We start from the raw sequence: 143,044 nt of genomic DNA, 5'->3' as shown, positions 1-143,044 counted from the left end.
CACTATCTCTCTTTCTCTTATCTGCACACCAGAGTGTCAACATTGCTAGAAATGAAGAAATTAAGCTATGGAAATAGAGAGAGATATGTCGAAGATGTTTAGAGAGAGAAGGAGAATATTGCAATTGAATCTTTCTATTTCTGTTAAGTATAGTATTATAAGGCATTCTCACTATTTATACTCATACAACTCATAGCAACCTTGAGACAAACCTCAGCAACCACTAATAACAATAGAAGTGGCATCCTCTACATAACTCAAACGACACAATACACATATCCTTTATATTCTAACATTCCCCCTCAATCTTATGTTGGGAAACCCCATGCATAAGATTGGAACAATGATGGCTGAAAGAAGGAGAACATAAACCTTTGGTAAGGATATCTGCATACTGATCAGTAGAGGATACAAACTGAAGTGAAATAACACCTTGTTGAAAACGTTCTTTAACAAAGTGACAATCCACTTCAATATGCTTAGCTTTGGAGTGAAGAACTAGATTAGTTGCCAATGCCATAGCTGAGATATTGTCACAATGTAATAGAGGAGGAACAAAACTCGGAATAGGCAAGTCTTTAAGCAACCGTTGTATCCAAATAATCTCAACAGTAGTAGTGGCCATGGCTTCTACTTCAATTGAAGAATGACTAACTGTATGTTGCTTCTTAGAACTTCAAGAGATGGGATTGGAACCTAGAAACACCACAAAACTAGTTGTAGACCTTCTATCATTGGAATCACCAGCCCAATCCACATCTGTGTATGCCTTAAGATATAAACTTTTAGGCCTAAACAAACCTCTCAATCCATAGTTCCTCTGATATATCTCAAGATATGTTTGACAACAACAAAATGAGATTATAATGGAGGGTGCATGAATTGGCAAACCTGATTAACTGAGTATGCAATATTAGGTCTTGTGAATGTTAAGTATTGCAAAGCTCCAACAATACTCATGTAAGTAGTAGGATTAGAATTTAGAGGACTACCATGATTGAGTGTTTTTTTTATTAGGGTGACATGGAGTAATATAAGGCTTGCACTGAACCATATCTGTCTTCTGTAGCAAGTCTTGTACATACTTGGATTGATGAACAAATAACCACTGAGAGTGAATATTCAATTTGCAGGCCTAGGAAATAATGAAGAAGACCTAAATCTTTCATATCAAATTCCTTTGTCAATTGTTGGACCACAGGCTGTACACTAGCATCATAATCTCCAGTAAGGATGATATCATCCACATACAAAAGTAACACAACCAGATGAAGACCATCATGCTTGACAAAAAGAGAAGGATCTGCATAAGAAGCTGTAAAACCCAGTGAAAGCAGAAGAGAAGTAAACCTGTCATTCCACGCTCATAGAGCTTGTTTAAGACCATAGAGAGATCTGTGCAATTTGCAAATGTACTAGGGTGATGAACATCAACAAATCCCTAAGTTGAGACATGTATACTTCCTCCTTAAGAAATCCATGTAAAAAATGCATTTTTTTACATCTAGTTGCTTCAATTTCCAACCTTTAGTAGCTGCCAAAGATAACATGAGTCTCATTGTAGTTGGTTTCACCACAGGGCTAAAGGTTTCATAATAGTCTAGTCCTGCCTCCTAAGAAAATCCCTTGGCCACCAACCTCGTTTTATGCCTAGCAATGGAACCATCTGGATGCCTCTTGATCTTATAGATTCACTTGCAACCCATTAAGTTCTTATCTAGAGGTAGAGGAACCAAAAACCAAGTTTGTTGTTGAATAATGCATCTATTTCCTCTTGCATTGCTTGTTTCCACTCAACAGATTTGGAAACTGCAGTAATGGTTTTTTATTTCGTGCCAGTGGTAGACTGAACTGCAACATTGAAAACTTGTTTCTTTTTAGAAATACCAGACTTGGACATGGTCTGCATAGGGTGATAGTTCTAAGAAGAAATGGCCATATGTAGTAAATCTTGAATTTAAGATGTTGTGATATTTGGATTCAACTCTAATATATAAAAAGACTCAGAAGTTCCAGTGCCTGATGCAGTAGCAGCAGAGGAGACAAAATCATCATGTGGGAGAGAACTAGACTAAGTAACTTGGGGTGAGGAAACATATGATTGGAAAACATTTGGTAATGGTATAAGGATAATGGAGTACTGATGAAAAGAATTGGGATGAACAGTGTGTAGTGGTGAGATATAAGTTTGAGAGGAAGAAGACTGTTTGCTAGAAGGGTGAGACACTGTTGGATATTAAGTTTCATCTAATAAGACATGTCTAGAAACTATCAATTTGTGTTTTGAAACATCAAAGCAAATGTATCATTTGTACCGTGCATCATAGCCCAAAGAAATGCACTATGTTGTCTTAGGGTCAAGCTTATTAGTCCTATAAGGTTTGAAAGAAGGATAACAAGCACAACCAAAGACCCTTAAATGATCTAATCTAGGTGGAGAGTGAAATAAAACTTCAAATGGTGATTTCATTCCAAGAATAGGTGTAGGCATCCTATTGATTAAGTAAGTTGTAGTAGCACATGCATGACACCAAAAATGAGTGGATAAAGAAGCATGCTGAATAAGAGTAATAGTTGTTTCAACAACATGCCTATTCTTTCTTTCAGCCAAGCCATTTTGCTCAGACTTATGTGGGCATGAAATCCGGTGAATTATGCCTTTGGATCTAACATATTCTTCACCACCATCACTTTGTAGAATTTTAATAATCTTGGCAAAGGAATTGACAATATAAGCTTGAAATTGAACAAAGAGTCCAACCACAACAACTTTATTGATAATATGGAATATTCATGTATACCTAGTACATTCATCTACGAATGTCCAAAACAACAGATTTATTGGTAATATGGAATATCCATGTATACCTTGTACATTCATCTATGAATGACATATACTACTTGTAACCTTCTAAAGACATTTGAGGAGCAGGGCCCCATACATCTATATGTATCACCTTAAAAGGAATTGAAGACTTAGAGACATTTACATGAAATGGTAGTTTTGTGAATTTGCTTTTCAAGCAAGAAGTACATGTCTAAATGTTTGTGGTACTATGAAATGGAATGGAAGACTTACTAAAGGCTGTTTGTACAACAGAATTTGTAGGGTGTCCCGATCTATATTGTCATAGGGTAGAATTAACTTTTTGCCCAAGAAATGCTACTGAAGGACTTGTTGAAGGTTTGAACATAGGAATAGGGTAAACTTCATTGTTACTCAGTCCTTGGAACAATGTTCTCTAGATGACCTTGTCTTGTACACAACTAGAAAACTCATCAACAATGCATTTGCAACTGTTATCTTTACATAACTGATGCATAGACAACAAATGTTGAGATAATTATGGAACATGCAGCATATAATTCAATCTAAAATTGTGTGACTTAGTTGAGAGATTGGAATTGCCAAAATTAGCAATGTTTAAACCTTTACCATTTGCACCAGTGACAGTGTCATTAGTAGGATAAGGAGCTGCCATATGAACATTAAATAGGTCATTGGTTATATGATTGGTTACCCCATAATCAAGAAGCCAATACTCCTGTTGTGGTGCAGAGTGTAATGTATGATTCCGAGCATTCATAGCAACGGGAAAGTTATGCGATGAACCTTTAGTATGCTAAGATAACTGATGATACATTGTAGCAACAGAATTGTTTGGCATATTAGCCATTCCAGGATTTGTAACTTGAGGATGCACAGAAGGTTGATATTGTTGTGGATATGATTGAAAGAACTATGGTGAGTTAAAGGGTTGATTGGCAGCTTGATTCATATCAAAGCATGTAACTGCAGTATGTCCCACTCGATGACGAATTTGACAACCATTCTGGAAACAAGTAAGGGCATAATGGCCCTTTCTATCACATATGTGACACACCTGTTGAGGATTTTGAGAAAACTATGATCCTTAAGGTAGAAATGAGGAATGTGAGAATGAATTGGCACCATAAGAAGGTTATTGATTATATTGTGGCTGATTCCCAGAAAAGAACTTCTTGCCTTTGCCTTTGGATTTGAAATTGTTCCCTTTGAAATTATTGTAAGTGCCTAAGCCATATTAAGATACAAAAGCCTGAGGTATAGGAAATGGAAGTTGTGAAAACTGAGGCATGAATAACATAGGTGCAAAGTGTTATGGAAATGAAGTTGTAGGAACTGGCAACATGGTTCCAGATGAACTACCAAGATCAGGTCCTGAAGAATAAGAATTAGTACCCGAAGAACCACCAACATCAAATGTAGAACCAGTAGCTTGAGCATGCATGGCTGACATGAGAGGAATCTGTTTAGTAGTTTCATCTAATGTAGATTCTTCTGCCTTCAGTTATGATCTAAGTTCCTTGAGAGATACTAGATTCTCACGACCACGAATCACAACTTTAATGGTGTTATACTCAGGGGGTAAACCTCTCAATGCTACAATAACAATGTCCTCATCAAATATGAACACACCAACTGTAGCCAATTGATCCATAGAATCTTTTATTCTTTGCAAGTATGCATCAATATTCTCAAAGCCCTTCTTAATGTTTTGAAGATCAATTTCCATTTGCACAATGCTAGTTCTAGTCATATTGGCAAACCTTTCATGAAGACAAGTCCACACTTCTTTCGAGCTTTTACAACTAATCACACAAGACAGTGCGACAGTGGATAAAGTGGCAGTAATGAGTGTTATCAAAGCCTTATAATGAATCTTCCAAACTTTATATGCATTAGTTAAAGTGTGATCATTTTTCACTGTGTCATTGTCAGAGTCAGAATCATCAAAAAGTGCAGGGCAAGGAATTGATCCATCAAGGAAGCCTCGAATTCCATTGTCATCCAACAACAATTCCAATTAGAAATTCCAAGTAACATAGTTCGAGTAGTCAAGTTTTGCCATAACATAGTTCGAGTAACAGTGTTACTCACACTTGGAATTAAAGAGGAAATTGGGGATTGTGTTAGAGCTAATTGTGCAGTGGTAACTATGTTTGGATAATTAGAAATCACAAATCTTGAATCACAAGAAAAACTAACTGTAACAGCAATTTACACCACAAACAAACATAGTACACAAGAAGTGTAGCAATATCATAGCAGAAGGGTCACAAACAGAATCAAGAATCCACTACATTAATCCCAAAAAATTAGGGTTTCAGGAAAAATTGCAGAGATCTCAACAATTAACAATGATACTACTTGTAAGTAGGAAAAATATCACCTCTGTAACCGACGAAGACGAACAGCATCTCAAGAACATAGAAAATCCCCAAAATTCTAGGTTTTCACAGAGCACCGACTTTGAACAACGACAACTAAAATTAGAAACAACAACCAGAACTCTGACGAAGATCAAAGAAGAACAGTAACAATCAAAGAGAGCGGAATTAAGAAGAAATATCGTCAACCGATGGTGTTAATCGTACCAGCTCTGATACCATGTCAACATTGTTAAAGTGAAGAAATTAAGCTGACACGCCCGACCCTGATATTCCCCGAACACCAGGGTAGACATGTGCTGGCCGACACCCGAATGTGACAAAGCCATATTAGAATGCATGAGTAATAATAATATAAACAATACTTATAAAGTTAAATACAATGATTATGCAACTTAGGAACTTGTTTAGACCATACAATCTAACTAAAACACTAAAGGGAATAATACAAAATTGGATAAATAAGAGAGTAGGTCCTACACTGAGAGGACTCAAAGATGTCGATGCGGAAGTCACTACAAGAAAAGTAGTCATTATTGACGAAGATTTTCCGAGGGCCCAAAAAAACTGTTGTAAAAAGCACATTTTGCAACCATAAAAAATGGGTCGTCGGTAACATGGCATGAAACAAATTTTTATTACCAACGCACATAATGTCCTCGAAAAAAGTCTCAAGTTTTGTCCGAAATGCACTTTTGTTTGGCGAGAAGAATTGGTGCCAGTTGTATTAATGATGTGATATCCCGTCCCCAAAATTAGTATTTTATTTTATTCTTGACGTATTTCGAAGATTTAATTGAAACTAGTTCGTTAATTCTCCAAATTTGAGAAAAATGAAGTGAGGGGTACTTTAGTCATTTCCAATTTTCTCGACCTTTTCGATCTATTCTTGAGTTGGTTAGGTGGAGTTCAATTCCATGAGCGCGTAGGTGTAAACAGATCTTAATTCCAAGTCAGAACGAAGAAGTTAGAGTCGTTTGAAGTTGGTGGCATTTTGGTAATTTTACCAAAATGCTATAATTGAAGAGAAACCTCTAGAAAATGGGGGAGGTTTCTTAAAAAGAAAAAGGGAGGGGTCTGATTCTAACCCGTTTTGGGGGGGAGATTGGACTCGTTAATCCACCAACTTGACCGCTTGTATCTCCTCTGTTCGAGCTCCATTTTGGGTGATCTTGGTGTCCATGGAAAGCTCTTGATGAACCCTACATCTCTGTAGTGTTAGATTTCCCATTTTCTTTTCCATATTTGCAGTTCGAAGCCACAAAGCCCACAACTTTTCAGGCTGTTTTATCATTTTTCCGGTGATTCCGGCAACCATTTCCTTTGAGTGAGGTATGAAACTTCATCTACTCTTCATAATCTTCAAGTTGGTATGCTTATTTTGTGCTTTCGCATTCATTTTAGAGTTGGGTGTTTAGAACCCTAGAAATTTGGTATTCTCCGGTGAATTTGGATGGTTTCCGGTTAGAATTTATCGTCGGCTTAGTTGTGAAAAGTGTTTTCCTTGTTGAGCTCTAGCTACCATGTAAATTTGAGCTCATTTAGTTAATGTTGAAAATTCGGGATTTCTAAACCCTCCACCTTGGCTACCATTGCATGTGGCGGTGCGTGGGACTGTCCACGAGTGTTGTCTAAGTATCAAATACCTTCTAGTGACCCTGTGAACCTATGTCTAGCTCGGTTTCCTAAAATTCAATTGTTTAGTGTGGTGATCAAATTGGATTGCCACTTGTTTGTGTGATTGACGATAATCCGACTGTTGGATCGTCACCAAACCTCAATGTATTATAGAACATAATATTTAGTTAAAATTAGTATTAATGGAGGCTCTGTGAGGCTTTACGGCTTATCTCGGTGAGTGACTTTAAAATATGTGATATGGTGATTACCTGATTCTTTATATTAATATCCTTTGTGGATATGACTTGGTTTTATAAATGTGTTTTCTGTTAAACTGTGATTTTATAATTGGCCATCGATCTATTTTTATTAAATGTGATTTGATTCATGGATTGGAAATATTTGTGAAAAAGGTGATTTGAAGTGCATATTGAAATGTTTATGAATTGTGTTATAAATATACATTTGAAATGTTGAGAAATGCGAGGGCTAGTAGGGGACCGTTACCCTAGTGTCACGGGGTTAGATGACACCGAGTTTACACCATGTAGTAGTGGTACATGGATAGTCCTGCTTAGTTAATCCGCGATGAGGGACCATACTATTTATGGATCATGCTTGGTTAATCTACGATGGGCGATCCTTATGGCCATGTATACTTAGGAGTGATCATGCTTGGTTAATCCGCAATGGGTGATCACTGCCTAACAGTTCTATAGGTGTGACTCTGCTTGGTTAATCCCCGATGGAGGGTCACTACCTACTTGGTTATCTTGACCCTGCTTGGTTAATTTGCGATGGGGGGGTCACTAGTGGTCCTGCTTGGTTAATCCGCAATGGGGGACCATATTATTTATGGATCGTGCTTGGTTAATCTGCAATGGGCGATCCTTATGGCCATACATACTTAGGGGTGATCATGCTTGGTTAATCCGCGATGGGTGATCACTGCCTAACAAATTCGTGGGAGTGACTCTGCTTGGTTAATCCGCGATGGGGGGTCACTACCTACATGGTTACTAAGGGGTGGCTCTGCTTGGTTAATCCACTATGGGGGGCCACTTTCTGTTTGGTTACTTATGTAGGTTTCAACCGAACTGCATCCCTCTAGCCTTAGGTTTTAATGTACATATGAACGATGGTTTTTGAGAATCTTGTGGTTTGAATTAGAAAAGCCGTTGGATGTCTGGGTGACTCTTTCGGTGTTTTCAGCAACTTGATTATGATTTCATAAAGCATGATTCTATACTTGATGTTTATAGATTGTGATCGATGGTCTATTTTTATTGAATATCACATACTTGTATTATTGTCACTCACCCAACCCTCGCAGGTTATCTGAGTGCCTGATTTGCCCAGTGTACCATTCCCATAATGTAGGCATTGATTTTACATGTGACAGGTCTAGGTAGATTACGAGAAGCCGCTTAATATTTTGGTTCCGTTGAGTGGTCTGGAATCCGATGTTGTTGGATTATGTTGAGTGGTCCAGAATTCTTGCTCTTGCTCATTTCCATAAGTTTATCTTAGAATCTTAGATTCAAGTGAATGGGAATACAAATTAGAATTTCCATGTTATTATTCATGATTCAAGTAGGGAATTATATAAAAAGTTCCTTGGTTAAATTTGTAATATGATATGTTATCGCATTGTTTGATTAATGTAATTAAATGCTAAGATCGTGCATCTTTGATTCATGAATTGATTAATTGATGGGATTGTGGAATGACGCTGGATATGAGTGTTGTTATTATGATTATTTTAATTGATCAATGTTTCTAGAGAATAATATTGTGCATTGTTAATTCTTTAATATGTTACATGCTATGAATTGTGATTTTATGTGGGAAACATGATGATTTATGTGATGGATGAAGTGGAAATGTTAATCATCATGTGAGATTGTTATGTTGGATATCATTGTCATTGTTATGATTAAGCTTGTTGATAAATATGGCTAGAGAATATGATTGTGCTTCGTCATTTGTTCTTTGAAATATTGCATGATATGCACTGTGGTATATTGTTGGGACATAACGATTTATGTGATGAATGTTCGAGTGTAGTGAGGTAATGAACTACGAATGGCTTGATTCTTATTTAGTGTACGTAGTCAGTCTAACGAGGATGTTAGATGCAGCCATAAAGTCTACGAAGAATTATTGCGCAGTTGGATCTTAAGTTGTGTTTTGCCTTTCCTGGAGGTGGGGTATGTTAGAGATACGAGTATTTGGTGACGTCACGTGTCGATCATGGACGTATGTTGGGATCGGGGCGTGACAAACGACAAGTAAAGTTCTTATCGGAAATAGAATGGTTATTTTCGAAGGTTTACTCATGTTGATGAAATTGATTTAGTATTATTGAGAGAAAAAAAGTCCTCTCGGTAATGTTTTTATATTTTTCTGAGGAAAAAAAAGTCCTCTCGGTAATGCTTTTATATTTTTGAAGGTGATTAGTTGTGGTCGGAAGTAATCATATTTTTTCCGACAAAATTTTTTCTTTGTCAAAATAAATTTTAAGGCATATGGTTTTGTTGGAATCAATTATTTACCAATGGTCACTTGTGTTGTTGGATATTCTTGAAATAAGTTTGATGCTTAATTTAAATTCTACAATAAATAGATCATATAACTTAGAATACATATGGAAAAAAGTATTATCTATTAATGCAAATATTTTAAATTGAAGATTGAATTTGTTTGTCGTACTCTTATAGGGTTGAGGAGTGTAGTTGTAAAAAATCAGCAAAATTGGAGTTAAAATAATCGTTAAATCATGAGTTTTCGTTTATAACCATCGAAAGATTTCGTCCCATTACCTAATATCTGAATGTCAGTTTTTTACGATTTTTTACGTATGCGATCTTAGAGCATATACAAATAAGTTTGATCGTTTGATCGTTGAAACTAGTTTTGTAGAATGTGTATCCCTTCAAAACGATAGATTCAACAAACACTTGGAGTTTATTTTATACTTCCATTAAGTAGAACATAATAATTTGTGTTATCCACTAGTGCAAATATTTTAAATTGAAGATCGAATTCGTTCATCGTACTCTTATAGGGTTGAGGAGTATAATTGTAAAAAATCAGCAAAATTGAAGTTAAAATAAAGGAAAACTAATTAAAATGGCTTGAAAACTTTGAGTTTTAATAATAAGGACAAAATAAAGAGCAAAGTGAATAGTACTATTGACTTTTTAGTGTAAAAATATGGTTTTTCGCTAAAGTGAATAGTACTGTGGGCTTTTTGTTAAAACTCCCTTAAAATAACCGTTAAATTGTGAGTTTTTTGTTTATAACCGTTGAAAGGTTTCGTCCCATTACCTAATATTTGAATGTCAGTTTTTTGCCTTTTTTTTACGTATGCGATCTTGGAGCATATACAAACAAGTTTGATAATTGGATCGTTGAAACTAGTTTTGTAGAATGTGTATCCCTTCAAAACGATAGATTCAACAAACACTTGGAGTTTATTTTATACTTCCATTAAGTAAAACATAATAGTGGTATCCACTAGTGCAAATGACACGCCTCGATCCCGATGTCCGGGGGACAGTTGGATGGCCATGTGCTGGCCGACACCCGAGGGTGACGTAAGTCATTTTATGAATGCATATGCCAAGAACATGTGAAACATGCATATAAATTTTTGTGCTAACTACACAATGAAATTTTTATATCCAAATCTTACCCAAAATAATATAATAATAATCAGCTGTTAATAAAAATGATAGTGATAATGCATGACATGTTCAGAGCATACATTTAATTCAGAATACAAGCGGAAGGTGTAACAAAAAGTGCTAGTACAAGTAATGTCAAAAGCAGAGAGGATGACATGATATTACTGGTAGGGGAATTGTAGCAAAATAATAAAGGTAACTATTCATTTCTGCGTGAAGATAGTGATTGGTGATGCAATTTGCTGACCACCTGCACTACAACCTTCATCAATCTCTTACTAAAAGACGGTTCAAACCTCACACCCACATGGAAGTCTTCCTGGTAAGTCTAGTAAGCTTGTGAAAAGGTTATGCTCTTAATGTTCATGTCCAAATCGATATGAACTGGGCGCACACTTCAGCCGAGTCGATCCCTCGTGAATTCCTTACGAATTGAGTGATAAATCATGTCGAGAAGGCTAAAAGAACACTCAAGAATTTGAGGGTCAAAACAAGTCCAAAGATATTTCGTATTTCACAACTCTTTGTGACGATTTTCAATTTCCAACGGTCGCAACCCCTTTTGGAAATTGATGAGAATAACATCTGTTACCGAGGAGTCTCCCAAGAAAAGTATTTAATCTAAACAAAGTCAACGCTAAAGAATTTGGTGGTTAAGGAATTGACTTCGTTGTTGGAGCAAGTAAGAAGGTTATCGATAACACAATCGTCGAGAATTGTTCTAATGATCCACATGAATTCCTTAGCAAGAACGAGTTCGAGAATGTTGATTTGATCCCACCAAACTACCATTCAATAACTTCATAACAACTAGCGCTTACTCGCTTTCTGCAACACACACTTCGAATGTTTTGAGCAATTACCACAAAGATATGGCTCTGCCCACCATTCCTGGGGAATGCATGTCGCAGAATACAACATTGCTTCAGATCTCTAGTTGGTCTTAACCAACTCGTACCACTAAGATTTTTCCGTCTCCTAGCACTCCTATGTAAATCTGACTCTGCCCGTAATTCTTAGGGAATGCATGTTGCTGAGTATCAATCCGATGTTAAAAGTCATCCAACAAACTAATTCGTCATTGATGAGGCACAATCCCGACATGAATTTCTTCTTCTTCCATAAGATGTGACTATTCATGTAGAATGAGGGTTGCACAACCGTGCTGAAAGACAACAAATCCAGTAGTCATGACATCCAAATGATGTCATGACCGATACACTACTACAGTAATAGAAGATCCTAAGTATACTCTGAACAACCACACTCTGATACCAAATTAACATGCCCAACCATGATATTCCCCAAACACCAGGGTAGGCACATGTTGGCCGACACCCGAAGGTGATGAAGCCATATTAGAATGCATAAGTAATAATACTATAAAGAATAATTATAAATTTAAATACAATGATTATGCAACTTAGGAACATGTTCAGAGCATACAAACTAGAACACTAAAGGGAAGAATATAAGATTGAATGAATAAGAGAATGGATCTTACATTGAGAGGACTTGAAGATGCTGATGCGAAAGTGCCTTCACGCTGAGATTGTACGCCTCGATTCCAAATCCTGAGGGGCGCAAAAAAAACATGAGTGGACCAAGTTAATATATATATATATATATATATATATATATATAATATTGAAACAGTTATTCAACAATGTACTAACCCCCAAAGTTTATAAAAACTAATAACATAATATGTGATAGGTTTTCTGAAAACCCTAGCATGCCATAAAACATTTCATAAAACATATATCGTATAGTGTGCTAAATAGTGGTATCAAGATCGTTCGAAAGAACGAACCAAACGCCTGGCCTAAGCCATCTACCAACGCCCGACCGAAGCCAATAATAATATCTTCCGGCTATAGCCATCTACCAATGCCCGGTCGAAGCCAATATAATATCTCCCGACCGTAGCCATCTACCAATGCCCAGCCGAAGCCAATATAATATTTTCCGGCCGTAGCCATCTACCAATGCCTGGCCGAAACCAATATAAGTATCATCGCCCGTAGGCAAAACAGTGACCATTAGATAAGCACAAAAACATTGAATATAATCTTTCCAACATACATACATATATCTCAAAATATCTTCATAGTATATAGTCATCCATCATATATACTACAAAGAGTGTAAAAACATGTTCGTAAATAGTATATAGTCATCCATCATATATACTACCAAGAACATAGATACGATAAAGTATGGTATTCCAAAATATTCTAAGTTAAGCATGATAATCATAAAGTGTAAATCTAATTTACTCGTAAAACATTTCATAAAATGTAACCATTAAATCATGCTTTTCATGTATGCATTTCTACTATTAAAACATACATTTTAGAAGGGGTCCACTCACAGATACTTCGTCGTCGAAGAGTAATGCGAAATAAGAATGACGGAATCACCGCTAATAAGTGCACCTAAGCACATAAAGGGTCCAATTAATACAACTTTACTAAAACAATTGAATTTGGGAAAACAGACGTCAAAAACAGATTCAGGACGTCGAAATTAGCCTAGGAAGGGTCCCGAACAAAACCCGAAAAAGTAAACCCAAAAGTCAACGTTGACCGCTCAACGATCAAAGTCAACGGCCAATGTTGACCGAAAAAGTCAACGGTTAGATTGGGTCGGGTCACCGTGCTTGGGTCAACCAGGTTCAGGGCTTAGGGTTTGGACTTGGGTTAGGGTTAGGTTTAGGTGGGTTGGGCTGGAGGCCCGTGGGTTTTAGGTTGGGTTCAAATGACTTGGGCCTTGGGGGTTAATGGGCCTAAGGCCCGAGTTCTATACGGCCCAAGGCCTAACTCAAAAGATTTTTGGGTTAAAGGCTAATTGGGTTGGGCTTTTGTTTCAAAGAGCCGAAGACCTTAGTTTGCTCGACCCAAAAGACCTGGGTTCTGTGGGTTTAGGAGAGCTAGCCCGTTTCTCCACGAGGAAGAAGACCGAAGCCTCTTGAGCTCCGGTCGACGTTGAATCAACATTTCACCCTACGATCTATATATCAAAATGAAGGTAGAGGTAAGAGGGAGAGGTTTGTACCTTCGTGGTCCTTCACCATGGCCGAGAACCGGAAAGTGGGCTTGAAATCGTCGGGTTTTTATCAAAAAATTGGGAAGGGGGAAGAACATGCACAAACGAGTTAGATACCTTTGGTTTTCAACTCAAAAACACAACATCAAGTTAAGAATAACTCGAACAAACAGAATAGAGCAATAACCTCACTTGGGTTTGAGAAGTGGAAGCTTGAAGCTCTCGGCTTCAATGGTAGATCACTCAAATGGTGCTCTAACGATGCAAGCGAAGATGTAATCATGTTCCTTATGTCCCAAAGGTTCGAAATAAGGATTTATGGGACTGGCTTGGTCGGAATCGTGAGGAATGATGGTGGTTCATTCTCGGAAATAAAGGGAGATTAAGTATAGAGTTATGGAGAAAACCAGGAGAGGTGAGGGATAGAAAAAGTGATGTTGGGGAGGGAATAAGTAGAGTGCCACGTGGCAGGCAAGGAGAAGGGAGAGCCGAGGGACCAAAATCAAGGGTAAGCCCATTGGGCACACCATTTAACACCAGAAAGCAATATTTTAAAACAAATAAAACCCAACCAAAGTGAAAATACAAAAATACCCTTCTGTTCCATAAATTCCGGGATGGGTTGTTACATAAACTATGGAAATAGAGAGAGATATCTAAGAGGTTTAGAGAGAGAAAGAGAATTTTGCAACTGAATCCTTCTATTTCTGTTAAGTTAACTATTACAAGGCATTTTCACTATTTATACTTATACAACTTATAACAACCTTGAGACAAACCTCAACAGCCACTAATAACAATACAAGTGGCATCCTCTACATAACTCAAATGACACAATACAAATATCCTTTATATTTCAACACAGAACGATACTGGAATCGTGCATCTTTTGGTCGATGATAGATTCGCTACGCTCAAGCTTGTATAGGAAAACAAGGCTTACAAGACGGATGAATTTCACATAAAAAATTCAACCAACAATGCCTAGTTAACACTAGCTTATGCCTTTTGGAAAAGGATCATCTCCGAATCCTCATTGTGGGGATCCGAGGGATCCATCAATCACAATCGTTCATCGTACATCGTGCGATCAGAAATCATTTAAAATTTAAAATTTAAAATTGAATATAAATAGTATCTAATGAAAAATGACCGCACAATGTACGATGAATGACCGTGATTGATGGATCCCTCGGATTCCCACAAAACGGATCCGGAGATGATCATTTTCCATGCCCTTTAAACATAGATAACTTGCGTGCTAAGCTAAGAGCTGAATATTAGTGCCATTTTCTGATCATTTTTTGGTTAAACCTTTTCTTTTCCTTTTGATTTGGCTGGCACTATGAGCTTCATAAGATTATTAGAGAATTAGTACTTATTCATTAACGCTTTCAAACCTTCAAAAATTACATCTTGCTTTTGTAAATGGTTTCCCATGATCGACCACGACCTTTGGTACTAGTGTAGACATTGAAATTTCGGTGAAATAAATATTCACCAACACATTAAAGTTTCGACATGCTAGGGCATACGTGCCATGCGCCATGTGTCGCACAAATTGGACACATGGCATGCGACTCAACAAAATCGGACAAGTCATCAAGAATAACACATGTCAACACTTGGCGGAAATGAATTATTTGATTTTAATTTAATCAAAACAAATGTTAATTTATGGAGTCAAATCACGAACTGGCCCATAAATCAAGTCTTGGTTATTTCGTCAAATAATCAAGCCCACAATCAAGGCCAAATCCATCCATAGTTAAGGCCTGAAAAGTCTATAAATAGGAGACTCCAAGACAAAGAAAGGGGTCCAGAAATCATTTCACGCCCAGACGCTGAAGCTTTGCAATTCTGAAGCTCTCAAGCATTCAAACCCCCCCTTCCCCAAACACCCAAAACACTCAAGAAAACTTTGTCAAATCCCATGAAGAACCACTAAGCACCCCTAAACGTGCCTGTTCCTCCATTGCCAAAAGCCCAAACCTTGTGACATTCGTTCATCCAAGATCAAGTTATCGCGATCCTTGGATCAACAACACTTCACATCTACACATTTCGGAGATCGAATCAGATGATCAAGTTGTAAAGAGATTGTAACCCTACAAATTCATTAATACAAACAATTTATTTTGTACACGTGTTCTTGTCTCATTTGTCGCAGGGTTTTCATGTTTACAAATTTGGCACGCCCGGTGGGACAATCTCTACCTTTCATCGCTTTCTCCGTTCAAGAAATCCAAGCACACTTCTAAGTCAATGGCATCAAAGAAAGGATAAGCCTCTCTTGCATCTGAGGCAAGGAGCACCAGCACTTCTACTGCAAGTAGAGAATCCATTGGCAACATAACCTGGAGCAAAGGAAGGCGGTCGCTACTTTTCAACATGTAACTTCAAAGTTAGTGTTATTGAATGAGCAAAGGGAGCGTCAGAGGCGCGCACTCGCCATCAACCTAGCCTCACTGGGGGCACCAAAGCATGCTTCTGTGGCACATAAGATGACGTCCCAAAACGGCCAACGAGATTTTTTATCTTCGAAGAACCCAAGGGAGCACTCATTATTACTGGTTTCATATTCGAACTCAAATGTAGGATCCTATTGCAGATCACCAACCAGCAACCATCATATGAAGACTTTGCTAGCAACCTCGATGTCTATAAGAGATTCTTTGGTTGCGTAAGTCATGATCACCAGTGCCGCCTTCATTGAAGAGCAACTTGCATAGATGAACAAGGAAATCGCAAAGCTGACAAATATCGTCGAGGATAAAGATGCGTAGATCGCTACGCTCATGAGTAGGTTAGAATCACAGCATGATGGAGAAATTGACCCTGACCCAAAGAAGAATCAGCACGACGAGGAGTCTGGCGAGGAAGTAGCACATTATATCGACAAAGCTGGAGAGAAACAAAAGCCAGAGTCTGAAGCTACATCAATGGGCTCTCTTTCCATCCAACAACTTCAAGACATGATGACAAATACCATCAAGGAAAAATATGGATGCACTTTGAGGGATGTACTGATGTACTCGAAGCCATACACCAAGAGGATTGATAGCTTGCGGATGCCGACGGGGTACCAACCACCAAAGTTCATGCAGTTTGACGAAAAGGGAAACCCAAAGCAACACATCGTTCATTTTGTCGAAACTTGAAATAACGCTGGGACTGAGGGAGACTACCTCGTAAAGCAGTTTGTCCATTCTTTGAAAGGAAATGCATTTGATTGGTACACAAACCTAGAGCTTGAGTCCATAAACAATTGGAAGCATATAGAGCAAGAATTCTTGAATCACCTTTACAGCACCCATCGTATCGTCAGCATGATGAAGCTTACAAATACAAAGCAGTGGAAGGATGAGCCAGTCGTTGACTACATCAACTGATGGCGCACTCTAAGTTTCGACTGTAAAGACAAACTCTCAAAGATTTCCTTGATTGAGATGTGCATACAAGGCATGCATTGGGGATTACACTACATTTTTCAAGGCATCAAACCGCAGGAGGAGTTAACCACCCATGCCCACGACATTGAGTTGAGCATCGCCTACCATAGGAAGAAAGAATCGATCGCAGACTATAAGAAAGACAAATTCTTTGGGCATAAAATGGACAAATCTGTGAAGGAGCCTGCTAAGGAAGCAATGGTGGTTAACACGACTCCCGTCAAAATCTCTACAAGAGACAAAAAGAAGGAGGTGAAGTGGAACAAACCTTTTCATGATCAGGAGAGGTACAAGTGCACTTTGAATGAGCTTGAGGAGAAGACTTATCCATTCCTTGACATCGATATGGCTGCCATGTTGAAAGATTTGCTTGACAAGAAGGTGATCGAGTTGCCCGAGTGCAAGCGGCCGGAAGAAATAAATCGAGTAAACAACCCAAGATATTGCAAATATCACTGCATCATTAGTCATTCGGTTGAAAAAATGCTTTGTGCTAAAAGATCTCATCATGAAGCTGGCCTAAGAATGAGTCATTGACTTAGATCTTAATGATGTGGTGGAGTCAAACCATACCACCGACACTTTTGGCTATTTCGACTCAACATCTTCACCTCAATCGCTGGGGGCATGCTCTAAAACCATGCTAGTCAAGCCGAATGAAGTTGAAGGATGGACTCTGTCACTCCAAAAACACCGCGCAAAAAGCATATACCTTGTCCTCAAGTTAACAAATCATGGAGGAGGCAAAGAATCTCTCATCAACCTCCAAAGCAACATAAAAATGTTAAAGATGATGAAATTTCGACACAAAGATCATTCATCCCTATCACGATGCGCGATTTCTTCCCTGAACACTCATTCGATCACTCAATCAAGACTTCTTACTATGAAGATTGTGAGGAATGCCTCTCCAAGATCACTTGACAAAATCGACACCAAAATGTTCGTCGTCCGCACGAGCCTAAAAGGCGACATCGAATGCTATTTGCCTGCAGGAGCTGAAACTGCAACACAGCACCAAACATTCCTTGCCTGCACAAGTCAAAACTGCAAACAACACCAAAGCTCCTCGTCTGTATAAGCCTAAAAGGTGACAACAAATGCTCTTGGCCCATAAGAGCCTAAATTGCATATGACACTTAAAAAAAAAAAAAAGAAAAAAAAAAAAAAAAAGAAGCAAGGTGAAGCTTTGAACATCCAGAAATTCCTCAACCATAAACAAATCCAAATACTCAACATATATGCTTTTCATCAAGCTCGCGGAGAATCAACAAGCACAACAAATACAAGTGTCGATTCATCCCCAACAAATTCAAAAACCACGCACCACGTGAAACTCCTCGTGGTCCCATTTCATTCAAGACTAAGCCTCAATGGCCCTTGAAGAAATGACAAGTCTGATTCAAGATCAAGTGTTAACCACCATTGGATCAAATTCGACTCCAAATAAATGAAGCAAAGTTAAACCTTTGGAGGAAACTGGAAAGCTTTCTAGCCAAAGAAAACACTCATGTTCTTCACTAAGCTCATAGAGAATCAACAAGCACAACTACACATTCTGATTCAACCTCAATAAAGCCGAAGACTACTTGCCATGTGAAGCTCCTCGTGGTCCAATTTCATTCAAGATCAAGCCTTGACAGCCCTTGAAGAAACTTTCAACTCAATTCAAGATCAAGCATCGACGACCCTTGAAGAAAATTCCAGCCCAATTCAAGATCAAGCCTCGACTGCCCTTGAATTGACATCTACATTGAAGGACTTCAAAACACATATTCTACAAGTGACAAGCATATGTATATGATACGCCTTGAAGTAGGGGGCATTTGTAGACATCAAAATTTCGATGAAATAAATGTTTGCCAACGCATTAAAGTTTTGACAGGCTAAGGCACACGTGGTATGCGCCATGTGTCTCACAAATCGTACACATAGATGTGACTCATCAAAATCGGACGAGTCATCAAGAAAGACACATGTTAACATTTGGCAGAAATGAATTGTTTGATTTTAATTTAATTAAATCAGATATTAATTGATGGAGACAAATCATGAACCAGCCCACAAATCAAGTCCTGGTTCTTTCATCAATTAATCAAGCCCACGATCAAGGCTAAATCCATCCGTAGTCAAAGCTTGGAAAGTTTATAAATATTAGGCTCCAAGACAAAGAAAGGGGCTCAAAAATCATTTCACGCCCAGACGCTGAAGCTTTAAAACTTTGAAGCTCTCAAGCACCCAAACACTCAAACACTCAAGAAGATTCGAAAAACCCTTTCTGTTTTTCGTCAAATCCCGTGAAGAACCACTAAGCACCCCTACACGTGCCAGTTCCTCCATTGCCAAGAGCCGAAACCTTGCGGCATTTATTCATCCAAGATCAAGTCATCGCGACCCTTGGATCAACAACACTACACATCTACACATTTCAAAGATCGACTAAGAGGATCAAGTTGTAAAAAGATTGTAACCCTACAAATTCATTAATACAAACAATTTATTTTGTACACGTGTTCTTGTCTCATTTGTCGCAGGATTTTCGTGTTTACAACTAGATCTAGCAAGAATTTAATGTTGGAATGTAAGAAGTTAACAAAATGAAAACATGGGTCTAAGATCACAGTACAGTCTGCATCTGTATTGGAAGAAGACAACTTACCTGCATTTGAAGAAGACACGGATGCTAGGGTTTAGGAAGATAGTCTTCTACTCTCTCTAAGCTACGGACAGTTTTTTGCGTTGAATATAATGTACTTTGTGAAACCAGGGACAAACCTATATATAGTGAATAGGGTTTCTCCGAAACCACCTTTTGTAGTTAAAAGAGAGATACTTCATAACATTTTCTTCTTCCTCCATTTATTTTTAAAAGCATTACAAATTAACTCTAGAAACTAATTTATGCAGTATAGCTTGTAGAAAACCCTGATGATCCTTGTCTACCTCTTTGAGTGCGGGCTTCATTATATCCACAGGACATATATGCGGTTCCCCTTTGCTTATTAGAAGTAGTTGGGGAAATTTTCATCTTAAAGATACATATCATACGTACGTTGCATCAAATTATATTTTATCCTTCTCCTAGCTACTACACACTATATGTTCAACAATACATAGAGAACTTCTGACACATAAGTTATCAACGTTTGTGTAAAATGATATGAGCACCAAACTGTGGCTGAAGCGATAGATTTGAAGAAGGAGCATGAGCATAAGATGGAGAAAGCTCAAATGTAAAGTGTTGTAAAATCAACGATAAGGCCAATTTTGCTTCCACCATTGCAAAGTTTTGCCCGATACAATTCCGCGGACCTCCTCCAAAAGGGAAATACATGAATTTGTTCTTTGTTGCCTTCAAAACGCCTTCCGAAAACCTCTCCGGCTTGAACTCATGTGCATCATCACCCCACAGTTGTTTGTCATGGTGAACTAGGAGGGTGGGTAAGGCAACTTCAACTCCAGCTGGTACAGAATATTTTGAAAGTTGTGTTTCCTTGATTGTGGTTCGAGTCATCACAGTACCTGCTGGGTATAATCGAAGAACTTCATGCAGAATCATGGTCACCTGGGAAATCATGCATTAGATACCAACACACACACACACACACACAACCAAGATAAGTTTTATATTAACAACATAGGGGAAACAATAGAATGCACCAGTGTATGGGATGATCAGTGCATGGGACGATTTAGTTGGATTTGCATAGCTGGATTTTGAATCCAATTTTTCTCATTTAAGCACAGTGCATTCCAATTCCATACACTGCGTGTGCTATAGAAAAACCCAAACATTATAGATTGATATATACAAACTTGAACTTGTGTGTGACTATTTCCTGTCATATAACATTTTGAGTGGAAGACAATTCAGCTAAAAGTGGAGTCATCACCCATTTCATTTCTTTTAAAAGCATGTCATCTTTTAACTGAACTGTTCTTCACTCAAAACGAATCACATAGTCGAAGCAATCTCTCGAAAGTTTTTCTTGATGGAAAACACTTACAACTTTTAGATGAATTATCCCATCAAATTCTGGCTTGTTGCTTCCAAAAACCTGCAAAATCTCTTCTCTTGCACGATCTTGCCAGTTCTGATATTGACCTAGCAAAACCATTGTCCAAACTAGCAACACTGAGGTTGTCTCCTGCCCTGCAAAGTAAAACAGCTTGCACTCCTCGATCACATCATGCATACTCATTCCAACTTTTTTGTTGTTGCCATGTTCTTTGATTTCACTCAAGTTGGACTCCATAAGCACACCTAACAAGTCATCTTTTGTGGCTTCGCCAGCCCTAATCGCATCTTCTCTTTTGTTTATAGTACCCATGAGTAACGCTCTTATCTCTCTGTCAATTTCTTTCATCTTCATGTTTATCTTGGTCGGTAGGAACCTGCAAAAAAGCATTATTAATTCCAATGCTGATATCAAGAAAAAACAAAGGGTTCGACTATAATACTACGTCTCATTTGAATTCATAAGTTTTGAGATTGGGTGGGTTGGATTGATTATGTAACCTTTGGAGGTTGAAAGATGTGAAAACAGAAAATTTACCTCGCTCCTGGAATGTAGACACTTCGTATAACTTTTATTGCAAGTTGTGCTTGCTCTTTCAAAAGTTGAAATATTTTTCTTCCTTCTTTGTAGCTACTTCCAAATGCTGTTCGAGAAATCACATCGGCTGTCATATTTTGAAAGTAGGGCCACACATCCAACTCACAAGAACCCTCTTTCAACATCAAGCTCTCCCATTCCACAATCATCTCGCTGCAACTTTGGTAAAATTCAGGCAACATACGCTATAGAAAACAAGAGGAAAACATAAATTTTCAACAATAATTATATATGAAACATAATTAATACACATCTAATTTGCTCAATCAATATATTTTCCATATGTACATACTTAAAACATGCCTGGATATGGTTATTAACCTACTAAAATTTGTTCCATTCGCATTCAAACATCGTAAAGACAACTTATTTTAAGGTAATAGAAGAATTTCATTCATAAAAAACCAAACAGGTTACACAAACTAGGCATGAAACAAAGGATACGTGGCTCGGAAGAAAACCTATCCCTGGGTAAACCACATGGGAAAAACCCTGGAGGAGGAAAACGAATCACCCATGCCAACAAATTACTCACATAGAACATAATCATCGGAAGTATAAGACATAAGCCAAGAAGGACCAACATCCTCCCAAAAAGAAAGACCATGGACTCTAAGGCTGAGTCCATGAACATCCTAAACAAACACAACTAGGTATATGAAGAGAAGAGTGATGCAATCTAAACACATTTACTGACGACAATGTTGACCACTTCTCTATTACTAGGGAGTTGGGTTGATAAGATATTTACGTTCGCCTATATATAAAAACTATTCTAATTAAATCAATGGTAAAATCTCCAGAAGATTTGAATGAATATTGGCAAGATTGTATGCATAATACCTTTAGCTTCTCTAAATGGAATACTGGGTTGATAATTCTGCGGTGTTTTGCCCATTTCTCACCTTCATACAGTGCAATACCAGTTGCTAGTAACTTGATAAGTGGGTTTGCTTTCGGCTTCGGAAAATCATCCATTTTTGTAAGGAATGTTTTCAGATCTTCTGGATCAGTGATATTCACCCTTGGTGTTGGGCCCATCCAAACAAAAGAATTCTTACCTGCAGTTTTGTTTTTAGAGAACATAAACGTTCAATGTATCATACTACAACCAGAGTAGAGTTGACACATTTGTCCGAAATATACAAAAGATATTAAAGAAAAACAGAAGGAAAAGTCAAGAGCATGAATTGTGGAGATCTATCTAAGATATTTGAGTGCACAGCTAGTTTTAACACCTTAGACTTTTCCCATCGACTTCAATAAGTGAAGACTTATGTGTCACAAAATTTATCGGGTCATTGAAAATGTCTTATCACATTTAATTATGTTGTGCATGTAAATCTGAATTGCGAATCTAGATATATATCATTTATAATTTAGCATCATAGCTAATTATGTTATAGTTTGGTAAGTGAAAACTATCATAGAAAGGTGCAAATTACTGACATATTTACTTCAAATGAGAAAAAATCATAAATTTCAAGAAGAAGAAAAAAGAATAAAATTGAGATCAACTAGTATTGGAGTATAGATTTCAAAGTGATCCCACTTTTTCGATTCTATATGTGTTTTAACAACGGACAAAAGTGAACAGTCCAAACCTTTTCAATTCTTATTTCTTGAAAGTAAACATTATATATATGTAGATGTGAAAAGATACATGCTTGACATACCGCAATTTTTTACTAATTGGTAGTCGAAAGGGACAACTCGTGGGGCTATGTCATGGGAGAGGCTCACTGGTTTAGAATATGCTTGATTTATCATCGTGGAGATTTCTTTCATGTCTCCTGTGTAAAACCTGTACGAGTTTCCGGTAAGGCCTTGCTGCCTCAGATATCTTTCCAGTTTCTTTGGCCTCAGCCACAACCAGTTCAGCAACCTCCATGCCCCTGCAATTACTATTACTGTTATCCCCACCAAAACAGCACCAATAGTAGCCACTGATACTTCCATTAGTTTGTGTGTTTCAGACAGAGAAAGAACGGAGAGAGAGAGAGAGAGAGAGAGAGAGAGAGGGAAAATTAATGTATATATATTTCACTTTTATAATTTTGTTTGGCTTAATCTCTGACAAATCAAACCTGTTGCTTCCGTATGTTTACGTTTGTGGTCCAAGTGAGGACTCAAAGACATTACCACAATTCTAAATCAAATGAAACACGGAACTTACTTTGATCCACATATTACGACCATTCGAGGCAACGGATGTCGAAAGATTTTTTATTTTTTAATAAACTTCCCTCGCATCCAATGAATAATTATCACTTTATAAAATAGTGGCATGAAATTATGATACACCGACTTAGGTAGGGATGACAATTCTAATCGTTAAACTCGATAACCGTGCATAACCGTCCAAATGGATTGGATTAGGGTATGGAAATTCGGGTATATTTTGGGTATGGGAAAAAACCTTGAATATTATTCGGTTATGGTTTTGGATATGGTTATAGGGGTCCCCAATGTTGGAGAACAATTTAGAAACAATAAAATAACAGAAATACAGAACCGAAATACTTATACTTTATTATTCAAAAATACTTGTAATACAGAATGCAATTATGTTATAGTAACAAAAAATTAAAATGATACTAACTTGAATGAATTGAAGGTAGAGGCTAGCGCAAACGCTATGTCCTTCGAACAGTATTTCCGTCTCACTCGTGTGCTTGTGGTTCTACAACGTCTGCTCGACCAGGATACAACTACCTAATTCTACAACCCGCACTGGATTATAGAACTCTAGCGAATTGCTTTGTGTGTTGACTTTCTGGAAATTTTGTACGGAAGACAAGGGGGAAGAAAAAGATGATTTTTGATGGAACTGAGGACTCCAGTTATATAGGCTCTTTCATACATCTTCAAACACATTTTGGATGTATCTGAAGCTATACAACTCTTTCCAAAGAGTTGTTTCTATTAATCAAAACGTTTTTAATTAATTTCATTAAAAACTTAATTCGAAATTAAAACTAATTGATGAGATTACTTTTAATTCCTTGGCCCCAAGGCCCTTGTTTTGATTAATTAATATTAATTAATATTAATATTATAGTATAATCATCAAGCCTAATCCACACAACCATAAGACCCAAGCCTTCAATCCATTTCCAAATAGTCCAAGTTCTAATTACTAAGAAAAAGGAATAAGCCTATATAAAGGCTAGTGAAAAAATACTGTTGACCAATGTGGGACAAAAAGGTCTCAAACTCCTACAATACCCCACATTTGAGATGACTCTTTGGTCCTAGAAACACTAAGATATGAGAGTAAACAATAGATGTGACATACATCAGGAGAGGTGTCTTTTGAACTTGAACTTACCTTAGTATATACTTATCGGATTTACTAGATGACGCAGTGAATATAAAATCTTGAACTATTCATCTCCGTAGTAAACCAAGACAATAAGCAAAACATATGCCACATTTACACATCACAAATTCATACGTTTGTGTTCTTTTTGGTCCTGAACAAATCCTAGATTCATGAGAGCTTTAGAGAATGTAGCCATGTAATTCTCATAAATGCGACCCCACATTTACTCTCATATAGGTGATATTGATTAAGAATAGGCTGCTACTATTCCACTTGATTTATAAGTATCAATATCATTAAACTAATGTATCCTACATCATCTGCAGTCAACACACTTCTTCCATCATAGGAATGGGTATGTAAGTGTGTTTCTTCTTGAATCTAGCCAAACCAGTTTGCCTATTGAACCTAGACCATAGGATTTCCAATCAACTAGGTTAGGTTTCCATTTGACAGTTTCATTTTACTCTATTGGCTTTAAACTCATTCCCTTCGATGTATGCTTAACTTGCTTTCTAGACAAACCTTTAGTAAGCGGATCCGCAATATTATCTTTTGACTTAACATAGTCAATACAAATTACACCACTAGAGAGCCATTGATTTATTGTATTATGCCTTCGTCTAATTTGTCTAGACTTCCCATTGTATACACTATTTTTAGCTCGATATTGTGTAGCTAAACTATCACAGTGCATACATATTGCTGTTACAGGTTTAAGCCATATGGGAACATCCTCCAAAAATCTCTTAGCCACTCAGCTTCTCCTCCAGCCATATCAAGAGCTATAAATTCCGATTCCATAGTTGATCGGGCTATGCATGTTTGTTTAGAAGATTTCCAAGATATTGCTGCTCCTCCCAAAGTAAATACATATCCACTTGTGGATTTTGTATCATTACTATCCGATATCCAATTCGCATCAGTAAATCCTTCAAGCATAGGAGGATACCTTGTATAATGCAATCCATAATTCATTGTATGCTTTAAGTATCTCAATACTCGAATTAAAGCTTCCCAATGATCATGCCCAGGATTACATGTATATCTACTCAATCTACTCACTGAATATGCTATATCAGGCCTTGTACAGTTCATAATGTACATAAGACTTCCAATAACTTATGAGTATTCACGTTGAGATATAGCATCACCTCTATTTTTCTTAAGTTTGCTATTGGCATCAAAAGGAGTAATTGCATCTTTACTTTGCAAATGACCATATTTTCTAAGTGTAGCTTCTATATAATGGGACTGTGTAAGAATATATCCTTCTTGGTTTCTTTTTATTTTTACATCAAGAATCACATCAGCTAATCCAAGATCTTTCATATTGAAACTTGATTTCAATATCTTCTTGGTCCAATTTATTATCTCTTTGTTAGTTCCCATTATAAGCATATCATCTACATATAAACACAACATAACGCAAGCATTATTTTGAGTTTTTGTGTAGACACACTTATCACACTCGTTTATCTTAAAATCGTGTGTTATCATAACATGGTCAAATTTTTCATGTCATTGCTTTGGAGCTTGTTTAAGCCCATATAGTGATTTCACAAGTTTACAAACTTTGTGCTCTTGACCTTTAACCACAAACCCCTCGGGTTGTTCCATATATATTTCCTCATCTAAGTCTCCATTTAAGAATGCAGTCTTTATATCCATTTGATGTATTTCCATGTTATGGAGTGCAGCTATAGCAATCAACAGTCTTATTGACGTAATTCTCGTTACAGGCGAGTATGTATCAAAGAAATCCAAACCATGTTTTTGACGGTATCCTTTAGCTACCAAACGAGCCTTATATTTGTCAATCGTACCATCAGGTTTTAATTTCTTCTTAAAGATCCATTTGTACCCAATTGGCTTATTACCAGGGGGCAAATCGACTAATTCCCATGTATGATTTTGCATAATGGAATCTATCTCACTGTTAACTGTATCCTTCCAAAATGGAGTTTCAGGAGTGGACATGGCCTCCTTGAATGATTGAGGTTCTGTCTCGGTTAATAAGGTCACAAAATCAGGCCCAAAGTCCTTTCGAATTTTTGTCCTTTTACTCCTTCTAGGTTCAAGTTCTTCTTTTTCTTGAACTCTAGACGAGGATGAACCATCATCATGTTCTCTAGGTTCGTCATTAACCTCAGATACATCATCATGTAATCTCTTTTTCAATAAATTAGACTTGCCTATTTTGTATGGAAATATATCCTCAAAAAATATTGCATTTATAGATTCTATAATAGTATTGACATGTATATCACTGACTTCGGAATGAAAAACTAAGAATCTATAAGCTGAACTATTAGATGCAAAACCAATAAAAACACAATCTATAGTTTTAGGCCCTAATTTTGTTTTCTTTGGCAATGGGACTTGTACTTTTGCCAGGCAACCTCACACTTTAAGCAATTTAAACGTTGGGGTTCTTCCTTTCCATAATTCATATGGTGACTCCTTTCTCGTTTTAGGTGGAATTCGATTCAAAATTTTATTTGCAGTAAGTAAAGCTTCACCCCACAAATTGTGTGGAAGCCCAGAGCTATTCAACATAGAATTGATCATGTCTTTAAAAGTCCTATTTTTCCATTCGGCAACACCGTTTTGTTGTGGTGTGTAAGGGGCTGTTGTTTGATGAATTATGCCATGTGTGGCACAAAATTCAGCAAAGGCATGAGACTCATATTCTCTTTCGCTATCGGACCTTAAGACTTTAATCTTCTTGTTAAGTTGATTCTCAACTTCTGCCTTATATGTCTTAAACGTATCCAAGGTCTCATCTTTACTATGAAGTAAATAAACATAACAATACTTACTGAAATCATCTATAAATGTTACATAATAGTTCTTTCCACCAAGAGTTGGATATGATCTAAAATCACACAAGTCACTATGAATTAAATCTAATAAACCATTGGACTTTTCATGCACTGATTTAAAGCTTTGACTCGCAAATTTCGATTATGTACAAGTCTCACATTTAACATTATCTAGATAATTAATTTTGGGCAGCAAACCTAAATTATGCATTCTAAAAAGTGAACGAAAATTTACATGTCCTAACCTAGAGTGCCATAAATTAGACGAATCAACAATATAAGCAGAAGCATTATTTATTTCATTCATAACATTAGCAAGTACATTTAGTTTGAATAATCCATCAGCAAGGTAACCCTTCCCTACAAACATTCCCCCTTTAGTTAGTACAAACTTATTGGACTCAAAAACTAGTTTGAATCCTTTATTACTAATGAGAGGACCAGAAACAAGATTCTTCCTTATATCGGGGACATGTAGCACATCAAGGAGGGTTAATTCCTTTCCAGAAGTGAATTTCAGAACACATTTCCCTATTCCAGCCACAACAGATGCAGATGCATTTCCCATAAACAGCTGCTCGTTTCCCTCGATTTTCTGGTACGAAGAGAACATATTTCTGTCACCATACACATGGCGAGTTGCACCAGTATCTATCCACCAATCAGCGTGATCAGATACAAGGTTTATTTCAGAAATCATTGCAGCCAAAGCATCCACATTGTTTTCAATCAGGTTTGCGCGGTTGTTGTTGCCTTGATTTCCAGGACCTTGATCCCTTCGATAGCGACATTCTTGAGCCCTATGGCCTTACTTTCCACAAACCCAACAACTTCCCTTGATTTTCTTGAAGTCTTTGCCTTTCGCACCAGAGACAAAGTGTTTTTCCTTCTTCTTAGTTTTCTGGAACTTCGGCCTTTGCTTTGATGAACTTCCTTCAACAACATTCGCCTTGGCTTCCATACTCGAAACCAGGCCCTTCTCATTCTTTCTGTTATATTCCTCTATTCTCAACCTTACAATGAGATCCTCAAGGGTCATCTCTTTACGTTTGTGTTTGAGATAATTCTTGAACTCTTTCCAAGAAGGTGGCAGTTTTTCTATAAAGGACGCCACTTGGAAAGACTCATTGATCACCATCCCTTCAACATGAATGTCATGGATGATTTTCTGGAGATCTTTAATTTGAGAGACAACGGACTTGGAATCCACCATTTTGTAGTCCAAAAATTTGCCCACGACAAATTTCTTCGAACCAGCATCTTCAGTTTTATATTTTTTCTCAAGTGATTCCCAAAGTTCCTTGGCTGTTTTGCATACTACATAGACATCATACAATGAATCATCTAATGCATTGAGAATATAGTTTCTGCAGAGGAAATCATTATGATTCCAGGCATCTATAGCCGTTAAAGTTTCTGCAAAAAAAATATTTTCTCCATCTGCAGTAGGTACAGTCTCGCGCAGAACATTAGCCAAATTCAAAGTTGTCAAATAAAACAGCATCTTCTGCTGCCATCTTTTGAAGTCTCCACCCTTAAATTTCTCAGGCTTCTCAGAATGAGATTTAGTTCCCGATTGTTCCATATTGTTCGAAGATTGTTGGAGAACAATTTAGAAACAATAAAATAACAGAAATACAGAACCGAAATACTTATACTTTATTATTAAAAAATACTTGTAATACAGAATGCAATTATGTTATAGTAACAAAAAATTAAAATGATACTAACTTGAATGAATTGAAGGTAGAGGCTAGCGCAAACACTATGTCCTTCGAACAGTATTTCCGTCTCACTCGTGTGCTTGTGATTCTACAATGTCTGCTCGACCAGGATACAACTACCTAATTCTACAACCCACACTGGATTATAGAACTCTAGCGAATTGCTTTGTGTGTTTACTCTCTGGAAATTTTGTACGGAAGACAAAGGGGAAGAAAAAGATGATTTTTGATGGAACTGAGGACTCCAGTTATATAAGCTCTTTCATACCTCTTCAAACACCTTTTGGATGTATCTGAAGCTATACAACTCTTTCCAAAGAGTTATGTCTGTTAATCAAAACGTTTTTAATTAATTTAATTAAAAACTTAATTCGAAATTAAAACTAATTGATCAGATTAATTTTAATTCCTTGGCCCCAAGGCCCTTGTTTTGATTAATTAATATTAATTAATATTAATATTATAGTATAATCATCAAGCCTAATCCACACAACCATAAGGCCCAAGCCTTCAATCCATTTCCAAATGGTCCAAGTTCTAATTACTAAGAAAAATGAATAAGCCTATATAAAGGCTAGTGAAAAAAATACTGTTGACTAATGTGGGACAAGAGGGTCTCAAACTCCTACACCCAATCCATATCCGTACCCAAATTCGAACCGAATAATATATAATATTAAAGTATTATATAATGTGTGTGTGTGTGTATTCATAATTCACCGAATCCATTACCTTGATAATACAAAAATTGCATTGTGTGAGTTGCATTTTATGGCAAAGTTCAATAGTTTTGATATGAATCAAAATCTATGAGAATTTGATGGTATTTATGGACGATATCAAAGATCAACCAACATTATCAATGTTTAGCTTTGATTTTCATGCTAAATATTTAATAACGAAAGTAATATTTACTAAATTATCATGCATCAATTGGGTGAATATATTTTTTGTACTAACGAAGATGGATATAACCGTTAACCAATGGGGAATCCGTTATCCGGTGGGTATGGTTATGGATAATACCCGATGGTTAATTTGTGGTTATAGATATGGTTAATTTTCGTGGTTATGGGGATGGATGTAGCATTTCCGTCCCCAAACCGATCCATTGCCATCCCTAGACTTAGGCTAATAATTAATAATTCTAAAAGAAAAACGCGACATAAAAAGGTAATGTCTTTATTAAAGCATTAAGGGCAAAAGACTATTTACTACCTCATGTTTCGTGGTTTTCAACATTTAGTACATGAAGTTTTTTTTGTCCCCAGAGTCATACCTAAAGTGTAAATTTTGGGACAGTCTCATACATTCGTTAGTCAAACTATTAAGTCTCCCGTTAACTGTGACATGGTGCCCTTGTTGACAATGACTGGGTGCCACGTGTCATCCACGTGGAAATTAAAAATGAATTATTTTATAAAATAAAATAAAAAATTTATATTAAAAAATATATATACCTTCATCTTCCCCAAATCCCACCCTCCCATCACCCACCTCTTCGTGTTCCCCAAATCCTACCCTCATTCGCACTTAGCCAGCCTCAATCAAACCCCCCAAAATGTCCAATCTACAACTAAAGACTTCATGCACCCTCTCTGCCACCCTCCCTTCCCAACCCCCTCCCTCATTTTCCCTCCCTTATTCTCTTCCCTGCACCTACCTCCTTACCGAAGCCCCAACAAAGCAGCACCTCTAGGTCCCATTTCGCTCACTACTCCTGCCAGAAACCGACCTCGACCTATGACGCCGCCGCTTCTTCGCACTAGCTCCTTCACTGTGCTTTTGGAACTTCCACCGACCCATACTTCTCCACCTATCGCCAGAACCTAACCCCCCAACCCATCGTCATTTTTATCTTTCCCTATAGTGCTCTGCTTTGCTTTTTGGGTTTTGGATTTTCAAAACCATCAAACACCTAAAAAACGACCAAATTTTGAATCCAACACGCAAATTCAATCCCAGCTTATCCTCAAATCAAAACCCACCAAATTCTTCAAGTTTTCGACCAAACGGGTCGCACGCCCAACACAATGACGCTGCCACCTCTCCAAGTACCCCCACATCGTCGGAATCAGCCGTAGCCATTTGGTTTGGGGTTCAGCCGCGTCAGCGAGAAATCGAAGTCGAAGCCAAATGGGTTGAAAATATTTTGGGGATTAGGGTTTTTCATGCTAGGTTTGCTCAATTTTTCTGAAAATTAAAATTTTTTGGGGATTAGGGTTTTTGCAAAGGTCAGAATAGTGGGTAGAGAGAAGGGAAGGGAGGTAAAGAAGGTGGAGATGGAGTTGGTTGGGTACAAAGGGATCAGGGGAGGGAGATGTGTCGAGATAGTCGAAAATCAGTAATGAAGAGGAGCATCGGAGAAATCTTTTAGTCATGGGTTGTCGTTTTGGCTGTGGGTTATTGTTTCGGGAGTGAGCTTGGATCTGAGGGAAGAAGGAAAGGAGAGTGCGGGTTGGGGGAGACTGGTTTTGGTGGTGAAGAAAGGTTGAGGGAGAAGGTGCGAGTTGCAGAGGGAAGAAGGAAGGTTGGGGGAAACTGGTTTTGGTGGTTGGAGTGAGCTTGGGGGAGGTTTTGGGGAAGAAAGGGAAGAAGGAAGGGAGGGGGTTGGGGGAGGTAGAAGACGGGTGGGTGATGAGAGGGTGGACACAGGTGGGATTTAGGGAAGATGAAGGTTTTTTTTATTTTTTATTTATTTTTTAATTTTTTAATTATATTTTTTTTTTTTATAAAATAATTTTTTTTTTAATTTCCACGTGGATGACACGTGGCGCCCAGTCATTGTCCACATGGGTGCCATGTCACAATTAACGAGAGACTTAACAGTTTAACGAACGTATGAGATTGTCCCAAAATTTACACTTTAGGTATGACTCTGGAACGAAAAAAACTTGATGTACTAAATGTTGGAAACCACAAAACTTCAGGGTAGTAAACAGAGTTTAACTCAAGCATTAAATATTGGAGAAAATTAAGTTGACTTGAAGCAGTGCAGCTATGCAGGTTAGTAGATGCATCAATCAAGGAGGACGGTAAGCAACGCCTGAGCTAGCTGTTGGATGTATTTACATATAAAATATGAGTGATGATTCTTTGGCATCATTGACAAAAATAAACACTTCTTTGGCATCGCACATCATATGATGTGTAATCAAATTACTTATGTTATAATACGCACCATAATTATTGATGTATCATAAGCTTTATATGCATACTCAAGTTCTCATGTTATTATAAGAAAGACTTATTTACAAAATGCCCTCGAACACGTTTCTCAAGTTTAAGTATCACTTTACCTCTATTTGCGTAACCACATCACTTTTCTCCTTCGACTTATGTGTTTCACATTCGTCAAGTTCATCCATTGACTCGTAAACTTTCGATCATGCATGGAATACTCGATTAAGGGTTCTGCATCATCAATCATGCATGGAATACTCGATTAAGGGTTCTGCATCATCAGTTAGATAATTAGTTAAATGGTTGTACAAGTCAACAATGTAGTTAGCAAGTTTGTTAGTATTTGGTTAAAGTTGTTAGGATTTCTATTATAAAAACAGAGTATGTAATCATCATTCTTTTAAGTTAATATACATATCTCATTTCTCGGTGTAAACTCTCTCTCTAATTCTTCTCCCACATTTCTCTTTCTTTTTGTAAAACTTCATCTCCTGGTTTTGTGATTGTTCATCTCTGCTACTTCTTCAGTGTAGTTAACAATTTATATTACTGATATCATGTACTCTTCTCTAATTTAAGTTCATCCAGTCTTGTTTCTTTCAATCATTTTTTTTGGAGAAACTCAAATTATTCGGGTCAATTCCATCCACTTGGATCAATATTGTCCGCCCATCCTCCTCCTCGGTCCATTTGATTGCCTCCTTCTCCCAGTTGCTTCATAATCTGCGGAATTTTTTTTATAAAAACAGGTATAATTTAAGTTCTCGTAAAGCATATGGTGGTGTCATATATAATGCATGAAAAAAGGAAGCAAACATAAGTGTTAAGCAATCTGTTTTGTGGTGTGAACAGATATATACTTAAATTGTGCTTAGACCTAACACATTTCGATTAGTTGTATTTGTATGTAAACCTACTTCAAAAATACGATCATGGTTAGAAAATTGGCTTTTAATATCAATACTATGTATTTTTCTCTGAAAATAACTCTTTATTTGTGGCAGGACCAGACTAATTGTGAATTTGTAATTCACAAGTTGAAGCTCAAAGGAAAATTTGAAGACATTAGATATAAATCAAATGAAATGCTGAAGATTTTGTCGTCTCTGGGCTCCCCCTGTCGTATCTTCATCAATCGTTCCCACTATGACCCGAAGATACTAGAAAGATGAAAAGAAAAATGCAAATCGACGTCGTACGTCCCTGGTTCTTCTTAATAAATGGGAGATGATCCAAAGTCATTCCACCTTGTTTATTTCATATCAAGAGAAGAATGATGGAGGGACGTCGGGGATGCCAGAGAGATTAGGTTAACTGAGATCGTAGAAGATGTATAGCTTGCTTGGGCTCGTGGTTATGCAAGTCAAGAGACACATCGTCTTCTCTGCACTCAAACCATCACCTGTGAGGCAATCTTATGAGGTGGGGCACCAAAATTTTAGATTGAAACCTTGTTAATTTGATACTTTGATTGAAGGACAAAATATTAATTTCAGTATTAAATTTAATGTTGAAATTTGATACATATATATATATATATATATATATATATATTTGAAGAGAAACGATAGCTTTTATTGAATCAAAGGAATTTAATCAACAACCATGAGGGCCTCCACAATTGGATCTGGAGGCTTCTCAAACCAACAAAACTCAATAAGTAAAGAATTAGCCAACTTGGCCATACCATGTGCCGCAACATTAGTAGAGCGGCGCACAAAGCAAACTTGTGAATCCACACAGGCTCGCAAACTAATACGAATATCCTCCGCCAGAAGGTCCATAGGAGCAGACCCCTGGAAATTGTTACCAACAGCTTGAACCACCTGCAACGAGTCACATTCTACAATGATACGCTCCAGCTTCCTTTCCACAGCCCAGCGAATTCCCTCACGGACTGCCAGAAACTCAACCATAGTGGAGCACGATGCAGAGGTATTTGGCGAACAAAACCTCCAGCATAGCTACCAGCTTTGTCACGAAATACACCTCCAACACCGCCCACATTGACCCCAGAAAGGAAAGAACCATCAACATTTATTTTTATCCATCCAGCCGGAGGGGGACTCCAGCGTGACATTGCCTCCAGGGGACGGGAAACAGGACCAGGCCTAGCCTTAATAACCTCAGACATCTGCAAATTAGAAAGATGGGAGACTAAGGACGGGTTCATTACTTTATTCTCCCAAAGTAAGGCGTTTCTAGCACGCCAAATACGATGAATATGTTGAATAAGAAGAGTATCCAAGATAACTCTAATGATCCCAAGAAGAAGAAAATAGAGCACACACTTAAAGAAAGCTCACAAAACAAACTAATTAGCAAAGCTTTTCTTCTTTAGCTCTAGGCTTTGTTTTTCTTTGAATGATTTACAATGCTTGAGAACTTAGGTATTTATAGCAAACCAAATGATTAAACTAAGATTATTTATTACCACACAAAACACATTAATTGCACCTAATAATTTTTATTCAACCATACCTAACATTGACTAACTTTCCTTGCCTAACTTTGACATTGATTTTCAACACTCCCCCTCAATGTCAGCTCTCATTCTTTGCACTGTGCTGAGCAGACAGCGAAAATTTTCGAGCTTGCCTGTACTTAAACTTTTTGTGAACAAGTCCGCAACTTGATCATTCGTCTTGACTTGTCTCATCTCAATCTCTTCTTGTAGAACTTTTTCTCTGATAAAGTGGTAGTGCACTTCCACATGTTTAGTTCTTGCATGAAAGATTGGATTTTCCGCCAAGCGAATGGCCGATTGGTTATCACAGTACAATGGTACTGGATAATCTACTGGTTGATGTAGATCACTCATCAACTGTACCAGCCATACATTCTCTTGAGCTGCCATTGTTGCTGCTCTATACTCTGCTTCTGTGGTTGACAATGATACCGTCGGCTGTCTCTTGCTACACCAAGAGATGGTTCCAGAACCAAGCTTAAACACATACCCAGTTGTTGATCTCCTGGTGTCATGATCTCCTGCATAGTCAGCATCACAGTAACCAACTAACTTGCAGTCTTCACCTTTCTTGTACAAAAGACCATAGTCAATTGTACTCTTCACATATCTCAGTATTCGTCGAACTGCTTCCAAGTAAGGCTTCTTTGGATTTTACATGTACCGACTCATCACACCAACTGCATAAGAAATGTCAGGTCGAGTCAAGGTTAAGTAGATCAGACTACCTACCAATTGTCGATACATCGTCGCATCTTCCAAATCTTTTCCTTCATGTGCACTCATTTTGACATTTGGCTCCATCGGCGTAGAGATCAGCTTGCATTCGAGCATTCCGAACTTCTTTAATAAATCTTTGGAATACTTCTGTTGACAGAGAAATATTCCTTCTTGTGTGCGATCAACCTCTAGACCAAGGAAGTGCTTGAGTTGGCCAAGTTCCTTCATCTGGAAACGGACTGATAAATTCTCCTTCGTCCGAAGAATTTCTGCCTCATCATCACCGGTTATGATCAAGTCATCCACATACACTAGCACGATAGCTAGCTTTCCTTCATTGGCTTTGACAAACAAGCTAGAATCTGCAGGTGTTACTGAATAACCACTTTGTGTTAGAAACTCTGCAATCTTACCGTACCACGCTCTTGGTGCTTGTTTCAAACCGTAGAGTGCTTTCCTTAACTTGCACACGTACTCAGGATGAGCTTCGCTTTTAAAGCCCATTGGCTGCATCATGTAGATCTCCCGATCTAGCTCTCCATGAAGAAAAACATTCTTTACATCCATCTGCCACAGATTCCAGTCTTTGTTGGCTGCAAGTGCAAGTAAGACTCGTACTGTTGTAAGCTTCGCCACTGGACTAAACGTTTCATCATAGTCTAGTCCGTACTGTTGAGAGAAACCACGAGCTACCAATCGTGCCTTGTACCTCTCGATTGACCCATCTGGACGACGCTTTATCTTGTAAACCCACTTGCAGGATATGGGTTTCACATCTCTTGACTTTGGCACGAGATCCCAAGTCTGATTTTGCTGAAGTGCATCAAGCTCTTCTTTCATAGCTGTCATCCACTCAGAACTCTGCGATGCTTCTTCGAACGTCTCAGGTTCTGTTGCTTCTTCAATTATGGCTGCATTGGCGTATTTGGGATTTGGTCTCCGTGCTCTTGTTGACCTCCTTAGTTGTGATCGTGGAGTTGATACTTCCACTTCACTAGGTCTATCTTCTTCTGGTTGTTGATATATGTTAGCTTGGCAAGGGTTTTGGGGCACTGCTTGCTTAACATCATCACCATCAAGCAAATCTTCAGACTCATCAGGTCTCGACTGGATTCGAACAATTTGCTCCCCTATCTTTTGCTGCAACTTATCTTCTATCTCTCTTGAATCAGGCAACGCCTCCTTTTCTGAGCACCACCAAGAAGATGCTTCAGCATCCCATTCTTCATCCATAGCTAGATATGCTATGGCATTCCAATCATCTTCACTTTTCTTCTCTGAGTTGGCAACATTACTTTCTACTGGCTTTTTGAACCAACAATCATTCGCCATGTGGCCATTCTTTCGACAATTGTAACACTTGCCCTCAAATCTTTTATTATTCTGGGACTGACCACGGTTGCCGTGATACTTCGGAGCTCCCCCTGGCCGAGAACTCCCACCTCCTTGATGACCTTTTTCCTTGTCACCATTTCTTTTAGATCCACCACCAGCACGCTGCTTAAAGCTGCCCTTACTTGTGGTGTAGAGTGCTTCCTCCTCACCTTTTAACGAAACCCCTCCCATTTGCTTTGCCAAAGCTTCTTGATCGGCAAGCAAATTCTCGAACTCAACAAGTGATGGTTGGGTCGGCCATCCTTGTATAGCGGCAATGAACCCTCGATATTCGAGTCTCAAACCATGGATAATTATTCTCTTCATCCTGGTTTCCCCAATAGGAGCTGTTGGATCTAATTCTGAAATTTCGCGGCATATCGACTTCACCTTGTGAAAGTACTGGGCAATCGTCATGTCGCGTTGTACCATCGATAGCAGCTCATTCTCAAGAAGTTGCAATTTTGTATCGTTCCTCTTCGAAAAGAGTGTAACAAAAGTGTCCCATGCTTCCTTTGGCGTTTTGGCATCCCGAATGTGCTCCAACATTTCTTCTTCAATTGTGGTCTTTAAAGCAAACATCGTTTTGCCTGCTTTAATTTTCCACTTTCGCAAGACGCCGTTAGCATCTTCCGCTGCCGGTTGTGTAACTTCACTACCACCGACAACCTCCCACAAGTCTTGACCTTGAAGGTAAGACTCTATACACGTTGCCCACGTGTTATAGTTTTGGTTGTTGAGCTTCTTGATTCCTCCAACAACTTGAAGATCACCCATCGTATCGGCAAGACTTTGACTACACCGAACAAGCTTGAGTGACTACCGTGCAGAGTAATACACTACTCTCGACACAAAGAAGCTCCCTCTCAGGGTTTGTGATAACCCCAGCAATAATCTCAAGAAACCTTTTCTGATGTGGAAGATCAGTCAAAACTGCAACCACAGAGCATACTCGGAATTTCAAGAGACTTTACAACCAATGCTCTACCAAGAACGATCCCTGACCGACTTGGCTCTGATACCAATTGTTGAATAAGAAGAGTATCCAAGATAACTCTAATGATCCCAAGAAGAATAAAATAGAGCACACACTTAAAGAAAGCTCACAAAACAAACTAATTAGCAAAGCTTTTCTTCTTTAGCTCTAGGCTTTGTTTTTCTTTGAATGATTTACAATGCTTGAGAACTTAGGTATTTATAGCAAACCAAATGATTAAACTAAGATTATTTATTACCACACAAAACACATTAATTGCACCTAATAATTTTTATTCAACCATACCTAACATTGACTAACTTTCCTTGCCTAACTTTGACATTGATTTTCAACAGAATACACATAAGCAGCAAAGCAAACTGATTTGTAGAAACCTGATCCACACAAAGTGATAACCAGTCACAGAAAGAAGCAGACGGCGGAAGACTGAATCTGAAATTTAGATGAGAGGCATCATACACCGCACGAGCAAATAGACAAACAGTGAAAACGTCTAGCGCCGACTCCAAAGAGGAACTACAAAATAAACATAGATTATCCACCATAACTCCCTTGGTTACCAAATTAGCACGAGTGGGCAAAATGTCTCTGCACGCCCTCCAAACGCACAAAAGAATTTTGCCTAGGATATTAGCCTTCCACAAAGCTTTCCAAACTGAAGCGCCCCTCAAAGTTGAGTTTAAACATGTTTTATTTTTATTTTTAAATATGAGTACATTATAGATAAAACAGGTGAATAAATTTTACTTTAAAAAAAGAAGAACATTTTACATAAAAAAAAATTGGGAACATTTTTACATTAAAAATTGGGAAAGACAATCGAACTAGGATATGACACTTTATGCTTGATATGCTAGTTCGATTGTTCTTTCCCTCCTTCCTGGGTTAAAAGAAAAAAATGATTTATCATACCTGTTTAATTTGAAAATGTAATGTTGTTTACGAATCGCATGATTCACATCTATAGTTCTGTATTTAGTACCATCCTTCATTCCATTAGTGTGGAACTAATTCTCAACACATCTTCTCACAAGTAAAGAATTTCAAGTCTACGCATAGGCAACCCAAATTGGATGACATGGAGCATGTGTGGCCATTAGACTTCACACGTGAAATAACCTGCTTTGATACCATAAAAAAAGTTGGGGTTTCACCATAACCAATTGGCAATACAAAGAGTAGCCTAACTTCTTGTAAGTCCATGTAAGATCCCTCCTTCCATAAATGTGAAATTTATTCTCAACATGAACGGTTTTGGATTTGTCTATTTTTTTTTTTTTTTTTTAGCAATGATAATCTATGAAAGATGTACTAAATTTTGGACAATTTAGATCGTTGAAAAAAATTACTCAAGAATTTTTTAGGTTCAAATTAAAACACCCCTCTTTTTCTATACGTAAATAGCGGATGTGTTGCTTGAATTTCATCTCTCTAAAATCTTGTAACATAAATTTCCCACAAAAGAAAAGTTCATCTCAGACCCCAAATGGACAGCATCCCTAACAAAACCAGCATTTACCAATGCATGGCCTCTTCTTTAAGTTCCACTTCTGCTCTGCTCAAATTGAGCTCTTGTTTCTTTCACTCATTTTTTTTGAGAAGCTCAAGCTTTTCGGGTCAATTTCATCCACTCGGATCGATATTGTCCTCCCGTTCTCCTCCTCCGTCCATTTGATCGATTCCTTCTCCAGTTGCTTCACAATCTGCAAAACAAAATTTACAAAAGATATGTGAAATTTAAGTTTTCATAAAGCATATGGAGTCATAGTGCATGAAGAAAAAAGAAGCACAACGTGTTAAGCGATCTGTTTTATGATATATGTGCTCTTTTCCATACCAACTAAAGAAAAAACAGTTATATTATTGTGACCAATTTCAATCAATTGTATTTGTGTACAAGGATGAAATGGAAAACCTACTTGAAAATTACGATAGCGATTTCACCACGTGATAAGATTTTCTGATACTAACTTTCATTAACAGCAGAACCAGACTAAATTGTGCATTTGTAAGTTTGAAGTTGAAGCTCAAATGAAAATTTGAACACACTACGTATAAATCAAATGAAATGCTGAAAAATTTGCAACATGAGCTTGATGATAAAGTCATACCAGTCGTCTCCGGGCCCCTCCTGTTGTATCTTCATCATTCGATCCCACTATGACCCGAAGATACTTGAAAGCTGAAAAAAATGCAAATTCATGTTGTCCTTGATTCTTCTTAATAAATGGGAGATCCAAAGTCATTCCATACTGTTAATTTCATTTCAAGAAAAAATGATGGAGGGTCATGATGACCTACCTGGGATGCCAGAGAGATAGGTTAACTGAGATCTTAGAAGACGTATAGCTTCCTTGGGCTCGTGGTTATGCAAGTCAAGAGACACATCATCCTCACTGCATTCAAATGATCACCTGATAGGCCATCTTATGAGGCGGAACACACATAACTCATGGATCAAGAGTAGTGTACATTTCACACCTGATCTGAGCTTGAATAGTATCAATACTATGTATTTTTCTCTGAAAAAAGCTCTTTATTTGTAGCAGGACCAGACTAATTGTGAATTTGTAATTCACAAGTTGAAGCTCAAAGGAAAATTTGAAGACATTAGATATAAATCAAATGAAATGCTGAAGATTTTGTCGTCTCTGGGCTCCTCCTGTCGTATCTTCATCAATCGTTCCCACTATGACCCGAAGATACTAGAAAGATGAAAAGAAAAATGCAAATCCACGTCGTACGTCCTTGGTTCTTCTTAATAAATGGGAGATGATCCAAACTCATTCCACTTTGTTTATTTCATATCAAGAGAAGAATGATGGAGGGACGTCGAGGATGCCAGAGAGATAGGTTAAAAGATCAGTTCGACGCCGTTCTGCTGGCAATTGACAAAACAAGGGGCAGTATTGAAAAGATAAGGAGTCCTCTTTGCAAATGTTTTTCACCTTGCGAAAATATAAGTAACTTTTAAATCTAAACCGTTCAAAATAATCTAAAGGTTCTGAATGTGTCACGTATTTAATGGTCCAGTTTTCCTAATCCTTTTCCCCACTCCGTCTCCCTTCATTTTTCCTTTTGCAATCAACGAGTCATGTATTTCCACATTGGGCAATGCTAGGGAATATAAATTTATAGATAAAATTTGTATACTAAATTATCTGTTCACAATAGGAATGAACACATTTATCAACGCCTAAGTTATAATCTACTTATCAATTTCCATGTTATTTAGTTTATAAAATTTTATCTACTAATTTAGCGTCTCTAGCTTTACCCTTTCACACCACACTATCTCTCTTTCTCTTACCTGCACACCAGAGTGTCAACATTGCTAGAAATGAAGAAATTAAGCTATGGAAATAGAGAGAGAGATATATCGAAGAGGTTTAAAGAGAGAAAGAGAATATTGCAACTGAATCTTTCTATTTCTGTTAAGTTAACTATTATAAGGCATTCTCACAATTTCTACTCATACAGCTCATAACAACCTTGAGACAAACCTCAGCAGCCACTAATAACAATACAAGTGGCATCCTCTACATAACTCAAACAACACAATACAAATATCCTTTATATTCTAACATTCCCCCTTAATCTTATGTTGGGAAGCCCCATGCATAAGATTGGAACAATGATGGCTGAAAGAAGGAGAACATAAACCTTTGGTAAGGATATCTGCATACTGATCAGTAGAGGACACAAACTGAAGTGAAATAACACCTTGTTGGAAACGTTCTTTAACAAAGTGACAATCCACTTCAATATGCTTAGCTTTGGAGTGAAGAACTAGATTAGTTGCCAATGCCATAGCTGAGATATTGTCACAATGTAATATAGGAGGAACATAACTAGGAATATGCAAGTCTTTAAGCAACTGTTGTATCCAAATAATCTCAACAGTAGTACTGGCCATGGCTCTATATTCTACTTCAGTTGAAGAAAGACTAAATGTATGTTACTTCTTAGAACTTCAAGAGATGAGATTGGAACCAAGAAACACCACAAAACCAGTTGTAGACCTTCTATCATTGGGATCACCAGCCCAATCCACATATCTGTATGCCTTAAGATATAAACTTCCAGGCCTAAAACATTGTATACATGTAGATGTGAAACCCAGTGAAAACAAAAAAGAGGTAAACCTGTCATTCCAAGCTCATGGAGCTTGTTTAAGACCATAGAGAGATCTGTGTAATTTGCAAACGTACTAGGGTGATGAACATCAACAAATCCCTAAGGTTAAGACATGTATACTTCCTCCTTAAGAAATCCATGTAAAAAATGCATTTTTTACATCTAGTTGCTTCAATTTCCAACCTTTAGTAGCTGCCAAAGATAACATGAGTCTCACTGTAGTTGGTTTAACCAAAGGGCTAAAGGTTTCATAATAGTCTAGTCCTGCCTCCTAAGAAAATCCCTTGGCCACCAACCTTGCCTTGTGCCTAGCAATGGAACCATTTGGATGCCTCTTAATCTTATAGATCCACTTGCTACCCACTAAGTTCTTATCAGGAGGTAGAGGAACTAGAGACCAAGTTTGTTGTTGAAATAATGCATCTATTTCCTCTTGCATTGCTTGTTTGCACTCAACAAATTTGGAAACTACAGTAAAGGTGGTTTATTCTGTGCCAGTGGTAGACTGAACTGCAACACTGAAAACTTGTTTCTTCTTAGAAATACCAGACTTTGACCTGGTCTGCATAGGATGACAATTCTAAAAAGAAATGACCACAGGTTGTAAATCTTGAACCTAAGATGTTGTGATATCTGGATTCAACTCTAATATATGAAAAGACTCAGAAGTTCCAATGGCTAATGCAGTAGCAGTAGAGGAGACAAAATCACCATGTGGGAGAGAACTAGACTGAGTAACTTGGGGTGAGGAAGCAGCTGATTGAAAAATATTTTGTAATGGTATAAGGATATAATGGGGTACTGATGAAAAGAATTGGGATGAACAATGTGTGGTGGTGAGATATAAGTTTGAGAGGAAGAAGACTGTTTGCTAGAAAGGTGAGACACTGTTGGATATTGAGTTTCATCTAATAAAACATGTCTAGAAACTATCAATTCGTGTTTTGAAACATCAAAGCAATGTATCCTTTGTACTGTGCAGCATAACCCAAGAAGATGCACTATTTTGTCTTAGGGTCAAGCTCATTAGTCCTATAAGGTTTGAAAAAAGGATAACAAGCACAACCAAAGACCCTTAAATGATCTAATCTAGGTGGAGAGTGAAATAAAACTTCAAACGGTGATTTCATTCCAAGAATAGGTGTAGGCGTCCTATTGATTAGGTAAGTTGCAGTAGCACTAAGCACCCAAACACTCAAACACTCAAGAAGTCTCGGAAAACCCTTTGTGTTTTTCGTCAAATCCCGTGAAGAACCACTAAGCACCCCTACATGTGTCGGTTCCTCCATTGCCAAGAGCCAAAACCTTGCAACATTTGTTCATCAAACCTTGCAACATTTGTTCATCCAAGATCAAGTCATCGCGACCCTTGGATCAACAACACTATACATCTACACATTTTAGAGATCGAATCAGATGATCAAGTTGTAAAAATATTGTAACCCTACAAATTCATTAATACAAACAATTTATTTTGTACACGTGTTCTTGTCTCATTTGTCGCGGGATTTTCGTGTGTACAACTAGATCTAGCAAGAATTTAATGCTGGAATGTAAGAAGTTAACAAAATGAAAACATGGGTCTAAGATCACAGTACAGTTTGCATCTGCATTCGAAGAAGACAAGTTACTTGCATTTGAAGAAGACACGGATGCTAGGGTTTAAGAAGACAGTCTTCTACTCTCTCTAAGCTACGGACAGTTTTTTGCGTTGAATATAATGTACTTTGTGAGACCAGGGACAAACCTATATATAGTGAATAGGGTTTCTCCGAGACCACCTATTGTAGTTAAAAGAGAGATACTTCATAACATTTTCTTCTTCCTCCATTTATTTTTAAAAGCATTACAAATTAACTCCAGAAACTAATTTATGCAGTATAGCTTGTAGAAAACCCTGAGGATCCTTGTCTACCTCTTTGAGTGCGGGCTTCATTATATCCACAAGACATATATGCGGTTCCCCTTTGCTTATTAGAAGTAGTTGGGGAAATTTTCATCTTAAAGATACATATCATACGTACGTTGCATCAAATTATATTTCATCCTTCTCCTAGCTACCACACACTATATGTTCAACAATATAGAGAGAACTGCTGACACATAAGTTATCAACATTTGTGTAAAATGATATGAGCACCAAACTGTGGCTGAAGGGTTAGATTTAAAGAAGGAGCATGAGCATAGGATGGAGAAAGCTCAAATGTAAAGTGTTGTAAAATCAGCGATAAGGCCAATTTTACTTCCATCATTGCAAAGTTTTGCCCGATACAATTCCGCGGACCGCCTCCAAAAGGGAAGTACATGAATTGGTTCTTTGTTGCCTTCGAAACACCTTCTGAAAACCTCTCCGGCTTGAACTCATGTGCATCATCACCCCACAGTTGTTTGTCATGGTGAACTAGGAGGGTGGGTAAGGCAACTTCAACTCCAGCTGGTAAAGAATATTTTGAAAGTTGTGTTTCCTTGCTTGTGGTCCGAGTCATCAGAGTAACTGCTGGGTATAATCGAAGAACTTCATGCAGAATCATGGTCACCTGGGAAATCATGCATTAGATACACACACACACACAACCAATTTAAGATTTATATTAACAACATAGGGGAAACAATAGAATGCACCAGTGTATGGGATGATCAGTGCATTGGACGATTTAGTTGGATTTGCATAGCTGCATTTTCAATCCAATTTTTCTCATTTAACAGTGCATTCCAATTCCATACACGGCGTATGCTATAGAAAAACCCAAACATTATAGATTGATATATACAAACTTGAACTTGTGTGTGACTATTTCCTGTCATATAGCATTTTGAGTGGAAGACAATTCAGCTAAAAGTGGAGTGATCACCTATTCCAATTCTTTTAAAAGCATGTCATCTTTTAACTAAATTGTTCTTCACTCAAAACGAATCACGTAATAGAAGCAATCTCTCAAAAGTTTTTCTTGATGGAAAACACTTACAACTTTTAGATGAATTATCCCATCAAATTCTGGCTTGTTGCTTCCAAAGACCTGCAAAACCTCTTCTCTTGCACGATCTTGCCAGTTCTGATATTGACCTAGCAAAACCATTGTCCAAACTAGCAACACTGAGGTTGTCTCCTGCCCTGAAAAGTAAAACAGCTTGCACTCCTCGATCACATCATGCATACTCATTCCAACTTTTTTGTTGTTGCCATGTTCTTTGATTTCACTCAAGTTGGACTCCATAAGCACACCTAACAAGTCATCTTTTGTGGCTTCGCCAGCCCTAATCGCATCTTCTCTTTTGTTTATAATACCCATGAGTAACGCTCTTATCTCTCTGTCAATTTCTTTCATCTTCATGTTTATCTTGGTCGGTAGGAACCTGCAAAAAAGCATTATTAATTCCAATGCTGATATGAAGATTAAACAAAGGGTTCGACTATAATACTACGTCTCATTCGTGTTCATAAGTTTTGAGATTGGGTTGTGTTGGAGGTTGAAAGATGTGAAAACAGAAAATTTACCTCGCTCCTGGAATGTAGACACTTCGTATAACTTTTATTGTAAGTTGTACTTGCTCTTTAAAAAGTTGAAATATTTTTCTTCCTTCTTTGTAGCTACTTCCAAATGCTGTTCGAGAAATCACATCGGCTGTCATATTTTCAAAGTAGGGCCGGACATCCAACTCACATGAACCCTCTTTCAACATCAAGCTCTCCCATTCCACAATCATCTCGCTACAACTTTGGTAAAATTCAGGCAACATACGCTATAGAAAACAAGAGGAAAACATAAATTATCAACAATAATTATATATCAAACATAATTAATACACATCTAATTTGCTCAATCAATATATTTTCCATATGTACATACTTAAAACATGCATGGATATGGCTATTAACCTACTAAAATTTGTTCCATTCGCATTCAAACATCCTAAAGACAACTTATTTTAAGGTAATAGAAGAATTTCATTCATAAAAAACCAAACAGGTTACACAAACTAGGCATGAAACAAAGGATACGTGGCTCGGAAAAAAAACCTTTCCCTGGGTAAACCAGATGGGAAAAACCCTGGAGGAGGAAAACGAATCACCCATGCCAACAAATTACTCACATAGAACATAATCATCGGAATTATAAGACATAAGCCAAGAAGGACCAACATCCTTCCAAAAAGAAAGACCATGGACTCTAAGGCTGAGTCCATGAACATCCTAAACAAACACAACTAGGTATATGAAGAGAAGAGTGATGCAATCTAAACACATTTACTGACGACAATGTTGACCACTTCTCTGATACTAGAGAGTTGGGTTAATAAGATATTTACGTTCGCCTATATATAAAAACTATTCTAATTAAATCAATGGTAAAATCTCCAGAAGATTTGAATGAATATTGGCAAGATTGTATGCATAATACCTTTAGCTTCTCTAAATGGAATACTGGGTTGATAATTCTTCGGTGTTTTGCCCATTTCTCACCTTCATATAGTAGAATACCTGTTGCTAGTAACTTGATAAGTGGGTTTGCTTTCGGCTTCGGAAAATCATCCATTTTTGTAAGGATGGTTTTCAGATCTTCTGGATCAGCGATATTCACCCTTGGTGTTGGGCCCATCCAAACAAAAGAATTCTTACCTGCAGTTTTGTTTTTAAAGAACATAAAAGCTCAATGTGTCATACTATAACCAGAGTGGAGTTGACACATTTGTCCGAAATTTACAAAGATATTAAAGAAAAACAGAAGGAAAAGTCAAGAGCATGAATTGTGGAGATCTATCTAAAGATATTTGAGTGCACAGCTAGTTTTAACACCTTAGACTTTTCCCATCAACTTCAATAAGTGAAGACTTAAGTGCCACAAAATTTATCAGGTCAATGAAAATGTCTTATCACATTAATTACGTTGTGCATGTGAATCTGAATTGCAAATCTAGATATATATCATTTATAATTTAGCATCATAGCTAATTATGTTATAGTTTGGTAAGAGAAAACTCTCATAGAAAGGTACAAATTACTGACATATATATTTACTTCAAATGAGAAAAAATCATAAATTTCAGGAAGAAAAAAAGAATAAAATTGAGATCAACTAGTATTGGAGTATAGATTTCAAAGTGATCACACTTTTTCTCGATTCTATATGTGTTTTAACAACGCACAAAAGTGAAAAGTCCGAACCTTTTCAATTCTTATTTCTTGTAAGTAAACATTGTATACATGTAGATGTGAAAAGATATATGCTTAACATACCGCAAGTGTTTACTAATTGGCAGTCGAAAGGGATAACTCGTGGGGCTATATCATGGGAGAGGTTCACTGGTTTAGAATATGCTTGTTTTATCATCGTGGAGATTTCTTTCATGTCTCCTGTGTAAAACCTGTACGAGTTTCCGGTAAGGCCTTGCTGCCTCAGATATCTTTCCAGTTTCTTGGGCCTCAGCCACAACCAGTTCAGCAACCTCCATGCCCCTGCAATTACTATTACTGTTATCCCCACCAAAACAGCACCAATAGTAGCCACTGATATCTCCATTAGTTTGTGTGTTTCAGAATTCAGACGGAGAAAGAGAGAGAGAGAAGCTTCAACTGAAAGAAGGAAAATTAATGTGTATATATTTCACTTTGGCTCGTACATTTATGAGTAATTATGAGCTATGTGTTGGCAACAATTGAAGACCATTGACCATGTGAATGCGACAATGGCAGCAACCGTGACTTTGTTTTTGCTTGCATGCAATTGTGCATGTTTTCTCTTTTATGCATTAAATGGCAAATGGAGAAAAAGTTGTACTCTATAGGCTAGGTATAGACCTTGGTGCATGCTAGGTAGGCTAGGTGATGATTATGTCATGTGAACTTAAGACTTTTTGGTCTTGGTTGTTGGGATAGTTGCTACTGTATGCCTATAACTAGGTGCAGTATTTGCCCATTTAGTAAGCTTAGAAAGTGGGAAGATAAGCATCATAGAAGCATCCAAGCGGGAACATCCGGCTCTCTCACGGGAAAAGGTTGAACATGGGTTGAGAGAAAATCAAGAGAGCTAGAGTGAAAACTAATCTAGTGAAAGAACACGAATTATGTCGATTCATAGAGTTGATGTACAAGGGATTTGAGATTGAATTATGTCAATTTAACTCATGTGTAACTTGTACTGTTATACTCATAGTAAAGAGTAATATCTCTCTGGAGACGTAGGCAAGTTAATGTCAAACCTCGTAAATTTCTCAATGTCTTTATTTCTTGTATTTTATTCTATTCAACTATGGGTCTGTATCTTGGTAAGGTAATCTGAATCTTGTTTCCACACTAGCCGGGTTAAGGCACAACAGCACGTTATAAAATAGCGACATGAAATTATGATTCAGCGACTTAGGCTAATAATTAATAATTCTGAAAGAAGAACGTGAGATAAAATGGTAATGTTTTTATTAAAGCATTAAATATTGGAGAAAATTAAGTTCACGTCGTTGAAGCAGTGCAGGTTAGTAGATGCATCAGTCAAGGAGGACGGTAAGCAACGCTTGAGCTAGCTGTTGGATGTATTTACATAAAAAATATGACTCTGAATCTTTGGCATCGTTGACAAAAATAAACACTTCTTTGGCATTGCACATCATATGATGTGCAATCAAATTATATGTTATAATACGCACCATAATTATTGTTGTATCATAAGCTTTATATGCATACTCAAGTTCTCATGTTATTATAAGAAAGAATTATTTACAAAATGCCCTCAAACACGTTTCTCAAGTTTAAGTATCGCTTTACCTTTATTTGAGTAACCGCATCACTTTTCTGCTTCGACTTATGTGTCTCACATTCGTCAAGTCCATCCATTGACCCGTAAATTTTCGATCATGCATGGGATACTCAATCTATTTGTTGTTAATATGACATTTACATTAAGGGTTCCGCATCATTAGTTAGATAATTAGTTAAACGGTTGTACAAGTCAACAATACAGTTAGTAAGTTTGTTAGTATTTAGTTAGAGTTGTTAGGCTTTCTATTATAAAAACAGAGTGTGTAATCATCATTCTTTTTAAGTCAATATACAAATCCAATTTCTCCTTGTAAACTCTCTCTCTCTCTCTCTCTCTAATTCTTCTCCCACATTTCTCTTTCTTTCTGTAAAACTCCATCTCCTGGTTTTGTGATTGTTCATCTTTGCTACTTCTTCAGTGTAGTTAACAATTTATATTATTGATATCATGTCATGATCAATATCAATGAGTAAAAGTTAACAGTCAATGAATGTAGTTGAGGGACTATCAAAATGTCAGATGCGAAATGGAAGTCATATCTGATGCAAAATGAGAGCAACTCCAGCGTTGGAGCCCTCCCCCAAGCTATTCACTATTCAATTCACCTGATGAACAGTAACTGCCCTTAATGAACAGTAATCGCCTTTTGCATTTCCATCGTTACACTTCTATCATTATTCATAGTTTCTGCTTCTTTCTTCACAAAAATCTGTATCATTATTCATATTCTGCTTCTTTCTTACAATGTCTTCTTCTTCCTCAAGGATGATGTGGAAACTCGATCAGGAAGAGGAAGAATTGTTTAACCAATCAGAAGGAATGTTCAATCACCAGGTGGCAAAAAATGAGAGGGAAGAGGATGAGGAGCGTAGAATGAGAGATGACGAAGTAAGAATGGGCAGAGCCTCACATTCCCGTCGAGTCATCCAAGCTGTGGCTCAGATCTGCAGGCCCAGCCGTTCCGGAAACCTTGATAGAAGCAGGCAACGACGAGGTATCGAACTCTTGGATGATTATTTTGTCCCTAATAGTGCATTCCCTGATACGTACTTTAGACGTCGTTTTAGAATGGAACGACATTTGTTCAACAAAATCATGATTGCTGTTTGCAACCATGATTCTTACTTTGTGCAAAAGAATGATGCTTTTGGTGCTATGGGTCTCCTTCCTCAGCAAAAAATTATTGATGCCTTGCGGATGCTTGCATATGGAGCATTTGCAGACCAAGTGGATGAGATAACGAGGATCGGGAAATCAACCATTCTTGAGTCCCTGATGAGGTTTTGTGGAGCAATCAAATCTATCTACACCGCTGAGTACCTCCGCAAACCTACAAACATGGACTTGGAACGGCTTCTGAAGAAGGCCGAGATGCGTGGTTTTCCTGGGATGATTAGAAACATTGATTGTATGCACTGGATGTGGAAAAACTGTCCAAGTGTATGGCAAGGCGCTTATGGGGACAGAAAATGAGCAAAAAGTATCATTCTGGAGGCGGTGGCATCTTTTGATACATGGATTTGGCACGCCTTTTTCAGGGTTCCGGAAGCTCAAAATGACATCAACGTCCTTGTCCAATCCCTAGTGTTCAACGATGTCCTGCAAGGAAAGGCACCAAAAGTCATGTATGAGGTCAACAAACGTATGTATGACGGGCCATACTACCTAGCTGACGGCATTTACCCGTGATGGTCAACATTTGTCAAAACAGTGCCACGTCCGCGAAGTGCAAAGGAAAAACACTTTGCAAGCTGTCAAGAGGGGTGCAGGAAGGATGTGGAGCGTTGTAGGAAGGATGTGGAGCGTTGTTTCGGTATCCTCCAAGCTCGTTGGGCGATCGTCAGGGGTGCTGCCAGATTGTTTGATGTAGAGTCACTTCGATCCATCATGATGACGTGCATCATTCTTCACAACATGATTGTGGAAGATGAGTACGATTATGAAGCCATTGATGAATATGAGCCAGACACGATGAACAATTCAATAACACGTATATATTGTGCTCGTAACGCCACCAATGAGCCCGTGCAACATGAGCCATTACAAAGGGATGGACGTTACAATGAAAGGCTCATTCAACGATATACTGCATTTCAAATGTCAGACATGCACAATGCTCGGCAAATTGACTTGATAAAGCACCAGTGGGCATTGAAACAAGCTGAAGATAATTAAGTTCATTTAGTGTGTTTTTTTTAATTTGGTATGTTTATGTTATTTTATTTAATGTGTTTTATTATCTCTATTATTAGTTTGTGTGTTTCAGAATTCAGACGGAGAAAGAGAGAGAGAGAAGCTTCAACTGAAAGAAGGAAAATTAATGTATATATATTTCACTTTGGCTCGTACATTTATGAGTAATTATGAGCCATGTGTTGGCAACAATTGAAGACCATTGACCATGTGAATGCGACAATGGCAGCAACCGTGACTTTGTTTTTGCTTGCATGCAATTGTGCATGTTTTCTCTTTTATGCATTAAATGGCAAATGGAGAAAAAGTTGTGCTCTATAGGCTAGGTATAGACTTTGGTGCATGCTAGGTAGGCTAGGTGATGATTATGTCATGTGAACTTAAGACTTTTTGGTCTTGGTTGTTGGAATAGTTGCTACTGTATGCCTATAACTAGGTGCAGTATTTGCGCATTTAGTAAGCTTAGAAAGTGGGAAGATAAGCATCATAGAAGCATCCAAGCGGGAGCATCCGGCTCTCCCGTGGGAAAGGTTGAATATGGGTTGAGAGAAAATCAAGAGAGTTAGAGTGAAAAGTAATCTAGTGAAAGAACACGAATTATGTCGATTCTGTGAGTGGATGTCCAAGGGATTTGAGATTGAATTATGTCGACTTAACTCATGTGTAATTTGTACTGTTATACTCATAGTGAAGAGTAAAATCTCTCCGGAGACGTAGACAGGTTTTTACCGAACCTCGTAAATTTCTCAATGTCTTTATTTCTTGTATTTTATTTTATTCAACTATAGGTCTATATCTTGGTGAGGTAATCTGAATCTTGTTTCCACACTAGCCGGACCAAGGCACAACAGCACGTTATAAAATAGCGACATGAAATTATGATTCAGCGACTTAGTCTAATAATTAATAATTCTGAAAGAAGAACGTGACATAAAATGGTAATGTTTTTATTAAAGCATTAAATATTGGAGAAAATTAAGTTCACGTCGTTGAAGCAGTGCAGGTTAGTAGATACATCAGTCAAGGAGGACGGTAAGCAACGCTTGTGCTAGCTGTTGGATGTATTTACATATAAAATATGACTGATGAATCTTTGGCATCGTTGACAAAAATAAACACTTCTTTGGCATTGCACATCATATGATGTGTAATCAAATTATATGTTATAATACGCACCATAATTATTGTTGTATCATAAGCTTTATATGCATACTCAAGTTCTCATGTTATTATAAGAAAGACTTATTTACAAAATGCCCTCAAACACGTTTCTCAAGTTTAAATATCGCTTTACCTCTATTTGAGTAACCGCATCACTTTTCTGCTTCGACTTATGTGTCTCACATTCGTCAAGTCCATCCATTGACCCGTAAATTTTCGATCATGCATGGGATACTCAATCTATTTGTTGTCAATGTGACATTTACATTAAGGGTTCCGCATCATTAGCCCATGCATGCTGGAACCGGTCCACAGGGCCCCTTTTCTCTAGCCTGTCCCCCGAGCACCCAGCAACGTTGGAGTTGCTCTGAAAGTCTGATCAGATGCCAAATGAAAGTGCATTTCAATAATTACGCCTACAACAAGTTTCCTCTGGGCTCTTGGTAAACATATGTACAAATACAAAGCCCTGAAAACTTTGCAACAATATAAGAGGAAGGGCTATGAAATATATATAAGAAAAGTTCATCTCAAACCCCAAATGGACAACATTCCTAACAAAACCAGCATTTACGACCATGTCCTCTGAGATCGTGGAAGATGTATAGCTTGCTTGGGCTCGTGGTTACGCAAGTCAAGAGACACATCATCTTCCTATGAGGCAATCTTATGAGGTGGGGCACCAAAATTTTAGATTGAAACCTTGTTAATTTGATACTTCGATTGAAGGACAAAATATTAATTTCAGTATTAAATTTAATATAGAAATTTGATATATATATATATATATATATATATATTAAACAAAATGTTTTATTTTTATTTTTAAATATGAGTACATTATAGATAAAAACAGGTGAATAAATTTTACTTCAAAAAAAAAAAAGAACATTTTACATAAAAAAAAAAAAAACTTGGGAACATTTTTACATTAAAATTTGGGAAAGACAATCGAACTAGGATAGGACACTTTATGCTTCGTACACTAGTTGGATTGTCTTTCCCTCCTTCCTGGGTTAAAAGACAAAAACGATTTATTATACTTGTTTAATTTGAAAATGTAATGTTGTAGGTATCACATTTACGAATAGCATGATTCACATCTATAGTTATGTATTTAGTATCATCCTTCATTCCATCAGTGTGGAATTAATTCTCAACACATCCTCTTACAAGTGAAGAATTTCAAGTCTACGCATAGGCAACCCAAATGGCATGACGTGTGACCATTAGGCTTCACATGTGAGATAACTTGTTTTGATACCATAAAAAAAGTTGGGGTTTCACCATAACCAATTAGCAATACAAAGAGTAGCCTAACTTACTTGTAAGTCCATGTAAAATCTCTCCTCCCATAAATGTGAAATTTATTCTCAACATGTACAGTTTTGGATTTGTCTATTTTTTTTTTTTTTTTGGCAATGATAATCTATGACAGATGTACTAAATTTTAGACAGTTTAGATCGTTGAAAAAAATTACTCAAGAATTTTTTAGGTTCAAATTAAAACACCCTTCTTTTTCTATACGTAAATAGCGGATGTGTTGCTTGAATTTCATCTCTCTAAAATCTTGTAACATAAATTTCCCACAAAAGAAAAGTTCATCTCAAACCCCAAATGGACAGCATTTACCATGGCATGGCCTCTTCTTTAAGTTCCACTTCTGCTCTGCTCAAATTGAGCTCTTGTTTCTTTCACTCATTTTTTTGAGAAGCTCAAACTTTTCGGGTCAATTTCATCCACTTGGATCGATATTGTCCTCCCGTTCTCCTCCTCGGTCCATTTGATCGATTCCTTCTCCAGTTGCTTCACAATCTGCAAAACAAAATTTACAAAAGATATGTGAAATTTAAGTTTTCATAAAGCATATGGAGTCATAGTGCATGAAGACAAAAGAAGCACAACGTGTTAAGCGATCTGTTTTATGATATATGTGCTCTTTTCCATACCAACTAAAGAAAAAACAGTTATATTATTGTGACCAATTTCAATCAATGGCATTTGTGTATGTACAAGGATGAAATGGAAAACCTACTTGAAAATTACGATAGCGATTTCACCACGTGATAAGATTTTCTGATACTAACTTTCATTAACAGCAGAACCAGACTAAATTGTGCACTTGTAAGTTTGAAGTTGAAGCTCAAATGAAAATTTGAACACACTACGTATAAATCAAATGAAATGCTGAAAAATTTGCAACATGAGCTTGATGATAAAAGTCATACCAGTCGTCTCCGGGCCCCTCCTGTTGTATCTTCATCATTCGATCCCACTATGACCCGAAGATACTTGAAAGCTGAAAAAAATGCAAATTCATGTTGTCCTTGATTCTTCTTAATAAATGGGAGATCCAAAGTCATTCCATACTGTTAATTTCATTTCAAGAAAAAATGATGGAGGGTCATGATGACCTACCTGGGATGCCAGAGAGATAGGTTAACTGAGATCTTAGAAGACGTATAGCTTCCTTGGGCTCGTGGTTATGCAAGTCAAGAGACACATCATCCTCACTGCATTCAAATGATCACCTGTTAGGCCATCTTATGAGGCAGAACACACATAACTCATGGATCAAGAGTAGTGTACATTTCACACCTACTCTGAGCTTGAATAAGCATTTGAGCAGATTTTTCATCTGCTTCCCGTGCCTTTTTGTTAAAATAATGTCCCTAGAAATTCCAAAGAGCATAAAATATATCATTATAGCCTCTAGAATTAAGGGGAGAAGGGAAAAGCAAGTTTAGAAGGAAGGCAATTAATGATAATGTCTATTAGAACGCAGACAAGGAAGTGCACAGCCTCCATCTACGAAACGCATGTGCATCTGAAGATACACAACTGTGCCTAGACTGCCTTGTATTACTGTTACTTGTATTATGCAAGAAGGGCCAAAAGAACAATTTAAAAATCAGATTTCGGTTCACAAATGCTCGACATAAAACTTTACGTGAAGCAAACATATGTATCACCTAAATATTTCCTTGCATTCCCATATTGGAGAGAAGCCTACAGGGCTTAACACTGCAACATCCACTACATTGTTGACCCACAAGTACAAGAATGCTACGCAAAGGGTCAGACTCAAGTAAAGCCATATAACACGAAAAACTCAATATTTTGATCACTCTATTAAATAAACTGTTACAGTGCTTCTGAAGGAACAACGATCTGAAAACAGAGATTCTAACTCAAATCACTACAAGCCGGAACGTAGATTATAAGAACTTTGTTTATTTAAAGTTTGTGTATTTAAAATTAAAGCTTAATGAGAACAAGTAGCATAGTTAATTCCATCTTTAAGTATTAAATCACCAAATTAAAACAAAAAATCTATACCTTCTCTAGCAGTTTGTCTGAATGTGCACGATCACCCTCACAAAATGCATTAAAAGCCTGCAGAGCAAGTGGGGGGATTAATATTCACCTATGCTAAACGATAATAACAATGATTAATGCATTAGGAGTGTAAACCAACAAAGTTGAAGATGAAAATAAAATGTAGACAAGAAAATGCTCAGACTGATTGGGCAATCATATCTCCCTTTTGTCAAGAGTAACAGACATTGTGGTCTCCTTGAACATTCAATCAAATAACTTCTGTAAGTAAACTTCCAGAAAGTTAATAGAATAAGAATCTTACAGCTTTATAGTATTCCTTCATTGTGATCCAGTATTCTTTCGCAGATTTACGTAGGACCTCATAGCTATTATCATCATCTCCATCTAGAGAAGGTAAATGCATTACAAAACTTTATACGGAAGAAACAGAAAGATAAATAAAATCCTTAGTCAACCACCATGGAAAACTGAAATGAAGCCACAAACAAATGAATGGTTCCCTAAGTACGTATGATTACTAATCAATAGCTAAAGGTACCCCATAGGAAAGAATCAGATACTGGATTAGAGAATTAAGAAAAAATTTAGAAGAAAGAAAATCTTGGATGAGAAATTATTAGAGTAATGAAAAGAGTAAAGTTTGTACCTGCCCCGGAAACTCCTTGTGGTGCTAGTGCTACAGTAGCTTTACATTCTACAACCGTGTCTATAAATGGTTTAACCACGTATCCCTTAAGTCCCTTATATTTATATCTTTTCAATTCCCTCGATGGGAGACTTCTTTTAGGTGCTTCGTCAGTTCTTTCAGGAACATGAAACAACGCTTGTAAAACCTGTTGGCAAAGAAGCCCATCTCCTTCTCCTACCGGTGATTCAGATAAATCACTGCAAGAGTGGAAACAAAAACAACTTCAAACTTCTAGCTTGTGCAAAGGGAGAGAGATGAAAGAAATAAGTAGTTCATTCTAAGTTCAAGCAAAATGAGGCTCCTCTAAAGTCTAAAGTGAACTAGCAAAACTACCAATAACAACATACCTATGGGCAGAATGTTGATCCGGACGCTTCTCTGCAGACTGTTACAGGAAAAACTTCAAATGAATAAAAAGAACAAGAAAATGAAAAACTATTGCTGGCTACTTCATGTGTAAATTTGAGCTCATAGTGAAGCGCAGCAGACCGATCAAAAGCTATCCCATTAAGAATGAATTCTTTTCAATCATGGGCCACAGAAGTTGTTCCTACGTCTGACGGCCTCAGATCCTACTTTAGTTTGCCCTACCTATCCTACATATCAAGCCTGATTAAAGTAAACATGATGCCACTAAACATGGTGAAACTGTCTCAATTGTATTTTCAACATGCCAAGGGATTTTACCTTCATTTGATCAATTTCTATTCCTTGCTCAATTAACAATTTCTCAACTGCCTGAACTTTTGGTAATCATACTTCCGTGATTGGTTGGAGAATGCAGTAAAACTAAAGCTTACCTTCAAACCAGCTAAGCCGACAACATCATCGGACTTCTCCAACGTTGATGCTGATATGAAAAGAAGATTCTCCACGCTCTGCAGAATCAAAATATGAATTCTTCAAAATTGATGACAAAGATTAAAATTTTGGGTGGTAAAGAGAAGAAAACGATTCTTTCCAATCTTAATTTATACAGCAACAGAAAATATATGCAATTAGAATTGAAACATTCAGTTACAAAGAAACCAAGTCATCAAGGAAATAATTAATATTTGGAATAATTGACAGAAAAACTGTGGTAGTCTCTGAGATTTCGAGGGCCTTGTGCGAAATTTATAAAATGGCCCCTCCTTCAGATAGTATTAAAAAAAAAAAAAAAAAAAAACCCAATGTATTGATGTTATAAAACAATCACTTAAATCAAAATAAACTTTAGCACTCACTGATTGCAAGTTTACAAATGTCATTAATTATAAGTAAAAAAGCTACAAACATAACCTTCACTAGATAATCAAAAGCAGTTCAATCTATAGAAGCCGTAATGTAAGAAGCAACATAAGAATGTACATTATACCTTCTGCACATCATATCCACAAAGGCCTGCATTCAATAAAATTCACAAGTAAACGTTTTGTCAACCTCAAGAACATCATCAGGAAAGTATTTTTACAATACAAAGGCACAATTGACCTACTGTTTGTATTTAAAATTTAACCCTAATGACATCAAAGCACGAATAACTAAAGAACCTGAAAATGCCATTTTACTCAATGGTAAAGATACATCAGAATACATTCATATTGTCCGATTAGGCAATCAATTTTTCAGTTTCCTATAACCTAGGCAGGTCTCCACAACTAGCTTGAGAGGTAATGGCTAACCAGAACAACCAATAAACCTAGAACTGGAAGAGTGAAGAATATTGTGAAGATATTTAAATTTTCATCATCTAGAGCAATATTTGAAATTCAATGATATCATGACCATGTATTCATATTTTCAGACCATAGTGATCCAAATTGTATTTTTTTTGTTAGTGTTAAAGGCAATCAAGGGACTCAAGGAACCGTCAAGTTGTATTTCAATTTCAAGAGGTACATGCACTTGACATGTTATCCAAAATGAAAGCTTCCAATGTGATATCGACAATTATATTTTTCATTGTCTCCTGTTTAAGTAATATGATGAAAAATAAAATGAAAAGTGTGCCATATTCTATAATAGTATTCCAGAAATACTAAAGAATTCAGATTTCTAAGGGATAAGAAGATTTACCAAGAACTTCTCGGATCACGTTCATATCAAGTTTAAAGCCCTCTCCAAGCATTTTACACAGAAATTCTTCAGCATCAGCATGCAGTTTGCTGTTTGTTGGTGGCGTGGTTGATTGGACTTCTTCACTCCATATCGCAGAGGCAGGCACTTCTTTCCAATCTAGTTTTAATGGTTTCTTCACTTCAGTATATACAATTGTTGATGCTCTGGGTCTACTGTACTCCTTTCCAATCATCCCTGAAACAGTGCCCACTGAAGCAGAAAGTTTTTTTGACTTCAATGTTCTGGTGTTGTCCATTCCATTGAAGGGATTCTGAATACTTTTGATGGTTGACACATCTGCATGAACTGCACTTGCAACATCCCGTCCAGATTCCAGGCCTTCCAAAGAAGTTGTGCTTGCACCCTCAAGCTTAACTTTTGAGGAACTAGCACCGTTTGAGGAAGTTAAATGTGATCTGCAAAGAATTTCACCGGCCATTTCTACATTGCACTTCGCCTGGCAGTATGCGGAGGCTATGTCCTTGAGAGAAACCATTGAGCTAAATGCTTCAAGCAAATACTCCAAGTCCCTTCTCTTGTCATCACAGCTTGCAGCAGGTGTGTTAAGTGCTTGCATTGTAACATATGCTTCACAAAGAAGAAGAACAACAGAATAGCAATGTTAATGCATAAACAGGAACTCCACCATGACACGAGATAAGATTTTCCAAAGCAAGGATTTGTAAATAGAAACCAAATGGGGACAAAAAAATGGAAAGCAAATTCTCAAGCTCTTATATTATATACAAGCTTGTATGTTCAAGCAGCAACCCCAGTTTGCATCCACAACTACTAAAAGGACCAATAACCACATTCAGGGACACAATAAAGAAACTTGTAATTTTAAGCCCTCTCTTTCCCTTCTCTTATTGTCACAGGATGCAACGCTTGCATATAAATTTTCGAGCTTTGATTTTCTTGCATTTTACAATTATAGAGCCGCTCGAATACCCCGTGCTTTCGTTCCCTTTTATATTACTCTTCAAACTAAAAAAAATCTTTACTTTCTACTTCCACCACAATTCCTTGACTGAGCTTTTACCAAACAAATGCATCATGTATGTCAGTATGTGCTATATCCCAAATTCCACACTCATATCATAGGGGATTTGACGTGAAAAAACAGAGTGCTGGCTGTCGACTGTCTAACGCATTCCCCTCCTTTATCCAGGCTTGGGACGGCAGCGTGCATAAATTTACACAGGCAGAGTTTGTAAAAAAAAAGCCGCGAATTCGGAATAGCTCTCAAGGAATGTAAAATATCAAAACTAGATGTACGTACGTACGTATGTATGTATGTATGTACACGTATACATACACACACACATATATATACACGCAAAAATTATGTCATTAGGTTCTTAAGTAAGAATTATGCTTCGTGATCTGTACGGACACACGCGCTCACATTATGTAGTCATGTAATCATCGGCAAGAAATACATATCATATTAAGAATCACAGAACATAAAAATGTGCATATTTCAAAATATAATCCAACGCAACAGTAACCAGGGTTTTAGTGAACGATTTTGGAAAGAAAAAATTACAAAAAAAAAGGAAAAATAATAATATTTTGATGAATGGCAGTGCGGAGGAAGAAACGAAAGGTCGGTTACCTGGAGAAGATGGAGCGACGAGAATATAGGATGAGAAAGAGTAGAGAGAGAGAGAGAGAGAGAGAGAAAGCCCTCTTTCTTTCTCTTTCAAAATTTAGGCTTTCTTTCTCTTTGTGGAAGGCGTTTAGCCTCTCTCATGGAAGAAAAATGGAAATAGCAGAGTGACTGTAGGAAGCATGACAGTACGAGAGTAACACGCGATTTCAAAATTCCGCGTCCTACGCGCTTCTTTCTTTGGACAAAACGGCATTCTCGTAATTTTATTCACTTTGCAAATGGACTGAATTTCAAGCAGTTTTGCTTGTTGATTTGTAGGTTCTTTAACAGATGTCTTAAGTTTGGTTGATGCAGAACAAGCCAAGGGAGTTTCGGGAGATGGGGGATGATATCCTGGGATTCACTCAAGGACAACATAGCTCGTTCACGTCATTAATTGTGGATTCGTTCACACAACCAGGCCAAATGCTTGATTTTAGAAGGAAAAATCATTTTCTTCAAATGCACAAGACAAATACAATTTTAATTCATTCAAGTCTGTCCTTCAAGGCTTTCCAGTACAATATTTATAAGCGTTTACAAATTAATAGACCTCAAGTTTCCATGACACCCTTAGAGCATCCCCAGTGAGGTGCTCTATATGAGGCTAGAAAAGTGGTGGATATAGCCCATTTTAGAACTCCGAGGAATCTTTGGGGCCTTATAAAAGAATCTTGTGTTAGCTTTTCTTAAGTAAATTTTTGGATGTGCTATCTTAAATTTTTTTTATAAACCCTTCAACCTAAAAAGTTCAAATTATGACACAATTAGATTTCATCACTAATGAATCGTTCGTTGGATTAGATTCTCTTATCTCAAACTCATCCGTTGAAATAAACAAACCCCCACTACCCTCTGAAATAATTTGATTTTCATGTATAACACAACAATTGACCCAACACCAATGGGTAAATTAGGATCATACAATTTTGAAAAATAATTATTTGAAAATTTCACCCATCAATGCCTATAAACGCTAAATCAATTTGAAATTTTAATTCTTATGGAATTTAAAACAATCATTAATTGGCCAAATTGCAAGACAAATAAGTAAGAAAAAAGAATTAAAATAATAATAATAAAAGGAGAGTATAAGTATATTCGCAAGTGGAGGGAGATTGATAGAATTTTGCTCACATGGGTTGCTACTTTTTTTGTGGGACCCACTGTTTTTTGGGGCTAAATGTAGCCCGATTTTATGCTACCCAAGAAAGAAAGTTGCTAGCCCCAGTGGTGGATCTAACCCCATTTTCCAGCTCATTGGGAATGAAATTTCTCTCTAAGGCTAGAAATGTAGTAGCCTTATGGATGATAAAGTCCCCAATAAATTCTTAAGTAATTAAAATACAAAATCTTTGTTATTCCAAAGCATGTTAATGGTTTCAAATTGTTTTCTCCAAGTCTTCCTCCTGCATCATTGATTATCGTCAAAGGCGAATTTGAACCATATTATTGCTAGTCCATTATGAAGCTTAACTTACCCCATTTTCTTAGTGTAGATAATATCGTTTATTCAAAAAAGTTTGCAATCCATTTTTATCAAAAAAAAAAAAAAATTAGGGGTTTACCAGGCCTTTGTGTGGGCTATGATTGTAGGTGTGTCATGTTTATTGTCTTTATGGTATATCTGTACCGGCATTTTTCGGTTGTGTTATTAGAGTGGTGGGCATATAGAATAATAGGAATTTATCTTTATTGTTATATGTGCGTAGAGATGACAAATTAATATATTGGATTGTTAATGAGTAATCATTAAGACTTCATATCAAACTGAAACGGATCTAATGATTATCGATTAACAACTCAGTGCGTTGATTTGCCACTTCTAAATGCATGTAACAAAAAAGGTAAACCCTTACATGGACACTGCGCCAATAAAACAAGATATATCTTAAGAGTTACTCATTAACAATCCAATGTGTAGATTTGCTATCTCTACTATGTGTGCTTCACTCCAAGTAAAAAATGTATTCATTGAAAAAATGTAGCTATTTGACACCTTATACTCATCATGTTTCTATTAATATCTTGTTGAAAAAAAATCTTGCAATCCATTTTGATAAATGAGCAATGGAATGTTGTTGAAAATATTTAAGGTAAACACTTACATCTCTCATGACTTATTTCAAATAATGTATCTTCACCACGTAAATTTCATATTTGAAACCGTTCACTTTTTCACTTTTCATTTGAAGATATCTAAATAAATTTATTAAAAAAAAACCCACACACACACTTCGGCTTGTTTGTAGATTCTTTGTTTTTGGTCTACAAATTCAGATGGGCTTCACCCTTGGTTGATTGAAAGCGAAATGAAGGGGTGTATTAAATTGGGATTTTGGAAAATTTTAATTCTTTTAATAAATTTAGGGGTATTCGATTAGGATTTTAAGTAATTTTCTGGAATTCAATGTATATTCAATCGTGATTTTAAAATAGTTTATCAAAATCCTTAAAAATCCGAATATATTCAATTAAAATTTTAAAAAATTTATAACATTTCAAGTGTATTCAATCATAATTTGAATTTATAGAATTTAAGTTAAGGAATTAGAGAGAATTTGAGAGATTTTGAGCATCCAGAAATCTTACATCTTCTCATGAGATTTCGAGAGAATTGAATCAAAATTTTACAAAAAATATCTACAAATCAGTTTAACACCATAAAAATCCATTGATTTATAAATCCATTTTTTAACATTATCAATTGAATACACCTCTGAAAAAGTAGAAAATAATGAAAATTGGAGAAAGCAGAAGAGCATGTGGCATCGTTTCTGAAGAGCATGTGGCATTTGGCTCATACCAGTTAAAATTCTCCCATTTCTCTCCTTCCCTCCGCCGCTCTCTCCTCCATCTCCGTCACCAAACGCTGGGTGTCTCTCCGCCACACCAGTAAGCTTCCATTTTTATGCTGCATCTTTTTTTGTCTGCATTTCTATGCTTTAGTGTTTGAAATTTTGATGCCATTTTGGTAATTGTTTACTTGTTTCTGGCATGCTATGCCCAATGCCTTTAGGTTTTTTTTTTTTTTTTTTTTTTTTTTTCCAATTGCAAGTGATTGATATCTGCTATGTGTTTGGTGAATTACACATCTCTGCTAGGCTTTTCAACAAACACATAGAGAGCAACATACTTCTGAGATAGATTACAGAAACTTTTTGTTTTTGATCTAAATTTGAGCTGAATTATGTGTTTTTACTGATTGGGTTGGGATCAGCTGCTGTCTGATCCACCATATCCTCAGTAGTCTATAGCGGTGAGCAAGCATATGAAATTTTGTGAGGAATAGTTGCTAAGCTTGTGGCCTCTTTAGTTGCTGAGCTTCAAATTGTATGATAATGTTGAAACTTTGCATTTCAAATTCTTGTACTAGATTATTCGATAAGCAACGAGGTTTCTCAGTATCCAGTATTTGTTGTTGCTAAACCGCAATGAGGTTTTTCGGTATCCAGTATTTGTTGTTGCTAAAGCATTTTAATTGGGTTTGGCAGCTAGGTATGGGAGGCAGAGGAGTTATCGGGGATCGATGGTCCATGAGGATTCTCTGGGCGTGTGCAATTGGAAGTGCTGTCAGTATGAGCTCTTGACCTTTCCATGTTTTGATTCTTCATTCAAATAGCATATTGGATTTCCGACTCAAATTTTTGTAAGGAAAATGCTTTGTCTGCTTTTAGTTTTACAATACTTTTGTTTCACAAACTGTCACGCGAATAATATTCATGCCACGCATAACACTTCTTCTTTATGGTTGTGATTTTAGTGAGCATGGTGCGCTTCTGCGTTCATTTGTGAACTAAGATGATTCAAACCAAACTAACTGATTCAATTTAATTGTTTAAAACCCAATTATATATACATTAGATAAAGTATCCGCTAAACCGGTCAGGGTTTCAAACTGGTTAAAACTCAACTAGTACTATAGATAACACCACGTTTTGTGTAATTGTTTATTTTGTGAATTTCTTTGTTTCAATTTCATGGCACCTCGTTATTTTTTCTGATGATGATTGTCACTTCTTTTTAGGCCTATATATGGTTGCTGTGGACAGACAACTAAAGAACAGGGAACGAGCGCTGGCCGAAGAGTTAAAAGCCATGGAGGCAGAGTCAGGCAGCGGTGAGGTTGTTTGACTGTTGATAAATTATAGGCAATAACTAGCTTAGAGCTTTCTAGATTTCCCAAGTTCGCATCTGTCATTTTGGCCATTGTGAGGATTATGTAAAATGTTGTCTGTTGTTCCCATTCGGAATCAAGTTTTAGGGGTTTACCCCGTTGACAAGAGTATCACGATTCTGGTTTTTGGAGGATATTGATGTAGAAGTCGTTGCAGAGACTGTTCTCTGCACAGGAATATATATTCGAGAATGACTTTTCTATTGCGATCCTGGCATTATATTCGAGTAGCCGTGGTCACTCGTATATGCGCAGCGCTGATCCTGGCACGCTGGCTCGAAATGCATCAACAATCAATATCAGCTAACGCATGTGTGGGCAACTAACTTTGCATCCTTAAATGCTTATTTGGTAGTGTTCATTTGTAGAGGCTGTTTACGTTCTTGTAACGCAATATAGTAATCTAGTTGCGTAACTCGAATCTCTCAACTAATAAGTTACCATGGGCTGCAAGTGCAAGAAATGTTCCTCCAATTTCTGCAAGAGCTAGAGTTATATAACAAAGTGTCAGTAGCTAGCGCTGAAACACAATTAGCAAGTTAATATGGAGTTATTAATTTGTTTTGGCCACTCCAAAACCCTTGTTCTGAACCGTTCACTGTTTAAATCCTTGTTCAACCATCACTCGTACGAAAACTTCACCACTATCGACACACACACGCCACGCGTGTTTGTCAATTCTAGTTGTATTGTGTGATGTGATCAATGAAATTGCCTACAAAAGAAGAGGTTGTCCGGCGGGGAAGCTGAAAACGAGGTCCATTTGTTGTGGCAGTACTCTGTCTGCTCACAAAAGTTTCATGACTCCAGAGAGTTCTAAAACAACTAGCAAACCTCGGAGAAGCGCTTTTGGTGCTTTTCCAGTTTCCATGTTTCATAAGCACTTTTTCATGCGGAGCACAAGTTCGCTATATATAAATAGTCATATAACCATGCAAAGCAAAGCAAACATACAGAAAAAGATGGCTTCCTGCAGCATTGGGTTGTTGGCACTTGTCTGCTTGCTCAGCTTGAGCAATGCCCATAGGGTCCTCAAATTCGAGGACCCAAGTGGGCATGGAATGAAAATGAGAATGCAAAAACCCATGGGCCAAGGCGTTGGCATTGGCATTGGGACTGGAAGTGGAACTGGGGAAGGTGTAGGCATTGGGAGGGGTATTGGTGAAGGCGGTGATGGTGAAGGATTTGGAGAGGGCAATGGAAAAGGCATTGGAGAAGGTAGAGATGGGAAAGGATTTGGAGAGGGTTACGGAAAAGGCATTGGTGAAGGTGGTGATAGAGAAGGATTCGGAGAGGGCTATGGCAAAGGCATTGGAGAAAACGGAGATGGGAAAGGATTTGGAGAGGGCTACGGAAAAGGCATTGGTGAAGGCGGTGATAGAGAAGGATTCGGAGAGGGCTATGGCAAAGGCATTGGTGAAGGTGGAGATGGGAAAGGATTCGGAGTGGGCTCTGGAAAAGGTATTGGTGAAGGAGAAGATGGGAAAGGATTTGGAGAGGGCTCCGGAAAAGGCATTGGTGAAGGTGGTGATAGAGAAGGATTCGGAGAAGGATATGGCAAAGGCATCGGTGAAGGTGGAGATGAGGAAGGTTTTAGAGAAGGCTACGGAAAAGGCATTGGTGAAGGCGGTGATGGTGAAGGATTCGGAGAGGGCTATGGAAAAGGCATTGGTGAAGGCGGAAATGGGAAAGGATTTGGAGAGGGTTACGGAAAAGGCATTGGTGAAGGTGGAGATGGGAAAGGATTTGGAGAGGGCTACGGAAAAGGCATTGGTGAAGGTGGAGATGGGAAAGGATTTGGAGAGGGCTACGGAAAAGGCATTGGTGAAGGCAGAGATGGGAGAGGATTCAGAGACGGCTATGGCAAAGGCATTGGTGAAGGTGGACATGGGAAAGGATTCAAAGAGGGCTATGGAAAAGGCATTGGTGAAGGTGGAGATGGAAAAGGATTCGGAGAGGGCTATGGAAAAGGCATTGGTGAAGGCAGTGATGGTGAAGGGATTGGAATGGGCTATGGTGTTGGCAGAGGCTCTGGCAAAGGTGTTGGGCATGGAAAAGGCATTGGTGAAGGTAGTGGAAGAGGCGCTGGCACTGGTATTGGCATTGGGCTAGGTTCTGGAGATAGTGGATATGGGGAGGGTCGAGGAGTTGGTACTGGGACTGGGCATGGTGATGGCGGGTTTGAGGCCGGTTTTGGCGTCGGCATAGGGTCTGGTTACGGAAGCAATTACGGTGGGGACTTTCACATTCCTCTCCCAGGTTACGGTTGTAGTTACCCAAGTAAGCCGGACCCCGATCACTCAATTGATTGGTACCAAGTTTGCAAAGCATGTAGTTACCCGGGTGCGCCGGGCTGTAGCTGCCCTGGTAGCTCACTGTATTGGTACCATATCTGCAACATTTATGGTGTCCTCCACCGAGCAGGCCAGGGTGGACAAGGAGAACCCATGCAACCAGATACATCAACCAACACACCAAATGCTGCAAAGCTACATAACTATAGAACTTTATGAAGTCTGTACGTAAAAGTAAAAGGTTAAGAAAATAAAATACTCGTGCAATTCTAATGAAGTCTATACTCACTCTACCATGTTATGCTTGATTGAATTTACAACTTATAATCACAGAAGACGTGTATAAGACGAGGATATTTGATCAAACCGGGCAAAAACTTGCCCCTGCGGTACATTCATCACCTTGATAAGTAACACCAGTAAGTTGTCTCATTGTCAAGTTACATTCGAATATCACCCCAAGCTCGCATCATTGATCACTAGTCAGTGACACTAAATTTCATATATAGCTATTACATCAAATATTTACATTCTAACTACTGCAATATCGTGTCGCATTGTTACATCCTGCGAGTATTCTATTACCTCTACGCCCTTTTAAGTATTTTTCATAGTACATATGGAGGGAAGCAAAATATACACAATTCCCATTTCTAATACTTTCTTATTCAATTGGATCCCAAATTCTTAGTCATGCGATTTTTCGTTACCATCATTGCTGAGCAATGCTTCATTCCCTTCTAGCTGGCATTGATGCGGATCTTTGAATACCTTCTGTTTGAATAGTCAATGAAACCGATGAAGAAGAAATAGAAGCCGATGCTTGAAGAAGGGGTGTAGCTGGCGTACTTGGGGTTTCGTCATCAACTGGGCAAGGACTGGGCGGAGAACTAGAAACCGGTTGCATTTCAATTCCATTATGCGTATTAGCATCATCTGCAGGGCAATCGAGCGTTTGATCATCATCTTCCTCAAGCGATACTAATGTGCTTGTTTCTGTGCGTATGGTTGAACCATCGTTGGATATGCCTAGCCTTCTTCTTCTTCTAGCTGCCTCTCCCCATCCATGAATTGTTTCTCTTATCCTTTGTGGAATTATTGCCGCCTTATAATTTGTTCCCATCTGAAAATAAACGTGAAATACAAATACTTGAGTTGGAGTTTCATCAATGACATGTATGTATATTATATGTATATCTGGCTGTACCTGAGTAACCAAGGCATACAGTGGCAAGGTGATGTAGCTGCACAAGAACTGCCCGGCGAACCTATAAAATGGTTACAGTAATATAAAACCCGTGATTGACAACATACTCGATATGGTAGGTTAACGTAAGTCACGTAACTAGTCAAATTGTTTGCATACCCTAAAATCAGCCTCATATACACGAGCCAATGCTTTCGGATAAAGCAAGAATTATACCCAAACTGCCACTGTAATCAAATAAACATGAAATTTAGTGGCCTTAAATGACTGAACAAGTTGTTTTCAACTTCCAACACTCTACAGTGAGTACAAATTTAATCATGGAAAAGGAATTACCCAAAACCAAAAGAATGTAGCCAATTCAAATGCATTCTGCAAAATCAAAAGAGATAGAACGAAAAACCACATGCACATTAGTTCTATAATTCTGATTTGTGAGTGCAGGTTGTTAAAGAACATTATGATACAATAAAAAAAGAAACGACTGGCGTTACGATCACCATTGCAAACCTGGAATAAACAAAAATGGATCAAGGACAACAAAAGTTCGGGCTTCTTGAACCAGAAAAGATCATCCCGAGGCCTCAGCTTTGCTTCTCGACGAGATCCAGTTATACCAGCATTCTCCAATGCTAGGGTTGCAATAATATGCTGCAGCTTCATTCCCACAAGAAGAACTAGCTGCATAGGAACATACAATTTAAATTACATAAGACGAGAAGCACAGGACTAACAGATTGAGAGAGAAGTTCAAAGTCGGAAAATTCACTACTATAGTAGCTCCACTCTGTGGATATTACATCTCAAATGCAAACTTCAAAAGTGTCTGTCTGTCAATGCAAATTTTTGCTAGCATCTTTGACATCATTTTTTGAGTGAATATGTGACAAACCAAAACTGAAAAGGATATGAGTAAATCTGTACTTACCGCAATTGGAATGATTGCAATCCAGAAATAAAGATTAGAGCCTGCCATAGGTCACAGAAAACAGTCACATTTTAGAGTTTTCAAGACCGATAATAATATTACAAATTTATGATCCTCCAACTGGCAGTTAGAAGAGTATCACCGTAAAGAAACACGCAAGCTAGAATTACTACTGAAGGTGACCACAGGTAAATCCTTTCGAGTTCTATGCATACCTTTTACATTAAGCAGCATGAAAGCAACAACAAATCCCCAGAGTGTGGCACTGCAAGAGATTTAAGAAAATTCAGTTAGCTATTCGTTCTCTGTGGAATTCAACTATCCAAACCTGTAAGTAGTAACAAAATTCAATAACAGAAGTTTGTGGTCAGCAGAATTTGAATTAGGTAAAAATTTGACTTGAACGCTTCTTGTTATTATTGTTGTTATTGTTCTAAATTTCTCTTCTTGTTCCACCTGACCAGATACACAGTTGTCCAACTCCAAACCCAATATAATTCCTAACACATTGCAACTGTACTACGAGAGCTGACGGATAGTTTGGAAGTATCAAATACCTTACATGGACTTTGAAGATTCTTTTCTATTAGTATCGGATCGCCACTATTTCCACGGTTGAATGGTAGTTCTTTCTTGACAATATTTATCTTTCTTCACGTTGAGTTCCATAAAGAAGTAGCAATCACAACAAAAAACACTTGCGCAATTAAGCTGTTAACCAACATTAATTCTCACAACCTAAGGTGTCAAAGGTTGTTCTAACTGATTTATTCAGCAATCTGCAACAAACCTGAAGGCAAGAAGCGCCTTGAACTATATTGTTACAACCTTATGTAGGACTTTTGGCTTCTAGAAGAAGCAGTCGGTATAATAAAGCAACAACCACCATTTGAATTATCACTTCCATCACAATTGTCCCTTTTTCTTTCCGTTCAAAAATTAAGCGATGTGGTCTGGTTCAACCACTAGACCAGCCCTTGGAGCATGTGTGGATTCACTATTAAGTTATCCCTTCCATAAGGACTTCCAGCAACTATCTAAACTAACAAAATTGTTATTCCATTGAAAAAAATATAACTTCACAATTTGCATAATATTAAATGCCAACTAACAAGACAGCACCACCGCGTATAAACAAATATTAACAATAAATAGTTGCAGTCATGATAACATTCATTCATAACAGAAGAAACTTATAACTTACCTTACACCAACAATCCTTTGGAATTCCTCTTCCGTAGACCGAATCATATAGCTGTGAAAATCATACTTTGGCGGAAGGTTGTGATTCTGGCATGAGTAAGAGAAGAAAAGAGCAAACATTTACTGAACGGTGGTTAAAAATTGGCATTCCTAGCATGTTCGTATGTACCAGCAAAATACTAACAGTGTTAGATTACCTAAACATACATATAATATGAAAGAACAATAGCAAACGAAACCAGTTTTACGGTATTCTACATACAACATACAAACAAATTCTGCCTAAAAATGAAAAATTACCAACATAAAATTCTTTTGGACACCATGGCTCCTGGCACATGCCATGAATTGATACAAAAATAAACATAAAATCATATTCGCTTATATCGTAAGAACACTCTTACTTGTTCATTCATTTAACATTATGTGTTTGTCTTATGATTATTGTTAACTGTTATAAAACATGCAATGCAAGTTTTTATCACAGTAAGTTTGAAGGCGTACAGTGAAAACCATATCACTAAGGGCCAACAGTGAACATTAAACTGGGAAATTTACAAACAAAAGAAAAACAAAATGAGGAAGACTCGTTCTACTCTTCGGATGAATGAAAATACTAGATACCATGATGAAACCCTTGCGGAGTGTTAAATAGTCAGCACAAACCACTGAACGCCCGAATTGCCGGAAGAAACATATCTGTACAACAAAACATATCAACTATAAAAAGACCTTGAATTGAAGCAGCTGCTTCCGGATGCCAAGAAACACAAAAAAACCTAAATTATAATCATATAAAAGGAAGAAAAGTAGCCATCGGTTTTCATTTTTCTTTTCTTGGAAACTCAAAGTGGGCGTGTTATGCTTATCAAACATAAAAGGTTTCGTCTGTAAGAAATTAAGAATGTAAAACAACAAAGAATGGAGTTACCAATGTATTTAAGAAAAGAGAGATGCACCTACCACCCAGATAAAAATGTCATTCCTGACAACAGGAGTTGACGGATTTACAAAGCTAGACTGCCTTCGCATTGTCAACTGCCGTGTGATCTCTGTTACAGAGTATATCTTCAATCATCTCATAGGTAATTTAAAAATCCACGCCATATGGATCATAAAAGTTCAAGCACTCAAATATTCTGTCTCTTTCTTAACAAGGGGACCAATAAGCTGATCTATAAATAATTCTATCAATGCGAAGTCAGAGCTTACCAGTCAATGAATGATGTCGGTCCTTTCGAGCCTCATCCTCCCACACTCTCCAGCTGTGAATCTGATCACATTATTACAATGTCAAACAGTAATCGTAACAAAAATAGTATTTCAACGTTCTATTCTCTTCTTGTGTTTCAATAAATACCCAATCATCAATTCAACACATATATAGCATATTATGCACTAGAGAGAAGTAATATTAAAGACCAATGAAATTCCTTTCAACCAGATAGAAGTTTAAGAGAAGTGCAAGTGTGTGCAAAAGGTTGATGTAGATGTGCAAGTGTGTGCATACTGTAGATAAACACAATGCCTGACATACGACACTCTAGATCCACAAGCTTGCGGCGAATGCAAGCCTGAACGAATAGTAGTTATAATACAAGTTCCTGAACAAATAGGTTGACCGTTGATGGCAGTTAAGAGAATATAGACCTTGTTTCACTGAACTTCTTGCAAAACTAATAGTTGGCAATTCTTTCTCTGCCTTTAACGTAAAAAAGAAAAGTTTACCCTTTTGTTTTGAGTTCTTTCAATAGAAATCAGTAGACAAGTTCTTACTCAGGGAAAATGGACACTTTCACCTTCTATGTTTTCTTAATTTCACAAATTGGCCACCAAAACATATGCACCCTTCTTTAGACAGTTTATCAGTATTCAGTAGTAACTACACTATCCACTATCCAGAAGAAAAGCAGTTTACCGATACTGGCAGGTTTCACCACTGTACCTAATACAGTCTGGATGGAAAAGATGAAGAACAAGTAGAAAAATGAAAAAAAATCTAACCTTCACTATTGCCAGCAACATCGTTAAGCAGCTGTAGGATATATGTGTTATTGCCATGATAAAGATGAAGCGATGCAACTGCTCAAGGCCTTCATAAGAAACAATTGGTTCATAACCCTGTTCAAACAAACAGTGTTACATTTAACCAAGATTGTCCGCTAAGACATAACTTCTAGTTCGTGGTAAATAGGAGAGAAAAGACAGGAAGAAGTCCAAAATAATTTCCTTCAGCATTTAACTCATATTCAACAATTTCCAAGAACCAAGTAAATATAGTGCGCCAGAAAAAAGGAAAAAAAAAAAAAAAAAAACTCATCATAGACTGATAGAAGTGAAAAAGGTCTTAGAAATTTAGAACAGAACTTTAGTTTGATTGCTATACTATACATGGATAAGTTAGGCACCTCTTTGCAGGGAATACGGTTTTCTTGGGATGGATTATTTTCAGTTTCTTCGTTAATCTCATACCGAGAGCATGGTGTTAAACTGCTATCGTAGAACTTTGATGGAATGCAAATATTGGATATCATGCTTGAGGTAGCCGTCAAAAGGAGAGAGATAAACCCAAGTAACATCAACTCTGGAGGCAGCAGGACAAAATGTGAAATTTTACAAGTGAGAAGTGTAATATGAAATTATTTTGTTAAATGCCTTTGCCAGAAACACATCAATAAGAATTTCTCAGATCGTTCAGGAGGTTAAAACTGCACTTTAGGTCATATACCTTCCTTCATTTTCTCCACAGCTTCAACCAAGGGCTTACGATCAGTTTTCCGCAGCCACTGAAACCAATAGAACATACACACACGAAACAATTATATGTATAATCAAAATCTGAATTAACGTTGCATGTGTTCTAAGTTTGATTCATGAATTAAGCCACAATAGAAAATTTTATGTCAACTAATCTTCTTAATTCCACTTAAGTATCCAATAGCTTAAAAAACAAGGAAGAAAAACAAAGTTCATGAAAACTGCTAGAGTATCACTTACAGAGCTTAGCCTATGGATTCCGCGCTCAACAAGCAGAGAAGCAGCCAACAAAATTGTCAACACAGTAGCAACAGACCATGTTGGAATCAAGGCCAACGATCGCATTTCTTGTTCATTTTTCGCCATTCTGAATTACTCCCCTACTCAAACACTATGTAATCATAAATGTGAACGCATACTGTAAGAACTACAAAAAGGTCACTAAAAAACCCTTCCAAATTTCCAAAAATTGAGAAAATATCAACTTCAACAAGCAATATAAGATGGACTAATTAAGTAAACCTGAGAATAATTCCAAGTACCTCTGTTGCTATTTTTACGCTTCAACTTGCAATCTCATTTTCCACCCACCAAAAAGAGAGAAACACAGAAAAAGTTCCAAAAAAGGATCCTTCTTTTTATGCAAATTACTCACTCTCTGCAGACTCTTGTGACCAAAAACGCACTTTCCTCCAACCCTTTTGGCCTTTATCCTTCCTGGTAAATATTCAGGATCAGAAGGCCCAAAAGAACACAACTTTCTTCTTACCACATTCAGCCTGGATCTCATTCAACACGCAAAACAGGGCAGATTCAAGGGATCATACAAAACCCAAAACTCAGTGCTGACTGAAAGTTGCAAAACCCAGAAACTCTAATCCTTTTTTTCTCAGTGGTTTCCTTGTAAAAATATGATTTTTCTTGGGTCTAAAAAAAGATACAAAAATGTGGGACCAAAAATGGCGAAAAGAAAGAAACGTTCTGCTTTTTCTTCTTTGTGGTTTTATACTTTTGTGGCGAACACCACCTTGTTTGAATCAAAAAACACCTGGGAGCTTCACCAGAAGAGATCTTACTCTCCCTCCCTCTTTATTTTTCTTCTTTTGTCCTTTGATGGAGTATAAACATTTGAAGTTAAGAATGGTAATTCTCAATGTGGACTACTTTTGCCACAAGCCCGAAATGATCTGCATTGAGGTGGACTGAAACGGCTAATTTTGCTTTTGTTCAAAGCACTACTAAAAGCTCTTTTGCTGTCATTTCATTCCTTATTTTTGTAAAATACGTCATTTCACTTTACAGTGTTACATTATTTTAGCCGTAACATCAGACTTTCACAATTTTTAATTTCTTAACATTAGCCATTCAAATATGTATAAAAAATTTGATTCCGATTCATTCTTTTCGAATCCGACATCTTGTTTCTCAAAAAATAGATTAACTCGTTATCAAAAATTGAATCTTTAATTTTTGGTGAGGCCCACATTAGTGTTCGTCTCGCTCTGGTCTGTTCGTTTCGGGAAGTGACTTGCATTCCACTCCGCATATGTAAAGAAGCGCTAAATTACATTTCACCATGTCCTCCCTGCATCTTGTAATAACTCAAAATTCAGAAGAAAATAAATTAAATGTTTCCTCTCCTGCACTTTACAGTCTACCATATATTTATATTATAATTACATATATATATATATGTGTGTGTGTGTGTGTGTGTGTGTGTGTGTGAAATCCTTGCACATCTGTCATGATTCATGACACTCCTTTTGCTAAACTATTTTATTTTAGTTAATCTGTACTATTTAATCTTTTAATTTTCATTTGAAATCAACCCTACAAAAAAAAAATTTACATCGAATATCGTTTGATCATTTAAATGTATTAAGTAAATCAATGATGTAGATATCAAGTAGCATATTTATGATAAACCATTGATACATTTCATACATTTAGATGACTAAACGATATTCGATATAAATGACTTTTAATAAGAATGATCTTCAAATGAAGATTATAAGATTGAACTGTCACGATTGTGAAAGTTTTATGGTGAGGATACGTTGCAAGTAAGTGGGGGATGACCTCATCCCTTAAGGGAGGAATGCAAGCATTATTCCTCTTTTTTATTCTCCTACACTCTCTTGTTTATTTACATTCGTTGATTCACCATTGATTTATTCAATCTTGTGGCTATAAATAAGAGATAAAGTGCAAGAAGATAAATATAGCGCATGAAAATCAATAATTGTCTTAGAAAAAAAAAAAAAAAAAAAGGGGTTAAGTCCAGATAACTATCCAACCTTTAGAGGTGATTCTAAATTTGTTCCTAACATTTAAAAACATTTCAAATAACAATATGAAGTTTTGAAAAATGAACATCTATTAGGTTCACTAACATTCAATGATGATATGGACAAATATTAAGTGTGTTTTAACTCTTATGTCATATGGGGCATTAGAACTCCAAAGACGTCAATTAGTGAAAACTAACTTTAGTATTTATGCACTTCGTCATTTAATGTTAGTAATGTCATAACTTAATATTGGTAAAGTCTCGAAGGACCCACCAAATGTTTAATTTTCAAACATTAAGTAGAAAAGTTGAAATTAATTTGGAATCACAAAAGAAAAAAAACTAATCATACATTTATATATACTAAAAGCCGGTGGATGACTACTGTTCATTAACAGTGCTCCACCGGTTTTGCCCCTCTCTTGCTGTGTAATTTTTAGGTTTGTTTTGGATTGTGCAGTGAGTTGACGATTTTGCCCCTTTCTTATTTTTGATGCCGCGTGTTGCTCTTCTTGGAAAGGTGCTCTGCCCGTTGTTTTTCTCTTTTGCACAGCTTTGCCCACGCGTCCTCCATTGTCTTCTGATGAGCTATTTGTTTTATTGCATATGACAAGGCATTTGACAATGTTTTTTCTGTGAGTTACAGCTCTGTAAAAATTTTGCTCCATTTTCTTCTTAATGTTTATCTTAGTTTTTGGTTATTTATATGTTAAAAGTATAATCTATAGTTATATTTTCGTTTCCGCAACAACGTGCGGGTAAAATTTACTAGTTTTGAACTATAAAATGGACACTTGAACCATTGATCGAACTAAGCTCATTATGAAATTTGGGGGCGGGCCCGATTCATGGAAAACAATCTATTTTCTCGCTAAAAATTTTAATCTCAATCAATCAATGATTTAAAGTGATTGGACGGAGGGGGATTCTCTACTCTCCTAATTTTTTTACCGTTCTATGCCCTCTTATTTGAACATTTACGTTAAACCACGTCAACATCTTATATTAATTTTTTATAGAGATAATAAGACAAAAAGCAATGTGTGAGAAAATGGGATGGAAGGGGATGAGAATAAGAGGGTAGAGAATCCTCTTCTTTATTGGACTGCTCCTTATTGACAAAATCAAGTGAAAAGGAGATGGCGGCAGCCAATTGTCGTATGTATTTGTAATTTTACCCTTTTTGTACATATGCGAAAGAAGATCCTCGTCAGATCCTCTTTAAGAGGATCACAAAGATTCTCCAATTATATTCGTTCATCGTATATCGTGCGGTCAATTTTCGTCAAGTACTATTTATGTTCAATTTTAAATAAAAAAAATTCAGTGATTTCTGATCACATGATGTACGATAAACAGATGTAATTTGATGATCCCTAATGCTCACAAAGAGGATGAGGATGCTCACTCTACTCATTAACTTTCCCGACCCAAAGAGGATGAGGATGCTCACTCTACGCATTAACTTTCCCGACCCCTCCATCAAGGAGTGATTGGCGCCAAAAGTCAAACAATCGATCGATGATAGGCATGCATGCATGAATCATGATATCACGACACACTTTTTCTTTTGACAGAGAATATGCGTGACACTTTTTAAAGGAGCCCACCAGTCTACGACCGCCATGCAGTTGTAGTTCACATATTCTACAGTATAACTAGTACGCATATTGCTTTTCTATGAGAAAGGAACTTGGTTGCTGAAAAAATCAACAACAGTTTCTGCTGGTTAACAAATTACAGATAAATACGTGTATAATTTGTAATTTAAAAATTAATTAATTGGATATGTGTTCACATATGATTGGTCAGCAGTCAAGTTCTATTCTTTCTTTGAGCCCTATTTTCCGAAATCCATTGAACTTGTAACCTCTTGTCAATTTACTCCTGTAAACTTTAATTTGAGCTAATTACTTTCCTAAATTTTTATCCATGGTCAAATTCTCATTTTCCATTAAATCTCACACATTTCATTCATGATTCCATTATTTTGGAGGGCAAAATTGTCATTTCAATCCAAACATTTCTTTCCCCTTTTGAATTAGCATCTAATGGTAAAACAGAGAAGAGAACAATACGAAAACAGTCAAATGTGGGGGGAGAGAGAGAGAGAGAGAGCAACGAGGAAGTTGTTAGTGAAGCGGATGCTGGGCTGCGAGAAGGTGGGTTTCGGCAGATACCTCTTTCTTTGACAAAAAAAACTCCAGATATTGTTGAGTGTGGGATAGTACTGTTGTTTTAATCATTAAATCTTAATTTTTTATAATTTTAAACAAATATTTAAAAGTTAAATACTCGAAGTACCCTATCCTCCGAGGCATCCTAGATACTCCCTTCTTTGACATGTGGAAAGTTCTGGTATGTATATTATAATGTTAACAAATGAAAAGAGGTGAAGAAAAAGCTTAAGTACAAATTCTATATTCTGATTTTATTGACAAAAATTAATGAAGAAGATGGTAAACTGCCAAGACGACCAACACGAAAAGGCCGCATCTTGCAAAACCTTTATTTACTAATTAAGTTACAATGTATATTTATAAGGTCCTAATTCAGGATGGGATGCTACTTTGTTAGCATCTCAAACTTATTTTGCTGGTAGACACGCAAGATCTCGTGCTAAAGAGCATGGAGGTTCGACTGCTCTTCAAGGCATAATATTAAATATTGAGAATGCTTATTTATTTGGAATAAGTTTGGCAACGGATCACGAAATCTTGGTTCACATCCTTTGCTATGGAGTCAGTTAATCAATATAGATTGACCTGAAATCTGATTCAAATCCAATATAGCACCTATGAGCACATAAGAAATGTATTGAATATTTGAATTGATTCTTTTTAATGGATAGATCCGATTGCAACTTCGAATTTGGAATTCAAAGGAATCAAATAGGAAATGATACTTTGAATCATTAAACTATGATGAAATATACAATCAACCAATATTTATCAAATTTGAAAACGAGTCAGAAGAAATGGTTCGATCCTCTTATTTTTATTTCTCGAATCGAGAGATTCATGAATCGGGATCCTAATGCATATGCAATTGCTTTAAGGTACTGTCACATTAGCGTTTTTGGGTCATGTTATATTGATATTTTTTTATGAACTTGATTTTTTCACAGTTTGAAGTTCCAACTGAAGTGATTGTGAATTTCAAATTGTCTGTGCTAAAGACGTGTTTGTCTGTTAGGGTTGACTGGAAACACTAACAAACATGAAGGTGTTGTAGTGATGTGAATCTTGAGGTGGCTAGCTATGCAACTATAGGTGGCTTTTCTCCAGGCTTAGGTCCAAACTCAAGGTCAAGAGTGGGTGACTATAATTGATAAAGAGCTGGCTCTAGCCAAGGATATTCGGTTGGGCTGTCTCATTAAGGAAACTCTCCGACTGCATGCGATCAGATGGAATAGAAGGGTCTCGTGCTTGTGTGAGCAGTACCTGACGAATGACGTAATCAGGTGTCTCTCTTCAAGTGTAATACGTAACCAAGACATTGTATTTGTATTATCCTTTCTTTTAAAAGGTTAAAAGCTTAGAAGTCTAAACAACATTAGTCATACACCATTAATCATGTTCGACTCGCAATTTCGTGGGTTCCATGAAATTTGTTCCCATCAGCCTGCACATTGGCAGGGATCTCCATGCTTTGCATGATAGCTTTGGGAAGAGATTTATCTATTCCTTAAGATGATCGCCGCCGCCAATGGCCGGCATCCTCAATATTAACCGATTAGTCGAGTCGTACTTCTCGTCCTGAAGTTTTAGAACATGTCCTAAAATATAAAAAATAAAAATAAAGTTGTCCTAATTGCAACCCTAAAGGGAGCCTACCATTACAAGGACAAGTAACTTTTATGGCGGATTTGGTCGCAACACACCATGTGTTTCAGCACCAGGCCTACGTGAAGTTTGAAACTCGCTTTCACTTCGCCGGGTTTGGAAATTTAAGATTCGTTTAGTATTCGATTTGAAACCTACTTTATGGTTTTCAATTGGGAAATTTAATAGTTGTCAAATGAAATGATGTGTCATGAATAAAAAATAAGTACATTAATCAACACCTGAGTAATAATCCAATCGTCAACATCTACATCATTTGAGTTATAAAATTTGGTTTATAAATTTGATCTCTCTAACATTATCCTAACTAAATTACTTAATACACGTGGGTTTTAGAAACAAAAAATTGGATTCAATAATGATACCAAACAGGCTCAAGGTTCCAAGGAACATTGTGCCATTCTTTTAAATTGACATGCCAACAAATGCATAATGGCTATCCCGCTGAAAATTGTAACAAAGTTTCTAGGATAATGCTAGGGAGGCTAAAGTTTTAAACTAAATTGCAAATCAAATTATGTGTAACACGTTAATCAGGGAAATGCTAGGGAGATCAAATTATTGAAACTGAATTTATAAACCAAATGATATGTTTGTAGATGATTGGATTATTAATTAAGTGTTAACTAACGCGCTTTTTTCTTATTGGTCAAACATCATTTGGTTTAAAAAATTTGATCTCCCTAACATTACCCCATTAATCAATACTTAAGTAATAATCCAATTATCAACATCCACATCATTCGGTTTACAAACTTTAGTCTAGAGATTTGCTCTTTCTAGCACTAATCTTTCTATGGTTTATTGTTTAGGGTGGTGTTATCTTTTTAGCACTAAACTTTGGTCTAGAGATTTACTTTTTACACAAATCTCTTAATTTCCAGCCGCCGTATCAAATGAATTGAAAATAATCAAATGTCAGAAATTAACATTAGTATGTAGAAGGTAAAAACAAGCATGTGGCACCACCCTATTGTTTGTATTACTCTTAAACTAGCCGCTTACCAAAGAAAAATTACCACAACGAAACACTAACAAGCTTGAAAGTGGTTACAACTAACGAGCATAGGTGCTTTCTGGAGAAGCAATCCCATTCAAGCACTAATCTTAACGTGATTGAGAAACAGAATGGTTCATAGGTGAGCAAAACACAAAACAAACATCAATTTTAATACCACTTCATAAAAGATTTCACAGTTGAAAAAAACCCAAACAAAATAAATTACTCGTACTTGTTTTCGAGATGAGGTTCGTCTGAAAAGAAAACGCTAACATAACATTTATGGACTACAAAAACACCTTCCGTGACACACGTGTTGGAGGCTCAGTTGTCTTCAGAATCCTCAGACCGTTCAGCTGCGTCATCCTCGGAGTCACTGTGCTCAGATACTTCATCGTCCGACTCTGGAGACTTCTCGGATATTTCAGGGGCTGGGAGCTGTTCGGGTCCTTCATCGCCCTTTAACTCTTCTTCACTGAAAAGATCCCTTTGCACAGGGATACTGCTCACCTTCTGAGATGCAATAATATCTCCAATGGCTCGATAAGCTGCAGCCTGATTGTTATCTTCCACAGTGTCTTCTTTATTGTGATTTATATCAGGCTCCCCCATTGGCGATTCTCTTTTTGGTGGTGGCACAAAAAATGGTATCTTACCCCTCTGCCAGTCGTGGAGGACCATCTTTGCTGCAGTCATCAAGTCGGGTTCACCACCCTGGAAGCACACCACCCAAAAATTTAGTAGACGCATAAACATTGAAAAAGCAAAGAAACGAAAGAACAAGATATAGTTAACATTTGTTGAAGTTGCCGACTATCAGACTGTGGACGAGCATAATTAGTTTTCTAATGATGGACAACCATCATAAGGTGTAAATGATGTTCAACTAGCTTAAGGGAGGAAAGAAAAGATGCATAACAAAACACCAATTATGTCGAAGCAATGCAACTCTTCTGCTCAACTTGTCAACGACCGCAATTTCCCTGCAGCGTTCGACTCTTTCATTGGGACATTATCTATCACAAACTCACAGTTACACAAAATCCGAGCGACTAACATTGACAGGAAAAATACATCTTTCTAAAGAAAGAGCAACACTAGGAATTTCAATATTCATGTATATAGTGTTCTCTTTCCAGATTTGTATTGCAGACTGAATTTGAGCTGCCCATTCAGGCAAAGTTAAATAAGGACAAGCCTGATCAATGTTCCAGTCATTAGCAAAAGACATCTTCCTATACATTAAAAGTAACACACATGTTTGTGTCTGCGTGTGCATATATGTATGTAGATAATTTGGGAAACACCAATTGATCAGATCTGAGCAAGGAAATTTCCCAAAGCATTGCAGGAACCATGGGTAGAAATGTTATGACTAGTGGGATAATTAGAAAGCACTATTAAGTAGCGAGTTACCTTCAAAAGTTTGCCTGACAATTTGCATAGCTGACACAGGAAGTCATTATCATCCTCCCTGAGACCATAGGACCATTTAAATACAGTTACGTGTCACTCTCTGAGAATATATGTTCAATTTGCAGGATTTGTGTCAAAAAAAAAAAATACAAAGTACATAGATCATATGACAAATAATTGCAATCTGAATGAGGTGAGAACGAAAATAACAGAATAAAAGGCCACATAATACACCCTTAGTAATAGGACATAAACATCAAAATCCAACACATATACAAAGAAGCATACCAGTTCTCTATCTTATATGCTCTTTTCAGGTGGATCTTCTTAACTCGTTTCAGAACTTCTCCTATGTGTTCTGTAGCATCCTGCAAATTTGTGACACGTACCTAGGAAAATAGACCCAAATTATTTACCATCTGATGAGCACAATATTACATCTTTAGGCAAACATTAAGCGCAGGCTCCGAGTCCACAGAGAACAAGGAAACGGAAATGTTAAAGGGGTTAAACTAGTAAAGCAGGAAGATTGTACTTTCAAACCAATCTAAAATATAACTTGGACAAAGATAAAGAAAGTACAGCAGGGAGATACACAATACGACATTGCATGCAACAAGTGACATTCTATGTATATGCATACGTGCATGTATAGAGAGGAATTCACTTATGTGGCTGCACAATTACTGCACAAGCATCAGAGACAAATGCTCTCTGTAGAGAGGGATATGTTACTAACACTCCAAAAAAGTCACTCTGCACACTCTAGTGACTTATCTATAAACCAGAAGCAAAATTCACAAACGAGCAATTTAAAGACAAAAGTGGTAGTAAATCAATATTTCCAAAACGATATACCCAAAATATTGTTTACAGTCAATACTTAAAAAGATCGATGAGAAAAACAAAAAAGTAAAATTCACTATTAGGAGCTACACAAGGAAAAACAGAAGAAGCATACCACGCCCTTCAGTACAATATCTGTTTCAGAATCACCGCTTTGATAGACAACTCCAGGGCAATCAATCAAGAAAATCCTCTTTGTGAGTGTTATATACTGCCAAACTTTAGTCTCCCCTGGGATAGGAGCAACTTTGCAAACCTGTTGAGCAATGAACAAAAAAATATGTCTGCCATCCGGTAATAGAATAGCTAGAAAGACAAACCACAACTAAGAAGCTTGTTATATTATTTACAGCTTTCAGTATCTTCTAAAAGTACATCCTATGGATCGTGCGTGCGCAAGTATATGAATGTGCTCATGCTAGACAGGCACACAGAGGAATTGGAATCGGTATGTGGCATATCGTACCCCACAAGTAAAAAAAAAACAACAACAATTATCCGATGGAGACATGCCTCCAACAACAGTGGATGGCAACCTAAGAATTCAAACTAAAACCAGAGGGCATCAAACTACAATTATTTTTATCTATTGAGAAACGTGCATCAGGCTACAATGTACACAATCTACAAACCCCCAGAATAAAAAACAAAGCAGGATAATCCATTGACATTGCAAAATAGTGGTGAATCCAAATTTTGTGCCTTAGCAAATGAACACACATGTACAAAATCTATGCAAATGGAAATGCAAGCAGAAAACCAGAATCAGCAATGGTGTTGAAGATATTACATTTTTAGTTCGCAATGTGTTGATAACAGATGACTTTCCAACATTGGGATACCCAACAAATCCCACAGAAATGGCCTGCTTGTCACTTTTCAAACGGGCGAATTGTCTCAAAACTGATAGAAGAGTTCCCTAAGTGCAAATAAATTAAACAAAATCAGCAGACTGCACAGAAAGCAAGAAAAATTAGGAATACACAGTTACAGAGAGAGAGAGAGAGAGTTCATAAAACTTGAATTATGGAAGTCCAAAAGGGATCATAAATTCTTAACATATTCTTATTTCACCATTTACTTTCATGAAACTCAATACACAAAGGCATAAAGGTTAACAGAAGGTACCTTGCCAAATGATTTATTGACGCTAGCATGAAATGCAATAGTTGGAAATTCAGCCTTTAATACGTTCAACCAACGGCTAAGCACCCATGAAGGAACCAAATCACACTGTAGAATCAAAGTAACAATATTGTTAAACAAAATTAAAAGTAAGCACCTTCAATTCAAGAGGACCCCAAAACACAACCAACCTTGTTTAACAAAAGAATTAAGTGTTTATGAGTGCAATGCTCTTTCAAATGCTTCTCTAAGTGGTGGCATCTTGTACCTTGTGGGTCCCTTGCATCCAAAACCTGAAATGAGGGGAAAAAAAGGCAAGGTTGTGGTGGTCACATTCATATTGGCCGACTGTACCATGTTGAAGTGGACAAACATAAGATAATACTAGCAAAAGACTAAAAATAACCTGGTTTTGATAATTAATAATTATCAATTCTTAAAGAAACACATGGAAAAACAATACATTTCAAGCCACGTGACACATTTAATGCAGAATTTGCCTTCATGTAAACATTGTCCTAACCTAACAAAAAAGCATAGCACAAAGTAATCCATGTTAACAATGCTACGTTGTTCACCATACATGTAATGAATTATATCCACGAACTGAAATTAACTTTGTCAGCAAAAGTACATGGATGGAATTAGTTTCTCTCCAAATCAATGAAAAAGAGAAATAACAACCTGGACAACCACATCAGAAGAGTCGATCACTTTGTAGAGCTCACCCCAAATACGTTTACTTTGGCCCTTCTCAAACATTGTATGCCGAACTAGGTCCCTAAATCCATCCGCTTCATTACCTTCTACAACACTGTCATCAGCATGCTTCTCCTGAAACACATCTACAGAGTTACAAAAAAGATTAAATGCGGATCAATTTAAAAGTGGCAATACGAAAATGACAAATTTTTTATTCTAACACATACCATACCAGACTAAAAGAAAATGCATAACATTAATTTGCGCTTTTTACTTGCAAATGCTCCAGACTAAAGCATAAACATAAATACTAACCAAATAATCAAGCAATAGAACAAAATGGTTATTACAACTGGGAAGATCAAAATTTAAAGAAAGAAAAAATTACCCTGAGAACCATCAGCCTTCTTAGCTAAGGACTCATAATCTGCCGCGAGGAGCTTTGGACGTTTCCTCTTTGTCTTAGGTCCAAATACATCAGAAAATGTCTCTCTCTCAAGAAGATGAACTCTGGTTTGCTTCAGAGAGTTTAAATCATGAACACAGCAAGTTAGAATACAACAACTAACTATGCCATCAGCCAAAAAAAACATTTGCTATCTTCTTCACATTCTAATGGAGTAAGGCATGCCAATTTAGGAAAACTGCAACCAGAATCCTCCATTGATTTAATCAAAATCATGAACACCTGGGCACCATTGCACCCATACAAAGAAACATCTCCAAACTCTATCTTTCTGAACTTTCTTTTCCTTTTTTATGTGAAAATGAAGTCAACAATGCACTAGCCAATTGGTATTGCTGCACCTCACAGCAATATGCACATCGAAGCTTGATATTTTTATATCGCTCCAAAATGAATGTAGCCAAAGGAAATGAAACAGAAGTAGTACTTTACCTCCCATATTTAATAACTGTGTTTCTTACAAATATAGCATTCCAAAAGCAGCATACCTTCTGATGGTCATTCAAGAGAGACAACGGCAATTGCTTCCCCTTCAAAATAACATTGTAATTACTCGAAACCGTCCTACTGTGCTCCTCGCGGAAGATGTCAAGCTGCTGCTGAGACGCAACCCGAGTATTCCCTAAAAATTCAATAAACAATCACAGCTGTTCATAGACAAATCAAATTTACCAGCTTTTTCGATAATCAATTACAAAGCGAAAAGGCCAAAATTCAATGATATGCAGCAAAATTCTAATCTCTTACACTATGTCCTTATCATATACGGTGCAATTATACAAATACGGTGTATTCACACGTATATCTACGTACCAAACCAGCGGCGATCAGGCTGGATACGAGTGTTAGGCAGCTCCTTGGACTGGAATTCGTTCCTCAGGACCTTTCCCTTGCTGTTACGCTTGGGCCTGGTGTTGTACATCTTGAGGCGGCGGACAGTGGCGCCGGTACGCGCGTCCTTGTTCTTCGCCTTGGCATCGGAACGGTTTGCATCCAGAGAGTGCTTCGGCTTGCCGGAGATGTTGACCTTCCTCTCCGTCTTCTTCACCATCTTTGCGGTGGTGCCGAGAAAATGAGGGAAATGGCTGAGATTTTGAATTGCGCAAAACCCTGCGACTAGGGTTTCGGAAAGGAAGAGTGGAGGTGGAAGACTAGGAATTATAAAGTGACGGTGTGACGGAGATTGATGGACTGGACCAACAAAGTGAAATTAGCCCAAATGTCGATGGCGCGGTCCAATAAAGTTGGGCTCATATGACACACAGTATTTAAAATATCAGCATCAGTTAAGATATCGATTTAAAATTTGTAAAAACACTAAAGGAATGAATATCCATTTCTTTTAAATGAAAATAATAAAATTTTAAAATAAAACTTTAGAGAATGTCAATTATTGGTTGGGATAAAATATAAAAGTTCATTCGATATTTAAATCAATATGTTAGAAATCGACAAAATATGTCGATTTTAGCCCAAATTTAGTTTCTCCGATAGGAGGTGATGCTTGCTTCACCCTCCTTTCCCTATCTTTTTCTAATTTTTGGGATATTTTCACGGTAATATCGACAGTATTGAAGAAGTTTCAACCACTAATCATATGACAAGAAAATGAGAACACATCGTCATTTTCGTTTCCAAATGTGTTTGTTTCCACAAAAGTAGTGGATTGTAACATTAGTTATAAGGTATCGTTTGGTATGCAGACGGGACGGGACGGAATGGAATGGGACGGGACGGGACGGGACAGGACGGAACGGAACGGAGCGGGAGCAAAGATGCCCTCGGATGGAAACAAGGAGGAAGAAGAAGGAGACGGAGAGGTTATAATTTTGTGTTCCACGGATGTGGAACGAGTCGTTCCAGGGGGTTGAGGTGGAACGAAAATTCACCCAAAACTCGTCCCGTGGAACAGCTCGTTCCACCCATTTTAGGCGCACCAAACGTGGGACGGAACGTCTTGTCCCACTCTGTTTCGTCCCGTCCCACGTACCAAACGGTACCTAAAGGAACACATTCCCTTTCAATTTGGCTACGCCGTCCGTCACAACAAATTGTTTGTTTGAACTTTTTCTCCGTTGGTCAGTTCCAGGGTATGAGTTGCTGGTGTGGTGGTGAAAGTAGGAAGCGAAGTGTCCAAGTTTAAGGTGAGGGATGAAGCATATTAGCTCACAAGCCCCAAATCTGAGTTTTGCTGAAGCTGCTAGCCTGCCCCCAGCTATCGAGCCAGTACGAAGGTCTCGAAAGAACTGAGTTTTCTGCCGGTAACTCCATCCTTGTTTTGGGAGGGGCCGGAGGAGTTGGAACACATGTTATTCGGGTAGAATGTTGATCTTATTTCTCAATCCAATGTCCTCATACTATATAGCTCAAATTCTATATGGAAATTTCTTTTTTTTTCAGGCGGTACTATAATCTAATAACTACGGATAGGAAACTCAAAGTTGAGTGTAGAATGGAAAGCACGTTGCTCTAGTCAACTTGAGTAAGCGTGGGTTTGAGCTTCAACTGGGGCAATCTTGGAGAAATTGAAGCCTTACTTTGTAGAGTGGGAAGATTAAGCACCATTTTCGAAGATGGTTGAAGTATTTGCCTACCTTGAAACCTCCAGAGCCATCGGAAAGGTGGTTGTGTCTCCCATCCCATGAGAGGGAGTGTACAAGCTCAGGCAGGCAAGAAAATCAATCATGTGATAATATTTGCGCATCTTACACACACACACACACATATACATAAAGCTAGTACAACAATTTGGTTTACATATACTCTTCGATAAAAATTTATCATTATTCATAAATGCATGCATCATGTATTTATTTCCAAATATTACTCTCGAAGTTATGATTAATTATTAAATATAACTAGATAGTATTACTATTGCTCATCTAGTACTAATCTCCTTAATTGTTCTATAGAGGTGCCTCTAGGGATGGGCAAAATACCCGTGGTTAACTGCGGATACCCACCCATTTAAACTTCATAATTATGGTTATGAGTAACCGTTTAGATAAATAAACGGTTATAGGTATAACCGTTTACCCGTGAAATTTAAATGGATGGTTATGGGTATTAATCACAATTATAAACGGATAACCTTTTACCCATTTATTTTATATATGTAAAATTAACACAAACCATGTTCTCGGTCCAATAATACTTAGCACCCAATAAATTAGCAAGGAATTCATCGGTCATTCTCTCAATAACACTGCTACAGGAATGATGATTCTCATCCGCAAGGAATTCGCCAAATTAATTTAAATTCCTTGCGGGTAATCGTGAAATTGACTGAAATGTCTTCGAAACAATTTTCGTAACCCAATAATACTTAGTAAATATTATATTACCTTCATTGGTAACATTTAAAAATACCGTTCGTAAACTATTATTTCAATTATTGGAATGGTATAAAGACTTAAAAAATTAAAATACGGAAATGTATAAGGTGTTTAATTGTCAGAAAAAAAAATTATGACAATTTTTTTTTAATTTTCAAGTTGTTCAAAAACATGACGGGTGAAAAAAGGGTAATGGTAATAAAAAAAAAAAAAAAAAAAAAAAAAAAAGAAGAAGAAGAAGGAGAAGATAAACGGATTAAAAAAGGGTAAATGGGCAAACGAGTATTAAACGGTTACGGTTATGTGTATGGTTAACCGTTTATAAACGGTTATGGGTATGGGTATAATTGTTTAGGCAATTACCTAACGGATAAACGGTTATGTGGGTATGAGAATAAACGGTTATGGGTAAATAACTGTTGTCCATCCCTAGGTGCCTACTTTCACTTTCAGCCACTATAAGAGTCCAGGCACCAGCAGTAGTAATCAGACCTCGACATTTCCATCATTTGATCTGGTCTCATCTTCTCAAGCTCATTTTGGCGCCACGTCGCGAGGTTATTCCTGTTTTGAGTGTCAGTAGCGAGCGGGTAGGCCTCTACTTTGTGAACTTGGGATCTCATTCTCTTGTAGATCTTCATTGTTGCAACACAATCCTCATAAGGATCTTGAATGCCTTTTTGAATGTCATACACCTATATAGATTATATGTAAAATTGCATTAGTACTAATATTAGCTAGAATTTATATTTATATTTATATATATAAGGAACTAATAGCAGGGTTGGGTACTTGCCCAAGATATGCTTGTGTGAGATACTTGAGGAAGTTGCTGAGCTTGCTTGATTTCATCAATGGAGGATATTTTGCAGTATCCCTATACACAGTCAGTCACGTTTAGAACTAGAATTACAATTGAAATTCGCAATGGAAAGTTGTATGTGTATATATGTGATCCTATATTTATATATATATATATAGATAATTGTTAATTAGTACTTTAAAATAGTCATTGTGCACTTCGGAGTCGAATCTTCCGCATTGGTTCCCCATTGCAGAGGAAGTCTTGGATCTTCTTTCGCACTTGCCTCAAGGGAATTGCATCCCTCAAGTATTCAGGGCGAATATTGTTGTGCTAAGATAACACCAAACTAAATGGAACCAACTCAAGCTAACCCACAGGAAATTTTATCAAATGAAAATGCAAGAACAATAATATAAAAGACACAAAGATTTTAACGAGGTTCCTCTACAGTCAGTGTAACTGGAGTATGTCCTCGGAGCAGTAGGAGCTCACCCAATAATCCACTATCAACCAAATGGGAGTTTACAAAGTCTTGACAATCTCACAACCCAAAAGCCCAATACACCCAATAGCTCACACACACCAAAGAAACAAATAGAGAAAGAAATATAAAGAATAATTTCTTCTCTATACATATAGCTCAAAGCTATTACAACAACAATTACTTTGGTAGATGATTACGAACCGAATGAAGCAGCAGCTTCTTCTTCTGTTTTAGGCTCTCTGCAACTCTTCCTTGCTCTCTGCAAAATGAGCTCTTTCTTCTCCCTTTCTCTCTGCAACTCTCTCTACAACCATAAGGCATAACAAATGCCTTAATATAAAATGTTCAACTTTTCCCATGGGAGAGCCGAATGCTCTCCCCTTGGATGCTTTCTTTATGCTTTCTTCCTCATCATGATGTTCCTTTCATCATTTTCTTATTTCTTGCTTTCGGCTTCTTTAACAAATGCTGCCAATTAAAACAATAGGAAAACTACCCCGTGGCTTTCACATGGACCAAATAAACAAAACAACTTAACCTTTTTTCCTCCCCAAAACAAGGAAAGGTGTTGTCCACCTTTGGTTTGTTTATTCTAAAGTATATGGCCACTTGGCCACATAATCCAACAAATACCAGTAGTATCATACCTGTATATATACAAGTATAAAGCAAAATGATCGGTCATGTATATAAAAATGAACCCGTTCAATCGCTAAATCACACCCCGAAATGATGACCATATTCTTTTAAAGCAACGACATCTTTATTTTAGGAAGTACGATTTTCACAATATCTTCGTCTTTTGTTTTGTTTCATTCGACAATCAGAAATAAAGAAGAGCCCCTGAAATCACTCCCCTACATATATACGCTACATACGTTACATATTAGTTAGTATAATTCTTCATATAAATGCATATATACCTATAGTTTGTGACTGGAATCAGTGGCTTGACATAAGACTGAAAGATGATGTTGTCATATTCATCAGTGAGGCAGACATTTGCGCAGAGATCTAGGGAGCCATCGCTGCCTCCACCAACCATTTTGCAAGCAAGTGCAACAACTTGAGTGCCTCTTGTGCTACCACTTTTAGTATTGTCACGAATGCCCAGATTAGCAAAGCGACCAAGTAATCCCTGACATGTATTATACGGAATGAAGTTAAATTTATAGCAAATAGGGTTTGGGCAAAAAGTTCATGATTAATAAGGTAGTATGTGCGGATTAATACAGCATTGCCACCAGAGAGTTGGCATCTGTCCTGGCGAACCCTAAGAGCATACGGGCTTTCGAGGATGGCTAAGCAAATTTTGCATCCTCTGGTGCTGAATATATTTCTGCATTCTTGTTTTGGCAATGGCCCTGAAAATAGAAATAATAGAATTAATATTTGCAAAAGAAATTTGGGATATTAATTTATGTAATTAATAACTGTTTTCTGTATAAGAGATGTACTTTACGCTAAATTAATTTAAGCTACGAAGAGAAGGATTTGAACTTGGATGCAGAAAGAGGAAAACATAGTTTATAGTCAACTTGGCTAAGCTCAGTTGATCTGCATAATTTGTTTTAGTTACCTATAAGATGTTCCCTGAGAGATTCAAAATATCTGCAATGCTTCTTACAAATTCCACACATGGGTTCATGAGCTGAGTGGTATGAGGTTCTCATGTGCTCCACTAAGTGCTCGATTCTATTGAATTGTTGATAGCATGCTGCACACTTGTGCCTGATTAATCATCGCATATGTGTCATTCTCATTAGTTTATATACTAATCATCCATGATTAATCGAAAAATTACTTACAAGTTACAACTTAATTAAGCTGAAAGAAATGTGAATGCAGTGATATTTCTGTATGTGTTGAGAGAGAGAGAGAGAGAAAGATAACCTCAGAGTTTCTGTTGATTCGACTTTATACTCCATGGTGGTTGCTGAAGTTGTAATGCTACTCCCAAAAATGAAGGAACTAAAGAAGAAGCTAGACTTGAAGAGAAAAATGGAGGGTGTGGAAGGTATTTATAGCAGTACTGGCATGTGGTAGTATAGGAGGAAGATATGAGTGGAGTAATAATATCATGTGATTGTGTTCCAAGCAAATGAAAAAGTTATTCAAAATTGAGAACATTTGTAGTGACTCAAAAGCTTGATCAGGGGCCAACCATTCAACTCGAATGGTTGAACTATATTTTAGAATTTCGTGTCAAGATTTAGAAAGACGGGTTAGATGCCCACTAGATTGGCACACAATCTCGACTCTCCTGATCCACCTGAACAGTCGCGGTATCATGATCCACCCAAACAGTCTCGGTAAGTAAAGTCTACTAATGTTTTGTTACAAAACTGCGAAATTATGTATCTGATTTCTGAATTCCTTAGTCAACACAAGCTTATTCCCTGGTTTTGAAAATGCCAGGGATCCGGTGCTACATACAGTGCAATCAGTGACCGAATGACCAATATTGGAATCCTTAGTCGACACTAGCTTGCTTCCCCGTTAAAGAAGGATTACTTGCATGCTAAGCTAAAAGCTGAATGCTGTTGTCCCTTACCCCTTTGACCTTATGCACTTCATTTAATTCCATTATTCTCTTTTGATAATCCGATGAAATGAATCATTGAATTTGTTAGGAGACCGTGTTTTCAGATCAATGTGTATATTTTGAATGATTGGATGCTGCAGCCTAGGCTTGTTATTTTAATCAATAAAATTATTAGTAAATTAATGACTAATGAGTAATGAGTATTACAAACTTAAGGCTGGTTCTATTTCGTTGATTTTACCCTTAAAGCCTAAGTACCTCCTTGAACTTTCATAAATAGCCAATTCATGGGCAGTAGATCAATGCAAGATGAAATACGCAAGTTGACCAATGGAAAAATTGAAGGAGGTGATGAAGGACTAAAGTGCAGCACATGACAAAATATAGTAACAACATTTAATAGTTGAATGGAGGAATCGTTGTGAAACTTTGGTATTGGTTTAGGGATCATGACTATAATTAACTCATATTACTCGGCTCTTTTAAAACAAATAAAACAAGGTAGCGACATGCCAATTACATTATAAACCTAAGTTAATCACGTTGCATGACAATGTGACGATATTGATCTATGAATTATTTCATAGAGGCAAGGTTAGAGCAACTCCACCGTGTATGCAATAGCCCGGTGGACGGGCTGAATTTCCTACCCAATAGCCCTAGCTCCTTGCTCCAGCCATGCGGGCGATTGGGCTGAGGGTGCCTGAGTGAGAGGGCGGGCTCGAGTTGCAAGCTCGAGCGCTTGAGGCCAGGTGATGCCAAGTTGACGTTAGGATGACGTCAGCCACATTATAAAAAAATTTGCGTTAGGCACGTGTCGCACACATGGGCATGGGAGCGCGTCACCGACAGCTTTTCAGTCGGTGGGTCCTGCGATCCAGGGGTCTGAAATGTTACAGTTTCCTGGGCCACGTGGCACATTCTCGTCCATTGGATTTCAACGGATACTTTTTCTGGACCATTGGATTTCCAACAATAAAAAAAAATAAATAAATAAAACCTCCCATAAACAGCTAGATGATGTGGCACAATATCAGCCGTTGGATTTCAGATCAACGGTCCACGTTATTCGCCTTTAAAAATTAAAAAAAAAAGATATTTTACCGTTGTGCCACGTGGCATAATCTGAAGGGTTGGATTTCAAAATTTTTAAATCCAACGGCAGAGATTAATTAAGTTAATAAAAAATTAATTAAAAAATGTTAAAAATTAATAAAAAATCTGAAAAAAAAAATTGATTTTACTTTTCTATAAATACCTTCACATTATCTTCTACCTTACACCACAATTTCATATTTTCTCAAATACTTTCAACCACATTCCAATCTTTTTCTCAAAGTTTCAATCCAATTGGTTTCCAAAAAATGACTAATGATGCAGGTACGAATAGGACACTTATTGAAGATGTTACGTTGTGTTCTATCTTGGTTGAAGTTACTCATTATCTGATTACGGGTAATGAGATGCAGTTGTGAGAAATGTGGAGTCTTATTCATACCTTTTTTCTTGAGAAAATTGGTTGGAAAAGAACGAAAGAATCGATGTCCAGTCGTTGGAGAATACTCAGCCAATCGTTTAGTTATTGGAAAGATGCCTTGTCACAAACTAGTAGTAATATTTGAAGTGGGGAAAATTTCGCGGATTAGGTAACAATATATTATTTATTTGTTTGTACTATACCCAAATTTACATTAGCTACTTTGATTATAATTATTTCTTTTCCCGCATTGTGCAGACACTTCCAGCACAAACTTGGTATAATGCCAAGACCAAAAACAAAAACAAATCATTCATCGATGGGAATGTTGGAAGGAATATTGTCAAAATTGTCCTAAATTCAGAGTTGTGCTTGTCGATCCAGAAGTTGTCATGAACAGCACCATTCTACACTCTACGCTCGATCATGACTCGCATGTTCATGAAAGCGACACAGAACAAGTGCTAGAAGCAACCCTTAAACAAGGGTCGGGGTCAACCTGTTATCCAATTATGTCTCAAGGTAAGAAGGCTTCAAAGAGAAAAATGAGTGCTTCCAAGAATGATTATGCAAAATATATGGAAGAACTTGATTGCCAATGTGAATTGACTTTGTTGCGTGAAATGACTAAATTTGAGGCTGATAAGACTAGAGAGGAGGTAAAAGTTGCAGCTGCTGAGAGATTATTTCAAGCTAATGAGAGAGAAAGAGAGCTACTTAGGCAAGAAAGGGAAGAGCTTAAAGAAGAAAGAAGGGCTCAACAAGATCGTGACATTATGAAGGAGTATGTAGAGGCGATGTCTCCGAATTCTAAATATTTTTGAAACTCGGAGAAAGCGGACGTGGTGCATAGGAGGTGTGCAAGAGAAGTGAGAGCAAGAGAAGATTGTACTAGCACCACAAGAGGAGATGGTCCTAGCACAAAAATTGGTTAGGTGATGATTTTCCATTCACGAGGGACTAGGGAATTTGTTTTTAATCAGAACCCATAATTTTCCAATCACTTTGGGTTGTAATTTCTTATTTATTGAATAGAGTACTTTATGTTGTTTCCAAGTTGTTGAATTTAGCACCTTATTTAAACTAAGAGTATATTTATTTAATTTGGTAATTTATTTAAACTAAGAGAATCTTTATTCAAAGGATATAAACACACCAAATAAAATTACATAAACATACCAAATAAAATTACAAACACACCAAATAAAAAAAAAAACTCACTAAATAAACTTAAAAAACACAACAAATAAAATTAAAACACACCAAATAAAAACAAACACACTAAATGAATTCTCACTGGTGCTCTATCAAGTTAATTTGTCGGACATTGTGAATACATGCGTCCTGAAATGAAGTATATTGTTGAATGAGTCTTTCATTGTAACGTCCATCCCTTTGTAATGGCTCGTATTACACGGGTTATTTGGTGACGTCATAAGCACAATATATTTGTGTTCTGGAATTATTCATCGTGTCTGGCTCATATTCATCAATGACATTATAATCATACTCATCTTCCACAATCATGTTGTGAAGAATCATGCACGTCATCATGATGGATTAATGTGACTTTATATCAAACATTCTAACAGCATCCCTGACAATCGCCCAACGAGTTTGAAGGATACAAAAACAACACTTCACATCCTTCCTACACCCCCCCTTCTTGACAATTTGCAAAGTGTTTTAGCTCAAAGCTTGGAAAATGGAAGCCCCAACTTTTAGCTCAGAGCTTGAATTTCTCAATTATTCGTACAAACAAGTCATACAATTTTATTATAGAAAGTGGAAGCCCCATATATAAGACTATAGTTATATAATTTTATTTGGCATTTTCTTGGTGCTGGTGGATTTGAAGGATTCGTAATGGCCACGGTGTATAGGCCGGTGTCAATGGAGGGCTTGCCGTCGCATTTGGTTTTAGAAATCTTGAGCTTGGGAAGGCTTAGCGCCATTGATCTTCTACGTTTAGAGTTAACTTCCAGAACATTTGGAGGGAGTCATTGCTTATACCCTCACAAGTTTCGGTCATTGGTGGATTTTGCGGCATATCAGCTATGCGTGTCCCATTCTGTATATGTTAAAATGGAAGGGGATGCTCAGAGTGAGCTATTTAATCGGTGTGGTGGGAAATGGAAGCGGGTTTTGAGGTTCTTGCAATCGGTGGAGCAATCATCTGACATGGTTGAGACCTCAGCACGCAATGTACTATTTCATTATTGTTTGCAGTTTCTTATGATTTATGAATGAACTTTATCAGCAATTTGGAGTACTGGCTGTGGGAAAGAACACCAATGTGCGTGGTAACATATTCTGGGAGTTTTCTAATTTAGTCAATCATAAATTACCCATTTTACATGAAATGATTTTGTTGTTGGAAATTTAATCCTTTATTTATTTAGATTCTTGAAATTCTTGCATTGAGATTAGTTGGTATCTATATTTAAGGTGTAAGTACAAAACCAACCTGAATTGTGTGGTATTAAATTATTTTGCCTAATAAACTTTTGCCAGTAGTTACCTTTTTTTCTTTTTTCGATTTTTACAATCCATCTGCATAGCAGTAGAAACTATTTTTAAGTACTTTCTGGTTGAAAGGAAAATGAGAAATAAGATATAGATTTTAAAATAACCTGGAACTGTAATATATAGGATTGCTTTCCATTACCTAACCGTTTGGAAGACTCGCAGAAAATGACATTATTTAGATTATCTGCTAATAGAACAATGATATTAATATAATGTCTTCTAGAGGTTTGCTAGCTAGATCGATCTATTGGTATATTGATAACTTTTTGTTGTTGTTTTATGCTGCGTTAAGTTTGTCGTACAATTTTCTGGTCCTTGATAGCTGCTGGCAAAAAGTTATGGTTAATTAAGATTGTTTTTATCAACAGATGCAAATTACAACCCACATTGCTAATCAGCAATTCATCATTGTACTCATGTGTACCTATGTACCATTTATACTTCCCATACCTTATATACACAAAACTTAGTAGGTCACTCATGTTAGTCTTCTAAGAGTTGCCTTGATGCATTAAATTTGTGCTCGTGTCTTGGCAATTGTCACTCTTAGAGAAGCTGAATATGCATTGCAAAGCGTTTTAGATATTATGCATGACCATCCTTCTAGCCATGTAATGGCGCTATGTGGTTACTGATACAGGTTTTCACATGTGAGGATAATTCATCATTTTGTTGCGGGCATAAAGATACAAACCGGCCAATTTTTAGGCCTAGGCTTGTTGAGGCATTGAAGGGACTTCCTTGCAAACAGGTAAACTTATATGCTCATTGTTGTATTATAAATGACAATGAATTTTTTTTCAAATAGATAAAAAAAAGTGTCAGAATCGGTGGATATTATACGATCTTCTGGGTAAAGCTAATGGAGGATTTTGCGGAGAATTTTTCCCTTCATTGTGTCAACAATAGGAATTGTTGGATTTTTGGGAAACGAATCACCGAATCATTGTGTAGTATTATGGATGAATATCCCTGTTCAAAGGCTGTATAGTTGTTGAACTACAATTTCTGTTCTTCTGTTTTCCTTTAATTTGTAACCCCTGCACTATGATTTCTGGATTATGGAATTACTTTTAAATGATGTGTCTAGTTATTGGATTCTTCTACTTGTAGGTAAAATAAACATCACCCTTTTTTACCATAGAAATATCACTCTTAGTGTTGAAGATCAACACCAGCCCAATTGGTGTTTATGTTGAATTGTAATCTTGCCTTGGCCCAAGATAGATTCAGCCCATGGACCAAGAAAGATCCATACACTTGCTAGAGAATTCTAGCAAAGTTCAAGTTGGTGGCAGAGTCTAGAAGAATGGTGAGGTTTCCACCAACATGCAAGATTTGTGTAGATAATTCTACCTTAGGAAGTTAGTGGAATTATCTAGATATATCTAGCATGATGTTTCCATGTTTCTCCAAGGTTTCATCCATGCCTATAAAAGGAGAAGGCATTCACACCATTTGTAACCAACCAACCAAGAAATCAAGAAGTAGTAGCAGGCAACCAAGTGAGAGTGAGAAGCAAGAATAGTCTTGTAGGAGTGTGAGTGATCTAGAGTTTGTCTCTAGAAAGTGAGTGAGTGTCATTGCTTCTAAAGTTGTGTCCTTGTGAGTGTTGTAATATTTTGTAAGTTAATACAAGTAATTTGTTTACTTGTTTTGTCTCTCCAACACTTGTGTTAAGAGTTGTGTACTCCAAAGTTTTTCCCCAACAATTGATATCAGAGCGGTATGATCAGGGACCGTCTCTATTGAAACTTTTGAGAATCGTGAGAAGTTTAGTACTTCGCAAGATTATTGGTTAATCTTGTTCGGCTTATCGAAGCTTTTCCGACATGATGGGAGATCTTCAAGTTGTTGGAGGAATCAAGAAGTTGAACAACAAAAATTACAACATGTGGGTGACGTGTATGGAGTCTTACCTACAAGGCCAAGATCTTTGGGATGTCATCGGTGGTAATGAAGTTATGCAGCCGGAAGAAGACACCAGTGGCGCTTTGCGGAAGTGGAAGATCAAGGCAGGTAAGGCAATGTTCGCCTTGAAAACCACAGTTGAAGATGAAGCGCTCTACACCAAAAGTAAAGGCAGCTTTAAGCAGCATGCTGGTGGTGGATCTAAAAGAAATGGTGACTAGGAAAAAGGTCATCAAGAAGGAGGGAGTTCTCGACCAGGGAGAACTCTGAAGTATCATGGCAACCGTGGTCAGTCCAAGAATAATAAAAGATTTGAGGGCAAGTGCTACAATTGTGGAAAGAAGGGCCACATAGAGAAGGATTACTGGTTCAAAAAGCCTGTAGAAAGTAACGTCGCTAACTCAAAGAAGAAAATTAAAGATGATTGGGACGTCATTGCGTCTCTAGCCCTGGAAGAAGAATGGGACGCTGAAGCATCCATTGCTAGGGAGAAGCAAGAGTCAGCTCTCACAGCAACAAGTTCAGAGTCGATTGACTACCAAAATGATTGGATCGTGGATTCAAGCTGCTCAAACCATATGACAGGTGATGAGAAAAAGTTACAAAGTTTGACTGAGTACAATAGAGGCCGCTTAGTGGTGACGGCTAACGACTTGAGGCTCACATCGGTAAGACAGTAATTGAGCCCTGATACAACACTAATCATGTGCCGCTTCAAGATGTCTACCATGTTCTAGGTATGAAGAAAAATCTGCTTTCAGTGCTACAACTGATGTCGTTAGGAAATTATGTCTTGTTTTGGTCCATGAGATATGAAGGTGTATCGACACCTCAAGATCTTAGGGACGCCAACAATGGAAGGACGGCGACTGCAGTCAGTCTATGTAATGTCAGCAGAAACTGCATACGTAGACAAGACAAGGAAGAACGAGACAGCAGATTTATGGCACATGAGATTGGGTCACGTTAGCTATCACAAGCTAAATGTGATGATGAAGAAGTCAATGCTTAAGGGGGCTACCTCAACTTGACGTGAGAACAGACACGGTTTGTGCAGGATGCCAGTATGGTAAAGCACATCAACTACCATATGAAGAGTCGAAGTTTAAAGCAAAAAAGTTGTTGGAGTTGGTTCATTCTGATGTGTTCGGGTCCGTCAAGCAACCATCGATAAGTGGGATGCGGTACATGGTGACGTTCATTGATGACTTCTCCAGGTATGTCTGGGTTTTCTTTATGAAAGAAAAATCTAAAACATTTTCAAAATTTAAAGAGTTTAAAGATACAGTTAAAGGAGAAGTGGGAAAGAAGATCCATTGCATGCGCACAGATAATGGAGGAGAATATACCTCGAATGAGTTTTCCCAGTATCTAAGAAATTGTAGAATACGTCCCCAGTTCACATGTGCCAACACGCCACAACAGAATGGTGTAGTGGAAAGAAAGAATCGACATCTTGCAGAGATATGTCAAAGTATACTCCATGCCAAGAATATACCAGGAAGGTTTTGGGCCGAAGCAATGAGAACTGCAGCTCATGTGATCAACAAACTTCCTCAACCAAGGTTAGAATTTGTCTCACCCTTTGAAAAACTATGGGATATGAAACCTACATTTAGTTACTTTCGAGTATTTGGCTGTGTGTGCTACGTATTTGTTCCAAGTCACTTGTGTAGCAAGTTTGACAAGAAGGCAGTTCGATGTATCTTTGTGGGATACGACATCCAAAGAAAAGGGTGGAAATGTTGTGATCCTACGACTGGAAGGTGTTACACATCACGAGATGTGGTGTTTGATAAAGCATCTTCTTGGTGGTCTTCAGAAAAAAAAAAAAAAAAAAAAAAAAAAAAAAAAAAGCATTGCCTGATTTGAGAGAAATTGAAGATAAGCTGTAATAAAAGATGGGGGAGCAAACTGTTCGAATCCAGTTGAGACCAGATGAATCTGAGGATTCACTTGATGGTGATGGTGTTAAGCAAGCAATGCCCCAAAACCCTTGACAAGCTGGCGTATATCAACAACCACAGGAAGATAGACCTAGTGAAGTGGAAGTATCAACTCCACAATCATAACTAAGGAGGTCAACAAGAATCAGGAAGCAAAATCCTAAATACGCCAACGCAGCCATAGAAGAAGAAGCAGCTGAACTTGAGTGGCTCAAAGTTGGGAAAAGAGATCACTGCAGCAGAGCTAAATCAAGCTTGGAATCTAATGCCAAAGCAAAGAGATGTGAAACCCATATCATGAAAATGGGTGTGCATGAAAAAGCTTCATCGTCAACTCGGCATGGAGGAAAGAATGAGCTGGTGTTAAGGGGGACTGTTGAAGATCAACACCAGCCCAATTGGTGTTTATGTTGAAGTGTAATTTGCCTTGGCCCAAGATGGATCCAGCCCATGGACAAAGAAAGATCTATACATATGTTAGAGAATTCTAGCAAAGTTCAAGTTGGTGGAAGAGTCTAGAAGAATGGTGAGGTTTCCACCAACATTCAAGATTTGGGTAGATAATTCTAGCTTAGGAAGTTAGTGGAATTATCTAGATATCTCTAGCATGATGTATCCATGCTTCTCCAAGGTTCCATCCATGCCTATAAAAGGAGAAGGCATTCACACCATTTGTAACCAACCAACCAAGAAATCAAGAAGTAGTAGTAGGCAACCAAGTGAGAGTGAGAAGCAAGAATAGTCTTGTAGGAGTGTGAGTGATCTAGAGTTTGTCTCTAGAAAGTGAGTGAGTGTCATTGCTTCTAAAGTTGTATCCTTGTGAGTGTTGTAATATTTTGTGAGTTAATACAAGTAATTTGTTTACTTGTTTTGTCTTTCCAATACTTGTGTTAGAGTTGTGTACTCTAAAGGTTTTCCCCCAACACATAGCTCAAGAAACCAAAAACTAGGAAGCCTTTTGAAGGCTTCTGGAATTTGAAGCTAAATACGTTCATTGATGATGTGCTCGGTCTCAGAGGTCTGATTCGGACCACTTCCAATTATACATTCCTCTTTTTCATCGAGAAAAACTAATAAATATAGCTATGAATGGCCCAAGTTCTCGTTCTCCATTGTTGTAAATGGATCTTATGCTTTATTCCATTCTTAGGTCATAATTACTCCACTCTTTATCTTCTCTGATGTCGATGTGTATCACTATATCTTCATGAGTTATCTGTTGGAACTTGTTTCACTCCAATTCTTTTTTCCTTTCCTATTTATACAACTTGTAGTTGGACATTAAATAGCTAGAATTTGTGTCAAGTTGCTACAGGGCTTAATTTTACCGTGTTTCCTACAAGACAAGGTCGTGTTTATACATGTGGGGCCAACACACATCGTCAACTTGGTCATGGAGACACCATAGATAGCCCAACTCCCAAAATGATTGACATGCCCTAGGGCATTGGTTCCATAGTTCAGATTGTTGCTGGTCCGAATTACGTCGTAGCTGTAACCGACAATGGACCAGTGTACTCTTTTGGGTCAGGTTCTAACTTCTGTCTTGGCCACGGAGAGCAGCATGACGAGTTTCAGCCACGTGCAATCCAAAAATTTAAAAGACAGGGTATTCATGTGGTTCGAGTCTCCGCAGGCGACGAGCATGCCGTGGCACTTTATTCCAATGGATTTGTTAGTCTCCGAACCGGTGATAAAATTTCAATATTTTATTGTTGTGCTTGGCATGCAGGGTCGGTCCTGAAGGTGTGTGAGGTGTGTAACCGCATAGGAACTATCTTTTTCTTTCTCAACTTTACCAAAAAAAAAAAAAAAAAAAAAATCTTTTTCTTGCTACCCATTTTTTCTTCTTGTTTTAAATATATGTAGTTAATTTCTTTCATTATAAAAGGTCACTTTTGCTAATAAACCTATAATTAGGAATATCATAATAAATTAAAAATTCTTAAAAGGCTGAAGATATAATCTTTAAAAGCCCCCCATTTTCTTACATGATATCATTTAATAGTTTATTTTGTCATTGTTTAAAGGTCACACCCCTAAAGTACCTCATTGATTACCATTAGGTTAATTTGGTTTAATTGATTTAAGACATGAATCTCAAAATTTTAACAAATGTAACGACAATCAACCCGGGCGAGATGAGAAACATCCTTACTTTAGAAGGTGAGCAAAAATGCATTCAAAAAAACCGGCAATTCATCATAAGTATGCTACTAATATCATAATCTGTGATTTGTTTAACACATAATTTTTTCTTGAGATGAACTCTAGTGATAATAAGAGCAAGAGTGGTCCTATTACTATATTTGTACGGTAATATTTTTGCTACATAACCACCACACCATACTTTTTGTATTAAAAACTAAGTAGTTTTGAACCCAAAAACATAGGGGAGGCAGATAAGTACATAGCCACAACACCATGCTTCATTTTTATTTATTTTATTTTGCGCTATATCAATTTATACACAATGAAATATAAAAGAAAATATAGTAACAAAATTCTATACCATATAAGGACATCCGTTTGAGTCTCACACAAGGCCTATTGTGTTAAAATCAATCATTCCACAAAACTAAATGGTTATCCAACGGGAATCGCAAATGAACATCCATGCTTTCAAACAAAGAACAGCCTTCCAAAACCAAAATTCCTGACGTAGAAGGCAAGTTCGAAATCGAATGCGAAAGCAGTGCAGCTCCTGACGGTGGGGAGTTATCGGAGATGTGTCCGCCTCGTCGGGAAGGAAACTGACAGAATGAAAATGCCCGCGGTTGCTTATTTTTTGGGTCTTGGATGAGAATATATTAAAGCCCATTAGGCTATCCTTCTTGTAATTAATTTGGGTCAAATGGTTGAGATTGGATCCAAATCCTACTGTCAAACCTCAATTATGTGTTTAGAGTCTTAGGATTGGTTTAGTATTGTTGTGTTTTGAAAAAAAAAAAATGTTTCTGTTGTGCTTTGAAAATAAGCTTATATTTGCTGCTTCACGTTTTCAGCTTTTTTTCACCCAAAACTGTGAAAATAAGTTGTTTTTAAGTTTTTACCAAACATCTTTTTGAGCTCAACTTTTATTGATACCCACTTTTTATAAAAACACCTTAGTACCACACTAGTACTTATATCCATAGAAAATGCTATTTTCTTTGTATGCTTTGTAACAAGTGTTATTGAATGATTTCTTGTAATTCTTCTCACAATGGAATGATTAAAGAATGAATAATAATTATGTGCCGAATTTGCTATTTATGTGAGTACTACTTTAGCTTAATTCTTTTAAGAAAAACTAATAAAAATGACTTGAAAACTTTGAGTTTTAACGATAAGGACAAAATAAAGGGTAAAGTGAATAGTACTAGCATTGCTTTTTTTAGTGTAAAAATATGATTTTTCGTTAAAATGAACAGTACCACGGACTTTTCGTTGAAACTTCCATTCTTTTATCTCCTACACTTCATAAAATATTAATAAAATATAATAGCACTAATGAGAGATCAACGTCATATCAACATCATCTATGAAATGTAATAGCACTAATGAGAGACCGAAAAAGAAAAACGGTGTATTTAATTTATTTTGGTTTGGATGCTAAATCATGAACGAGAGACTCGAATTTAATTGAATTGTTCTCAAAAATTGAAATCTGAAATAAAATTACAAAGAAGGATCCCTAACTTCTTGCTGTTGTATAAAAGTTCAATGTTGGCTCCATTTTAATATTATTTAGTGGCATATACAACATGTACAGAAACAAAAGATATGAACGACCCTATATGAATGCATGAAAACTGCAGTAACCGGTTCAAAATGAAAGTAGAAGATAAGTTACTCAACAAGAAAAATCATCACTTTCAATCTTAAGCACCAAATGTGTATAAAAAAAAATATTTTCGCATTGCAAACTGAGAAATTGGCAAACAACCAAGAACGCACATGAATGTACATTTTCCAAACCCTTCAATACATCAAGGGCATGTTTATGTATCCGTAATCGGAATGAAAATGTGGAATTGAATTCCGATTACGGAGTACTTTGGTGTTTACTAAACATAGAGGAATCAAAAAAGCAGTGAGGCCCACACAAATTTTGGAATTCAATTCCTTGTATTGGTGGAATTGGATTCCCTAGATATAGGCGATAATCCAATTCCTGCTTGTTTGGGCAATCGAAATGACACTTTTATTCCCTTTATACCCTTACTTACTTTTTTTATTTCCAAGACTATTCTTTATAAACCCATTAAGGTATATAAAATATTTGATTTGGGACAAGGGCATTTTAGTAATCATACTGGTTTATATACCGATTATGCTAAATTAGTAAACAGTTTTTATAGAATTCTATTCCGATACCAAAATATTTAAGTAAATAACTTCAACAAGAATCCGATTCTAACTTCTCCTTATTCCAACTCATCCTTAATTCAATTCATTCTCGATTCAATTCCTTCCATTTTCATTACTATTATGTAAACGTGCCACAAATAGAGATTTCCAAACCCCTCAATACGTGGAAGAGAGATTTCCTCTTAAGATTTGATTTCTTCAGTTCCCAACTACCTAACCAAGCCATAGAAAGCAAGTAGAGCTCCTCCGGAGTCAAGGCATAAAATTCCGCACAATCATATAAAAGCAATCAAGGATGGTTATTAAACAATAATAAGAAGAGAAGGAGGAAGACATGAGCATTTTTTAACTTAAATATTGCTTACATAAATAATATATATATATCTATATAAGCAAAAAGCAAAGATCTCAGTTCGTCAAGATGGGGCCAAATTGAGAAAACTAACAACCATGATTGCACGTTTGTGTACATTTTTCCAAACCCTTCATTACGTCAAAGAGAGAATTCCAAACACTTCAATACGTCAAAGAAAGATTTCCAAACCCTTCGTTACGCCAAAGAGAGATTTCAAAACCCCTCAATACGCCAAAGAGATGTTTCCGAACACTTCACAACTAAACAATCTTAGTTTTAATTGATTTTTTGTAAATGCAATCTTTATAGAGCGATTTATAATATTAACGATTCTGATCATAAATATGAAGTTATATGAATCGACAACGAACAATTTTGAGTAGCAAATCCTATTCATACTTCAAGTAATCAAGTATTGTTCTTTTTGTTAGGAGAGTGATAGCGTAAGTGGATTAGATACTTAGTTGTTAGGAGGAAGAGGAATCGGTGGAGAAATCTGCACCGAAGTGCATATATATGATTATTTTCCACCACTATAGTAAAGCATCATCAGCATGATGGATTGTTATTATTCAAACATGATTTCCCATTAGGAGTCTAAACAGAGGAATGCAAAGAGGTAAACAATGAGCGTAAAAATCAATCACTCCCCAAAACGAAATGATTATCCAACGGTCCCGAAGGATTGTGGATGACATTAAAACTCAGGATTGCTTGAAAAATAACAAAATAAGGATATTCTCTAAGATAACATCCATAAAAAGGGACAAAGTTTAATATTTGAAATCACATAAAGAAAACCAAATGTGTGTTCCATTGAAATGGTTTTTTTTTTTTTTTTTTTTTTTGGTCAAGGGGAATATTTTATTCTAACCAAAACACAAACTTACAAGTAGACAAAGGTCCAACAACACCTATATACAACTAAAAAAAGCCTAAACAGAAAGAAAAAACAACAGAAACAGAGAATGAGCCCAAAACCCCAAAACCAAATAACATCCCAGAAGCACCCACTGCTTTCTCCACTGACGGTCCAAGGAACTACCAGCCAGCCAATTCTCCGACCACCGCCGATCATCTCATTCACTGATGCCTCATGTGCATAGCCATAGGTTAAGGGTAATTAGCATCCAAGAAAAAGGCCAATCATCGGGTGGAAGCTCAGAACAAGTCCCGAGCAAACACTGCCGCAAGCTACAGACACAAAGGAGAACGTGGTGGTGTCAAAAAGACTCAAGCTGGTGCAAGCGTCAGAACTCTACACACGAACTCGACAGAGGACATGGCTGAAAAACGAAGTAAGGATGAGCCAGGAAGAAGAAAACCCACGGAGTTGGAGGAATTGGATAGGCCGAATTGAAGATTGGCAAGAACTGATAGATATTTTTACCTGCAAAAGTAGAAAACACTTAAAAATACTTGCAAGAGAATAAGGTAGTTGTAGTATAAACGGCTCAAGCAAGGTTGTTTTCACAGGGATTGAATAAATAATTTATGTAAATACCAAATCTTAATTAATTTTTTGAAAACAAAGATTGGAAAAGGTTGATTTTGAATTTAAAAATAATAAAAACGAATTTAATTAAAAATGAATAAAGAAATTAGCAAAGTAAAGAAAAACAAAAGAAAATAGTTTTGAAAACCAATTCGTAAAAACCTAGGGTTTCACCGTCCCCTTAACAATCCTATGTAGATTTATCAATTACTTATGAATTACACATGCAACTTTGAAGGTTAGGTTTTCCTTATACATATTCTACTTGTGGCATTCAAGTTAGAACGTATATCAAACATGCAATCCGTCTGTGGCATTCAAATCAAATATAAACATGCATGACTCGTTACGCTTTGTGAAAACCCTTTGAAAAACCATACAACCCCTAAGACATGGCATTCGCCCTAGGTGAAATTACAACTATCAACCACAAGAAGCAATACTCAATTCCCTGGTGGCATTCCGACCGAATTGTATCCGATTACTTATCTAAACATCCTAATGGTAGCTAAGCATTAAAATACAGAGACAGTTTAAAGCACAGTGATTAATAATTCAAAGTATGCATGCATAATATCATAAGCAATTAAATAAAAACTATATATTCATGCTAAGGATCAAGGCATCGCCCTAGCAAATGAAACTAGTTAGAACAACCATAAAACAAAATATTATTGAAAACATGGATAGAAAACACCTTGAATATAAACTTGAATCTTCAAAACCTAGCAAAGTATTGATGTGTGCGTTCTCCCCCAATGTTGCGTACAAACCCTAATGGCAAACAAGCCTTATTTATATTACTCTAATTAATATCCTTCTAGTAAAAGGTCTTAGAATAAAACTAGGAAGCATAATAAAATAATAAAACAGAAAATAAAAGGTTTCCTATTTGAACTAGAATTCGGAGTTTTCATAAAATCACGCTTTTGACGGACCAAATCAACTCCAATTTGGTCCCAAAGGTCTCTTTTGAAAGCTTAAGAAGTCCCCTACAAATCCTCAGAAGGAATCTTCCTTAAAATATGTCATCTTGACCTCCAAAATACCCAAAATATCCAAAAACGTCAATCTGAAAAAGCTGCGCGCTGAGCCTTAATTTCATCGCCACGGTCAAATGGCCTGATAGAAAAATCTGGAATTTTGACACAATCATCTTGAAAGGCACACGAACATCCTCCAATTGGAATCACTCCAAAATTCATCCGTTTGATAACTTTTTTCTCCAGAAGAAGTCGAATGTCCTATATTGAAAATATATAACAAACTATCAAAATTCTATCAAAATAACTAATAAATTAATACTAAGATTAGAATAAAATATATAGTATAATATGGACTCATCAAGAACCAACAGTAAATGCAGGAAGAAAAGAAGGAGAAGAGGACACATCATCCGACCCCAGTCGAAGCTAGGGCAGGTACCACCGAAGAATAAGAAGGTCTCATAGAAGCACTCTCACAACGAAGAGAAAGAAACTCTCTGAGAGGAGAGAAGCGTTCCATTGAAATGGTTAGATTGTAGTAAAAGGTTTATTAGCTGCATGCCATCACCCTGCAATATTCTTGAATATATATAACAAATGATGTTGTATAATATTATTAATGAAGTACTACAAGCTCATCAAAGTTGTAAAGCACCGGATTAGGATTTTGTATATGCTAGTTAAGGAGCTGCTGAGTCAGCACATTTAGTTAGATTTGGTATCCAATTACACATGAATGAAATACAGTTACACAATTATGCCACCTCGAGACTGTTTTAGATCCCATGAGCAGTAATGTTAGATTGTTCCCCATTTCTAGGGATAACAATTCTAATAACAGTTAAATCTGATACTGGTGGATAATTGTCAAAATGCATTGGATTGGATTTGGATATGAATATTCGGGTATAGTATGGATATGAGGAAAAATCGTGAACTTTATTCGGTTATAATTTTGGATATAGTTATAGGAGTCCTCAATCCGTATCCATCCCGAATCCGACCTGAATATATATATATATATATATATATATATATTTGATATGTAATATAATTTTATTCAATTTACCGAACCCTCCCTATAATATTTTTATTATTCACCAAACATCATGCATGGGGCATACCAACAACCTAATCAATTCAATACTTTTATTGTTATACTCAACCAAATTAATTCATTGAATCATTTTATGTATCAATTATCAAATATTCCAAGTTTATGAGATTCATCTCTCGTCAAGAGTCTTATTGTCAAGAAATTGGTGCATGTTATCATGAACAACTTCAAATATATTGTTATGTTTTTTGTAATTGGATGTTGCTATTTAATGACGGAATTAGTATCTAGTAAAATTTATAGTGCGTCAATTGGATGAATATAATTTTTTTTCCTTTTTTGACAATGGATATAACTGATAACAGATTGAAAATCGGTTGCCTGGTGGATATGGTTATGGATAATTCCCGATGATTAATTTGTGGTTATAAATATGGTTAATTTTTGTAGTTATAGAGATGAATATAACATTTATGTCCTCAAATCGAACTGTTATCCTCCCCTTTTGAAAACTTGCAGATAAAGAATGAGCTACAGACGTAACAAAAGTTGAACATGAACTTAAATACAATGGGCATGCCGATGCTCAAAACTCTTTTAACAGATTAGGGTATATTTAGGGAGGGTAATAATGTAAAACCGTACATTCATTTAAACTAGGATAATATTTAGGGAGGGTAATAATGTAAAACCATACATTCATTTGAAATGGAAGGGCTGTGATGAATCATAAGCATCTCCAGTCAAACGCTGCGTGGTCAATCGAAGGGCTGTGATCAGCCGAGCCTATGAGTAGAACCGGGTTCTGAAGACCTGTACAATTCACGAGTAAAACCCAGTTTTTCACGCTCATTCACTTAGACTTGATTTGGTATTGATGTGATTTTAAAGAAAGTTGGTATAAAAAAAAAAAGCTGGGAGTTATTTTTGTGTTTGGTAAACATTCAGCTTCAGCTTTTTTTCACAGTTTTGGATAAAAAAAAGTAAAAAACAAGAAGTTGCAAAACCCAGCTTTGAAAAACCGATTTTTTTTCACATTTGTTTTACATAAAAGTTTGTCAAACACTATAATACTTTTTTTTTTTTCAAAAGCACTTTTACAAAAAAGTTTACCAAACACTCTACTACTTTATTTCACAATCATTTATTCTTACAGCACAGCAAAAACAACTTTTTTTTCAAAGCACATCAATACCAATTCAGCCCTTAATAGCAGTCCCTGCATAAAGCAGTCGCCGTCCGCAATTAGCCCTAATTTTTCTCCAATTTCATTTTCAATTTCGTTGCTTTTGCATAATCAAACCATTAATTTGTCGTTTTTTTCATTGGAAGACTGTATTTTGAATGTTTGTTTGGGTTGCAGGGTCGTCCTGAACCCGGACTGTATCCAGTCGGAACTCCGATCGGAAACCTCGAAGGTATCACTCTACGGTGCTCGCTCAATTTCTACATACAAAGTTACAAACCATAATTTTCTTTTCTCTTCACTTTTAATTTGATATTGAATCGAATTTCGCAAATGCAGGGCTCTCCGGGTGTTAAAATCAGCTCATGTAATACTTTCCGAAGACACCCGGCATTCGGGGAAGTTGATCCACCATTACAGTATCAAAACTCCTATTGTAAGTGATTGGGAAGGTGAAATCATGGGGCTTCGGTTCGTAAAGGATGCTGGGATGGATGCCAGGGATCAGTGATCCTGGTACGGAAATGGTAAGGGTCTTCTCCCCCCTTTTTTTTCTTAACTTGTAGAACAGGTAGTGCAGTTGAGGCTTTCACTCATCAAGTTTTCAAGCATTGGAGGGAAAGAATCCTACTCCAACTACTTGGACACACAAATTGACACTTATTTTGACACACACCTTAATATAAGAGAAATCTACGTACAATGGTAGAGCTCACAGGTTCCATAAATAAATAGTGCGTCAACAAGAATGTTAACATTCTGTGTCCGAATAGTTTTATTGTACGATCATATATATTAGAACAAATCTTACATCATGAGTAAACAAACAAACAAGAACAGAAAAAGTCATACTATTTGAATACACAAAATTAACACTCTTTAATATAGGTGCATTCCACATACAATGGTAGGACCCACCTCTATAAAGAGTGTCAGCAAGTGAGTAAATTTTGTGTATTGAAATTGTTTTATTTAAATTGAAAATACATAATGATAAGTACAATCTAGTCCCTAATCCTTCTTTTCATCCTTGCCATGCACACTGCCATCTTCACATAGAGCGAATCTTGTACATTATCAAAGAACTGAAAATACGCGTACCTCCATGTCTTGTTAAGAACTAGAGAACCGCAAACTCCCCAAAATCCGACAATGAAACCTAGGGCTGCAAAAATATAAATCCCAGGAAGCTCATCACGTTCATTGTCCGCATCTTGGTCGATGTTACTTTTATTATCCGCATCAACGTCTCTACACTCATTTGGAAGTGGAGCGCCACAAAGTTGAAGGTTCCCCTCAAATGTAGAAGCGTTGAAGCTCTGGAGCTGCGTGCCCGTTGGTATTTGTCCTTCGAGATTATTGTATGAGACATCTAAGTCGCTCAAGAAATTAAGGCTTGTCATTGACGAGGGAATTTTCCCTGACAAATGATTCCTGGAGAGATCCAAAGTCTCTAAATAGCCTAGGTTAGATATTTGGTCTGGAATGTTGCCAGAAAAGTTGTTGTTGCCAAGATACAACCCACGAATAAGCTGCAATTGGCCGATCTCAGTAGGTATACTACCACTAATGCTATTGTTTGATAGGTCTATTGTTCCTGGAATGTAAGACAATTTATGCGGCAAAAATGTTTGATATGGTTTTCCGCGGCTGAAGATGGGAAGTTCAAGTTCATAATTGTCTACTGGAGATGCATTCATCATCAACATTGGCAATCTACAAAGTTGTTTTGGAAATTCACCTGAAATTTGGTTGGACCGCATTTGCAAGAACAAGAGCTTCGGAAGAGTCCCCAGCCAACTTGGAATTGACCCTGTGATTTGATTATCTCTCAAATCCAACATCTCTAGATTCTTTAGGTTTGAGAACCAACCAGGTAACTGACCAGTGAGCCCACACTTTCCCAAACTCAACAAACGAAGATTCTGGAATCCATGGAAATTAACCATGTCATCATCAGCTAGCATTGCATCGCGGTTAAACGAACCACTAATGAGGAGTGTGCGAAGATTTTTGCAACGCATTAATATCTTCATTGCCCCTGAAGCATTGGTCAACCGTAAATTTACAAGCGAGAGGAAGGACAAGGATTCCAATGAAAGAATCTGAGGTTGTATTTGCCCTTCTAAATAATGATTGTGACTCAATCGAATTGCTTTTAGGGACTTGCATGAGTAAAGGTTTATTGGCAAGATACCAGTGAAATTATTCCCACATAGGTCAAGTTTACTAAGGTGGCTGAGTTTGGAGAAATTAGGTGTGGTGAGGTCTCCTTCCAAGATGTTGAATCCCAAATGTATTTCTAGGAGGTTTGTGCAGTTCATCAAAGATGAAGGCAAATTGCCCTCTAAGTTGTTGAAGTTAAAATTCATGAATTTCAACTTGGAGAGCTTCCCGAAATTGATAGGGATCACACCACTCAAATTGTTAAAGTAGAAGTCAAGAATTGTGAGGTTCGCAAGGTTGGCAATTCTTTCACTAATGGCTCCATTTAGTGAATTGAGAGGTAATGCAAGTTCCTCAAGTTTGGTAGCGTTATAGATGTCTTCCGGAAGTGATCCTAACAAATTATTGTGACCGGCACGAAGTATCTGCAGTTTGGAACACCTCCCGAGCCCATGAGAAATGTTGCCACTAAATTCATTGGAGGAAAAATCCAATACTCTTATGGAAGGAGAGGATCGAAAACAAATAGATGAAGGGATATACCCAAAGAAGGTGTTGTTGCTGACATTGAAACTTGTCATATTCCAAGCTTGTTGGAAAAAAGAAGAGGGAATTGCACCATGGAAGTGATTGCTCGACAAATCTATTGTCTGAATATTTTTGGATGGTAGAGAAAATGGTATCTCTCCCGAAAGAAGGTTATAGCTCAAATCAAGGATCTTGAGGTGATTCAAGGATGCGAAGAATTTGGTTTCAAGTGTGCCATAAAGTGAATTGTGGGAAAGGTTCAAGTGGGTGAGATGTGTGAGATTTGCAAGTGATGAGACAAACATACCTCCTTTGAGCCATTTGGAGGGTAAGAGTAAATGACTGACCCAACCCTCTTGATTACAAGTGATGCCGTTCCAAAGACAACAATCAACAGAACTACTCCAATTTATGGGAGGGGAAGATAGGGTGCGGGCAAAGGCCATGAGAGAGATGCGTTCATTTTGGTTGCTTGCATGAATATTTGTTGTAGATATAATGAAAGAGAATAAGAATATGAGGAGGAAACCATGAGCCATTTTTTTTAACTTGGATATTTCTTGCAGTAGCAGGCCTGCACATATCAGATATATATAGGAGCAACCAACGGTATGCAGCTATGTATAATTTGTGTGTGTGTGTGTGTGTGTGTGAGCATACATTAATGCACATTTTCCAAACCCTTCAATACGTCAAAGAGATTTTCTACAGTGAGAAAGACCTTGTTATTTTCATAACAGGAACTAATATCTTCCATTCCAAACTACCCAACAAACCATATAAAACAATGGAGCTCCTCACGAGTCAAGGCATAAAATTCCACACAATCGTATTAAAGCATTGAAGGATGGTTATTAAACAAAAATGGTATCCCATAGGGTTCTAAACAGAGGAATGCAAGAGGTAAAACAAGGAGTGTAAAAATCATTCACTCCCCAAAACGAAATGGTTATCCAACCGTCTCAAAGGATTGCAGATCACATTAAAACTCGGGATTGCTTGAAAAATAATGGAACCCGAATATTCTATAAGATAACATCCATGAAAAGGGGACAAAGTTCAAAATTTGAAATCGCATAAAGAAAACCAAATATGTGTTTCTTCTTCTCCATTGAAATGGGTTAGATTGCAGTAAAAGGTTTGTGAGCTGCAAGCCATCGCCCTGCAATATTCTTGAATATATAACAAATGAATTAATGTTGTACAATATTAATAAGTACCTGAGGGCTCGTCTTATATCTAGGAATGAGTTAGATTGCATCACTCCATTATATCAAGGGAAAAAAAAATTGTGTTCAATGTGAAGGTAAAAGATGAATTTCTTATTAAGAAAACTCATCACTTTTAATTCCCAAGATTTTGTGTGACTAAAAAAGACAAGTTTTTTTTATCTTAATTAAGAAAACTCATCCCATTCTGATCCCCTAAAAATAAAAAGTCATTTGCCTCCATCTTCCATTGAACTTGAATGTTATCCAATCAATCTGATGAATCTTAATAACCAAACAAGACTAAAAGGATATTATCGTATTGCAAACTGAACAAATTGGCAAAAAAACCATAACCAGACATTAATGTACATTTTTCCAACTCATGTTCCACTTATGAAAGCAAAGTGGAAAAGACCTTGTTTTTAGAGTCAAGAACATTTTGCAACCTTGTGCTTTACAGCTACGTACAATTTAGTGAAAGCCGGATTTTAAGGGATGTGACCGGTTCCACTGCACAAGGTCTCAAAATTTTGGGGGCCCCTAAAAATAATTTTTTATTAAATATAATAATATATAAAATAATATTATATAAAAATAATATAAAATAATTTAATCAAATCAATATATATATATATATATAAATGCCCCACAAAAATAATTTTTTACTAAATATAATAATATACAAAATAATATATAAAAATACTAATCCAATCAATAATTATGTATATAAAAATCCGATGGCTGATTCCCATCAGTGCCGCTGATGCTGCTTCCTACTTTTCTTCTCTCACGCCCAAATCCCATCACTGCTCCCACTTTTCTTCTTTCGCAATTTACACCACAGTTCCAGACTCCAGTGTCAGAATTCCCATCACTGCCGCTACAATCTACTTTACTTCTCTCTTCCCATTGTTCTTTTTACCACAAATTATTAAACCCTAATTTATAAATTCATGAAATTGAAGAGAAATTTCCAAATTATGAAGACAATTCAACTTATCAAAATGATGTAGACTTCAATTAAAGTAAGATATTTACTAATTTAAGTATATTGACTTGGAATTTGAAGATTTGGGTATTTCTCATTTATAATAATTTTTTTTCTTTTGTACTTTTCAGGGCAAAATCAAGAGGAGAGCAGTTACAAAAAATCACTAGACACTCACATATTGTGGACTATCATGTTTCATTGTTCATACTTACTATAATTTTATTGTGATATTATTTGAGATATAAAAGATGGCACCTACTAGAAAATATTCATCTAGCTACTTGAAGCGTCAAAGAAAAAGAAAAATTGAACAATTGACTCAGTCTCAAAAAAGAGCTATTGATAGGTTCTTTCTAAAAGAAAAAGAACCAAAAAATTTAGTGGATGATTTAATTACGGAACAACAGGATGACAATGAGAAATTAGCTGATGATTTGGGCAATGATGAAATTGATGATGACCTTGATGAGAATGATAATCTTGAGGATGCTCCTATTGTCAGTGGTCAACCGAGTGAGTCAATTCCCTCAAACATTTATGATCCTCAAATTTGGGATAGTCTTGATCCCAAATGGATTGATTTGTTGGTAGAAAAAGGTCCTGCAAAAGATCTATCAATTGAGAAAGTCCTAAAGATCAGTTTGATAGGCATTTTAATGCAGCTTTTTATACTCGATACTTATCCAATGGAGAGAAACATGATAGAGATTGGCTAGTCTATTCAAAGGATGTTGATAAAGTGTTCTGTTTTTGTTGCAAATTGTTCAAGAAAGGGTCTCTCAAAGGTCAATTAGCAAATGAGGGCTACAAAGATTGGACACGTCTCAATGTGTGGCTTAAAGAGCATGAAACAGTTTTGATCACATCTTGAACATGACCACTTGGATTGATTTGCGTCTTAGATTGCAGAAAAACGAAACAATTGACAAAGTTATGGACGACCAGATCAAGAAAGAAAAAGAGCATTGAAGGGAGTTACTACAAAGGTTGATCTCTATTATGAAAATCTAGCTAAATACTTTCGTGGAAATAACGATAAGCTTTATCAAGAAAGCAATGGAAATTTTATGGGCCTAGTTCAAATGATGGCTGAATCTAATCCATTGATAAAGAATCATCTTCAACGCTTCCAAAATAATGAGATTTGTTATCATTCTCTTAGTCATACCATCCAGAATGAGTTGATATTGTTGATATCTTGTGAAATCAAAGATGCAATCATTCAAAAAGTCAAAGAAGCTAAATATTTTACCGCGATACTTGATTGTACTCCTGATTTTAGTCACTAAGAACCGATGACCTTGATCATAAGATGTGTAGATATGAACAATACTCCAGTAAAAGTAGAAGAATATTTTTTGCAATATCTGATTGTGAATAACACATAAGGAGAATGACTGTTTAAAGAGTTGCAGAATGTATTAAAAGTTCTTGATCTTGATATTGATGATGTAAGAGGGCAAGGTTACGATAATGGATCAAATATGAGGGGGAGACACCAAGGTGTACAAAATAGGCTTTTGGATATAAATCCTAGGGCCATGTACACTCCAGGTGGTTGTCATAGTCTTAACTTAACACTTTGTAATATGGCAAACTCTTGTGGCAAAGCGAAAGACTTCTTTGGAATAGTACAACGTATTTACAGCTTGTCCGCAAATTCTACAAAATGATGGCTGATTCTAAAGGAAAATATAAAATGACTGACTCTCAATTCATTGTCGACCACACAATGGGAGAGCCGTGTTGCAAGTGTTAAAGCAATTCAATCTCAACCTCTACAAATAAAAAAAGCTCTACTCCAATTAGCAGAAAGTGACAATGACTTAGTAACAAGAAGTGTAGCTAAATCTTTGGCAGCATATGATATTGGGAATTTTGAGTTTTTATTGGGCATGACTATTTGGTATGAAATATTGGATGCTGTTAATGAGGTTAGCAAAGATTTGCAATCTAAAGACATGCTTATTGATGTTGCTATAAAACAAGTATAAGGATTGATCGCTTATTTTGAAAAGTACAGAGAAACTAGGTTTGCGGAGGCTATGATTAATGCTAAAAAAACCTTGCTATTGAAATGGAAATTGATCCCGTGTTTCTAGAAAAGCGTCAAGTTCGTAGAAAAAGACATTTTGATGAGAATGAAGGTGAATCATCCCAACCAACTGAACAATCAGCAGAAGAATCTTTTAGGGATCATTACTTCTTGTATATAATAGATCAAACTATTGGTTCACTGAAGAAAAGGTTTGAAGAATATCAAGCATACGATGATATATTTCGGTTTTTATTCACTTTAGAACGGTTGAATTCGATGGACAATAATAAATTGAAACATTGTTGTGATCGGCTTCAAAACTTTCTCAAGAAAGATGAGCTCTTTGATGTTGATGGGGATGCATTATTAGTAGAGTTGAAGCTTTTACGAGAGCGTTTGTCAAAAGAAATAAAGACATCCATTGACATATTGAACTACTTGAAGATGATGTGTTGTTCCCCGACTGCAAGCATTGCATATAGAATTTTGTTGAATATACCTATTACTGTTGCATATGCAGAAAGGAGTTTCTCAAAGTTAAAGTTATTAAAATCATACTTGCGGTCAACTATGTTGCAGGAAAGATTAAATGAACTTGCTTTGATATCAATTGAAAGTGAGTTTTTTTAGACAAAATTGACTATGAAGGTTTAATTGATGATTTTGCAGCAAAGAATGCACGAAGAGCCATCTTTAAGTGAAACTTCGGTGCTAGACTTTTTAAGTTTTGTTTATTTGGTTTCTTTAGATTGAACTAATTGTTAGTTACTAGTACTATGGTTATTTTGTAGTTTTCTATACATTTAATAATATTTAGAAATATATGGTTAGTGAGTTTTAAAGTTTATTTCGATATTGCTTTTTAACATCAATAAATTTCTCATTTTTTTTAAGATGTCTTATAAGAATGACCCATTTTATAAATTTCGCACAGGGTCCCGAAATCTCAAAAACAGCATGTTGGCATGTATTTGACTTCTGTCAAAAACCATGGAAATTGCAGGTACATACTTGGGGTAAAGGCTACTGCGGTGCATTGGGCCATGGGGATGAGATTGACAAGACCACCCCAGAACTCTTGACCAAGCTCAAAAGCCACCTCGCTGTGCAGGTTTGGTTTTTTCATTCATCTTATCATTTCTGATAAATTATGATTTTCTAAGTCCATTGTTCTATGCTGCCCTCAATTGTTAAGAGTAGATGCAATGCTCCAACACTACAACTTTGGCGTTGTGAAACTCGCATACAAATCTGTGCATCTCTCCCCTGCATTTTCCCCTTTCATGTGGAACTTCTCTTTTTAATCCATAGATGTGCTATGACAGTTACTGTACTCTGTAGGTGTGCTAGAAAGCTGAAGACCTTTTTCCTCTGTGACAACGGTTCAGTATATGGTTGCGGTCGGATGAGCTTTGGTAGCCTTGGATTTCCCGACAGGGGATTATCTGATAAGATCTTGAGCCCTCGAATCCTCGATAGCTTAAGAGCTCATCATGTTTCTCAGATTAGCACTGGGCTGTACCATACTGTTGTTGTCACTAACCGCGGACAGCTCTTCGGACTTGGAGATAAAGAAAAGGCACAACTTGGGCACGACACATTGCGATGTTGCCTTGAACCAACTGAAATCTTCGTACAAGAAATGGCTGATTACAAAATTTGATTTACAAATTTGACCTCCCTAGCATTATCCTAACTAAATTACTTGATACCCATGAGTTACAGAAACAAAAAATTGGATTCAATAATGATACCAAACAGGTTCAAGGTTCCAAAGAACATTGTGCCATTCTTTTAAATTGACAGGCCAACGAATGCATACTGGCTATCATGTTGAAAGTTGTAACAAACTTTCGAGGATAATGCTAAGGAGGTTAAAGTTTTAAGCTAAATTGGCAAATCAAATAATGTGTCACCAATAGGAAATAAGCATGTTAATCAGGAAAATGCTAGGGAGACCAAATCTTTTAAACCAAATGATGTGGTTGTAGAGGATTGGATTATTAACTAAGTGTCGATTAACGTGCTTGTTTCTTATTGGTCAAGCATCATCTAGTTTAAAAATTTGGTCTCCCTAACATTATCCCGTTAATCAACACAATAATCCAATCATTAACATCCACATCATTCGATTTACAAACTTTGGTTTAGAAATTTGTTCTTCCTAGCACTAATCTTTCTATGGTTTATTGTTTAGGATGATGTTATCTACACACATTTTTTTTCACTTATCACACATCTCTTAATTTCTGACTGTCGTATCAAATGAATTGAAGAGAATCAAAAGACAGAAATTAACAGGAGTACGTAGAGGGTAAAACAAGCGTGTGGATATCACCGCCCTATTGTTTATATTACCCTTAAACTAGCCGCTTAGTAGACACCAAAGAAAATTTACCACAATGAAACACTGACAAGCTTGAAAGTGGTTACAACTAACGAGCATAGGTGCTTTCTGAAGAAGCAGTCCCATTCAAGGCTAATCTTAACGTGATTGAGAAACAGAATGGTTCATAGGCGAGCAAAACACAAAACAAACATTAATTTTAATACCACTTCATAAAAGATTTTACAATTGAAAAAAATCCAAACATAATAAATTACTCGTACTTGTTTTCGAGATGAGGTTCGTCTGAAAAGAAAACACTAAAATAACATTTATGGACTACTTCCGTGACACAAATATGTGTTGGGGGCTCAGTTGTCTTCAGAATCCTCAGACCGTTCAGCCGCGTCATCCTCGGAGTCACTGTGCTCAGATACTTCATCGTCCGACTCTGGAGACTTCTCAGATACTTCAGCGGCTGGGAGCTGTTTCAGTCCTTCATCACCCTTTAACTCTTCTTCACTGAAAAGATCCCTTTGCACAGGGATAGTGCTCACCTTCTGAGATGCAATAATATCTCCAATGGCTCGATAAGCTGCAGCCTGATTGTTATCTTCCACAGTGTCTTCTTTATTGTGATTTATATCAGGCTCCCCCATTGGCGATTCTCTTTTTGGTGGCGGCACAAAAAATGGTATCTCACCCTCTGCCAGTCGTGGAGGACCACCTTTGCTGCAGTCATCAAGTCAGGTTCACCACCCTGGAAGCACACCAGCCAAAAATTTAGCAGACACATAAACATTGAAACAGCAAAGGAACGAAAGAACAAGATGTGGTTTAACATTTCTTGAAGTTGCCGACTATCAGATTGTGGACGAGAATAATTTGTTTTCTAATTAGGTCAACCATCATAGTTTCACCTGAAGGGTTCGCCTCTGTTTCATTGGGGCATTATCTATCACAAACTCACAGTTTCACAAAATCCATGCGACTAACGTTGACAGGAAAAATACATCTTTCTAAAGAATGAGTAAAACACTGGGAATTTTCAATATTCATCTATACAGTGTTATCTTTCCAGATTTGTATTGCAGACTGAATTTGAGCTGCCCATTCAGGCAAAGTTAAATAAGGACGAGCCTGATCAATGTTCCAGTCATTAGCAAAAGACATCTTCCTATACATTAAAAGTAACACGCATGTTTGTGTCTGCGTGTACATATATGTATGTAGATAATTTGGGAAACACCAATTGACCAGATCTGAGCAAGGAAATTTCCCAAAGCATTGCAGGAACTAAGGGTAGAAATGTTATGACTAGTGGGATAATTAGAAAGCATTATTAAGTAGCGAGTTACCTTCAAAAGTTTGCCTGACAATTTGCAAAGCTGACACAGGAAGTCATTATCATCCTCCCTGAGAACACAGGACCATTAAAATACAGTTTGCCTGACAGTTTGCCTGACATTGTCACTCTCTGAGAATATACGTTCCATTTGCAGGATTTGTGTCAAAAAGAAAATTACAAAGTACATAGATCATATAAAAAATGATTGCAATCTGAATGAGGTGAGAATGATAATAACAGAATAAAAGGCCACATAATACACCCTTAATAACAGGACATAAACATCAAAATCCAACACAAAGACAAAGAAGCATACCAGTTCTCGTTATATGCTCTTTTCAGGTGGATCCTCTTAACTCGTTTCAAAACTTCTCCTATGTGTTCTGTAGCATCCTGCAAATTTGTGACACGTACCTAGCAAAATAGACCCAAATTATTTACCATTTGATGAGCATAATATTACATTTTTAGGCAAACATTAAGCGCAGGCTCCAAGTCCCAGAGAACAAGGAAACAGAAATGTTAAAGGGGTTAAACTAGTACAGCAGGAAGATTCTACTTTCGAACCAATCTAGAATATAACTTGGACAAAAATAAAGAAAGTACAGATACACAATATGACATTGCATGCAACAAGTGACATTCTATGCATATGCATACGTGCATCTATAGAGAACAATTCATTTATGTGGTTGCACAATTACTGCACAAGCATCAGAGACAAATGCTCTATGTAGAGAGGGGTATGTTATTGATGCTCCAAAAAAGTCACTCTGAACATTCTAGTGAAAAACAGGCATCATAGATGTTACGAACAGCAGGAAGTTGGTAATAGTATAGACACAAATTAATATTTCCAGTCATGTGACTTCTGGTGTAGCTCACATGACCATTATCGTTTTCATGGACTACATCTATAAACCAGAAGCAAGGTTCACAAACGAGCAATTTAAAGACAATATTGGTAGCAAATCAATATTTCCAAAACAATATACCCAAAATATTGTTTACAGTCCATACTTAAAAGATCAATGAGAACAACAAAAAAGTAAAATTCACTATTAGGAGCTACACAAGGAAAAACAGAAGAAGCGTACCACGCTCTTCAGTACAATATCTGTTTGGGAATCACCGCTTTGATAGACAACTCCAGGGCAATCAACCAAGAAAATCCTCTTTGTGAGTGTTATATACTGCCACACTTTAGTCTCCCGTGGGATAGGAGCAACTCTGCAAACCTGTTGAGCAATGAACAAAAAAATATGTCAGCCATCCGTTAATAGAATAGCTAGAAAGACAAACCACAACTATGAAGCTTGTTATATGATTTACAGCTTTCAGTATCTTCTAAAAGTACATCATATGGATCGTGCGTGCGCAAGTTCCTGAATGTGCTCATGCTAGACAGGCACACACAGGAACTGGTATCGGTATTTGGCATATCGTACCCCACAAGTAAAAAAAACCAAACTATCCGATGGAAACTTGCCTCCAATAACAGTGGATGGCAACCTTAGAATTCGAACTATAACCAGAGTGCATCAATCTACAATTATGTTTATCTATTGAGAAAGGTGCATCAGGCTACAATGTACACAATCTACAAACCCCCAGAATGAAAAATGAAATCCTCTAGATCATGGTTGGGGAATATAATTCTATTTGATTTTGTGCCTTAGCAAATGAACACACACGTACAAAATCTATACAAATGGAAATGCAAGCAGAAAAGCAGAATCAGCAATGGTGTTGAAGATATTACATTTTTAGTTCGCAATGTTGACCTTCCTCTCCGTCTTCTTCACCATCTTTGCGGTGGTGCCGAGAAAATGAGGGAAAATGGCTGAGATTTTGTATTGTGCAAAACCCTGCGACTAGGGTTTCGGAAAGGAAGAGTGGAGGTGGAAGACAAGAAATTATAAAGTGACGGGACGGAGATTGATGGACTGGACCAACAAGGTGAAATTAGCCCAAATGTCGGTGGCGCGGTCCAATAAAGTTGGGCTCATATCACACGCAATATTTAAAATATCAGTATCTGTTAAGATATCCATTTAAAAATCTGTGAAAGTACTGACGGAATGGATATCTATTATCGATATCAGTTCTTTTAAATAAAAATGATAAATTTTTAAAATAAAACTTTAGAGAATGTCAATTATTGGTTGAGATGAAATATAAAAGTTCCATTGATATTTAAACTGATATGTCAGAAATCGACAAAATATGTCAATTTTAGCCCAAATTTAGTTTCTCCGATATGAGGTGAAGCTTGATTCACCCTCCTTTCCGAATATTTTTCTAATTTTTGGGATATTTTCATGACAATATCGATTGAAGAAGTTTCAACCACTGATCGTATAACAAGAAAATGAGAACACATCGTCATTCTGATTTCCAAATGTGTTTGCCCTCGACAAAAGTAGTGGATTAGTGGATTGTAACAGTAGTTATAAGGGAACACATTCCTTTTCAATTTCGTTACGCCGTCCGTCACAACAAATTGTTTGTTTGAACTTTTTCTTCGTTGGTCAGTTCCAGGGTATGAGTTGCTAGTGTGGTGGTGAAAGTAGGAAGCCAAGTGTCAAAGTTTAAGGTGCGGGATGAAGCATATTAGCTCGCAAGCCCCAAAATCTGAGTTTTGCTGAAGCTGCTAGCCTACCCCCGGCTATCGAGATAGTACGAAGGTCTCGAAAGAACTGAGTTTTCTGCCGGTAACTGCATCCTTGTTTTGGGAGGTGCCAGTGGAGTCGGAACACATGTTATTCAGGTAGAATGTTGATCTTATTTCTCAATCCAATGTCCTCGTACTATATAGCTCAAATTCTATATATATGGAAATTTCTTGTTATTCAGCCAGTATTCTAATCTAATAACTACGAATAGAAAATTCAAAGTTGAGTGTAGAATGGAAAGCACGTTACTCTAGTCAACTTGAATAAGCATAGTTTTGAGTTTACTTCAACTGGGGCTATCTTCGAGAAACTGGCGCCTTACTTTGAAGAGTGGGAAGATTAAGCACCATTTTCAAAGATGGTTGAAGCATTTGCCTACCTTGAAACCTCCAGAGCTACCGGAAAGGTGTTTGTGTCTCCCATCCCATGAGAGGGAGTGTACTAGCCCAGGCAGGCAATCAGTTTGTGTTTGATGCATATTTGTTAATCTGCTGGTTGTTTTAACTAAAATGACTTGTAATAAAGCGGATAGGGTTACTATACAAAACGGTCTTGAGATTTGCATGATCAATAGAAATGGTCACTGAGATTGAAAATCAATAGAAATGGTCTCTGAGATTGTTCACCATCCATGATTTTGGTCCTTCACTTAAAAACGATTTTGGGCAATTTTCAAAACTTTGTAACTTAATCGTTTCTTAACCAAATTTGACCCATAATATATCAAAATGAAGATAGGAAAGTGTAGAATAAGATTATGCCTATTTGGAAGCCCAATGGTTGCCGGAGATAGCCGGAAAATAGCCTGAAAGATGACTGGTCCACGGAAAAACTAGAAAACTTGCCGGATGCTGGGTAAACTTTGAACGTTCATAACTTCTTCAATACTCAACCAAATCGAGTGATTCAAAAACAAAAATAATGCTTCTTGATGAGACAAAGAGAATGGTACCTTTTTTGAAGGCTAACTCGCCATGATTTGGTCGGACAACAGCTCAAAAATGGCTAACCATTTTCGAGTTGTCCACTTTCGAGCCGTTTTTAATCACTTGATTTCGTTGAATATTGAAGAAGTTATAAACATTTAAAGTTTACCCAGTTTCCGGCGAGTTTTCTAATTTTCCTGCGGACCAGTCACGCTATTTTCCGGTCATCTCCAGTAATCATTGGGCTTCCAAATGGTAAAATCTATTTCTACACTTTCTTATCTTCATTTTGATATATTATGGGTCCAATTTGGTTAAGAATCGATTGAGTTATGAAGCTTTGAAATTTGCCCAAAGAGTTTTTAACGGAATGACCAAAATCATGGATGGTGGACAATCTCAGGAACCATTTCTATTAATCATGCAAATCTCAAGAACCATTTTGTATAATAACCCAAGCGGATATGCTTACTTACGCACTCGAGTTTGAATTTTTTTCTTCGTGCAATTTAGATTAGCTGATAGTAGAAGCTTAAAGTTCGATCAAAATTCTGAAAATTATGAGTTGTAAAAGCATCTCCAATGGGTGATGTTGGAATGGGGAACATGGAGATTACAGTGTTCATCTTTAATGTATGTGCTACTAAGAACCAAATAGAAGTTTGAGTATAAAACCCGTAAGAGTTGCTCTAACAAACTAAGCTATTGAGTCCTGAATTCAAATTCTTTATTTATTTTTCTTTATTATAGAATATCCCTTGTTTTAAAAATAAAAAATCAATCATGTGATAATATTTGTGCATCTTATATATAAATATGGTATCAAGCTTGTACAACTATTTGGTTTACATATATTCTTCGATTAAAATTTATCATTATTCATAAATGCATGCATACACGATCATGTATTTCCATTACTCTCAAAGTTATTTATGATTAATTATTAAAGATAACTACATAGTATTACTATTGCTCATCTAGTACTAATCTCCTTAATTGTTCTATATATATAGGTGCCTTCTTTCACTTTCAGCCACTATAAGAGTCCAGGCACCAGCAGTAGTAATCAGACCTTGAGATTTCCATCATTTGATCTGGGCTCATCCTCTCAAGCTCATTTTGGCGCCACGCCGCAAAGTTATTTCGGTTTTGAGTGTCGAAAGCTAGCGGGTATGCCTCTACTTTGTGAACTTGGGATCTCATTTTCTTGTAGATCTTCATTGTTGCAACGCAATCCTCATAAGGATCTTGAATGCCTGTTTGAATGTCATACCTATATAGATTATATGTAAAATTGCATTAGTACTAATATGTAGCTAGAATTTATATTTATATATAGAGGGAACTAATAGTAGGGTTGGGTACTTGCCCAAGATATGCTTGTGTGAGATACTTGAGGGAGTTGCTGAGCTTGCTTGATTTCATCAATGGAGGATATTTTGCAGTATCCCTATACAGTCAGTCACGTTTAGAACTAGAATTACAATTGAAATTCGCAATGGAAAGTTGTATGTGTGTATATGTGATCCTATATTTTTATAAATATATATACATAATTGTTAATTAGTACTTTAAAATAGTCATTGTGCACTTCGCTGTCTTTTATTTTCTTTTCATTGATCGAAGAGAGTCTGATGATTTTATAAAATGGATATTTTTTTGTTTGGATGAAAGAAAAATAAGTTGAATTACCTAATCATTACTTGTGGATATTCAACCTGCAGAGAGTCAAGGTCATGGTCCAAACCGTGACCCACAAGAATCCTAGCTCTTCCACTTCGGAGTCGAATCTTCCACATTGGTTCCCCATTGCAGAGGAAGTCTTGGATCTTCTTTTGCACTTGCCTCAAAGGGATTGCATCCCTCAAGTATTCAGGGCGAATACCAGTTGTTTCATACCTGTATATATACAAGTATAAAGCAAAATGATCGGTCATGTATATAAAAATGAACCCGTTCAATCGCTAAATCACACTCCGAAATGATGACCATATTCTCTTAAAGCAACAACATCTTTATTGAAGGAAGTACAATTTTCACAATATCTTCATCTTTTGTTTTGTTCCATCCGACAGTCAGAAATGAAGAAGAGACCCTGAAATCATGCCCCTACATATGTACGCTACATACGTTACATATTAGTTAGTATAATTCTTCATATAAATGCATATATACCTATAGTTTGTGACTGGAATCAGTGGCATGACATAAGACTGAAAGATGATGTTGTCATATTCATCAGTGAGGCAGACCTTTGCGCAGAGATCCAGGGAGCCATCGCTGCCACCACCAACCATTTTGCAAGCAAGTGCAACAACTTGAGTGCCTCCTGTGCTACCACTTTCAGTATTGTCACGAATGCCCAGATTAGCAAAGCGACCAAGTAATCCCTGAAATGTATTATATGGAATGAATTTAAATTTATAGCAAATAGGGTTTGGGCAAAAAGTTCATGATTAATAAGGTAGTGTGTGCTGATTAATACAGCGTTGCCGCCAGAGAGTTGGCATCTGTCCTGGTGAACCCTAAGAGCAGACGGGCTTTCGAGGATGGCTAAGCAGATTTTGCATCCTCTGGTGCTGAATATATTTCTGCATTCTTGTTTTGGCAATGGCCCTGAAAATAGAAATAATAGGATTATTATTTGTTGGAACTTGTGTTATGTGGGACTGCCAGTTCCACATCGCCCATACACCTTTTACACTAACTCTTTATAAGTGAGTTCACTCACTTGTAGTTTGAATTGAATTGGGCCAAAACCATGGACCTTAGGCCTTAGACTTGAAGGGTTTGGGTGTATATATTAAATGTCAAAGATGGGCCTTGGGCTCGGATGGACGAAAAACATAAGTTACGTTTTTGATTTTTTGGATTCAGTTTTTTCCGAAAGGATAAAACTGATTGAACAGTTACGTTCAGTTTTTAAATTGATTGAACAGTTGCATTCGGTTTTCTTTTTAAAAAAACTGATAAGCATGAACGGTTGGATAAGTTCAAATTATGCCATTATATATATGGCAATAAAATCAGAAACTATAATTAATTTTTTCCATATTCATTCCTCCATATTTCGCTGAGAACCACACAACCAATTTGCCAAGAATCCAAGTTCGAGTGCAAGAACTTGGATTAGATAGTTGTATCTTGCAAGATAGACGTCCATTGAACTGTTGCACTGAAGTAGGGACGAATTTCTGTCTTAGGAGATTGCTTCTGCAAGCCTCTATCTTCAAGAAACAAGTCAGTGATTTGTGATTTTATATATAATCTCATTACGTGTTTATGTTTTAATATATTGTATTTGTCGTTGAGTTTTTTATATTTGAAATAAAACTGTGCAAATTGTTATATAATATACACTTAACATCTGATTGGTTATAACATTATTTGCAAAAGAAATTTGGGATTATGTAATTAATAACTGTTTTTTGTATAAGAGATATAGTTTACTCTAAAGTAATTTAAGCTACGGAGAGAAGGATTTGAACTTTGATGCAGAAAGAGGAAAACACAATTTATAGTCAACTTGGCTACGCTCAGTTGATCTGCATAATTTGTTTTAGTTACCTATAAGATGTTCCCTGAGAGATTCAAAATATCTGCAATGCTTCTTACAAACTCCACACATGGGTTCATGAGCTGAGTGGTATGAGGTTCTCATGTGCTCCACTAAGTGCTCGATTCTATTGAATTGTCGATAGCATGCTGCACACTTGTTCCTGATTAATCACCGCATATATATAATTCTCATTAGTTTATATACTAATTATCCATGATTAATCGAAAAAATTACTTACAAGTTACAACTTAATTAAGCTGAAAGAAATGTGCATGCAGTGATATTTCTGTATGTGTTGAGAGAGAGAGAGAGAGAGAGAGAGAGAGAGAGAGATACCTCAGAGTTTCTGTTGATTCGACTTTATACTCCATGGTGGTTGCTGTTGTAATCCTACTCCCAAAAATGAAGGAACTGAAGAAGAAGCTAGACTTGAAGAGAAAGATGGAGGGTGTTGAAGGTATTTATAGCAGTACTGGTATGTGGTAGTGTAGGAGGAAGATATTAGGTTCGGCCGAGTGGAGATTGATATATGATTCCTTGAAGAAATAAAGTAACCAAAAAAATTCTAACCTATAAGATCTGCAGCACTATGTTTTTTTTTTTTTTTTAATACACTAGGACGTACTGCTACTAAAAGTTTTTACCATACAATAAATTTTTATGAGTACATAAAAATAAGACATGTGGTTTACTATTAAGTGTTATAATAAATAGATGCGAACAACAAGGTAAAATGACCTACTTATAGAGTATATAATAAAAAATTCATGTGTTATATAATTTGAGTAAAATAATAAAATCACGCGATTCTGTTTTAAGTAAATGAAAAAGTTGTTCAAAATTGAGAACATTTGTAGTGATCCAAAAGCTCAATCAGGGGCCCACCATTCAACTCGAATGGTTGAACTATATTTTAGAACTTCATGTCAAGATTTAGATAAACGGGTTAGATGCCCACTATATTAACTAGTAAGTACACCAATTTTGATGTGAATTATTGAATTCTCAACACGCTCTATCACATAAGACCATCACACAGTAAGCTACAAGTGGTACTATTTCCGCATTGATCATTCAAACGCAGAAGCAAGGCAAGTTAGTAAACCCGATAATTCATGCAAGACAAGATCATTACACAATTTGACCCTAATCAAATATCTGCTCTGATACTATATTAAGATTTCATAAAGACGCGCCAACCACCTACTAATAAATGTGCCAATCTTATCCCCCAACTCACATCTTTTCACCTGAACAGCATAACATGTATGACGTTCTTATAACAAAAGCTCTCAGTATAACTAGAAGTGAAACAATTCAAAATAAATTGTATTTAATTTTGTCAATTTTCCGATATGAAATTCTTTGCACTCTTCGATACTTTTCGGCACTACTGCAATCTGCATCAAAACTGTCTGTGGAGCAATATTACCCATTTGAATCTTCTCTTTCAGTTAAAGAAGGATTTCTTTTTAATTTATTGGATTAGTAATGTGTAAAGTATATGTATAGCTTTGGATTGACGTAGGTTTTAATTTGCATGCTAATGCATGTAATCAGAACACTAATCAAGTCCCATGCTGCAGCAGCAATTAGATGAGAAGCATCAGATGAAATCTTTAATCTCTCGTCGACTTCGTCGTTACCTTTTGATATATAATATTCTGGTCAAATTTGTCTTTGCATCTGTGCACCAAGAGATTCAGAGCGAGATGAGAAACCCGCACGAATGGTTTGTTGCTAATTTGGGATGTGACCAAAAAAGGAATGAAACCTTTTATTGTTCTTTGCTGAAATTCTGGGATATAAAGTATGATGGTTGACGGTGACAAAAGTCCGACACTACAGCTAATGGAATGTGGACGTAGTGGGATGGTAGAAGATAAGGCTTTCAACTAGCTCGTAAACATAACCATGAAAAATTATATGATTATGTCAAGATTTCAGATAAACAGATCATAATTCACGACTAAATACATTGATATTGATGGAGAAATCAAACGGTTGTTGATGGAGAACCAGACGGACGATGACGTAAAGGAGAAGGTGTATAGGTTGGCACGCGTCAAGGAAGCGAATCTGTGATGGTGATGGTGATGGTTGCTCTGCTAATTGTTGTGGTGGTGGTCCTGGTATGAACCCAGAAATGGGGAAAAAGGAAGGGAAAAAATTGGACTGTAATGAACTTCCATTCCAGCAAATGAAAGTACGGAGGATTTCAAAAATCCGAAGCTCGGCAAATCTTCAAATGGTCACTTCTTGAATTTCTGAAATTTAATTTTTCTAATTTCTTGAATTTTATGGGTTTATATCTGTGTTTTTCGTTTTGGGATTTGTTTTTGTGGGGTTCTTCATTTTGATTTTTTGGAACTCTCCCTTTGCCATTTTGTTTGGTGGCTTTTCCTAGAAAAATGGTAAATGCCAGGAGATTAAAGAAATGGCAGTGGGGCGAAAGCCCCAGTGGGTGATGATGGGATTCGAAGAGAGGGAAAATGATAAGAGTGAGAGGCTCGGTTGATCCCCATTCGAAGGGGAACGATCGGGGTTTTGCGATCGGCGGTGTATCAGACGTTGCCGGAGGAGGAGGAAATTTGGCTGTGCTTAGAGGACGAGGAAGAAGGGGGACGGAGGAGAGACTGAGGAGACTGGTGAGGACGAAGGGGACGATTTATGGGGAGAAATGAGGAAAGAGGATTTTTTTATTAAAATTAATTTTAATTGTTAAATAAAAATTAATAATTTTTTATTAATTAATTAATTTTTTTATTTTGGTTGGCCAAGGAGTAGGTCTCGTTACTGCCACGTCATTATTTAACAGCTAAATAGACAGAAAATTTAACAAAAGGCTTGACATTGCAATGAATTCATAAGTTGATGTATGACATTGCAATGTTTAAAACATGAGGTATGAGATTGTGATTCAAACCAATAATTGAGATAGTTTTGTATAGTTTACCCGTGAAAGTTGGTTTCAAGTCAAAGATACATGTTAACATTCTAGACGTCCTATTTTACTGACAAGGTAAACTATTATGCGTTGATATGATTGCACTACAAAATTATGTTCAAATTAGAGAATACCTATATGTTTTTAATATCGTTAGAAAAACTTCATCGGTTGCGGCTTTAATACTACAAGTATTTTAACCGTTGAATTTAATTTTCATGACTGTTTAAATTTTTATTTTCGATCTTTGTCATTTATTTATTTTCATATCATCAAATATTACGAAGAATATCCAACCTCAGACAGAATAGAATAGAGGATTTGGACTTTAGAAATGCATGGCATGGCATGGGGAAGTAATATCAGCAAGACTGCCTTTTGACCAAGATGGGCCTCACCAGTAGATTCTTCATTCATACGAGCTTTGGAGATGCCAAGACCAAAAAGAAATTAAAGTTGTACAGCAGTGAAAGCTGAGATCATTCATTCATATTCTGGCGATTCCATCGACCGATCAGCTGGTCCACTTCCATGCAATATGCACCACTGCATGTTTCCTTGACCAATACATCATCCCACCACCACACACATTTACACCTCTCTCTCTCTCTCTCTCTCGCGTTTCGAATGTCAAACCAAAATCCCAGGCAAAAAAGTGACCTTCACGTCTACTTCAATACCAGAGGTCCAGAAACATGTTTGAATATATGTTAATAGCAATGACTAGGAAAATTAGCAAACCTGATGATGATGAATATAAATTAACCAAAGTGAAGAAATAAATCATTTAATGGAGATGCAGTGTGTTCAATCATATCCTGCCATAGAAGCTCCAAGAAAGTTTATAAATGAGTGAAATGGAAAAGTTTTTGCGACGAAGTCCTTGAAGAAAGTTGAAATTCGACCATAAAACCAATTGACAATATGAGAGTAGCACAACCTCTTATAAGCACATGCAAAGTCATTCTTCTCATGAATGTGAAATTCATTCTTAACAGTCCCCACCTCCAATTCAACGATTCTTCCTGCTGCTACCTGTCATTTTGGACTCGACTCGTTAACCTGACCTGATCCGACCCGATATGTTAATATTAGTATTTGGATGAATGTTTAACGGGTCGGGTCACTAACGGATGAACCCGTTAACAACCCGTTAAATAAAGGGTCACTTTGGGTCAACCCCTTAGTTGAGGATGTTTGAGTAATTTTACTTTGGGTGCATGTTTCTCATTTAATACTTTACTCTTTCTTAAACAGTACTACTCAAACACTTTTGGGGTTGCCCGTATAGGGCGTACCCGGAAATGAAAGCGGTCTAAGAGACAAGGTTTTTCCTGGGCATTCCATCAAACAGTTAGTGGGCGTAGTCCAAGTGACCAAATTTGGCATACATATTGATGAGGTGGTTGGTGACAAACAGGTTGGGTGGGTGGATGGGTTTGTGGGCGATCATGTAACGGTGCAAAGAGAGGCCGTCTTGGAGGCGACGGCAGCTGGCATAGGCGTGGAAGAGAGTGGCGTAGGTTTGGGGGCAGTGAGGTGGTGGGGGATGAAGGGAGTAGATGAGTGAGAGCGCTTCCTGGAGGTGGCCGCGGGTGGCGAGAACCCACACCTGACCGAGCAGATCATTATCATTGGTTTGCACGTCGAGCAGGGTGAAAGATGAGGTGAAGGTTGTCCGATGAGAGATGCGAGACGCGAGGGTGAGAGCACATGGGCGTAACATGACACTTGTTCGATCAGTGTCTTGGTGGAATGTATGCATTATTGCAATACTTTTGCACCCAATGTGGTCAGGAAAATGTTACAAGAACCTTGAAACTGAAGTCTACAATCTCAACATCTATACTTGATTAACATAGAGATGATTAGTTGCTTTACATGTTCATCCAAACGACGTACTACTTTGATCTTCCTGTAGAAATTTTGTACTTATAATCTCATTTATCCTTGTAGGATTACATATCCAAGTCAGCACCCTTTTAGATATGCACCTCTTTTACTATATATCCAAGTCAGTAACCTTTTCATTAGATATCCAAGTTAGCACCCTTTTATACATCCTTGTAGTTAATATGTGTAATTGTATTGGAATGCATAAAAAAAAAAATTGTTAACAAGTGTTAACAAGTGAAACGGGTGACCTATTAGATTAACGAATTTGGTTCGGGTGATCCGTTAGCTTAACAGGTCGGATTGAACCTGATCCAAACCCGATCTGTTTACAGGTCTACTACTGCATGCCTTCTTTGAGTGGTTTGTGATTGGAGCAGTGGAAAGTTCATGTCATGTTCTGAGTGGGCAGCAATAATATTAACAAGCATTCAGTCCAAGTTGTTTTTTATTTTTCCTTCTTCTTTTAGTGTTTGTTTAGGTAAAGGTCAATTGCAGGTAGAACGATTGTCAAATTGAAGGGGGCAAATTCTACAGTTAAATCTAAGTTTTACATATTTGAGTTTTTTGTCCAATTTGGGCCCATAATCACTTGTTGTTTGAAAATAAGATCATCTCCAACCGAAGGATCCAGAGAACCAGAGAGTTCAAAATAGCTCAAAAACCGTCTCCAACCAAGGGTTAGGCCAAAGGGCTCGTGGGCCTCACGGAATTTGAAAGGGCCAAAGGGCTAGAGGGCTGGCCCAATACAGCCAGCCCCGGGCTGGGCCAGAAATTCTAGGGCAAATTTCAAATGCAAGGTCAGCTAGCCATTATTTTTATTTTTTTTTATTTTTTTTTACACGATTTTTTTTTTCCTATAACTTTTTTTTTTTCTATAACTTCTATTTTACAAAATTTGTTTTATATTTTTTCTAAATTATATTTTTTTTCCTATTGTAACATCCCGTCCCGAAACTAACGGAACGTACATGTGAAATTACAATTTTACCCCCTAGTTCGTTAAACTTACGTGTAGTTTAGTGTTGTATGGTGTGGTGTGTAGGACCACCCACACTCATACACTCTCTTTTCGAGCGACAGTGATGAAAAGAAAGATGACAAAGGGAAAAGTCAAGTGTCGCTTGGGCCTCGCCAAACTCAGAACTTTAAAAGGGGTGGTGTCAGTTCGAGTTCGTCTAGTGGTGGTTTCAGTGCCTCTGGACAAGGATGTGGAGGTAGGTTTTATGGAGGTGCTCGAGGTCAGAGACAAGGTGATGGTGGTCGAAACCGAATTCCATTTTGCCGTAGGTGTAATAACCGACACTTCGGCGAGTGCAGGCAGATTAGCGGTAATTGTTTCACGTGTGGACAGGTGGGACATAGAGCGGTGAATTGTCCCCAGAGTTAGCAGCAGAAGCCGCAACAGACCTTTATGCCGCCACCTGCACCGATTCGGCAAATCCAGGGTCCGAGTAATTATGGTCAAGCAGGTAGAGGTGGTGCTTACCACTATCAGGGTGATGTTGTTCCCTATGCTCCGGGACCGTATCAGTACCCCCAGGACCCGTATTCACAAGGTGGTTATCCCCCGTATCCCAGCAACTACATGCCGTATCCTCCAGCTCCAACGGGTGGATCTCAGTGGTACCAAAGAGGACAGTATCAGCAGAGTGAGAATGCTACTAGTAGTGCAGGGTCTTCGAGACAGTTGGGTCAGCCCAGTCAGGGGCGTATTCACAATATTTCCCTGCAGGATGCTCAGAACAACCCGGACTTGATTATGGGTACGTTAAACATTCTTGGTTATTTTGCTAGAGTCTTAATTGATTGTGGAGCTACACATTCCGTTATTTCTCATACATTTGCTCAGGTAACGCAACCTCGCCCCACACCTCTAGGGTACGATTTAGAATTCGCTATGCCTAGAGGAGAGAGATGTGTTGTAGATTGTATGTACCCAGGATGTCCAGTGATAGTAGAGGGTGTTGTTATGCCCGCGGATCTTATTCCGTTAGATATTGTCGATTTTGATGTGATTTTGGGCAATGATTGGTTGCACTTCTATCGTGCCAACATTGATTGTTACGGGAAAGTAGTTATTTTTCACCGTCCTGGATTACCTGAGGTTACTTTTGTGGGTGAGCAGAGTGGAGTAAGACATGGTGTTATTTCGGCTTTGCGAGCAAAGAAGTTGTTGTCTAAAGGTTGTCAGGGGTATCTAGCTCATGTAGTGCTAGAGGAGACCGTTCCTAGCAGAATTGAGGATGTGAGAGTGGTTAGACACTTCCCTGATGTTTTTCCTGAGGATTTACCTGGTTTACCCCCAGATCGAGATGTGGAGTTCAATGTTGAGTTGCTTCCAGGTACCAATCCTATTTCTTTAACTCCTTATCGTATGGCTCCTGCTGAGTTAAGGGAATTGAAAGTGCAGTTACAGGAATTAGTGGATAAGGGATTTATTCAGCCTAGTATTTCACCTTGGGGCGCTCCAGTGTTGTTTGTGAAAAAGAAAGACGGAACTTTGAGGCTATGTATCGACTACAGACAATTGAATCGGGTGACGATTAAAAACCGTTATCCATTGCCTCGTATCGATGATTTGTTTGATCAGCTGAGAGGTGCTTGTGTATTTTCTAAGATAGACTTGAGGTCTGGGTACTATCAGCTGAAGATTAGTAGGGATGATGTTCCTAAGACGGCGTTCAGGACTCGTTACGGTCATTATGAGTTTCTGGTTATGCCATTTGGGTTGACGAATGCACCAGCAGCTTTTATGGATTTAATGAACCGGGTATTCCAGCCTTACCTGGATAGATTTGTCATTGTCTTCATTGACGATATTCTGGTGTATTCTAAGTCCAAAGTAGAGCATGTCCGACATCTTACTTTGGTGTTAAAAAGGTTGAGGGAACACCAATTGTATGCTAAGTTTAGCAAGTGCCAGTTCTGGTTAGATCAAGTCGCGTTTTTGGGGCACATCATTTCTGCTCAAGGTATTCTTGTTGATCCTCAAAAGGTTGCAGCTGTGGAGAGTTGGGAGCAACCACGAACCGTCACTGAGGTGAGAAGTTTCATTGGTTTGGCGGGATATTATCGGAGGTTCGTTAAGGATTTTTCGGTAATTGCCTTGCCACTGACGAGGTTAACAAGGAAAGACGTTAAGTTTGAGTGGAATGATAAGAGTGAGCAGAGTTTCCAGCAGTTGAAGCATTGTCTTACTAATGCACCTGTTTTGGCACTCCCGGACGATAGTGGTGATTTCGAGGTTTATAGCGATGCTTCCTTGAATGGTCTGGGATGTGTATTGATGCAGCATGGTAGGGTGATTGCTTATGCTTCGCGACAGTTGAAAACCCATGAGATGAATTACCCTACACATGATTTGGAGTTGGCTGCTATCATCTTTGCGTTGAAGTTGTGGAGACACTATCTTTACGGAGAGAAGTGTAGGATCTTCACAGATCACAAGAGTCTTCAGTATCTCTTCACCCAGAAGGAACTTAATCTTCGTCAACGGAGGTGGTTGGAGTTGCTCAGCGATTACGATTGCACGATTGATTATCACCCTGGTCGTGCGAACGTGGTGGCTGATGCACTTAGCAGAAAGTCACATGGCCGTATCAATGCGTTGTACGCTAGTCGTATTCCTCTTTTGGTAGACTTGCGTGCTACAGGAGTAAGGTTAGAGGCAGAAGATCGAGAATTGGCATTGCTTGCTAATTTTCAAGTTAGGCCAATCTTAGTTGATCGGGTGCTTGAAGCTCAGGTAGCTGATGAACAGATTCAAGAACTAATTCAAGCGCGAGATCAAGGAAGGAGGCGAGATCTCAGAGTTCGTGATTCTGATGGCATGTTGATGTTAGAGGGGAGAATGTTCGTGCCTAGTAATGTGGAGTTGAAGAAGGAAAATTCTCGATGAAGCACATATCTCGGCTTACGCCATGCACCCAGGAGCAACCAAAATGTATCATACTATTCGACCATTTTACTATTGGCCGGGTATAAAAAGGGAGATAGCTAAGTATGTGAGCAGTTGTGCTGTTTGTCAGCAGGTTAAAGCAGAAAGAAAGAAGCCGTTTGGATTATTGCAGCCGCTTCCCGTTCCAGAGTGGAAATGGGAAAATATCACTATGGATTTTGTGTACAAGTTGCCGCGTACACATAATGGCTTTGATGGCATTTGGGTGATCGTTGATCGGCTCACTAAGTCGGCACATTTCATTCCAGTGAGAGAGAAGTACTCTTTGAGCCGGTTAGCAGAATTGTTCATCTCAAAGGTTGTGAAGTACCATGGTGTCCCTGTAAGTATTGTCTCGGATCGTGATCCACGATTCACATCGAAGTTTTGGGTAGCTTTTCAGGAAGCTTTGGGTACGAGACTACTTTACAGTACGGCATATCATCCACAGACGGACGGACAGTCTGAGAGAACTATTCAGACCTTGGAAGATATGCTGCGAGCATCGGTGTTACAGTTCAGTGATGCTTGGCACCAGCGGTTAGATTTGATGGAATTTGCTTACAATAACAGTTTCCATTCGAGCATTGGCATGACGCCATTTGAAGCTTTGTATGGTAGATCTTGTCGCACTCCGTTATGTTGGTCGGAGGTTGGCGAAAGAGTTTTAGTAGGTCCGGAGATTGTCGAGGAGACTACTCAAAATTTTCAAGTAATTAGGTCTAACCTGAAAGCAGCTCAGGACAGGCAGAAAAGTTTAGCAGATCGACATGCTACGGACAGAACGTATGAGGTCGGAGATTGGGTATTTCTGAAGCTTTCACCGTGGAGAGGTGTTGTGCGGTTTAGAAAGAAAGGGAAGTTGAGTCCCAGGTACATGGGACCGTACATAGTCACAGAAAGAGTTGGTGAGGTAGCTTACAGGTTGGAGTTGCCTCCGGAATTGGCTAAAGTGCATAACGTTTTTCACGTGTCTATGCTCCGACATTATGTTGCTGATTCGTCGCATGTGATACCTCCTCAACCATTAGAGATAAATCCAGATTTGACGTACGACGAGGAACCGTTAACGATCTTGGATTGGAAAGAGAAGGTTCTGAGGAACAAAACGGTGAATTTGGTGAAAGTCTTGTGGAGGAATCACTCGGTTGAAGAAGCAACATGGGAGACAGAAAATAGGATGAGGGATTTGTATCCTAGATTGTTTTTCGATCACTAGGGGTTATTTGTGGTTGTTTTGAATTTCGGGACGAAATTCTATTAAGGTGGGTAGGTTGTAACATCCCGTCCCGAAACTAACGGAACGTACATGTGAAATTACAATTTTACCCCCTAGTTCGTTAAACTTACGTGTAGTTTAGTGTTGTATGGTGTGGTGTGTAGGACCACCCACACTCATACACTCTCTTTTCTCCCGGGATTCCCTCCCTCATTCCCTCACTCTGTCTTTCTCTGTCTCTTTTCTCTCTCTCTCTCTCACTCTCCCCGAGCTCATCTTCTTCTTCTTCTTCTTCATTCTACATACGGTTATACACACAAACACATTCAAACCTTCACCAATCAAGAAACCAAGACCACCATCGTGTTCGTGGAGCTGAGAGGAGTTCAGAGGTGCCATTTTCAGGTAAGGATATAGTTGTTTTCACGTCGTTTCGACGAGGTCCGATTATTGCACTGTTCATGCAAACCTAAACTAGTGTGTTTTTGGAATTTCTAAGCTTGTAGATGTGTTTGTGAGGTCCCAAGGAGCCTCGGAGTGGTTCGTTGGGTGAGTTTGGACGTCGGGATCGTCCTGTGCAAAGTTGGCCGAGTTTTGACCTTGAAGACAGGTGAGATTCCTTGATTTTTAGGCCTTAAAACTAGTCTAACGTTGTTCTACTAGTCCTAAGCTTTATTTTGGTATAAAGATCGTGAAAAATGGTTGAAAAACGAAGGAGAAAACTTAGTTTGAAAATTACCCAGTTTTCCGGCGCCGGAGGCTCGCCGGAGAAGAAAGGGGAATATTCCGTTAAGTCTAACGGAATATTCCTAACGGCAGTGACGGAATCTGGTTAGATTTGACGGAATATTCCGTCAGTTAACGGAATATTCCTAACGGCGTCTGTTGACACCGTCAGTGTGCAGTGCACGTGACCGCGCGTGGGAGGCGCGTAGGTCCGTGGCTGTTCAGGCGCGTGGGGGCGCGTGCGTAGTCCAAAATTTTTTCTAAAAATATGGGCGTGATCCTGAGGTTGTGTAGATCACGTTGGTATATTCATTTGTCCAATTTGAGCAATGTATGAGAAGTTATTACGAGAAGTTGCTTAGGTGCTTTTAAATTAATGTTTTCGTAACTTTGTCGCGTATAGGTGATTCGTTCTCCGAGGACGAGCGTACACACTCGAGGCAGGGGGGCTACGACCCTTCTAATTATCAGTGAGTGGGCTTTTGTTTTCCGTATATACCTATATACATATTAATTCCCAGAAATTAAATAGAAAAGGTTATATGTTTTATGCCATGCATCATTTGAATATTGTTTACGCATCATCGCACGTATTAGTAGTGGCATACATATATATAAATGCGTATTTGGTGCTGTGGACGCACAGGTAAGTGCCAGGTAAGCGGTATTCATGTGGTTATGCATTCCTGTTTATTATGCAATGGTAGTTTGAGAGGTTTAGAGAGCTCATAATCTGCACCCCCGGTGTTAGTGCTCCCGCCCAGGGCCAGGGCACAGCCTTCACGTGTATGTTCACCAGCACCGCATGCTCGCCTTAGATCCAAGATAGGTGCAAGCCTGTCGTACAGACCACAATAGGTGGTTCCGACTTGTAGGTGACCCGCGATTTATCGCACAGCTTCACGTGATCGTAGCACTAGAGCATACATATATATATTACACCCAGCCTGTCGTACAGACCACGTTAGGTGGTTCCGACTCGTGTGCAGATTCAGTTATTGAGTTGAGAGTGGAGCTCTAGATGCAGCCGTACAGGTCACGTTAGGTGACTCCCGGCTGCTAGATTATATGTGATTGATGTGAATTACGCTTGAGTATTCATATTTGATTATGAGATTATGTTGTGGCATATTATGGAGCATGAATGGCATATGTGAAGCATGATTGACATATCTATACATACGTATATATGTTCATTTTCTGGGAAGTATACAGGTTTTACGGCGAGGGGTTAGAATGTGTTTTGCTAAAGAGTTTTCAAAGAACTTTGTTTTTGCCCACTCACGCTTTTGTTTTTGCGCCCCTCCAGGTTCTAGTGGTCTAGCAAGTTCGGTGGTTTATCCCAGAGGGCGTCCCGGCATTTCTGACAGACACTCACCATTGTAGGGTCACCTTCGGGTGTACATATGTCGTATCTTTCCTTTTGGACTGTTGTAGATTGCTCTGATTTGTGTCTCACATACACTAGTACTTTGTATGCTATTAGGTTTTTAATTATTCGTACTTTTATATTACCTTCTTAATAGCTTCCGCACGCGCACATGGTTACGTCACCTTCGCGTGATGGCCAGCACGCCCTGATCTCGGTCGGGGTGTGTCACCTATAACTTCAATTTTACAAAATTTGAATTTAATTTAAGTTGTTGTTTTTAAATAATAAATTATGTTGTAGATTTTTATAGTACTTAGCCGTTGGATTTGAATTTGAATTTAAGTTGTAATTTTTAAATAATAAATTATATTTGGTCCTCGGTTGGAGACAGTTTTTTGTAGCAGGGCTAAAACGAGCCCTATAGCTCTCGGTTGGAGATGGAGGCAAATATGGCCCTATACTGTTCATTAAAATATTAATATCTTGGAGGGCCAAAGGGCTAAAATGAGTCATCTTGCCGGCCTTCGGTTGGAGATGACCTAAAGTCCTTGCGAGTTCATATATTGCTCACTGTAATATATGGGCATTTTAGGCCAATTTCTATGGTTTACTATGTTGGTAAGATTTTAGGATACTTTGTTATTTTAGTATCATATTATTTTCATAATTCGTTTTCTATTTGTACTCTTAAAAATAGAATGTCAAGGGTTAAAGGTCACTACATAAGCTTTGATATAATTCAATAAATAAGCTTTGAGGTTTTTTCATAATATCAAGGGTTCATGTCAAACTCGTATCATATCATAGCTAGGGTTCTTGAAATTAACCAAGACCACTTATCGTGGCTAAATTAACACAGTATATGCAAGGCCATGCATGGTTGCGATCACTGCGAGTGAGGAAGAATTAATTTAACAATTCGGTCTAGTAATGCTTTATTTTTTAATATCAAAAGAAGTTTTAAACTCGAATCTCGGTCTAATTAATCTAAAGTGTAGTGAGCAACGATAGAGGATGACATTCAAGATGGACCAATTTGTGCCCTTTATTTCGCAAGTATGTGATCCATGCATGTGTGCATATAATGTGAAGGAACCACTTGATTTTAGAACAAAGTCAAAAACCAACGCCAAAAGGAGATAAACGTTCCTAAAGCTAAAGCTAATAAAATGATATGCTTTTCTTAATTCTGAATATCCTGTGTCCAAAGATTGAATTTACTTATGCTGCCTTCTTCTTCTTGTTTGTTTTATTAAGAAAATGTCAAACGTGCACCTCAAAAGAAGAATATACAAGTGCAAATACAGCAGCTATCATGATAGGCATTCAGTTGCAAACTACAAATCCAGCACCAGAAGCTGCAAATGAAGGGAATATTTTTGTTCACCGGTTTGAGAGTGTGCCCTGTGTGTGTCAGATAAGTAACCAGCATCATCATAACCAACAAAGGAAGAATCAGCTCGAGAACAAAGGATATTGGTGCTGTCACTCGAGGAAGCATAGGGGTAGAACAAGCTCAAATCCGTAACAAAAAAGGGCATGCATAGGGGCTTGGTCCGACAAAAGGCCGCCCAGCAGAGTAAGTGCCCCGTAGAGATGGAGCGGGCCGAGAAGATAGAAGCCTAGGGGGCAGCTGCAGGCTGCAATGATAAAAGTCCAAAGGAATGGGCTTGGGCTTAAAGCGCTTCAGCAGGCCCAAAACATGGGCTGCACAGTAGACGCCAAAACTACATAGTTTGGAGCAAGAGTAGGAGTTGCAAAGGATGGCAAGGGGATAGATTAGGTTCAGATGTGCCATCCTCATACTCGAATCTGTAGTATTCCTGAATGGATTTTTCCCATAACCGAACCGTCGGGTGATGGATTTTTGATCGGAGAACGGTTTTCCCCATTATGATATTTATAAGTTTATTTATATTATTAACTAAATGAAGAATATTAAAAAAAACGATATTAAATAAATTGTTATTATTAATACAATTGATACAATGCATCTAATAAGTAATATTGTCACTTAATATTACGATCTAGTGGTATTCACTTGTAAGTGAGATGTCTTAGGTTCGATTCTCGCCAAATGCGGGTTTGAACCACATTATTGCTAGCCTATTGAGAGACTAAGCCCACCCCCTCCTCTTAGTATAGATAATATCAATTGTTCAAAAATAAGTAATATTAAAATTTATATTACTATGAAAACATTTACACTCTTAAAAATTATAAGCATATAATTCCTATTATTAATGATATAAAAGTAAATAATTAATTTCATATTTAATAATGCATGATTATTAACAATCCCTTTTCATATAATAAATAATTATATTTTTTTATTCATAGATGAAATGGTTCGATTTCGAGTATGGGTTTGGGACGGATACCCCAATAACCATAACCGAACCCAAAATCAAAAAATTTCCTCGATAGTTACTTATAACCGTAAAATACCAGAAATTTTATCCGAAACCGAACCATTTGGATCGGTTACTTACGGGAATCGGATTTTATAGGTTAAATTGTCATCCCCAAGAGTTGCAGGCTTGGTTCTGCTCGATGGTGCGGCTCGACTTGGCTTCAGGCCATGCCATGCACGGTGGCGTGGCTCAGCTGCTATTTCCATTTTTCTTTCTTTTCAGTTTTAGAGTTTTAAAAACCTTAGTTAAGTTGCGCGTGTATGAACATGTGTATATATATTGAACCATATAAGCAATATATATAATAATAATAAGACTGAGAATTCATGTATCTTGGTAAATGTTTTCATGCTAACAGGAGTTTATAAAATATCAATAATGTGTTTTTGAATAACCTACTTTTGCTGGATAAGAAATAAAATCTTTGAATGCTAGTTGTAGAAGAACCTCTTCCACAAACCTTCAGTTTCTTAGTGTCAGCAAGAGCGTGTTGATATTTAACTAAAGATTTATAAAGGGATGAAGAGACAGCGTGACGGCAAATAGAGAGAAGATAGAATATGTGAATTATGAGATGTGTATTATATCATTCCATTGTGTTTTTATTTATAATAGTAATTAAGGAATAGAAAAATTTTGTGCTCACTTTGATAGAGAAAATAATTAACAACTACCCAACAAATTATGGACAAAATAGTAATATTGTACAATTTAGAAATCAAACGTGGAAGAAACAAATTCCACCACGTTTGCAAATCAATTTTTCTCAAACTGTTGGATTTCCTTGCCGAGGAGGATAGGAGGAGGCCATTCCATCAGTTTATATCACAAACTTCACATATCCCAGCGGAGGCCATTGGTAAAGGTTACGGTATTGAAGAAGCAGAAAAAAGACGTATGTATGTTTAGCGCAACAAGTCATAGTAGTTTCAATCTTTGTCCAAAGTGCGCAATTTGGGATGATGGATGATGAATTACAGATGGTTGCACTTTTATTTAAAGTTACTTCATGCTTCCTTTTTAGTTTTCTTACTTTCATTTTGATATATACGTTCTCTACAATTGTTGTTTGTAGTTTAACTGTTTATTTTTTACTCTTCAATGTTGTACATATGTATTTTATCAATAGTGATTAATGCATTCGTTACTGTTTTCCACAAAGAGTTTGCACTCTTTCTTCCAAACGTTAGTGACATTGGTGATTAATTTTAGCAACAAAAAAACATTGAAGCCATCGCCATGGATGTGAGGATTGGTGGTACGTGATCAGAGATTGAAAACCCTAAAAACTGGATGTTGACGTGTAGGGTTGAGTTGAGGAAAAGTAACGTGAAACTTGAACGGGCAAACGAAAACATTTGGTACTTCAAGTGCAGGTTGGTTTTCTTCTCTCACAATTTTTTTTTTCTTTCTGTTCTTCTTCCTTTTCCAGCAATTTTTCTTGTAACTATAGGCCACAATTGCTTATAAAGTATTACAATCATAGGGTTTTGCACAGAAAGAGAGGAGAGGCTGACACTTGATGGGTTTCTCTTATTAAGTTTTCATTCGTTTATCCTTTTTTTTTTATTACTGTTATTGACACAAGTTTTTTTCATTGGGGAAATAAATTTGGGTAATAATATGCTACTGTGATTTATCTTGCAAGGCTAAAGACGATTCTATGCATGTTTGAAGGAACAATCTGAGTTTGTCAAATACTACTGTGGTCATACAGATTTGATTTCTCCCAATTGTAATCCTAATTATTCATGTTCTTCACTATC

At 37.3% G+C, this 143,044-nt stretch overlaps 9 protein-coding genes, 2 long non-coding RNA genes and 3 pseudogenes across 23 annotated transcripts; 4 read left to right on the top strand and 10 right to left on the bottom strand.

The window, feature by feature from the left end:
- Positions 1–20,001: 20,001 nt before the first annotated feature.
- On the bottom strand, positions 20,002–23,742 carry LOC137743443 (cytochrome P450 CYP72A219-like). The gene is made up of 5 exons (XM_068483334.2): positions 23,313–23,742; positions 22,480–22,697; positions 21,577–21,821; positions 21,028–21,415; positions 20,002–20,585 (listed from the first exon to the last, which is right to left on the bottom strand). The coding sequence occupies exons 1-5, from the start codon at positions 23,593–23,595 to the stop codon at positions 20,160–20,162; spliced, it is 1,560 nt and encodes a 519-aa protein (XP_068339435.2). The 5' UTR covers positions 23,596–23,742; the 3' UTR covers positions 20,002–20,159.
- Positions 23,743–26,482: 2,740 nt separating this feature from the next.
- On the bottom strand, positions 26,483–29,371 carry LOC137742828 (uncharacterized; annotated as a pseudogene).
- A 14,822-nt stretch (positions 29,372–44,193) lies between these two features.
- On the bottom strand, positions 44,194–47,979 carry LOC137742677 (cytochrome P450 CYP72A219-like). The gene is made up of 5 exons (XM_068482604.2): positions 47,625–47,979; positions 46,789–47,006; positions 45,885–46,129; positions 45,355–45,742; positions 44,194–44,925 (listed from the first exon to the last, which is right to left on the bottom strand). Exons 1-5 carry the CDS (start codon positions 47,905–47,907, stop codon positions 44,500–44,502), a joined length of 1,560 nt encoding a protein of 519 aa, XP_068338705.2. The 5' UTR covers positions 47,908–47,979; the 3' UTR covers positions 44,194–44,499.
- A 1,441-nt stretch (positions 47,980–49,420) lies between these two features.
- Positions 49,421–51,535, top strand: LOC148693211 (uncharacterized). The gene is made up of 3 exons (XR_015953349.1): positions 49,421–49,775; positions 49,905–50,134; positions 50,314–51,535. It is a non-coding gene; the product is annotated as an uncharacterized LOC148693211 (long non-coding RNA).
- A 2,290-nt stretch (positions 51,536–53,825) lies between these two features.
- SDE5 (silencing defective 5) lies at positions 53,826–60,448 on the bottom strand. 2 transcript variants are annotated; one of them, XR_015953348.1, is made up of 12 exons: positions 60,244–60,448; positions 58,584–59,213; positions 57,883–57,908; positions 57,326–57,403; positions 56,873–56,910; positions 56,484–56,722; positions 56,139–56,221; positions 55,835–55,891; positions 55,098–55,167; positions 54,914–55,008; positions 54,724–54,794; positions 53,826–54,310 (listed from the first exon to the last, which is right to left on the bottom strand). XR_015953348.1 is itself a non-coding variant. In XM_068483802.2 (12 exons), exons 2-12 carry the CDS (start codon positions 59,200–59,202, stop codon positions 54,194–54,196), a joined length of 1,497 nt encoding a protein of 498 aa, XP_068339903.2. In that variant the 5' UTR covers positions 59,203–59,213; positions 60,244–60,448; the 3' UTR covers positions 53,826–54,193. The 2 variants fall into 2 exon arrangements, 1 of the variants encoding a protein (XP_068339903.2); XM_068483802.2 differs by having other exon boundaries at positions 55,094–55,167.
- A 2,545-nt stretch (positions 60,449–62,993) lies between these two features.
- On the top strand, positions 62,994–64,666 carry LOC137743734 (HrpN-interacting protein from malus protein). 4 transcript variants are annotated; one of them, XR_011069519.2, is made up of 3 exons: positions 62,994–63,174; positions 63,778–63,928; positions 64,307–64,666. XR_011069519.2 is itself a non-coding variant. In XM_068483679.2 (3 exons), exons 2-3 carry the CDS (start codon positions 63,780–63,782, stop codon positions 64,411–64,413), a joined length of 183 nt encoding a protein of 60 aa, XP_068339780.1. In that variant the 5' UTR covers positions 62,994–63,174; positions 63,778–63,779; the 3' UTR covers positions 64,414–64,666. The 4 variants fall into 4 exon arrangements, 2 of the variants coding, with proteins under 2 accessions (XP_068339780.1, XP_068339779.1); XM_068483679.2 differs by having other exon boundaries at positions 63,778–63,855; XR_011069518.2 differs by having other exon boundaries at positions 62,995–63,174; positions 63,774–63,928.
- Positions 64,667–67,106: 2,440 nt separating this feature from the next.
- Positions 67,107–74,077, bottom strand: LOC137743602 (MLO-like protein 11). 5 transcript variants are annotated; one of them, XM_088680516.1, is made up of 16 exons: positions 73,388–74,077; positions 73,086–73,272; positions 72,817–72,874; positions 72,497–72,672; positions 72,093–72,209; positions 71,301–71,361; positions 71,052–71,140; positions 70,713–70,787; positions 70,090–70,175; positions 69,101–69,150; positions 68,886–68,926; positions 68,468–68,638; positions 68,294–68,329; positions 68,117–68,184; positions 67,958–68,018; positions 67,107–67,873 (listed from the first exon to the last, which is right to left on the bottom strand). In XM_088680516.1, the coding sequence occupies exons 2-16, from the start codon at positions 73,209–73,211 to the stop codon at positions 67,481–67,483; spliced, it is 1,608 nt and encodes a 535-aa protein (XP_088536642.1). In that variant the 5' UTR covers positions 73,212–73,272; positions 73,388–74,077; the 3' UTR covers positions 67,107–67,480. The 5 variants fall into 5 exon arrangements, with proteins under 5 accessions (XP_088536642.1, XP_088536641.1, XP_088536645.1 ...); XM_088680515.1 differs by having other exon boundaries at positions 73,086–73,263; positions 73,388–74,048; XM_088680519.1 differs by having other exon boundaries at positions 73,086–73,236; positions 73,388–74,002.
- A 6,056-nt stretch (positions 74,078–80,133) lies between these two features.
- LOC137742081 (nuclear/nucleolar GTPase 2) lies at positions 80,134–121,519 on the bottom strand. 2 transcript variants are annotated; one of them, XM_088679790.1, is made up of 12 exons: positions 121,392–121,519; positions 85,349–85,562; positions 85,024–85,157; positions 84,458–84,587; positions 84,052–84,212; positions 83,559–83,660; positions 83,371–83,475; positions 83,033–83,161; positions 82,358–82,498; positions 81,685–81,785; positions 81,397–81,454; positions 80,134–80,694 (listed from the first exon to the last, which is right to left on the bottom strand). In XM_088679790.1, exons 1-12 carry the CDS (start codon positions 121,413–121,415, stop codon positions 80,305–80,307), a joined length of 1,689 nt encoding a protein of 562 aa, XP_088535916.1. In that variant the 5' UTR covers positions 121,416–121,519; the 3' UTR covers positions 80,134–80,304. The 2 variants fall into 2 exon arrangements, with proteins under 2 accessions (XP_088535916.1, XP_068337928.2); XM_068481827.2 differs by lacking the exon at positions 121,392–121,519 and having other exon boundaries at positions 85,349–85,723.
- On the bottom strand, positions 90,046–91,144 carry LOC137742831 (uncharacterized). The gene is made up of 4 exons (XM_088679455.1): positions 91,053–91,144; positions 90,739–90,890; positions 90,393–90,523; positions 90,046–90,297 (listed from the first exon to the last, which is right to left on the bottom strand). The coding sequence occupies exons 1-4, from the start codon at positions 91,085–91,087 to the stop codon at positions 90,046–90,048; spliced, it is 570 nt and encodes a 189-aa protein (XP_088535581.1). The 5' UTR covers positions 91,088–91,144.
- LOC137743789 (receptor-like protein 2) lies at positions 109,762–112,256 on the bottom strand. Of its 3 annotated transcripts, XM_088680484.1 has the most exons (3): positions 111,344–112,255; positions 110,970–111,040; positions 109,762–110,879 (listed from the first exon to the last, which is right to left on the bottom strand). In XM_088680484.1, the coding sequence occupies exons 1-3, from the start codon at positions 112,230–112,232 to the stop codon at positions 110,004–110,006; spliced, it is 1,836 nt and encodes a 611-aa protein (XP_088536610.1). In that variant the 5' UTR covers positions 112,233–112,255; the 3' UTR covers positions 109,762–110,003. The 3 variants fall into 3 exon arrangements, with proteins under 3 accessions (XP_088536610.1, XP_088536609.1, XP_068339828.2); XM_088680483.1 differs by having other exon boundaries at positions 109,762–111,040; XM_068483727.2 differs by having other exon boundaries at positions 109,762–112,256.
- LOC148693210 (uncharacterized) lies at positions 115,791–116,634 on the top strand (annotated as a pseudogene).
- LOC148693209 (uncharacterized) lies at positions 118,465–121,508 on the bottom strand. 2 transcript variants are annotated; one of them, XR_015953346.1, is made up of 5 exons: positions 121,370–121,508; positions 120,705–120,845; positions 119,924–120,021; positions 119,618–119,675; positions 118,465–119,019 (listed from the first exon to the last, which is right to left on the bottom strand). It is a non-coding gene; the product is annotated as an uncharacterized LOC148693209 (long non-coding RNA). The 2 variants fall into 2 exon arrangements; XR_015953347.1 differs by lacking the exons at positions 119,924–120,021; positions 120,705–120,845; positions 121,370–121,508 and having other exon boundaries at positions 119,618–119,708.
- A 409-nt stretch (positions 121,520–121,928) lies between the features above and the next one.
- LOC148693208 (2-methylene-furan-3-one reductase pseudogene) lies at positions 121,929–122,803 on the top strand (annotated as a pseudogene).
- A 1,434-nt stretch (positions 122,804–124,237) lies between these two features.
- On the bottom strand, positions 124,238–127,138 carry LOC137742833 (RNA exonuclease 4-like). Its single transcript, XM_068482784.2, has 7 exons — positions 127,104–127,138; positions 126,776–126,927; positions 125,694–125,824; positions 125,384–125,598; positions 124,901–125,107; positions 124,578–124,658; positions 124,238–124,481 (listed from the first exon to the last, which is right to left on the bottom strand). The coding sequence occupies exons 1-7, from the start codon at positions 127,136–127,138 to the stop codon at positions 124,238–124,240; spliced, it is 1,065 nt and encodes a 354-aa protein (XP_068338885.2).
- Between the last annotated feature and the right edge of the window lie 15,906 nt (positions 127,139–143,044).

The sequence above is a fragment of the Pyrus communis genome, chromosome 11 (genome assembly GCF_041283825.1).
Source record: "Pyrus communis isolate YQ-2024b chromosome 11, ASM4128382v1, whole genome shotgun sequence".
NCBI classification, from domain to species: domain Eukaryota; kingdom Viridiplantae; phylum Streptophyta; class Magnoliopsida; order Rosales; family Rosaceae; genus Pyrus; species Pyrus communis.
Note: the sequence above shows the minus strand (reverse complement) of the source record. Positions and strands in the feature narration are given on the sequence as shown.

What these genes read in the sequence shown, in the direction of transcription:
- LOC137743443 (XM_068483334.2), bottom strand. Translation starts at nt 23,595, where the DNA reads ATGGAAGTATCAGTGGCTACTATTGGTGCTGTTTTGGTGGGGATAACA. An exon ending in TCCATTTAGAGAAGCTAAAG is followed by an intron (nt 21,822 to 22,479) that starts GTATTATGCATA and finishes TGTTTTCTATAG; the next exon opens with CGTATGTTGCCTGAATTTTA. An exon ending in GGATAATTCATCTAAAAGTT is followed by an intron (nt 20,586 to 21,027) that starts GTAAGTGTTTTC and finishes ATGATTTCCCAG; the next exon opens with GTGACCATGATTCTGCATGA.
- LOC137742677 (XM_068482604.2), bottom strand. Translation starts at nt 47,907, where the DNA reads ATGGAGATATCAGTGGCTACTATTGGTGCTGTTTTGGTGGGGATAACA. An exon ending in CCAATTAGTAAACACTTGCG is followed by an intron (nt 47,007 to 47,624) that starts GTATGTTAAGCA and finishes ACAAAACTGCAG; the next exon opens with GTAAGAATTCTTTTGTTTGG. An exon ending in GTCTACATTCCAGGAGCGAG is followed by an intron (nt 45,743 to 45,884) that starts GTAAATTTTCTG and finishes GCTTTTTTGCAG; the next exon opens with GTTCCTACCGACCAAGATAA.
- SDE5 (XM_068483802.2), bottom strand. Translation starts at nt 59,202, where the DNA reads ATGCAAGCACTTAACACACCTGCTGCAAGCTGTGATGACAAGAGAAGG. An exon ending in TCGGCTTAGCTGGTTTGAAG is followed by an intron (nt 56,911 to 57,325) that starts GTAAGCTTTAGT and finishes TTCCTGTAACAG; the next exon opens with TCTGCAGAGAAGCGTCCGGA. An exon ending in CTATCTCTCTGGCATCCCAG is followed by an intron (nt 54,795 to 54,913) that starts GTAGGTCATCAT and finishes CATTTTTTTCAG; the next exon opens with CTTTCAAGTATCTTCGGGTC.
- LOC137743734 (XM_068483679.2), top strand. Translation starts at nt 63,780, where the DNA reads ATGGGAGGCAGAGGAGTTATCGGGGATCGATGGTCCATGAGGATTCTC. An exon ending in TGCAATTGGAAGTGCTGTCA is followed by an intron (nt 63,856 to 64,306) that starts GTATGAGCTCTT and finishes ACTTCTTTTTAG; the next exon opens with GCCTATATATGGTTGCTGTG.
- LOC137743602 (XM_088680516.1), bottom strand. Translation starts at nt 73,211, where the DNA reads ATGGCGAAAAATGAACAAGAAATGCGATCGTTGGCCTTGATTCCAACA. An exon ending in ATGACATTTTTATCTGGGTG is followed by an intron (nt 70,788 to 71,051) that starts GTAGGTGCATCT and finishes TTTGTTGTACAG; the next exon opens with ATATGTTTCTTCCGGCAATT. An exon ending in TATATGAGGCTGATTTTAGG is followed by an intron (nt 68,019 to 68,116) that starts GTATGCAAACAA and finishes ACCATTTTATAG; the next exon opens with GTTCGCCGGGCAGTTCTTGT.
- LOC137742831 (XM_088679455.1), bottom strand. Translation starts at nt 91,087, where the DNA reads ATGGAGTATAAAGTCGAATCAACAGAAACTCTGAG. An exon ending in GAATCAACAGAAACTCTGAG is followed by an intron (nt 90,891 to 91,052) that starts GTTATCTTTCTC and finishes ATGATTAATCAG; the next exon opens with GCACAAGTGTGCAGCATGCT. An exon ending in AACTCTCTGGTGGCAATGCT is followed by an intron (nt 90,298 to 90,392) that starts GTATTAATCCGC and finishes AATACATGTCAG; the next exon opens with GGATTACTTGGTCGCTTTGC.
- LOC137743789 (XM_068483727.2), bottom strand. Translation starts at nt 112,232, where the DNA reads ATGGCTCATGGTTTCCTCCTCATATTCTTATTCTCTTTCATTATATCT.
- LOC137742081 (XM_088679790.1), bottom strand. Translation starts at nt 121,415, where the DNA reads ATGGTGAAGAAGACGGAGAGGAAG. An exon ending in TGAAGAAGACGGAGAGGAAG is followed by an intron (nt 85,563 to 121,391) that starts GTCAACATTGCG and finishes ACGGAGAGGAAG; the next exon opens with GTCAACATCTCCGGCAAGCC. An exon ending in TAATTCTTTTGTTAAACAAG is followed by an intron (nt 83,476 to 83,558) that starts GTTGGTTGTGTT and finishes TTGATTCTACAG; the next exon opens with TGTGATTTGGTTCCTTCATG.
- LOC137742833 (XM_068482784.2), bottom strand. Translation starts at nt 127,138, where the DNA reads ATGGAGTATAAAGTCGAATCAACAGAAACTCTGAG. An exon ending in GAATCAACAGAAACTCTGAG is followed by an intron (nt 126,928 to 127,103) that starts GTATCTCTCTCT and finishes GTGATTAATCAG; the next exon opens with GAACAAGTGTGCAGCATGCT. An exon ending in ATTCCAGTCACAAACTATAG is followed by an intron (nt 125,108 to 125,383) that starts GTATATATGCAT and finishes GTATATATACAG; the next exon opens with GTATGAAACAACTGGTATTC.